We start from the raw sequence: 144179 nt of genomic DNA on the forward strand, positions 1-144179 counted from the left end.
CATAACGACTGAAAAGTTTTCAATTGCACTTTAAGTTGGTTTTGTGTTGGGTTTTTTCTTTGCGTAATCTTATCTGTAATGGTCTTTGTAAACTGCAGGGCACTGTCTGTAAACCAAGCAGTAACACCACTGTAGGTGTAAGATAATGTTCATGGTGTCAAATCCTTTTATTTCTATCAGTAAAGATGTAAAGAGGAACTTTTTTTAGTTTTTATTATATTTGATATGTGTAGCAAGTGATACCCTAGCAACCATTACGTGTTGATCATTTCTCAAATTATGTGATTTGATTAATAACAGAAATGTGTTCGTTGAAGAAATAGACACAGTTAATAAGGAAACATAAAATTGAAAATAAAAAAATGGGAATATGTGAAAGTGACAACACCCCAACAATGATCAGAAAACAGCAGACTGAAGGCCACCAACGGGTCTTCAACGCAGCGAGAAAATCCCGCACTGCAGGCGGGTTTCCGTTAGTCCCTGTATATATACATGTGCATGTAATATAATAAACAAAGTTTTGTAAAAGTTCAGTAGAAATGGACGTCATAAAAAACTCCGAAACATGAAAATAAATTAAAATTAAAAATATATATACACAAGACTAACAAAGACTTGCAACGCAGCAATTACAATAACTTCAACGTTTTTCGAAGCTTTTATTTGTGTCACATCTATACATATTTTGAATCGAGACTTCAGGAAACTTCAATTTGTTGATGTAAATATAGATACACGAACATATAGTAATACTTGTCCTCATTCACATATACTGTGAATTCTTTATTATTCGTTGTATATCAATTTTCGTGGATTTCGTGGGAACAGGTAAACCACGAAATTAAATGTTCAATGAATGGCAAATTTTCTATAGGCTGGTATGCAGATTTCAACAAAATCACGAAATTAAATATCAATGAACATGTAAGATTTCCCTAATCCACGAAAATTGGTACCCACGAAAATAAATGAATCCACAGTAATTGTCACCAGATTGGAAATATCAAAATGTGTTAAATTAAAATCAAATCTTTCAGCTCAAATATACGATAACAAATTTTAATGATGTTTCATTCATTAGAAGTTCATTTTATGGATTTACCTTCAAAATCCAGATAAAGCTGTACACAACTTTGAAGGACATATAAAGTTAATTCAAGTACTAAGTTAACTAAGGTCGGAGGACATTGACTAGGAGCTTCCGTCGTATATATTTATAATTCCTTTGATTAAAAATGGCTTTGAATTAATTCATTATGAGTACATGTCTTTCTAACTTAAGTTTCGAAAACGATGTGTTGTGTCGTGTTTACAAACCCTGTTTGAAGTGTCAAAAATGCATGCACATGTTGTTGATATTGTTTATAACGCGAGGAATTAGCTTCAGTTGATCGGGAAAAATTGTTATAGACACAGAGGACATCGCTCCTTTTGCATATTCAATTTTATTGTCAGTTCATCGCAGATGAATTTATGAAGATAGTGATGATAAAGCCTTTTTATTAAAATAGCAGCAATGAAGGAAAGGAGGACAATCCATATGTACCTAAATTTCAGTAATTTAAGACATTGTTTTGAGTTATAACGATCAAGAACAAACCTACTTTTAGTTGGACAATTACGTTTAGATAATTTATTAAATGTTTTAGTTAGACTGAAATGCAGCGCGTGTACTACTTCAGTGTAGACGCATTTTCAGTGTATAGTTTGTTAAAGTGTATGTAAACTTTGCAAACGTATGGTAGAAACAAATAATCGAAGCGTTTGCGCGCAGAAATGTTTGTATCATGTGTGTTAAACAGAAAAGATGCACTCTATATAAGAAACAGCGCGAAGAAATTCATAATTCTATTCCAAACTAGTTCTTTCAATTTGAGGACAACATGTTAAACGATTCCTCAGATCAACAGACAAAACTAATGTTTATGTAAGTAATACTATATATATACATATTATATATTTTTGATATGCATTGTATAGGCGCGCAGGTCTTAAATAGCAGGTGTAATGGGATCTTTCCTGGACCTAGAGAGAAAGCTTAAGCTTCGAAGTAAAAAAAGTTGACTTTCTTAATATTTCTAAATCTATTTGTTAACGAATACTTTAAGAAGGTTCCCGCACTCTGTTATGAATTATGCTAATGCCAAAGTACTGACTACCGGGGTGATGATAAACACGAGGAATATTAGCCAATGAGCATCGAGATCGACACAGAGCTGTAAAACATGAAAACAACACGTCGACCATGAATTTCTTGCTTCCTGAAACGCTACTCTGAATTCTCCATCCTCAGAAAAGCTCAAAGCCAAATATTGAAAAAAACTCGGAACTTTCTCAATTCTAAAGTGTTTTATAAATCGCCCCCTTTCTCTGTTTACGAGATTCTGAATTGGCTTCGGGCTTGAAAACCTGTATGTAAACTGTAAATTTTCTTTTTGATTAAAAGACTTCGTTCTGAGTGGTCATAATGAGATATACACAAAAAGCCTGGCCCAATCTACACTGTCACAACAACTTTCCGCAAAACTGTCTATAAAGAAATTATCAATATTGAGGAAAACATTTCATCAAGTCAAACAATGTAGCATGCATCCTATTCTAATAACATCTGAACGATATTTATTCGGACAGTAATCTCATTTATAGCATTCAAACCAAAATAATACTTAGTATGTGAATCCTCAAAGGTTTCTCGTCATTAATATGGTGCGTAATGTCTGGTACGTTTATTTGGGCGTATGACATTTGCGCCGATTTTGAAATTTTTCATTTTTTCATTTGCGCCGATTTTTTATTTGCTCCTAATTAGATTTACAGGTAAATCAATACTTGTACATGTACTATACCATTGGTAAAATTTGGTTCTAAATGTTTTTCATTTATGTTTAAGATAATTTTGATTCATATTTTTCTGCAACTTCATTGTAACAAGATAGACATATTGCACACTGAAACGAGCCGAGGAGACAATTCTTTAATCATCAAGGGCCATACATATAGGAAGATAAGTGTCCTGAAATATAACAACATATCTTACTAATGTACTATAAAACTGTGTAAAGCCAGAGTCACCACGGATTGTATTGTCAAAACACAGATCGAGCATAAATATTTTACAGATGTCCGAAAGACAGAGCCTAAAAAACTACGGTTACGGTCAGGGAAAATATCTGGAGATGTATCTTGTAGGCCTTCTTCCACCTCCCCACTGTGAGCAGGGGACAACAGTTATATACATGTTATGATTGACAGTTCATAAATTTGTACAAGTGGCTAATGGAAGACGTCTATAATGTTAAATGAAAAATAACATGACTTGGATGGAGAGTTCTCTCATTGGCACTCATATCACATCTTCTTATATTTATTCACCTGTAATTTACCTGTAAAAAAATCGGCGCAAATGAAAGAAAATATCGGCGCAAATGAAAGAAAAAATCGGCGCAAATGAAATGCAGATCGGCGCAAATGCAAAACGCCGGTTTATTTTTCTGCTACCAGAAAGTCATGTGATCTAAGGATTATTCGAGGTTAGAAATCGTCATCTATCATCAGTTTGAATCATCACTGTTAACATCACGGAAGTACTTAGAATATCATTGACGATATCAACTTGTGGTCAATATAACATTGGTCTTCAACTATGAACAAAACTTATACCGTATATCAAGCTATAAAAGGCAATGAAACGAAAAATGTCTAACATTTCAAAGCAGAAAACTAACGTCCTGATCTGTGTGCAAAACTATAAGCATCACACTACAACAAATGAAGTACACTGTACATCTCCCTGACTTGTATCAGTCGCATGCAGAATGTGGCATGGTTAATCATTTTTGCTAACACTACCCCCAGACACACCCACCAACTACCCTTTTTTTAATTATCACTGCTTAACTGATTATGTTCTGAGACGACAAGTCTGTCCTCTCATGGTATTTATTTACTCTATATTTATACGATTTTACAATATTAGAAAAAAATCTGTAATTATCAACTTGAAAATATAATATGAATACTTAATGCAGGGGGTGTATATTTTTTTTTATATATATATAGATACTATTCTGTTTTCTAAGTCTCGTATCCTACACATGTTTACTACCAATTTTAGTATGTATGTGCTCTATAAACCTGTATTTGTACACCAATTCAAAGGACGTAAAACTAACAATCGAATATACAGCCCTGTTAGTACTCTCATTTTTTTATCTCATGCAGAAACTCATAAAAGAGGAACGAAAGATACCAGAGGGACAGTCAAACTCATAAATCGAACATAAACTGACAACGCCATGGCTGAAAATGAAAAAGACAAACAGACAAACAATAGTACACATGACACAACATAAAAAAACTAAAGAATAAACAACACGAACCCCACCAAAAGCAAGGGGTGATCTCAGGTGCCCCGTCGTGCTGATTAAGTGATTACACATCCGGTAAATAGTCTAATTCGCTAGGTTCACATTCACGAAAGGGAAGGGGATTGTAGTAACGACGTAAGGAACATATCCGATATCATTTGTGAAACGGTTATTCCATAACGGTCAACCAATTTAAGTGATAAGTGATTCTTATAAAATGTAAATCATAAATAGATTTCAATATCAATACAAATCAATCAAAATAAATTGACCTCAGGGCTTTCGGTACGTATTTCAAAGCAAATGAATTCTTTCAGTTCAAACAAGAAAAATCTTCAGTAGATCTTCTATAAAAATGTGTTTTTGTATAAAATGTATATTGAAACTCTTTTGACCTTTGACTGCACTACATTTATATTAAAAACCCGGATGCAGCACGGATGTGTTTTAAGGACATATTAAGTTAATTCAAACGTAGCTAAAGTCGTAGGACGTTGACTAGGAACTTCCGTAATATAAATTGTTAATTCGTTTAATCAAAATTTACTTTGAATTAATTCTTGATATTAGAAACAGCGCGATGAAATTAATAATTGTATTCCAAATATTTTTTTTTCTAATTCAAGGACAACACGTTAAACGATTCACCAGATCGACAGACAAAACAAATGTTAATGTAAGTATATGTTATATTTGAATAGACCTTCTGTCATTGGTGTAGAAAAAGAGGTTTTAGAGGTTCTACCTTGAACAAAAAAGAGGAGAGGGGTCAAGTTTAATTTGTTGTCTCTTATTTGATGTTTTAATTAATAGATACGAAACACTCCCTACTGATATACGTATGCTGTAGTGATTCGTGTATCAAAGTTAGCATATAAAAATTGATAATGCTAAAGTATTTAATTAAAATCCAAAAGATTTTAAATTTCACGAAAAAAGACATATCATTATGTTGCCAATTTAATTTTCTACTTAAATTATTTTCATGTGTACATGTATATTTCGGTGTTTAGTATGACATCCATTAACACTGAACTAGTATATATTTTTGTTTAGAGGCCAGCTGAAGCACGCCTATAAGTGTGGGAGTTTCTCGCTGCATTGAAGAGCCCTTGGGGGACTTCGGCTGTTGTCTGATCTTTGGTCGGGTTCTTTCACACATTCCCGATTTCCTTTCTCAATTTTATTAAACATCGTCGACTCATGTCACATTTTCAACATCATTAGCATAAGCTTCAAAATTTGAAACTGACAATTTCCAGACTCAGAAACTGTCACGGCAAGACAAGCAACACACAGCCGTATGCTGTTAACAACATACAAATATCTGCGCGAAACTTGGGTTAAAATACGGTATACATGTACATGAATTTAAATAGTTTGTTGTTGTTGCTCTGTTTCTCCACTGTCACAAGATAGGGGAAGGGTTAGGCGCCAACAAACTAGTTAAACACCGCCACATTCTGTATGTGTCTGTCCGAAGTCAGGAGCCTGTAACTCAGTGGTTGCCGTTTGTTGATGTGTAACATACATTGTATTTGTTTTTGTTCATTGTTTTGTAAATAAATAATGCCGTTGGTTTCCTGGTGTAAATAATTTTACATTTTGCATTACGGAGCATTTGACGACCTATTCCTTTATCATACATGTAACTTTGGTCTCTGGTCTGTCTTATTGGAAATCGTTTCATATATGCTTTTTTTTTTATTTCTCACACTGATAGGATGTTAATTTCAAGAATCGTGGTCTTGGTGGGGTTTTAATCATATAAATACACATTAGAGATATTGAGTCAAATCTATAAAAATGGACGAAAAAGAGGAAAATAATAGGGGAGGGGGGGATATAAAAAAAATATGTTTAAAAAAAAGAACGGAGAACCATAGCCAAAAAATAAAAAGAAATTTTGAAAACATGTATCTATAAAAGATAAAGAATTATATTTGGAAATGAAGAACCCCCAATCGACACCCTCAAAATAAAAATCAACGTTGTATGTTTCTACGTAAATATTAATGTAAAGAAAGATTTTGAGAATTGTTGAAGAAATATATTCTAGTATAGAAAAACCAAATATTTAGAAATATAGCAAAATTTACAATGTTTTTTATTTTTGGTAATGCAAATGCAAAATGTAATAATGTAATAATAAATGTAATGCATTGTAAATTCCTACAGCAATTTTGTATGCACAATTCTCGAAATCGCCATAATTAATTTCGACAGATTGTCCGATTGTAGAACAATCGCAATAAGGAATGCATGTTATTTTGATTTTGAATTTTCGATATAAAAAAAACAGTTAAAAATAAGAAGGCGTAATCACAATATCAAAATAGAAATTAAAATCAAAAAGGCGGTAGTAATTAACACCATATAAGTGACAATATGAAATAATTTAATCTCAAACGGAAGAAATGGTTATTAAATTTCTGTCATAACTAAACATCCTTCTTATGTTTACGTCAATATATAAAGATCTATTTAAAAATATAATCTTCTGCATCTTCAAATGCAATCGTTTTTGGTCTTATCCGCTGTAAAGTAAACACAAATCAATTAATCATTTAGTCATAATACATGTACACAAACACATGTTATAACTTATGCTTTTCAGGCGTTCTTTATTGTGACCTTGTTTATAGCCTATACTAATAATACAATATATTAATATTAATGTTAATAATTTTTAAACTTATACACTGTAATCACAGAAAGAATGATAAACAAGAATGTGTCCATAGTACACGGATGCCCCATCTGCACAATCATTGTCTATGTTCAGTGGACCATAAAAACTGGGTGAAAACTCTAATTTTTTGGCATTGGAATTCAAAAGATCATATATCATCATGCACTGATCAGTTTCAAGTTGATTGATTTCAACTTCATTATTTTATGTAAAACGCTGACACACACGTTCTATCGGAGGTCATCGTATTGAGTTTATATTGTCCAAGAACATTGGCAGTTAATTAAAAGGACAACAACGCCTTTCCTCTTTTCGCCTCCTTTCTCAACGTCTTACAATGTACAAGTACCTGTTCCCCCCAGTTTCTTAAATGTCATTTTCTATCAACGTAAATTGTCCAAAGAAGTTGTTTTAATGTGTAAACAACAGATGACATCTCTGGTGGTAACCGTTGTTGTTCATATAATACTTTACAATCATGATGTTTTGTTTTTTTCCTCATTTCAGGACTTTTTACAAAAATTTGGATATATGCCAAGGTTGCGATCTTTAAAAACTTCAAACACATCAGACGAATCAACAAGCAATGCATTAAGGTAGGATATCCTTCATAGCAAAAACCCAAATGAAAAAAATAAAACGCATTGCCAATTCATAGAAAACATCTCAATGCATTTACTTTATTAAATAGATGTAAAAAGTAATAACACAAAAATACTGAACTCCGAGGAAAATTCAAAAAGGAAAGTCCAAAATCAAAAGGCAAAAATCAAATGTCCAAACACATCAAACGAATGGATAACAACTGTCATATTCCTGACTTGGTACAGGCATTTTCTAATGTACAAAATGGTGGATTGAACCTGGTTATATAGCTAGCTAAACCTCTCCCTTGTATGACAGTCGTATCAAATTTCATTACATTTTCAACGATGCATGAACAAAACAAACAGTGTCCATTAACACTCGACAGTACTAGAATATGATGGATCTTATCAATATATGACTCAGGGTCTGGCAAGTAATGTCAACCAGCTTCATACATGTATATGACTAAGGGTTGGGCAAACAATGTCAGCTAGTTGAATATATGACACGCGATCGGGTAAACAATGTATCTTCCAACTATGGCACATGACGGGGTATGCAGTTTATGCTTAATTCATGATAGCACAATTGTGCAAATGCATATATTACACCAAGACAGTCGGACAAACATTCAACAACCAAATCATAATGTAAACCGTAAACCGTCGAAAACATTTATGTTAAAGCTTAGATTTAACATTACCAGAACTAGACAATCTTTTTTTAAGAAGATTGAACATGGTCGGAATCATCATTTCTGTGGTTTCAAAGAAATAAAATTCAAATAAAGTTCATTAGGTCTCTAGAGGTATCAATACTAAGATATTTAACGAATTCAAACTTGTATAGGTTATGGTGTTTAAATGGTTGCTATAGCACTAGTGTCAATTGTAATACAATGTGCTTGGAAAATTATCTCATATCATGCAAGAATTTGCAGATTAATGTATACCAACATGAGTTAAGATATTACGACCTTTTCAATAAAATCAAAATTAAAGAATGTGGCTTCCTTTGAGTATCTTTCTTTTTTTAAATGTATTTTTAAATCAACAGAACTTTTCAAGAATATAATCATTTGCCAGTAACCGGTGAATTAGACGACAAAACGGTGAAACTCATGAACACTCCAAGATGTGGAATGCAAGATAAACCTACACCACACGGAATGCCTCTGGCTTTTTCAGGTATAAACATATATTCTGTATTGCAAAATAACACCTATAAGGGTCAGGCAATAATGTGATTTACAGTAACTTTCCTGCTTCAAAATAAGATTGAAAATGGAAATTGGGATGTGTAAAGAATCAGCAACCCGATCAAAGAGCAGACCGCAGCTGAAGGCTACCAATGTGTCTTCAATGCAGCGAAAAACATCCGCGCCCGAAGGCGTGCTTCAGCTGACCTCTAAAAAAATGTATATTAGTTCAGTGATAATGAACGTCATACTAAACTCCAAATTAAACCCAAGAAACTAAAATTAAAAATCATACAATTTTAACAGAGGCCAGAAGCTCCGGTCTTAGGACAGGCGCAAAAATGCTGCGGGGTTTAACATGTTTAATGATTAATCATACCTAACTTTCGGGTCGTTCTTGTGTTTTCCTGTATTGTCGCGATAACTGTAAATTAGTCTAATCGATATGTAAGTTATGGTTTTTTTTGGTTTGTTTTTTAACTTATTATAATTTTGGATGATACTAATACACTATCATGATTTTTTAAATTTCTTTTTAAAAGGTGTAATTTTATTTTTGATACTATTTTTTAATTGATAATGTTTTGTGCCTTCTTTCAGTTTTATATAATAATACGTGTGTATTGGTATCCTTAGTCGTATGTATACTACTTAAGGTTGGGCAACTCAGTTTCTGACTGAAAATAAAATAAAACAAAATGTCGGTTTATCGTTCAATTTTGTGTTTTCTTAACCTTCAAATCTTATTTTAATCAAAAGTATTGTATTGAGGTTACCATGGTTACACTTTCGCACAGCTTCACTGTTCGCAAACTTTAAAGGAAGGGTCAACATTGAAAGTCTCAGTTGTACAACGAATTCTGCACATGGTCTTGTTACAAATGCACAAAATTGAATCTGATTCACTGTTTCAGAATCGAATGCGTTCTAGGTAATATTTTCAAAACTGCACCAAAACGTTGGGATTTGTTTAAAAACTTGCTAAACAATCGAAACTTAACCAACGCCACTTATTTTCATTTTGGTGTACGAAAAATGAGATTAACAATAGTCCTTTAGAATATGAAAGCCGAATTGATATAAACAGCAAATAGCCAATATTTTATATATTTATTTCTCTAATTCTATGGAAATTTATCCCTTTCCGAACCCATTGTATAAAAAAATTTAATCAACGTGTGGTTGCTGGTGATCTCAAAAGACCATTGGATGATTTTAAGGGTCATGACCTTTTTAGCTAACTGGATGAATCAAAATTTGATAACAGGTGTTAATAAAATTGACAACTTCGTGCAATGTGAAGGGGATTTTTGACTTAACAAAAAAAGAAAATGTCTTTTTAATCATTAGAGAAACAGATTCTTACATATTTACTCGTGGATTATCGGATTTATCCAATCTCGATAGTTAAATTATAAATTTTAAAGTCCTTGCCGAGGCGGCTCGGACTTTAAAATTGATAATCTAACTATCTCGATTGGATAAATCCGATAATCCACTGGTATCAATGTAAGAATCTATATATATTTCTTTTTTATTCAAACATATATTGCTTGTTGTTAACAATTTACTTCACTAGTCCAGCATTCTAGTAAATGGTATCTCTATTTTGACAAAAAAATCCAGGATTTCTCTCTGTTTAATAATAATACATTCAACCGTAAAAACAAATATATATATATATAGTTTCTCTTAATCGTCAAAATTTGAACCCGCCCCCGTCTCACTCATTATCAATAGAAGTATTGTAAAATTGTTTTGTTTAGTATTATATATGTAAAATAAATAACACTCCTATTGCTCAGAGCGGTTGTCACTGTGCAACACAGTTAATAACACCATATAGGAAAAACATAGAACTGCTTTTGTCATAAGACACTGTCAAACATCCAAACATACTATCCACACTCATATGTGTCCACACTTGTATATGTATCAAAATATTATTTACAGCTGGCAACGGTGATTGGGGTAAAAAAGTCCTGACGTATAAGATTTCAAAAGGCAGTACAAAAGTGACTGCAGTAATTATAAGGTAAGTAACGTAATGTATTGAAAATATTGTCAAAGAGGGACGAAAGAAACCAGAGAGACGGTCAAACTCATAGATAGAAAAGAAACCGACAACGCCATGGCTAAATATAAAAAAGGCAAACAAACAAACAATAGCACAGAGGACACAACACAGAAAACCAAAGACTTATATTGTTGGTTTGAATAATAAAAAAAAAAAATCCGCACTCCCAATTTAGAAATTACTCGAGTTATTCAGTATGCACCACACGTAAGATGTTATTTCTTAATAGACGGGAAAATATTACAGCCATTCCTTTTACTTGCATTAGGGATTAACACAAAGCTAGTCACATGCGAACATTTGTTTTCACAGACAATATTCGTATTAAAGGCGGGGTTCGTTGAGCACTAGTACATTTTAAATATTGTTTTAATCAAGAATTTTAATATCTACTTTTCAACGTATAGTTTTTGTCTTAAAACCTAATAAAGCCGTCAAACTGAATTTTAGACCCCCTTAACATCGAGTTGTCAATATTTTTAGACAGACCTGGTAGCTTATTAGTAATTTTGATTTTATGTTTCACAATAGTAGTATACTACACTCTACAAATCTTCTTGAGAAAGAGCATGTGCGATAGTTTAAATCTAAAAGATTTTTCATTTTATTTTTTAAGCAAGTACCGGCTATCATCGCTGATAAATCTTTTATAATATGATTAAAATATTATCTATAAGATAGATTTTTCGTTTTTGAATATAAGAGAAAAACAGGAGGCTCGATCATTATTTTAGATATTTCAGTTTAAGTTATTTTGCTTCGTCTTGGCTAGGAACCTCTATGTTAGATGTCCAGTAATGGATTTTTTGCGAGGTCTTCTTACAAGTCCTATTTCTTCTTATAGGGAAAATATAGCAAAGTCTGTAGCAGTATGGACAAGCGTAGCAGATATAACAATAACTGAGGTTACAGGAGCCGCTTCTGCTGACATAGATATACGGTTTGAATTTGGTGCCCATGGAGACGGATTTCCATTTGATGGCCCAGGCATGTATTTATTTTTTAGGGGCTAGCAAGGGTCCATCTCCGAGTGAGAGCTGCATCGAAGACCCATGATCTGTTGACTTTGACTGTTATCTGCTCAGTGGTCGAGTTATTTGTTTTCTCTTTGAAATATTATTTCACTTTTAAACCGGATTTCCGAAACATGCATTTTGGACGTGACGACGGCTGCCAAACATTGTTTGTATAAAAACTAGAAATATCTTTGACGACTTTTTTTTCTCTTCCAAATAAGATACATGACTTGTATTTTTCCCCGTCTCTTAATGAAAGTCATGTACAATTTTCACGGTTTTAATTGATATTTTGTTGAGTTATAGACATGAAATTTGTTAGAGAAAAAAATGTTACTTAGGGTGTTGTGGGTGTATAATGACTTGAAATGGATTGACGATTGATTTAGATTATGTAATTTCCTGGTTCTAAATGAAGCCAATTTAGATTTTCTCGGCTTTAATTTTTATTTTTGAAGAACTTTAAGTAGCGTTAAATGTAGTCCGAAATTACTCTGACGTCCGACGGCTGTTTTGCCAGACAAGCTGGGCCATGGGACGTCAGAGTTCGTCCCATATAAAAAAGTGGATGTTTCCCCACCAGAAATAGATGCGCTGCTTCGTCGCTTCTGGAGCCGCCTTGGAATTATATAAATCGGGCTTCAATCTCTACATTTTTCTTTTATCTCTTCATTTATGTAAGTTTCACCTACCTGCCAGACCTTTATTTTTCTATATTTTTAACATTTTTCACAGAGACCCATGATTTCTGCATTTTTGACGATGTAAGGCGTCAAAGAAAAGAAAAATATATAATAGGTTAAAAGTATAAAAAGGGCACTCCATACATGTACATTGGTCTTCTTAAATTGGGCATATCAAGTTATTAAAAAAACAAATCGAAAAAACGATAAAGGCGATATATTAAATATCAGATTATTACATGGGATTTTTCATATCGCATGTATTATCAGCCCTAGGTTCAATATCAGCCCAAGTGCCGCATGTTATGATCTATTAATCATTTGCTTCAACAATGTAGAAGAATCACAGACTCATATATTGATCCCTTTACAGTGGTTTCAAAATAGAAGTTCGTGCAATAAAGTTACGGAAAGACATGTGATAACAATCGAAGCATGTGATCATATCAAATTATCATATACTTAGACTTAATAACATATGATTTTTACTGTAAGATAATAGCATTAAACTTTTTTGAAAATTCCATATTTTTCGAATTGGTGCTTAGCGGGCTGATATGAAAAAATTATCACATGCTTCAAGTGTTATCACATGCATTTCCTTAACCTTTTTCGCATGGCATTCCGGTTATATTCGACAAATTCCGGAAAATACATCTAAATGCTACGTTTTAACTGAAAAAAACAGTACAAAATAGTGTACAAAACAATTATTTAGATACTGGAAAGAATATTTAGTAAAATAATTATAAAAAAACAACAACAATCAAATTATCAAATTAATGAATTTTTTCAAAAGATTCAAACATAATTTAGAAAGTTACTTTGAAAAAAAAGTTGACTTTTTCAAACAGTGTTAATTATGTATATTGATGAATATTTTTTTGTCGTTCCGTCCTCCTAAGTAACATTTTTTTTCTTTTCTATTGAGGCATATGATAGAAAAGATTTCATATCGAATGTACTAAATTTGGGGTCCGACGTGCGTCAACTTTTCACTCTTTGAACTTCTATTTGGGAACCATGCACGTAAAAGGATCAGTATATGAAACTGTAATTTTCTCCATTGTTGAAGCATATGATAAAAAGATCATAACATGTCATTTTTCACATCGCATGTTTTATCATCCCTCGGTTAATATCAGCCCTCGAGCCGAGCGATACATGCGATATGAAAAATGCCATGTAATAATCTGTTATTGTAACATGGTATTTTTTATATCGCATGTATTATCAGCCCTAGGAAGTTGTACGACATTTATCGTCACACATCACATGTTTGAATACGATATCAAATACGAAAAGACTCAAGAAACCATTTGTTAATATATAACATTTATTCAGGAGGAATTGTCACACATGCTTGGTATCCACCTGATGGGAGACTCCATTTTGACGACGCTGAGGCTTGGGATGTTGGTGGAAATGGCGCAGATTTGTTCCCAATCTGCGCACATGCAATAGGGCATATTTTAGGATTGGGTCATTCCAATGTTCCAGGATCTATGATGTATCCATGGGATCCTGCTACGGGAAATCCAGCTGGCGTTCTTTCACCAGACGATCTTGCAGGAATACGAAGTTCATTCGGTACTGTTCATTTAACTGTTCATATATGTATATTCAAATGTACGTGTAATACCACTTTTCCCATATTTATATATTATATATAAATTATATACATGTATATGTATATGACGATGAATATGCATAGATATTTATTTATCGATCGACTGTTTCTTAGTACTGTGATATTTTTCTTTCGAAATTGACAATTTGCATATAAACAAAAGGTACAGAGATATCCGAATCCCGAGAAGGAGTTAATGAAAAGTTTGTAATGGTTTGTAATAAAGGAATATGCGGGAATCGGGTCAATATTTTACTTACTGCCTGTTACACACTTTGCGTTGCTAGAGATCTTCGGGATTCGGATTCATCCGCGATTTTGAATAGGGAAAATCCGGTGTAGTACTGCAGCTAAAAACTTAGTAGTCAGGGATCCTGGCTGCAGCTAGATTGGGCCGGATGCCAAGCTAAAAACTAAGTCTATTCGAACAAAAATGTACATTGGACACGTGACCGGATTGAAGTTAATCGTGCATTCTTTTGTAGTACTAAGGCATATTTAATTACTGGTTATGGATAAAAAATAAGCAATCTGTTTTTTGGTGGAAAATTCTAATTTTTGTCAGGCTTATAATTATAAATACAGTCGATTGCATTGAGTGTGTAAGTTAAGGTTATATATTTGGTTACATTGCATGCTAGATGAAATGTGAAGTCATTATTAGATTGGGTAAACTTATAAATGTCCTTCTTTAGAGTAGACTAGTCCGATAGATAACCAATCTATATATGCCAGAAGCACCAGCCTACATCGAATGAGGGAAGTATAATACCTTATAACTAATAGAGACTTGTCTTCACGATTCATCTAGCAAGCAAGCTAACCAATGCAAAGAAATAACCTTTATTCACACACTTAATGCAATCGGCTGTACGTATAATTAAAAACGTGACAAAAAATAGTATACTCCACCATAAAACAAATCGTATATTTGTCGACGTTGTGATGTTATACTTGAAGATTCGTTTAATACCGCTGTAAATGTTTGCACACGTCCTAAATCGGGAATCTGATGCACAGTAGTTGCTGTTTGTTTATGTAATTTATACGTGTTTCTCGTTTTTCCGATTAAGATTAGACTGTTGGTTTTCCCGTTTGAATGGTTTTACACTTGTAATGTTTATTTGGCCTTTATAGCTTGTTGTTCGATGTGAGCCAAGGCTCCGTGTTGAAGGCCGTACATTGACCTATAATGGTTTACATTTTTTAAATTGTTATTTAGATGGAGAGTTGTCTCATTGTCACTCATACCACATCTTCTTATCCCTATATTATCTTTATCTTCACCCTCAAGTTAATCGGCTGTTACACAAATATTGTTTTGTTTGTTTATGCAATGAATGTGTGTCTCAATTTGCTATTTGTACAAAAACAAACAGAATTTCAAACTGCAACCAAGTTACTCTGAAATTACTTGATGAAAAAATATACCACTTAAGTTTTAAGAAAATGCAGATTATAGAAATGAACCATGTACATTTACGTACATGTACATTTACATGTACATTACAAATTAACAGGCAGACAAACTCTAAAAATTAATACATGGAAATGAAATTGATCTCCGCCAAGAAATCATGATCAGATATGACACCAATCAATATCATTCGGTAATCTTCGGGAGAATCCGTTCGGAATCGGCCGAGTTGTGACGAATGCAATCAATTTCTTAAGATTAAACAAAAATATGAAAATGAGCGAATGATATATCTACATATAAGAGATATGCTGGTACCAGGTATGACAACAAAAGACCATGCTGCATTGTACACGTCCAAGCAAGGACCGAAGTGTATAGACTCGGCAATGTCGACAACCTTGCTTCGGAAATTGTCTTTACTTTAATGTGTTGATGAACCCAAATTAGATACCATGATTATATTTTGTATTTGAAACGATTATATGACAATCCAAAGAATACAGGTATTTAATGATTTTTCGGATGTGAAACATATAATTTTTGTGTTTTCATAATTATAATCAATACACTTATGTTTTGTTTGTTCTAATGAATTGTGTGTTTCTATTTTTAATTATTTTTTTATTTATACAAAATAGGAACAACTCCCGGCACAGTTACTCAAAACTTACTTGATGCAAATGATCTACAAAGTAGACCGGCGGGACTTGTTGGAAAGCCAGCTGTTTGTTATATGTCATTCCAAGCTGCAACTAAATGTAAGGACATTATATATGTAAGAACTTGCACGAGTATGTACTGCTAGTATCTAGAGGTGAGAGTGTTGATCTTGAATGCTAAATATCAAAAGTTGGTTATTTAACTAACACAAAGGTTCCTGGTTCGATTCCCGTTTGGGATGAAAATTTCAGGAACTCAATTTTCGGCTCTCTCTTGACACCATTTGCGAGTATGGTCTTAAGGAAACGATGATAGTCCGTCGGAAGGGGACGATAAATGGCTGACCCGTGTTAAGAGAGAGCAATATCTCTTGCACGTTAAAGACACCCTTGTAGATTTCGAAAAAGAGTAGGCTAATGCCGCTACAAGGCAGCACTCGCACCCGCAAAGTGGAAAGGGATTAATATAAGTTGCAAAACTTGTTTCCCAATCCACTCTAAATATATATGTTTAAACTAAAAGTTGGCTATTTCTTGATTTCTCTGTAGTGAATCAAAAGGAAATACATATTCCATAGCCGAAAACAAACCCAAAAGACAACATAACAAAATGCAATATTGAAACAGAGAAAACATGTGAAAGAGTTGAGAAAATTTTAATTAATTGTCTCGTTTCTCACATAGCAAGATTATTTAGAATATCATATGTGACTATTTCTCTAATTCTACGTCAATTTATCCCTTTCTGCACCCATTGTATACAAAAATTTAATCAACGTGTGGTTCGTTTGATCTCAGTACTTCATTGGTTAAAATCCGATTGTGACGTTGAATTTTCTTGCTTTCCTCTGAATTTCTTATTGTGACGGCATAAAAAAAACCATGCCTGATAACGTCACATAGAAAGAACACACATCTTTTTGCTGATCAGTCGCAAAGAAGGAATAAGTTTGTCTGCGTATTGTTTGAAAATCATTAGAGAAACAGATTCTACCACCAAATCTCGTGTAATACGATATTTATCCACTCTCAACAGTTAAATTAAACATATCAAGACCATATGACCATATTTTAAATTCCAGCTGTGTTAGAATCAGTTTTTGCAAATATTTAATTTACATAAAATGAAAATTAAATACATTATTGGGATTGCAAGAACTCTGTATTTTTGGGGGTGAATCATAACCTTGGACTCGAAGACTTATAGTTCACCAGCAGTAATTACACAGTACGAAGGTTGTATCAAATAACAAAAATGTATCTGAAATAAAGAGGTGGTTCGTATCAATATACGATTAGGAGTCGAAAAATCTTTTAACATGAAAATTTGTAGTAAAGTAAAAATTTAATTTATTCTGCAATCAGCCAACTGGTTTTTGTTTGTGATGACAATCAATTTTGTGGTCTTCGCATGCTGCGACAGAGTCAACTACTAGTATTTGGTTTTAAACTCTAAAAACGTTTTAAGTGTAGGGTGTAAATTACAAGATAAAAACAATATATGTACACTATCGGATATATCAAATGTATGTGTACTCGCAATAGAAAAGCTCGGCGAGCCTCGCTTTTCATCCTGTTTTAAACGCTTATACATTTGATATATTTCCTACAATGTACATACTTATATTATTTAAACACATAAAACATATATTAGGAAGCTACCATTTGATTTTAATGGGGGGGGGGGGAGGGGGCTAGGATGAAATTTGAAAAAAAATAGGCAGGACAGAAGTTTTGAGTAAGAAAAAAGGCAGGATGAGACACTTGCCAAAAAAAAAAAGTCAGGATGACAATTAATGTAAAAAAAGTCAGGATAAACTAAAAAAAAAAAAAGCAGGACGAAATAGAGTTTAAAATAAAAAAACAGGACAGAGATTACAATTAAAAAAAAATGCAGGACAACATTTTTCATTATACCCCCCCCCCCTCATAAAAATCAAATGGAAGCTCCCTTACACACAACAGTTTAATATATTGTTAGTATAATTTATCTTACAGCCCCAGCAATGGATATGACAATAGCTTTTGTAGAGGATGTATATGTATTGGTTATTGATGACGATGTTGGCTTACGAAGAATTACAAGAACAGAATCGATATTTTCCGGGATCTTCTATAATCCTGATGCTGCTTTCACTAACCCCAAAACTTCATACACATATTTCATAAAAGGTAAACTTCATACACGCATGGCGTTATATGTCAATTATTTACTGCTTCGGACGCATACAACTTCAATTAGCAAATGTGTTGTTTTCAATGTTTTACTGGTTGAGTTTCTAAATTATTTATTATTCAATGGCAAACAAAAAAATCCGGAAAAAACCAAATCGAGCAATTATACATCATGTGCAGGTATAATCTTTAATTTAAAGTTGGTTGTTGAAGATGAATGTTGAGACTTTAATTAGGACTGTTATTCATATGATTTTGTTTTTGTTTGAAGAGCAAACATCTTGCAATTATAGGTTACCGCGGGGAATCTCTACGAGTTGTCACAATGTCGTTTTTTATAGGTTACCGCGGGGAATCTCTACGAGTTGTCACAATGTCGTTTTTTTATATAGGTTACGGCGGGGAATCTCTACGAGTTGTCACAATGTCGTTTTTTATAGGTTACCGCGGGGAATCTCTACGAGTTGTCACAATGTCGTTTTTTTATATAGGTTACGGCGGGGAATCTCTACGAGTTGTCACAATGTCGTTTTTTATAGGTTTCCGCGGGGAATCTCTACGAGTTGTCACAATGTCGTTTTTAAATCTACAGAGAACGTGTCATCTCCTGAACACATCCAGATTCCTATTGAATGTGGCTGCTAATTCAAACATCACTCATAATCAAACGAAAACGTGTTTGGGAGGGGTTTTGTGCCAATCAGTCAACCAAGTTAACATTATAAATCTTAATGATATTCGTTAAATATGTCATATGGCATAATGTTAAAATAAAAACAATATATATCAGTTAATGTTGTTTATGTAAAAATAAGGAGATGTTGAGTGATTTCCGAGAGGAGATAGCTATAAATGATTGTGTCAACAGTTTTGATCATTTGTGACAGAAACAAACACTTTAATTCTGTATGTTGCTTGTTTGTTTGTTTGATTGTTGGTTGGTTGGTTGGTTCGTTTGTTTTGTTTTGTTTTTGTTTTAGCTTTTTGTATTAGCTTTTTCTATCTTGGTTTGTTTTTCAATTGTTTTTGGGCTGGTATCAGATTATAAATCGAATGACATCTGCGACCAAAATAAATCAGTTTGTATCTGTAAGTCAATATATTATCTTTACTTCCGGTCGGTAGCTAATCAAGTTAACTTTCATACTTCCGTCTCACTGCTCTTCAAGTACACATACACAATTGAAATATTCCACTACGAACGTTTGGGAAAGTTGAACGAATTGAAAATTACCCTGTTACAATGTACGAGTTGAATTTAAGGATTTTTTTTATTATCTGGACTTTTAGAAATTAGAATTATTTGAAAATAACCGTGGTTTAAGGTGGTACCTTACACTACAGGGAGACAACTCTGTAATATTAGCCAAACGTTTTAATTACGTTGCATTGTGAAGGCAAGGTAAAGATTCTCAATGATCAAAATTAGTGTTTGTGAAACTGCTATATAACCAGTGTAATTTTTTTGATAAAACGCTTGGATCAAATTTTTTAATTTTTAAAAAAAATTTGTAAAAGGTTCAAAGTAAATACTTTTATATCAAAAAATTTTGAAAATTAAACGAGCCAAATTAATTTTAGGGAGAGTGTTGGGTACCACCTTAAGTTGAGTTTGAATGACGTTCGTTTTTCTTTTGTCCAGGAAAGTATGTCTATGAATTTGATTATAATCTGGATCCTGTTTCGAGAAATATGATAACAGACGATTTCCCAGAGGATCCACATGCTTCGTTTGCGAGAAGTGAAAATGAAATATATATTTTTGGTGTAAGTAATTTTATATAATTCGGATAGATTAAGATGCATAGAAATATTGTTCGCGTTGTTAAATATATGTCGTAAGAATACCCGCTTATTCAAGTTTTTAGAACAGTGAAGATACAAAGGTATCATGGCTCTATATATAATATATATTTGCGATATCAATTTTGATTAAATCAAGACGAGCTTGAATGTTAATTGATATATAATTGCTTGCTGTTGGTTCAACGTTCAGTGGCACATATTAGTTGCGACGATGAACAGTTTTTATAACTGTATTTCAAAGTTTAGCTATTTTTTCTCGTATAATTCATTTTGAGCACCCTCTTATACATTTGACTTTTGACTTTTTTTTCTCTATTATATTTTTTGACATTCATTTTTCTGTGGATTTGGCTCATCAATTCTGTTTACCCCATCCAGACCCTCTTAATTCATATTTCTGTCTATAACATCCCAGCCTGTATTTCATAAGATTCAGGCAAAAACGGTAGAAGTGTGCGATGCACTAAGCCTGACGATTATTGAAATATTTTTATTGATAACAGATTCAAATAAGAATATTTGGTATGTTGTCAATGAGGGCAACTACATGTAACTATCTAATAGAAACACAATGACGTGGATTGGAGCAAGAGTATATATGTCAGAATCACTGTAAAGCCTTTCACAATGATAAAAAAAAACAATACAGTAAAGTCAGCTTAAAAGTTTTCTACATGGTAAAACAATTATTATACAAACGGGAAATAAATCTCACAGTCAGTAACAAATAACTAACAATACGTACATGTACAAATGTAGTTGATTATATAACATGATCACAAGCGAATGGATCTGAACAGATTTCATATCTTTTAAATTTATTGAATTGAGAATAGTAATACCACACGATTTATTGGTTCTAGTCTATTTTCGGTTAAAATTGAAAGAAATGAATTTAAGTAACATTCTGCTATGTTTCGAGACTCCAACTGTAAACATTTATCTTGCGTTTTATATATTGGTCACACTGGGCATGTTCAAAACAAGACTTGCATATTTTATGCTAAAGTTATGGAAAATTAATGTATTCATTCCATTAAACGTTACAAGCATAAGAATCTGTAGAATTTTGATTTTAAATTCATAATCAAAATTCTACAAACTTAAGTTAGCGGTTTCACTATTCTAATGAGTTATGTCTAGTAAAATTTGAAACCGTAGAAAACCATGAAAAAATGTTGATGACGTCACGGTCACATAACTAAATTATGTCTATGGGCTCATAACAAAATAACGTCCGCCGATCAGAAGACGCGTTACATCCAAAATTAAATTATATATATATAACGTTGATAAATAACAGTAGAAGCAATATTGTTTTTGAAAGTTTTGACTATGAAAGATATGAAACTTCACTATGGGACTTTAAGTGTATTAACCAAATTGAAAATAAAATCTTTTCAAAATTCAACTTATATAGTACGGTACACGAATTTCATTTCCCGCTGCGGAACATTCTCACGCTGGTGCGATATATATATGGGTATACAGATTTAACTTTTTATTTTACTTTTCTTTATATTGTTATGGTTATTATAGGCAACTAAAGTATGGAAGTTTGACTTACAAACAAAAAGCGTTGTCCCCGGATCAGAGGCTCTTATCAAGGACGCGTTCAGAGGGGTACCAGACGACATTGACGCAGCAATTTACGATAAACCTAACACAGTATATTTCTTTAAAGAACTAAGGTGAGTTACACGTGTTCCTGAAGACAGTGTTTAATGCAGTGGTGGATCCAGGGGTTGTGTGCCGGGGGTTGGAACCCACCTTTTTTGGACGATCAAAGCATTTAAATTGTGACATATGATTGGAACCTCCTTCCCCTTTGTACTGGGTTAGGACCCTCTTTTTAAAATGGATGTTATGGAAGAGGTTAAATACATTAAAGATAGCAATGGAAAACTTCCACATAAAAAAGTTGCACTGACTGAAAAAATGCTGCCTAATTGAATTAATATAATAAAAGTATCCATTATGGTATATAGCTATAGGAAGTTGACATAAAAAAAAGAGGTTGAAAATGCATCATGCACACAGTACATCATGAACAGCTTACTATGAAAACAGATATCCTATATACATGTTAATACATGTACATCATAAAAGGACTACAACAAAAACTCTCATTAGATAATGATTCTACTTACAGTGATTCAAGATTTCAAGTGGAAGGACACGGGATTTTTTTGCTTTTCGTTTTTGTTTTACAGCCAATTTTAATGAGTATGACTGTAGCTATTATAATAGGTAATATTTTTGGTTAACATGCTTGCTAACTGGACCGTGAAGTCATTGCTAGGTAAAGTATACTGTCCTTCTTTCGAAAGAGCCTTGTCCTACATACACACTGGGGTAAAGCTGATGACCGTAACTGCATTTACGGTCATCCCAAGATGTCGGACGAAAAATTAGGTCAGTATTTTTATCGTCTGTTAAGGTGTTTCTACATCATTTTCTTTACAAATCATACATTGGTACGATGTAAATTTATAAAAGATTCACACAGAAGTCACAAATCTCTACCGAGGAATATGTATAAAACGGAAAATTGGATTTGAAAAATTCCTTAAGATGACCGTAAATCATCTTTAAAATATTTTCAAGATGATCGTAACATATAATAAGGATGACCGTGATTGGTAAAATGATGACCGTAATTTCGAAAGGATGACCGTAATTTATAAAGGATGACCGTACCTTTCATAGTATAACCGTCATTTCTAAGAAATATCCGTATTTGTATTACCTTTGTTGTATCAAATAATCAATCGTGTTGGTGTAAGACGTATTTATAAGACAACATTAATTTAGTTTAAACAGTATTTATTCAGATCATTCATCATGATACGATATTATACCAAGGAAATAATATCCAGGATTCAGAGACAAGCAATTTGCTTTTACAAATCTGTCTCCTTTACAAAAATAATACACTTATTGAACAATACTTAAATATAAATACTGGCATGCTCTGTAACAAATATATGAATATGAAAAAGGTGAAAGAAGGAGAAGAAAAAATGTAATGATCAGTAAATTAAAAAAACAACAACATGGATTGTTGTAATGAATACAGCGTGAAATGCTTTGGTTCCTATTGAGTGATGAAGCACTAACATCAAGGGTTAAAACGTTTACTTTTAATAATATATTTCTGCACCAAACTAAATATATAAATATTTTGCTCATCTGAGAGTACCGTTGATCCAAAAAGCAAAGTTTTTGTGTTAACTTGGACAGGAAGAACTGAAACAGAATACAATAGTTCTTGTCTTAAATTAGTATATATAGGACAAGATAACAGGAAGTGAGAATTTGTTTCTACATCACCACAACGACAATTTGGAGAGTCTACTAAGTTAAAAAGGAAAAGGTGATGTCCTATATAATAATACGCTGGGATCTTACTATTTTGGGTACTAATTTGTTTTTTAAATAATGATAAAGATTCACGTTTTCTTATGTTTAAGTTAAGAGTGTTCCATAGTTTTGTTGTTGCAGGGATGAAATATTCAGAATATAAACGGGTCCGTGTGTTGACTTGTGAAATATTATTTCTCTGTCTTGTATTATGATCATGCCTACTGCCTACTGAATCAGGCAATAAGTCTCTTATTCTGTGATTGCGTCGTCTTTCAGATATGTTTTCCCATCGAGTTTCAACATATAAATTGTTTAAACTGGTAAGTTTAGTACCCCCCGTGACGATACGCGCTGCGTCAAGCTGAATACTTTCATGTTTAGCAATCCAATTCTGATTTTGAGAGTCCCAAACGACATCGGCATATTCAAGAATTGGGCAAACAAATGATATGTAAATTTTTTCAAGTCAAAATCTATCAAGAACATTTTTCATTTTTCTCATTATATTTATTGTTTTGTAAGATTTAGAAACTATATATTCAATATGGTCGTTCCAGGATCCGTTGTTAGAAAAAAAAAGACACCTAGATGTGTGTGTTTACTTACTGTTTGTAGCTCTTTGGTGTTCATATTAAATGGAGGATGAAAGGGTCTATTTAATATTTTTGAAATTATCATACTTTCAGTTTTCTGGGCATTAAAATTAACTAGGCTAAGCCATTTTTTGTTTACCAATTATAAATCTTATCTAGATCGTCACTTAAAATTTTAGCTGTTTCTGTTGGATTGTCAACCATAATATATAATGAAGTGTCATCTGCGAATAGCTTTATTTGAGCTTGAATGTCTTCTACAATATCGTCTATAAATACAATGTATCAAAAAAAGGAGAGGGCCTAGAATAGACCCTTGTGTGACGCCTGCATTTATAGGTAACCATTCGGAACTTGAACCGTTAATAACCACCCGCTGGACTCTATTTGTAAGATAATTTTCAAACCATCTCAGTAAAGAACCCGGTATGCCCGCTTGTCGAAGTTTAAATAGCAGTCCCTTATGCAAGACTCGATCAAACGTTTACTTATATCACAGAATACTACCCTGATTTCTTTACCGCCATCTAAAGCCTTCCCAAAATCATTCGAAATGTTAATTAATTGAGGTTTATGTACCCTTCTGTAGCCATTTTTGTACGAACTTTTCAAACTTCAATTGTATTAAAACTACAGATATAATGAATAATAGAAATAGACCATTTTGTACATATTCCAAGGGGAAACTTGATGCAAAGAATTATTTTTTACTGTTTCATTGCATTTAATAGAAAAAGAGGACTTTGTGGCAAATAAATCAAGTACATCAATACTTATATAACTAATGTCATCACTAATAATATGAAGTTCCTCAGGTAACACAGCACTTGAATCATCAATATTTGACTGGGAAGAAAAAAATCGATTAAATTCATTTGCCTTTTCGATTTCATCAAATATTAAGTTGTTATTAACCATTACTGGGGATACACTTGCGTCGTTTGTTTTTAATCCGGATATTTGTTTAACCGTTTTCCACCAGTTATATGTAGTAGTGGACGGGTTACTGTTCATGTTTTTTTTTTAATTAAATTGTTGTTATAATCATCCTTCCATTTTCTTATTAAACTAGTTACTTCATTTCGTATTTTCTTAATTTTTTACCACTATGATGGGTTATCATATTTTCAGCCTTTTTGTGGATTCTATTTTTTTTCCTTATCTTTTTATTTAACATCATTTGACTTGTTAGCCATGGAGGTTCATTTTTGCGAACAGTTATTATTTTATTTGGAATACATTTTTCAGCAGCTTCTATGATAGTTTTTGTTATTTCGGTTGTAAATTGTTCAACGTTATTTAAGTTAATTACGGAATCCGAATTTCTTTCAGATAACATATTACGATATCTGTCATAGTTTCCTCGATCATATAGCCAAATTTTACGCTTAAAAGTTTTTTGACGACATTTTGGAAAGTTCAAAAGACTAATTATAGGACAGTGAGAACGTATTTGGTCTCATAAAGGTGGCCCGACTCCACAGTAATTTATTATGTGAGCATCATTTGTTATAAAAAGGTCTAACAATGATGACGACGATTCAGTAAAATGAGTAGGTTCATCTATCATTTGAGTAAGACTAAATTGGCTTATCAAAGGTGTAATTTTTTAAGACAACATTATCCTGAAGGTAGACAAAAACAAGACGTGCTTAGAATACATGGTTCGTCATATGTAGCATACAACTACAAACCAAATAGTTAAAAAGAACTAACCGTCCCCCTTTTGCGACAAACTCAACTAAAAGCAATGCATACAAATATGGATATTTCTTTCAATTGACGGTCATCCTTTTAAATTTAGTCATTCTTTATAAATTACGGTCATCCTTAACAATTTACGGTCATCTTTTAACCAATTACGGTCAGCCTTGTTATGAATCGCTAATCCTGTTACGGTCATCTCGATTACGATTTACGGTCATCCTCGCGTATTTTTCAAATCCAAATTCCCGTTTTCTACACGTTCCTCGGTAGAGATTTGTGACTTCCGTGTGAATCTTTTATATATTTACATCGTATCAAAGTATGCTTTGTTAAGAAAATGATGTAGAAACACCTTAACAGACAATAAAAAAACTGACCTAATTTTTCATCCGACATCTTGGGATGACCGTGAATGCAGTTACGGTCATCAGCTTTACCCCAGTGATACAGATACAAATGTAGATTGCTTATATGTTACTTTAACTTCACGGTTCAGCTACATTTGTACATGTAGTAAGCAAGCTAACCAAAGATATAACCATTGCCTACACACGCATGGAAATCGGCTGTAATATTGATATTCTTTACCTATTAAGTAATTTATATTCCAATCATCCACAGGGTTACACATTCGCATCAGGACAATTCAACTTACAGTTGAACAATGCAGGCGATCGTAATAAACATTTATAAGTTTATAAGAGAAATTAGATTTAAAACTCTTTTCAAAAAGAAATCTTATAGAACAACTTTTGTATTTGTTTATATTGAGTCCTGGACAATTTGTTTTCCGAAAACTTGTTTGCTTCAATAAATAGAATAGTATGTTTAAGACTTTTCTATTCGCGACTAAGAGTGGACACAGATCAGTGTGGATATTAAATTAGAAAAAAAAACTGGGCCACTTTTACTGTATAGTTTGGTAAAACAAAATAACGTAGAATGCCATTATTGTATTCAAAGGTCAAAACATCAAGCTCTGTGGTATATGTTCAACATTTATATGCCCCCGAGCCACCCTAACCTTCACTCTGGATCTTCCTCAGAAATTATATTTTCTCCGCTACCATGTGTTTTATGCTGGTAACATTACCTGTCTCTATGAGATAAAAATAGAGATCATTTCTTGAAAACAGGATGTAAACTAAACAAATTAAATGTCTATGAATATTATATATCTCCTCAAAAGAGGCGTGTCTCGGAAACAGCTGTATTTACAAAGTGCAACCTATTCTGATATAAGCTTGATACGTACTAATTTGTTGTGGTGCAAATTGATGGTGAATCAAATATAAAAAAATACCGTTTTACTTGGACATGCTTACACTTTAGCTTTTAATATTTGATATGATCGAATAAAAAGGATTATTAAATTTTTTGTAGGTTTTAAATATATATGAATTTACAAACACAATATCCATTTTGAGACAATTGCCTACACCCCTGGAAAAAAAACTTTTAATAATACAATTACCCATAAAAAATTAGAATGGTACGTGCCTAACAAGCTTGCATTTGCATGATATTGAACTTGACTTGTAAGAAAACATCTACGTGATTGTATGTGAGTATTCGTACGTTATATTGTTCTATTCTAATCATTTATTTTGTTGGTTTTCAGCTACTATGTGTATGACTTGGAGACCAACCGCGTTACAGAAGGTGGACCTGAATATGATGCTCCTGCCACATTTCTCCAAGACAAATGTATATCGGATGACCAGTAGACAATATATTTCTTGATGTTCTTACATATACAAAAAACATTGAGCCCGTAGTTGTTAACATAGGGCTTTAAATGTCAGTTTGTGTAAGATTATAACGGCTGTCATATTAAAGAGTTCCACCTTTAATCCTTGTGTATTATTTGGTATACATTTTTTCTTTCTGTTTATTTCTTCCCTTATCAAATTGACTAATATAGTGTTATTTCGGAACATTTTAATGTTAAAGCTTATCACCGTTTTGATAGGAAGGTATGGGCTGAAACAAAATGTTTACCTAACTAAACTTCAAATTTTGCCCAAATACCTAATTAAACTTCATAATTGTACAAGTACTATCTCGTAGGTTTCGACGTTAAGGTGGTACCTACAATGTAACACTACAGGGAGATAACTCTGTAAAGTCAGATTAACGTTTTTTTGTTCGTTGTAAAAAGAATATTAAGCTTCTCAATGATCAAAATTGATGTTTGTTAAACTGCCATTTAACCAGTGTATTTACTCTGACAAAACGGTTGGATCAAAATTTATGAAATTTTATATTTTTGTAACAGGGTCAAAGAAAGTACTTTGACAAAATTTGATGAAAATTAAACGAGCCAAATTAATTTTAGTGAAAGCGTTTGGTACCACCTTAAGTGAACATTTAAGAAGTACTAAAGTATATTAAATGCTTCTGTTGCCCCTTTTCTGATCGAAAATACAGACATAACAAGAGCTAAAACGGTAAACAGTCGAAAGACAGATTGGTACTGACATGTACTTCATATCATAAAAATTATATTAATAAAGCTACTGGAATGTTGCTACATAGAAATGAAAAGTTTCCAATGGATAGGTGAAATCATATATTTTGTCGTAAACATTAATCTAAGTCAATCGTCATAAAAAAAAACACCAATTCTTTGGTATCCTTGGTTTATTATTCGAGGGGCTAGATGCTGGTGTAGTGTCTTTACTTTGAATTATACTGTTGGCGAACATCTGCTATTTAGCAAAATTCGAAATTAGAAGTAGCCTCTCATTCTTCAAATTGATAACTTTGTGTACGTGGACAACACGTTATTTGTCCAGGAGGTTTAACGTGTGTTAGGCTAAAAGTTGGTCTTTGGAGCTAGATGTAACAACAGTGTTCATGATATAAGAAAAAGAAGATGTGGTATGATAACAAATGAGACGACACTCCATAAGAGACAAAGTGACACACCAATACAGTAATAGAAAAAGAACATTAATAGAATTGAATAATTAAATCAACTTTTAGTTCAGATTTTAATCAGCGACATACAATAACATGCAGCCTTATAATGCACAGCTTTTAAAGTGTTTTTTTATTTGCCTCTTGTTTTCTGCATAGGAATAATCACATAATGAAATTCAAATGGTTGTAAACTTTTATTTTTCTTCTGTTTTCTGTATAGGAATGATCACATAAGGAAATAAGAATGGCTGGAAACTTTTATTTGCCTCTTGTTTTCTGTATAGAATAATTACATAATAAAATTCAAATGGTTGGAAACTAGTGTTCTATAAAAGGTTGACTTGAATTAAACAATTTTTTTCTACCGATTAGTTACGAAATAATCCATGTAAGCTACGGGATTTGTTAGAATGAACCTAACAGGGAGTAAAAAAAGAACGGCCACACATGCACTCGACATACCCGTTCTCGCTTCAGTTTTGTACTAACCGTATTTGTCCTATTAAAATAGAATTAATAACGCTCATGATAAAATTCGAATATCACGGGCCAGGCCATGTGTAAATTCCCAACAAATCTATGGCTTCCATGTGCAAAATCATATACCATGTCTTATCATTTTATATAGATAAAACTCTATTAGAACAAAAAACGCCGCTGAGATTCAAACATGGTTTATAGTTTTCAACAAAAGCTGAAATCAACCCCAGATCGGAAAAAAACCCATCAAAGACTGATGTTAGTATCTGCGAGTACTCTAAGATCTGTATTTATAGTGTCTTTTATTGATAGGATGTATCTATGTTTGTATCCATCGGATGAGTTAAGCCTTTTTCTATTGATTTTTGCAGTTCTTTCGTATGTTGTACTGTTACTTTACTGTGCCCGGTTCGACACATTCTGTATCCATGTATGTGCATGTCCAAGTCAAGTCGTAAAATTCATCAGTCTGTGTTACACATTTGTTTTTTTCGTTTATTTTTTGTATATAATTTAGGTCGTTATGTTTTTTTAAATTGAATTGTTTCATATTTTTTCATTTCGAAGACTCTTATTACGGACTATGTGGTATGGGCTTTGTTTAAAGGCCGGACGGTGACCTATTGCTGGCAATTTCTGTGTCATTTGGTCTTTTGGAAAGAGTTGTCAAATTGCCAATCATACCACACCTTTTTTTTACCAACAAAGAGGCGTTACTGCGGATATCAATGCAAAGGGTGTGTGGTTAATACGTCAACCAAACAGCTACCCAACGATACAAAATTATTTGAAAACAAAGAAAAGACACGCAAAACATTTTCAATGAAATAATGCATGGCTGGTCAATTTAGTTTCTAAAATCGTCAAGTGGAATACAAAGAAGTAGGATGCATCGTGTGTATACTACATGCTAGAAATGCACCACCGTTAATATTAACAGTAAAAACTTTCAATTTCATCAAATTCACGCAAATGTCCAGGCATTCGAAACGTATACCTTACTAGAGAACTTGCAGAGTACTTACCCTGCTGATACGAAAATTAGTCGTCCAACTCTATGGGCTTAATCCGTATTTTGCCTGGGCCTCTTTGTCAAATTATTAACTTGCAATACAGTAACTCTTCGTGTTTGTTATCGTCCTACAACTTTTGATTCGAGAGTCATCGATAAATCTTGTTCAACACAGCTACTCCGAAAGCAGAGAAAACAGAACATAGTTTACGTCGAGTACTAATAAAATATTATTTAAGAATTGAATGCTTCTTTTTGTATCATTTATTTGGGTGTACAAGCGTTGACCGAAGTACATTTTGTATGAATCGCGGAAGCGCTTCATTCTAAAAATGTGCGCACGGTCAACGCTTTTGCATTCCTATAAAGTTACAAAAAGAAGCATCCAATACTTATAATTACATTTTTTTGCTATGAACACGAAAATACGAATTTTATAAGTTTTGTATTTTATTCACCAGTGCACTTTATTGTGGGACCACGTGTTATCATGAATGAATAGTTTTATTGACTGATACAATTGCTTACGGAATAATACGTGATGTGCAGTTAGCCAATCAAAATAAAGTATCATAATGAAACATACATCAAATGTAATTATTGTGTAATGCAATTACGTAAGAAGAACACGTGATGTGCAGTGAGCCCATCAAAATAAAGTATTATAATGAAACATACATCTAATGTAACTATAAACATATATGTACCATTACTAAGAAGTACGAGAAACTATTTTATTCGTAATGATTTGTAAAACACATGGATACACTCAATCTATGAAATGTTGAAGACGTCAAAATGATATAAGATAGTTATCATGATGAGTGATGTTATATGGTTTCCACTTATTACTTGTGATGCTGAACTGGTTGAATCAGTCGTGACCATATCATTGGTTGATTCTGTAATCATTGCATTTTGCGTGACAGCGTTGCTTTCGGTGACGCCATCGCTTGTAGTTCTTGCACCTGTAGAAAATATATTTGAAATTTAATAAGGAATATATGTAAAATTGCAGAAGCCGATTTCAAACTTATCTTACCACTTACAGCCGATTTCGTTGAGTGTGTAGCTAAAGACAATACCGTTGGTTAACTTGTTTGCTAGCTGAACCGTGAAGTCATTATTAGGTTAGATAAACTATCCTCCTTTAAGAATAGACTAGACTTATAACCAATATATCTGTTTGTAGGACTAGGAATGGTATGAAAGGATTTAGGACACTTTTAGAAATAATTAGAAATTGAAATAAAATAGATCTTATTTAAACAAAAATATAGGTTTATAGGTTATTAAGATAGTTCCAAGTAAAAGATAATATAAATGTCAAATGATTCGTTGATATAGGAAAATAAAGTAAGAAGAAAACACATAAAGAAGATAGCGAATAACAAGCACTATCTTAGATGTATGATAAGAAAAAATAGTACAAGTCAATAATATCATTATTTATTTGGCACGCGTTTAGAAGGTTACTAGGTCGACGGACAGATGTATGTCGAATTGATATTACATCCAAGGTTATAACCATATTCACAGAATGTGTATATACTACAGCATCATGAATTTTCAGTAATACATTTAGGCACACAAGATTGTTATTAATAACCAATCAAAAAGTTTAGATACGAAGATTGACGCACACAAGATACTAATTAAAGTTTAACAAATCTTTAATTATCAATTATTATAAAGATCAAAAATTGAAATTCTTCCAAAAATATTATTTTATTTAACATAAGAAATAAAAGTCCAAATGCTTTTCAAAAACAAATAAATACAATTTGCATATTATGGAGCAATACATATTTTGGCAACACATTCTATCGTTTGCGAAAGAAGCTCAATCTTGTCTGGGGAACAAGAATGTCGGGTAATGAGTGGTGACTATAAAAGCAAATATAAGGCCCGTACATTACATTACATAACAATCCTTGTTCCAACCAAATTGAGTTGTCTTATTTATTTCATTAAAAAGGGTAAGAAGGGGCGAGTCCCACTCTCGTGGCCAAGCCAGTCCACAACAACGACATGTAGTCCCCAGATGTCCAGACATCCTTCTACCAACACGAACTGTAGAAGAACTGACCAAAAGAGAGGAGGCAAAACAAAAAACCACCAAATACAATTCAAATACCAACAACATCTACAAGTGACCACCATGCGAATCACTTGTTGAAGTACATATAAAAATCCTCCCTTCACAACAATTGACGCAGAATTCCCTACACAACACTAGGATGATTCGAAAGAAGGGAAGTATACATGTACCTTACATATTAATGACTTCACGGTTCAGTAAGCAAGCAAGCTGACCACAGATAATATATTTAGCTACTCACTGCTGCAAAAAATAGTTAGGTTAATGATTGGCACATTTGACACATTGTGTCATTGACACAATGGGTTCAATGAACCAGTTAGCAATGGACATCTGATTCACCTATTATAAATAAAGTATAATTAACAGTACAAAAAAAACATCAGAACGGGTGTGATGCGTGCCTTTTCTTCATTCCATTAAAACAAAGTCTTTTTGGGAAAATAAATCCCGAAATACATTTTTTAGTCTTAATTAAGGTAGTGCATAACACTAAACGTACTTGGACATAACTGTTTCAAATCATCTAACTGTTTCAAATCATTTAACAGTTTTAATCACGTTCCATTGTTAAAGAGTAACTAAAATGCATATATCAAGTTATTTTCATTATAAAGTTCTAAATTACCGCATAAAAACGCCAAAAAAACCGATGAAATTTGGTCAATTAATAACGGAGAAAATAGCGAGTAAAGTTAGGTTATTTTTACCTATGGGAAATCCAATCAACGCTATTTCCGGAAACAGGGTTTCCTCACCACGTGACCCGATTTACCGGAAATATTAAGCTGTTCAATGATCAAAATTAGCGCTTGTCAAATTTTTTTGATAAAGGGTCGTTTGTTTATGTTTTACATAAATTATGTGTTTCTCGTTAATTTTTTTACATAAATAAGGCCGTTAGTTTTCTGGTTTGAATTGTTTTACATTGTCTTATGGGGGCCTTTTATAGCTGACTATGCGGTATGGGCTTTGCTCATTGTCGAAGGCCGTACGGTTACCTATAGTTGTTATTGTTTGTGTTATTTTGGTCTTTTGTTGATAGTTGTCTCGTTGGCAATAATACCACATCTTTTTTTTTACATGTAGATAAATAGGGTAAATACATTTTATTTCAAATACGTGTATCGTTTCTTGTGTTGACTAGTATATTTTACCTACTTCTCAAATTCTTGCTATGTACTATATATAACAGAAGTTATACGGAAACTAGTGGCATGTGCACTAAGAGAATTATATTATTACTATACCGTAGTGAGCAACAATGGCGGCTCTATCGTCTGCTGGTATGGTATAATCTGCCACAAATCCACCATAAAATGGAAACATTAAAGCTGCTCGATCATTAGAATGGTCAAGTCCCAAAAGATGTCCTATTTCATGCGCACCAACAGTAAAAAGGTCTATTCCTGTACCATTTATAACCCATGTTTCACCTTCATCAAAATGGCAAACTCCACCTGTCGGGAAAAACGCGTGAGCTAAGACTCCACCTGAAATATTAGACTTCATGTTACTAGTATTACTGTTCTATCTCCACAGACGATACACATGATCATGATCACTATATGTGTACCCTTGCTCAATACTAATGTTTGTTAACAATGTTGAAGGATGTACGCACGCAGGGAAAGAGAAACGTTGGTATTTCTGATCTGAACATTGTCACGTGGTTCATTTGTGTGCACTGTTTGCGAAACATAATTGGAGGATGAGTGCAAATATGATTGTAATCGGCACGACGTTCTCTGTTCTATTTTGGGTCTTATTAGGTAGTCCTCGCCTTTGCAGTAATACCACATTTTCCTATTGTATATTGAAGTTGTTTTGAATCTATTTTAGGGAAAATAAACAAACAAAGAACATAAATTGTAAGATTGTTCAGTTTTGCAGATTAAAAATTTTGAAATTTCTACATGTATTCGGTATCATTTTCGTGAGATTTGTTTTGTTGCATTTTTCATGTTTGCGCCTGTTCCCAGTCAGGACCTTTTTGGCCGTTCTAAGTCTTGTATGTTCTTTTCAATATTAAATTATTTCTATGTTTTGGAGTTTATTAGTTTGACGTTCATTTCACTGAACTATTGCACATGTTCTGTTAGGGGCCAGCTGATGAGACCCATCTTCGGATGTGTGATTCTCTCGTTTCGTTGAAGACCAGTCCATTGTTGGCCTTCAGTTGTTGTCTGCTCTGTGGTCGGATTGTTTTCTCTTTGACAAACTTCCTATTTTCATTCTCAATTGTATTCATGTCACTTACACTAATGCTAGCATTTTTTTCACAAATCATATGTGCAATCGCATAACTAATACCTCACACAAAATTTGACAGTATTTCTGAAACCTCTTACAAACACATCTTACCTGCTCCATCAAAAGGAGAACCATCATTATGATCCCCAGTTTCAAACGATATTACAATGTCACTGTTAGAATTTGAAGTTTCAGTAATCTCAATATCTGCTACATCTGTCCAGAACTTGAATGCTCTAGCAAGCTCAGACCTAAAAAAAATTAATTCCGATTTAAGTTTGGAAAATAAGCGTATTCATTGTGAAAAATATTTTGGGAGTGATAGTAATATTTAAAGTGATGCTATTATAGTATATATAATCTAAATAAGACAAAGAAAACAAAATCACAGACTTATGGCTCACTGGATTTACAATACGTCTTTGGATCAACCTATTTTGTTTTCTACGTACCAGTTAAAGGACTCGTTAAAACCTACCCTTTTCCAGGTCTATTAATCTTAGTGTCATACACATAAAAAATATGATATTTGTTCAGACAGGGACCCCATATTCACATAAACGTGGCAATCTTCTTAATACATCATGATGTACGTATGACAGTGTTTGTGATGATTTTTTTTATTAGGGCTTATATAATATATAATTCAGGGGCTCGATAGTTCTGTGAAAAGCAAGCTACATGTACATGTTGCAAATTACTTCCTTTGAGTTTGAGTTTAATGCATATTATGCAAATATAAAAACATACCTGGCTGGAGCTGAAGATAAATCTGTTGTAGTACTTGTAATTCTGTATGTAAGGGACTTTTTGTTCCATTTTGGACCTGAAATGTATAACAAATTATTATAATTATCAAATATAAATAAATGTGCCTACATGTAGCACTTTTGAAATTGACGATATTCTATTACTCCACAGTACAGTCTGTGGATGGATTTCAAATTTCAATTATTATGTTGTTTTCAACGATAAATTAGAGTTATAAATTTAATGTTATAAACAGACAGTGTTCTATATGGTACAAAATAACTTTAGAAGAAAATAAATATTTTAATAGACATGCCTAGCTGATAACTTACAACAAACAATGGTATAAAATGAAATTCCTTTTTTACGTCTTTAAATCAGTAAATTAAAATAAACAATGCGCATACTTATGATCATGATCCACCTTTCGGTTGTGTTGTCACCTAGATGTATATTGCATATCTTCTTGTATGCATGTATTACAGAGAACATATTATTTTTCAGATCAGTCGTAATATTATTCCTCGACCATAGGCCTCGGGAAATACAAAAAAATGTAGATAGTAATATGAAAACTGAATGAGCAGAGTATGGATAAGATGCCATACCTAATACGAAAGGTTTGACCTCTCCCATAGGTATCTTCGGGTCTGGGAAGCCACAACGTGGTCTTCTTATCAACTCCATCGTCGTATCGTCAAGAGTACCGGTTACGGGTAAGCTATTCCATCCTTGAAATGCCCTAAATATTAAAAAAGAGAACAAATGAAAGAACAATTGCTTTTTAAATGCGTGTTTGTGTGTGTCTGAGTGAATCGTTTGGAATCTTTTTGAAAGTGTAGCATGCCAGTTTATAAAGACGACACAATACTATAAGCAATTTATGTCCTCGTATGATTTTAAAGAAACAAATGAAGTGATACAGCAAACAAATCTATCGAGGCAATGTTAAAAAAGACTTATCTTATTTTGATAAAAGATCGGGCATATCATATAGTACATGTATGTTGCAAAATTATATAGTATAGCATAATGGACTTAATGTATCTGAAAGTCTCTCTACCTAAGCGCCACTGCACTACTTGGAGCAGAACCAAATGTCCCTTGAGTTCGTTCCGTGACGTTTTGTTTTTCCATGTATCCAAATTTCTGTAGATATTCCTGTAAAAGAGATGAGAGCATGATATGAGTGTAAAAGGGCTGACAGCATGAGATGAGTGTGCATGAGATATGAGTGTAAAAGAGATGAGAGCATGAGAAGAGTGTAAAAGAGGCGAGAGCATCAGATGAGTGTAAAAAAGGTGAGAGCATTAGATGAGTGTAAAAAGGGTGAGAGCATGAGATGAGTGTAAAAGAGGTGAGAACATGAGATGAGTGTAAAAGAGATAAGAGCATGAAATAAGTGCAAAAGAGGTCAGAGCATGAGATGAGTGTAAAAGAGGTGAGAACATGAGATATGAGTGTAAAAGAGGAGAGAGCATGAGATGAGTGTAAAAGAGATAAGAGCATGAGATAAGTGCAAAAGATATGAGAGCATGAGATGGGTGTAAAAGAGATGAGAGCATGAGATAAGAGCAAAAGAGATGAGAGCATGAGATGAGTTTCAAAGAGGTGAGAACATGAGATATGAGAACTATAAATATAAAAAAAATCATGCACACAGAATATACCCACAGAGAAACAAAATTCATAATATTTTAAACTCTCAGAAATTTAATATACAATCTTCATGCCATGAAATTTCATAATTGCTAACACCTCGATGAAGTACGTTATCATTTATCTATCATTATTCAAAATTTAATAATGAATAAAAACAATAGTAATCACTCACTTTCCAACGTTAAGTGATTCATAATAAATATTGAAATAGCCTTGAAAAGTGAATAACATTTTTAATCATTCAATATTAGCTATAGTCTATCCTCCGTTATCCCTCTACTGGTCATTGCGGCATTTTGTCCCTATATAAAAAAAATTCAAATGGTGTATACAGTTTTATGTAATAAGGGTCAGGCGGGTCGCAAAAGTCCGTTTTATCATTTAAAATAATCTATTTCATAATGTTCAAGCGTATTTCGATCGACATTTATGTCCTCCGTTACTTTTGTAATATACGTTGCGGAATATATTTACTATATATCTTTTGTTTCTCTATTGCTTAGCTTTCGATTGAGGTATAAGGTATTATATCTGTAATTAGTGGCTAGAGGGTCGCAGTATTCAAAATATCCTTTCCGTTAATCAAAATTGGGTATGCCGCAATTTGCACACGTCGTATTTTGGAACTGATGTCCTCCGTAGCCCCTCTAATGGCCAATGCGAGACAATTAACAAGTTAAATCTATATTCAGGGGATGAGGAATAGCAACGGTCAAAAATAAATTAAAAAAGACAATGCATAGGATTTTTTTTTTTAAGTGTTTGATATGCAGGTCGTCCATACATTAAGCTAACTAAATGATTTCTGTTAATAATTGCTAGGGAAACACACTTATTTTTCATCCGAAACTTATTGAATTAATAAGGATAACAAAAAAGGAGGGGTTTGATTTTGTTCCTCATATTAATTTGAAAATTTGTTAGATAACACCATATTGACGACTTCAAAAATAAAAAAAAACGGGATATAGTGTCATCGTAATTTATTTTTATTTCACTATTTTCAACTCAACCTGAATATTGAAATAAAAACTATTGTATTATTCATTATTCATCACTTAACGTTGAATAGTGAAAAATAAACTATTCAATCTTCCTTATTGAATTTTGAATAATGAAAATTGTATTGACTGTGACACTATATCACGTATATTTGTATTTTTGAAAAGCAATTTGAATAATAACAAATTCAAACAATAGTGCATACTCACGTCTAAATTAAATTCGCCTGTTTGTCGGGTCTCTCTATGAACCGAGTTTCCATTTGAAAAAGAATATATAAAACAAAATATTAAACAATGGCAAAATCTCATATTTGATAAGTTACTGTTACAGTAGTCTTTCACAATTTTGTCTAATTTCTTGAAATAATATTTTATCATGTCCTGTTTTGATACAACTTAATATATTTTCTTAGTTCAAGATCCTGTTTGGAAATATTGATATTTGATCATGTTAAAATAAATCACATGTAATTACGTACATGTACAAATGTACATGTAAATCCGTTACTAAAGCTCGATGTGATTTAAATAGAAGGCTTAGCTTATCATACTAACACTCTGTACAGTGCCCTAGCAAAGAGTTTACATTATTAATATTAATATTCTAATATTTGTGTCCTCTTAACGCTTAATTGAATTATTTTGATTCCTTGAAATAGTTTATTTTGAAGTCTACATTGTGATCTATAATAGTCAATGATGCGAGTCATAGTCGTGTGTGTGGTGGGGAGGGGGGACTCCTTCATGACAAAGTAATGCAATGCTGTCAAATAATATTACATTTAGAAATTAATGGTGTTTTTTTTCTGCAATAGAAAGTGTCCAAATAACAAAAGTCATTTGAATAAAAGGAAATACGGACCAGTCGTAGTCCGTCAATAATGCAGTATCTCAACGACGAAAACTAATTATATAAATGGGAACATGTGGTCACAGTCTTCAAATTTTGTTTTTTTCAATATATAAAGCTCCTAATGTCACGTGTTTATAAAAATGTGGGTTTTTTTAACAGAAAAGATCTGGCATCAACACAAAATATCATAAAAACTCGAAAAAGGAAATGAGAAAACGCGAAAATGCAAAATCAAACTCAATTTGCGTTTCGCTATCGCTTTTTTTTTTTTCTTTTGTGATGTAACTGTTATATTAAAGACAAAATTCATTTATATTATATGTCTCTGGTTGTATTTATATAATATATAACAACAAACCAGTGAATACTGATTTGTATCACTACAGTATAATAGTTATTACGGTAAGGCTAACTTTCCTGCCATTTATTCATCATCCACACACGAACTTGTCTCAAAAATAAAATATATTTGTACATTAACCTCAATTTCAGGTATAGAGATGATGTTTTTTTTCTGTAACAAGTGCTTTTGGCCATACACAAAAATTTGCTGTCATCTGATGATCAGTACTTCAGTACTTTGATTATGTTTTAACAATTACTAGGTACAAAGGAAGCTGGATGTGGCCAAAGTCGCGTTTTGTTGCATTTGTATTTTCAAAGGTCAAAACGCATATAATTGCGAAATCACGGAACCGAAAACAAGCAATAGCAAAAGCAGACTGAATTATTTTCGCGTTTTTATGTTTTCTCTGCTTAAAGTTGTCAATCACTTCTCTTTTGTATCAATCATCGTGTATCTTTTGTCTGATTTGGTAATGCATAACAATTTGAAGATAACGTGACTGGATATATACATGTACTATACTATATATATATATATATATATAACTCATCTAAACATCAACCCAACAATGTTAGACCTGTAAATTTGCTTTCGCAAATTTTTTGTTCTTCCCTCGCCGGGATTCGAACCCATGCTACTGCGATATCGTGACACCAAATCGTCTGCACTGTAGCCGTCCCGCTAGACCATACGACCACCTGGCGTAAACAACAAGTCGTCTAAACATCAATTCAACAATGTAAGATATGTGCCGGGATTCGAACCCATGCTACTGAGATATCGTGACACTACACTGTAACCGGCGCGCTAGACCACACGACCATCTGGGCTTAAAAAAATGAATTCGAAGCTTTCGGTTGCCGAGTGTTTCCTTTCCACGCCAGTTTAAATCTACCTTGGTACTACAGTACATGATATATAAGGCATGCAGATGTTTTTTTTACATATCAGCTGAATTATCTATAGTAAAGGATCCTACAAATTAATGTAAGTAATTTACAGTCGCATAAATAATCATATTCATTAACTTGTACGTCTGTGCCAGTGAAAACTCTACAACAGATTTATCCATCGGATCACCAGCAAAGATGGTTTTACATGGCTATGTACATTATGTAAATACAACTCGTCTAAACATCAACCCAACAATGTTAGGTCTGTAAATTTGCTTTCACAAATTTTTGTTCTTCCCTCGCCGGGATTCGAAAACGCATGCCACTGAGATATCGTTACACCAAATCGCCTGCACTGCAGCCGTCTCGCTAGACAACACGGAGTTTAGCCCAGGTGGTCATGTGGTCGAGCGGGACGGCTACAGTGCAGGCGATTTGGTGTCACGATATCTGAGTGGCATGGGTTCGAATGGTTTTTATTCTAGCGTCGTACTACAGTACATGATATATATAGCATGCAGATGTTATTCTACAGATCAGCTAAATTATCTATAGTAAAGGATCCTACGAATTAATGTAAGATACAGTCACAGAAAATAATTATATAAGGACGTCTGAGCCAGTGACAACTCTACAACAGATTTATCCATCGGATATATATACAAGTATAGTATTAGTGTCAATTACTATTAATTTTTAATAATTTAGCTTGTACAATACGACTTGAAAAATAGCTCCAGAATATTTGTCAAGTCTTATTTAATCAACTTCTGCAAACCAAAAATACAATACAAGATTATCGTCTTCAGATAATTCTATAATTTCAAAACAAAATACAGAGATGAAAAAGTCTTGTTTTTCGCAAACTGGACGAATAGAAAGGAGTGATCTTCCTAATACAAATAGTTTCGACAGGTATGAACCAGTAGAACATTATTCCATTCAATCGCCATAATATACATGACCTGCTCTAAAAAATGTGATGTAGTCACCATGGGTATTATGTGCTATTCAAAGATGGAAATTGAAAACATAATGCACATGAAAAAGAGAAAAATAAAGGCAACAGAAGCATACTGCTGTTCAAAACTCATAAATCGATTGAGAAAAAAACAAATCCGGGTTACAACCTAAAACTGAGGGAAACGCATCAAATATATGAGGAGAATAACGACACAACAGAACCACATAATTAAAATGTAAAGCACACGGAAACGAACTATAAAATAACAATGGCCATTTTCCTGACTTGGTACATGATATTTTATAAGAAAAATGGTTGGTTGAACCTGGTTTTCTGGATATCCAAACCTCCCGCATCTATGGCAATGTTAAATATAACATTAAAATGACAACATTACACGACAAGCTTACATACAAATAAGGGGGAGAACATATAGGACAGAGAAACACACGAATAATAGCTAACAAAAGGTACCAGGTTTGAAATTTAAAATACGCCTGACCGTCACCGCTGACGTGTGTTTTGTCCACACAAGACTAACCAGCAAATATTTTGGCACAATTGAGCAACTTGAAGGTTTTAATGTAGCAATATATACTGCTTGTACTTTGAAACAAATAGACGTGGTTTCCGTTGAGTGCACTGTTACTAATATATATACTGGTTACTTGAATTTGTGTTGCACTTTATAAATAGGGCTTTGAATATCGTGACTAATATAAAGTTGCAAACTATATAGTTCACACTGAAAATACATAGTAACAATAAACATTTATTTCAAATGTTAAGTTTAAGTTTCCTTTCAATATGAACTATGAATTAAATAGATGTACATGAATGATAAGGCCTTAAAGAAAATGCACTTACCTGAAAATAAGAGAAAAGTTATGTAGCAGGCCTGCTTAAGTGTGAAACTCATTGCAGGCAAAAGAAAATTGTGCAGAGTAAAACAGAATAAATAATAGTCTTTTTCTAACTGTCCGTCAATGAATGAATGGAGGAATGCATGAATGAAGGAAGGAAGGACGGAAGGAGTCAATGAATAAATGAATGAATAAAGGAATGAAAGAAAGAATGAATGAATGAATGAATGAATGAATGAATGAATGAATGAATGAATGAATGAATGAATGAATGAATGAATGAATGAATGAATGAACGAACGAATGAATGAATGAATGAATGAAGAAAGGAAGAAAAGAAGGAAGGAAGGAAGGAGGGAGGGTAGATTGAATGAATGAATGAATGAATGAATGAATGAATGAATGAATGAATGAATGAATGAATGAATGAATGAATGAATGAATGAATGAATGAATAAAGGAATGAATGAACAAATAAAGGAATGAAGGAAGGAATGAATGAACGAATGAGGAAGGAGTGAATGAATAAATGAATGAATGGATGGATGAATGAATGAATGAATGAATGAATGAATGAAGGAAGGAAGGAAGAAAGGAAGAAATGAATGAAGGAAGGAAGGAAACGTTTTAATGGTTCGAAACCTTCTCCCTTTTTCTGAAACAAAAGCATCACATTACAACAAAGAAAACCACACGATAAAATATCAATTGGAAGGCTTTACTCAATCAAAAAACGTAAATAAATACATTATAAACGAATAAATTTTATCTGCGATACCTGAATGCAAATGCACAGTTAATCAAATATTAGGGACAAACATTCAAGACAAAAAAGCAAACAAACAAGTCCAAACAAAGCCATGGCAAGACACCACCGCGAAATATTAAACCCCTCAAAAAAAATTACATGCGTCAGGTTTGGAAATTTCTCTCTGTGTTAAAGATTCACTGGTGGCCTTCGGGTTTTGTAGCTCTCTGGTGGGATTATTGTCCCTTTGTCTTATTCCATTCTCATTTTATTGAAAATGAACAAAAGAAAAAATCGAGTATCTATCAAGAATATGTAAACGGACAATCTCAAACAGAACCCTATGCTGTCGGGATTAATGCGATATATTGTTCAATGTCCACATAATTCATTTTGTAATTAAGATATGTCCTTTGTATTGTAGAGTACGAACCTAGGGTACATGTATTTTATCGTGATGTGTTATAGACATGTAAGATAATTTTGATGTATGTTTTAAATTGGTATTAATAAAGCATACTGTTTAATATTCTGTATTTTTTTTTTGAAAGTTATTATGTAGGAAACAGTAACTGTGTGAAATAGCTTGTACTACATGTACTTGTAATGCTTGTAGTCTGGAACATATGATAATTGAAGCAAATAAGTTTTAATTAACATTTAATAAAGTAAAGTTAGAACAATTACAAAGTTATGATTTTTCCAGAAATATTGAATTAATGTCATTTGTTTATTTTATAAACCAGTTGAAGCTCATGTTATAATTTACCAGTTTATAGTAATAATCCACTGAATAATCCAACTGAAAGTCTTGTAATTTTGTGAAGATCCAATTGTAGAAACTTTAGTAAATCGTAGTAAATTCCACGCACCTGTGCTTGAATTTTATGAATGAAATGTAATGACATGCGCAGTAGAACCCATGTGTCACTTGGGACGATTGTTCAATAAAAACACTATTTTAACATTGTGGCAACTGTTTTTACATACTCCTTGTAATTCCTTTTAGTATTTGTAGTCAACGTCTTCAATGTTTTGCAGATGTTAATGCTCACTATCCTTGATATTTGTCATTTTGATCCGCCGGTGACACTCAAACTTTTCGCAGTGTCGTGTTACGTATTGTGTGACTTCCGGTGGCGCTGTATATATTGTTGTATTTTAGTTACCATAGAAATTTGTTTAGTACCATGCATAAAATGTTTATTATATAAAGCTTACTTAAATTGTATATTATTGTGATTTTTGTAATTTATTATAGAATTTCAATATTTAGTTGGACGGCAAGCGCGCGATCCAACAATTTTCCAACTTTCCAACAATCCAACATTGACGTAATTTCGACGCTTGGTCGTCAGTTCTGCTGAAACTTTTGGTTTTTACAGTTGGTATTTTTATTTGCTCGTTATTTATTTTAGTCAAAATGGTTAATTTTTCTTAGAAACTTTATTTTTTTAAAGGTAAATTTGTAAAGGAAAATACTTAAGTTAGCGTTTTTAAAGTTTAAAAGGAATATTTCATTTTAGCGTCAAAGTTTTATTTCTAGTTTATCTTTTAAAGTTAGGATTATTGAAATTGTCCATTGAAGTTCATGTTTATTGTAAACGTTTGTCTTTTTGTAATAAATAGAATTAAATAGGAAAGTAGGCAGTTAAGGGATAATTTCCTAAAGGTCTGGAAATTATGATAAACAAAACAGTTTATGAATGGTATAAACTGTATTTCATTATTAGTTATTCAGGAAAGGCTCTGAAATATAACTAACAATAATACATTTTTTTTATGTAACTGGTGAGGTCTCAGTTACAACTTTTACAAAAATAGTTAGAAAGAGGTCTTCTGACTAAATTTACTAGAAATTAGTATTTTCTCTTAGGGTAATTTATTTTCTTAGTAAGATAGCAGAACTCAGCCTTTTTATGTATTTTTCTGAATATTATCTCTTGAGTGTAGAGATAAGTTAATAAATATCTCTTGAGTGTAGAGATAAATAAGAAAATATCTCTTGAGTTTAGAGATAAATCACTAGATGTATTATACTGAATAGAATCTTGTCATATCTTGAATATAACTGAAAATATATGATTCTTGAAATGAATAAAATATAGAAAACTTGTATATGTGACTTTTAGCAAATGCCTATACTGACCAGCTCATATCTTGTCATACTGACTTTGTTGTTTACAAACTACTCATAATATTTGAGTAAAAACTTTTGGGTCGAAGCATTTCAAGCCCCTGCCCGCTACATAATTTTGGCATCCTCGGTGGGATTCATTAAACTTTATTGGATCCTGTGATACGAACCTTTTGAAGTGTAATAGAGTAACAGTGCAATGGGTAAACCAAGGTCTGTTCGTGCAAGAAAGACCGACACCTATAATAAGGGACATAGTAGCCAAGGTGAATCAGAAACAGAAGACAGTGAAATCCATACTGTCTATACCACTGATGACGAACCATGTCATTCTGGAAGTGATCAAGTTTATGAAGTTTCTCATGACTTGTCCAACATAGAGACTGAGGAAGAAGAAGAAAATGTAATTTTCAGACCCAGATCCAAATTAAGTAAGAGGCCCAGTCCTAGAAAAACTGGCTCTCCAAGAAGGTCCTCCAGAAATAGAAAGCAAAATGATATAGGAAATAAGTCAGAACCTCAAAATCAAGGTGATTCTGGGGTATATGATATTATTAAAGTAGCTATACAAGATATGACTGGTCAAGTAGTAACAGCCATTCAAAATGCTTTTACTGGCATTACAAAGCAATATAGGCATACTAATGTTTCAAGTGAGCAACAGAAACATGCTAAAAGTATAACAATTGCTAACATGGCTAATAATAGTAATTCATTTTCTAAAGTTAGAAAAAGTAAACCAAGTTTTACATCTTATAGTAATTTAGATTTTACATCAGCATCTGAGTGTGATGAATCTGATGATGAAATATTTAGTGATGCATGCTCTGATATTGATAATAATAGTATTGACACAGATGTTATAACCCAAAGTAAACAATCAAAGTCAAAAATTGGGTTTTCCAATGCCAAACTCCCTTCTTTCACAGGAAAAAAAAATGGGAGGTATGGATTAATAGGTTTGAGGCAGTAGCAAACCTACAAAATTGGGATAACAGAAATAAATTGGGTGAATTGTTAACCAGACTTCAAGGGGAAGCTGGGGATTTTGTGTTTGACCAATTAAATAGTAAAACACTTAAGAATTACTCAAAACTAGCTACGGAACTTAAAAATAGATTTGGGGTCTTTGAAAATAAAAGAGCATACAAGATACAGTTTAATAGGCGTACCCAGAAATCTAATGAAGACACTGCAGACTATGCTGCAGAATTAAAACGATTATACGACAAAGCCTATTCTAACCGACATGCAAAAATCAGACAGGAAGACTTGCTCCAAAGATTTTTAATGGGACTGTCAGATACTGAAGCGAGAGTTTACCTTGAACTTCATAAAGACCCCAAAACTATAGAGGAAGCAGTCCAAGAGGTCAATACATATAAGGAGACAACTTCTGAGATACATGAGGGCAATTCAGTAAGAAATACCAAAGTAAGGCAACTAAAGAAAGAAAACACCAATTTCAACAAGCAAGATTCCACAAGTTCAGAAAAAGAAGTAATTTCAGTAACCAAAGATGAATTACAGAAGATGTTTGATCAAATGTACCTAGACAAGAAAAGAAATGATGAGATACAGACATCAGTAAAAGTACACAATTATGATGAAAGACAGTTGAACAGACAGCCCTTTAATGTCCATGCCCCACCCTATGTTCCTAATGGGAATTATAGGAATAACAATATGGAAAGAAACAATAACCCAGAAAACATCCCAAAATGTTACCACTGTGGTAAACCGGGTCATTATGCCAGAAAATGTTATAATAATCCCAATAGAGTAACTGATTATAGGAATAATAAGACTATTCCTCCAAGACAAATGAATATGCCTTACACTCCCCCTAATAGTAGTATGTCCCAAGGTGAATTTAGATCAGATGTATATACATTAAACTAGAAAGGGTTAACCCAGTTGACCAGAAGTTAGCCCTTAAGTTAAATGAAAATGGTCATAAATTGGACAATATATGTGTACAAGAGCCAACAAGCAGTATAAATTTTAGTAATAGTAAAGAGGAAAATATTAGCAATAGTAATAGTAATACAATGTAGTAAAGAGAAAACTAGTAGTAATAGTAATAGTAAAGAGAATAGTAGTCATAGTAATAGTAAAGAGGAAACTAGAAGCAATAGTAATAGTAAAGAGGAAACTAGTAGTAATAGTAATAGTAAAGAGGAAACTAGTAGTAATAGTAATAGTAAAGAGGAAACTAGTAGCACTAGTAATAGTAAAGAGGAAAATAGTAGTAATAGTAATAGTAAAGAGGAAACTAGTAGTAATAGTAATAGTAAAGAGGAAACTAGTCATGCTAGTAGTAATAGTAATATATCTTCTGACACTTTAGAAGATACAAATTTAGTTTGTTCTAATCCAGTTTTAGGAATTGAACAATCAGTTGCAAGTAATGTTATTGCAAGACAAGTACTCCGAAGTGATGGAGTCTATGTCGAAGGACATATCCAAGGGTCTGAGGTAAATTTTACTGTAGATACAGGGGCAGTCCGGACAGTATTATCCGTGTATCTAATACTTTAGCTTGTGCTGATGGTAAACCCCTAAAGGAGCTAGGGAAAGCTAATTTTGAAATTAAATTAGGAAATATATGTTTTAATACAGAAATTATCGTTGCAAATATAGAAGATGAAGCTTTGTTAGGACTAGACATTTTGATGAAATCTCAGTGGGGTCCTGCTGACATAAAGTTAACAGAAGGAATTATACTGCTTGGTGGTAATGCTGTCCATTGTACACAAATTGGTCAAAGAAATGAATTTATAAGAAAAAATTATGGGGAAGCTTACTATGAAATTCCCCAAAGGTCTAAAACTTTAGTTGACCGACCTGATGATGAGCCTCCTGAAACAGTGCAAGATTGCATTTTACAACCCACTGAGAAATTTTCAGAAAGATTTCCATTAGTAATGGCACCATGTTTATTTAATAGTAATAGTAGCCAAGCTAGCACAAGCCAAGATGTTACTTGTAATACTAGTACCTGTAGTATTATGAACCCATACATGTATGACCAAGATACAGTAATTGGTTCAATAGAAATTGTTGAACATGAACCAAAGATGCTATTAAAATGTGAAGCCACACAGTGGTCTGGAAAGGGAGTATCCAAAGAAGAAATAGGTAGACATTTGACTAGTAAAGAAAAAGAACTGAAGCCAGAACCACCCCCTACAATAGCAACAATGCTTCAGTTGCACAAAAGAAACAGAAGAAGTCCCAGCTGGTAGCTACTTGACATGCTTGAAGAGACAATTAATTTTAGATTAAATTTAAGATATACATGTAATTTTGAATTTTTTAATAGAAATGTTATGGTATTGTTTATTTGAATTGTTAATATCAAGAGTACAAGTAATTTATGGTTAAGATAGAAATTATTAGAAATTTATCTAGACTGAAAATATATTTTTGGAAAGTTGAAAGATTAAAAGTAATGTATTTATGAAATAGTCAAAAGCTTTTAAGTGTTAAAAGTAAAATTTTGAGTATAAATTTTGAACTTATATTTAAATATTTTGGTACTGTTTGCATGGTAACTAAAACTTTTCCTTTAGAAAACCTCTGGTTCATAGCCATGTTCCAGTTTGTTCATCACGTTCAGTAATTTTCCACATTTGGTATCTACAAATGTATGTATGTTTATCTGGTATCTACCGCCCTCATGCTGATGGTCACTATGTTGAATCTTCTGGTGTATCTGTAAATATATGAAAAGGATATAATTATGTATAATTTTTACATATATCTGGAATTATATTATGATGTATTTGTGTTGATAAGAAAACTAATTTCATTCAGTTTTAATTGTTAGAGTATTGAGTCTATTATTGTTCTGATGCATATATGCATTTAAAGCAGAGGAAAATTTTTCAAGTTTTAAATAGTTAACTTTTGCATAAGTTAAAAGTATTTGCGGGGACGCAAATAATGGAAAGGGGGTAAAATGTAGAGTACGAACCTAGGGTACATGTATTTTATCGTGATGTGTTATAGACATGTAAGATAATTTTGATGTATGTTTTAAATTGGTATTAATAAAGCATACTGTTTAATATTCTGTATTTTTTTTTTGAAAGTTATTATGTAGGAAACAGTAACTGTGTGAAATAGCTTGTACTACATGTACTTGTAATGCTTGTAGTCTGGAACATATGATAATTGAAGCAAATAAGTTTTAATTAACATTTAATAAAGTAAAGTTAGAACAATAATTACAAAGTTATGATTTTTCCAGAAATATTGAATTAATGTCATTTGTTTATTTTATAAACCAGTTGAAGCTCATGTTATAATTTACCAGTTTATAGTAATAATCCACTGAATAATCCAACTGAAAGTCTTGTAATTTTGTGAAGATCCAATTGTAGAAACTTTAGTAAATCGTAGTAAATTCCACGCACCTGTGCTTGAATTTTATGAATGAAATGTAATGACATGCGCAGTAGAACCCATGTGTCACTTGGGACGATTGTTCAATAAAAACACTATTTTAACATTGTGGCAACTGTTTTTACATACTCCTTGTAATTCCTTTTAGTATTTGTAGTCAACGTCTTCAATGTTTTGCAGATGTTAATGCTCACTATCCTTGATATTTGTCATTTTGATCCGCCGGTGACACTCAAACTTTTCGCAGTGTCGTGTTACGTATTGTGTGACTTCCGGTGGCGCTGTATATATTGTTGTATTTTAGTTACCATAGAAATTTGTTTAGTACCATGCATAAAATGTTTATTATATAAAGCTTACTTAAATTGTATGTTATTGTGATTTTTGTAATTTATTATAGAATTTCAATATTTAGTTGGACGGCAAGCGCGCGATCCAACAATTTTCCAACTTTCCAACAATCCAACATTGACGTAATTTCGACGCTTGGTCGTCAGTTCTGCTGAAACTTTTGGTTCTTACAGTTGGTATTTTTATTTGCTCGTTATTTATTTTAGTCAAAATGGTTATTTTTTCTTAGAAACTTTATTTTCTCAAAGGTAAATTTGTAAAGGAAAATAGTAAAGTTAGCGTTTTCAAAGTTTAAAAGGAATATTTCATTTTAGCGTCAAAGTTTTATTTCTAGTTTATCTTTTAAAGTTAGGATTATTGAAATTGTTCATTGAAGTTCATGTTTATTGTAAACGTTTGTCTTTTTGTAATAAATAGAATTAAATAGGAAAGTAGGCAGTTAAGGGATAATTTCCTAAAGGTCTGGAAATTATAATAAACAAAACAGTTTATGAATGGTATAAACTGTATTTCATTATTAGTTATTCAGGAAAGGCTCTGAAATATAACTAATAATAATAAACATTTTTTTATGTAACTGGTGAGGTCTCAGTTACAACTTTTACAAAAATAGTTAGAAAGAGGTCTTCTGACTAAATTTACTAGAAATTAGTATTTTCTCTTAGGGTAATTTATTTTCTTAGTAAGATAGCAGAACTCAGCCTTTTTATGTATTTTTCTGAATATTATCTCTTGAGTGTAGAGATAAGTTAATAAATATCTCTTGAGTGTAGAGATAAATAAGAAAATATCTCTTGAGTTTAGAGATAAATCACTAGATGTATTATACTGAATAGAATCTTGTCATATCTTGAATATAACTGAAAATATATGATTCTTGAAATGAATAAAATATAGAAAACTTGTATATGTGACTTTTAGCAAATGCCTATACTGACCAGCTCATATCTTGTCATACTGACTTTGTTGTTTACAAACTACTCATAATATTTGAGTAAAAACTTTTGGGTCGAAGCATTTCAAGCCCCTGCCCGCTACAGTATATTCTTAAAAGTAAAATATAAAAGGAGTAGGTCCGGTAAGGACCGAATTTGGCCTCAAATTTCAGGTTCATCTGACGAAATATTTTTAACACTTTTTAAACACTTAAGTGTCTATTTTATTTGAATCAATTAGTTTATGTGATTGATTTTAACTGATTTAGTCATAAAAACGCACCGATTCAAGCAGAAATATGAAAAATCTACCAAGTATGCCAAAAAATGTCGCTTTTAACCTGATTTTTGTCTGAAATGAAAGTGGCAGCATCCGTTTTCATCTAAAACCTTCATATATATTATGTATTATTGTAAAATACAACTTAACTTTTCAATACTAAGGACGAACACGAATGTGGCCACTTTGGTTTTACACAATTTATTTAAAATGCTAGAATTGTGAAGTTTTCAGTAATTTAGCATGACTTTATGGTGCTAGTACCCGATATATGTGCATTATATTGTCATATTTATGTAGCAGAAGCATTTTACTGTGCGATAAATAATTAAAAGATTACATTTTAACAAGTTTTTAAAACTGCTTTATTTTGGGACCAAAAAGGGGTCTTACTGGACCTACTCCTTTGCAAGCTTCTTTGAAAATATATCAAACAGCACCATATTGCTCTGAACCTGATGGCATGAATACACGTAATTGCCGCAAAAATGTGTTCCATATACATTTATAGGCCATGAACTCTGTAATACTCCAAATATATTATGATTTGACAACTATACATTGGGATAGTGTTAGTGAAACACATACGGCGGAAACTCACTGTCATCCTAGTAAATATCGTTTTTATAAATTGCTTTTTCATGTTTTTATACTAAGCAAATCTTAATGTCAACAGCATTGCAGTTTAGCGATGCAACTGTGACACTATTATTGAATTGGTTCATTGTTGACAATATTAGGTTCATTTCAGCTATCGCTATACTCAGTGATCATAAATTAAAATGAAGACTTTTCGTCATGTGTATACATAGTTGTGTAATCTGTTTATACATGTACAATCTCTGTTTATTTATAAATCTATTTATGGTTGCAATTAACATTTCATTTTTATTTTTGAAATAACTGATGGCTTTCGGTGAAGTACCTTTTATAAGGTCAATGTTGTTCAACAGTGCACTACAATGTATTGTAACCAGGCAAAGTTTATGAAAATATGCCTAGCACTAACCCCCAACTTCATTTGCAACTCAAAAACCAACTTTACCGCCTACACAACTATACAATATGCACAGTCTGCAACTACACATCAGCATTAAACGCATTAATTATTTCAACTACAAAGTTAACAAACATCTCAACTGCAAACACAGCCTCCAAATGAACATTTAACTCTATCCAAAATACACCCAACTAAACTCAATACTACCTCAACCTCCAACTCAAAAACTGATACAACCTCTATATAAATGGCCATCACAATTGATAACAGCCTTTAACCCCATTACTCACACGGTTGAAAAACAACATCTAGCTCAACCGTGGAAACAATCTGCAACTCAAGAACACGACAAAGCCTCCAACTGATCAACAAACTCAACTTCCAAATGATATAAAGCCGTAGTCCCATACTCAAACTGAGGGTCAACGATCATTTCACCTACCAACAACAATGTAAGACTACACACCACCCAATAACCGATTCCGCTTGCAACACAACATTGAACTGAGTTGCATATTTTTCATTGACTTAACCGCATACTCAACAATCAATTCAAAAATCCACTCCACAATCAATTCAAAAATCTACTCCACAATCAATTCAAAAACCAACTCAACAATAATTCAAGTCTCCAACTCTCAACCATATCATTCTTTAACAGAAAAAAACCCAACTCAATCGCCAACACAAACACCATTAAATAATCTTGTCAACCGCGTATATTATTCGTAGCCAAATCTCAAACTCAACCTCTAACTTATTCCTGATAGTTTTCTATATTTTCAATAATCTACAAATGTTTTTTAAACAGGTCGATATACCTGACTTAAAATGAATATCACAAGACAAAGACATGAGCTGACAGTATTTTAAAAATAAGTTCACTCTTATATGTATGGCACTGTTTTATTAGTAGATATTAGCACTGGTCTACAATACAATGTTGATAGACTAAAAATATGATATATACAAGAGGCAGAATGCCAGTAAATCTAAAGTGTAACAATATTAAAATCTTAAAAGCATACAAATAGTTAGGTTTATTTCTAAAAGTGTATCATGTTTATAAGACAAGAAAATATTCAAAATAACAAACCACAAATATTGAGTATTTACAAAAAAAGTAGTAGACGTTATAGTAACTGAAAAGTCACAATTATAGTAATATGCAGTTTTCGCACAAATCTTAGACTATTTATCATTATTTATGTTCAAAGAAGCGGACGGAAGTTTTTTTAAAAACATGTTACCTTAAACATCAATGGATCACGTTTTTAAAGAAATCAACCATGTGATCATTTTCTGTATGGTATTTTTGAAAATGATATTAACTTCTTAGCTATTCAAGAGAAGCAATCTCATGTTATTAATACAACATACTAATGTGTTGAAACAGATTAGAAGAAATTTGAGTATCATCGTGTAGTTATTTTGAGAATAAACCTTCCTGCGTGTACATGTTACGTGTATAACAAAGATGCAAAATTGCAATATCTGTTCAAAATCATATGCAAAAATTCTGAGCGATATCTCGCGAAACCACAAAGCACCGTAAGAAAAAATTTGAAGGAAAAAGAAAACAATAATAATCAGAAGACAACACATAGTTGAAAAGAACAGAAAAGTTAAATGACCTAATTAATAAAAACAAAATCTTATTTTGGTTATTGAAATGTTATATTTTTTTCTCAGCGATCACTTTGGGGCAATAGACACTAAACCAGCATATATTGTGGACATTGATATTCAGTATTTATTTAATTCTTATAATTGAACTTGTTAGGCTTAGACCAACTACGAAACAGTATATGATGCCTATATCATGCAACAACGACGCACTTTTTCTTTCAAATATATGTTACAAAAGTTATAGTTGCTGTATATGTTTGTTAACATTAATTGTACAGAAATGCTTACTTAATTATTCACTTCACTATTTCAATATTGGTTTTAAACAGATGTATTCCTAGTAATTATTATATTTAAATTCATAACAAATGAATTTGGACTAAATTTTAATTTGGCATTAACATTAGAAAGATCATATCATAGTGAATATTTTTAACAAGTTTCGAGTTGATTGGAATTCAACTTCATCAAAAACTACCTTGACCAAAAACTTAAACCTGAAGCGGGTCGGACGAATTGACGCACAGACCAGAACCAATAATGTACCTCTACTATCGTAGTCTGGACATAAAACTATTTGTCTTTATTATATAATGTGTATACATGATATATAACCTTGCTATTATGTTGATTCCTATTCAAAAGGAACTAGATATATCTCCTAATGGAGTTTGTTGTTGTTCATTTCCCCTGTATACAATACACTCAGGTTGTTTACATCAGATGTCTTTATCCGATTTGAAAGATCTGAAAATATATCAGAAAATGGAATCGTTTCTTACAATTCTGACATGTTGAAATGTTGTTGCGAAAAAATCAAAACCTTGTTTTTGAGAGAGAGAACAGAGAACTGTTTGGGGTTCGTTAAAAAAACTGAAGTATTTCATTCGTCATTACCAGTTTTGTTTATATGTTGTTTTTTTCGACTTAAACCTGTTAAAATTATGGTTATTTTTATTTTTATTTTGACTGGCGTAAAAAGAGTCAAGCCTAATTGCTCACTTGATTTCCTTAATTCTTTTACAAACTTCTTTTTATTATTTCATTGTGTGTTTCTTATTTATTTATTTTGTACATAAACTATATCATATATAATAATTTGACTTTCTGTGACCTATCGGATACTTAAAATCAGATCTTATGGATACATGCTTACATGTGTGCGTATACATGAATCGATGCAGTTGAAAAAGGATTGTTTTAAGTTGGAGGAGTTTCAAGAACCTCCTTAATTATCGTTAACAATGCATTATTCACTGCTACGTTGCCCGAAGAAATTCATACAAAATCGATTTCAATTTAAATATCAATAAGTAAATGAAATTAAGCGATTAAACACAATTTTATGTTTGTTTTGTTCATTCATCGTTGACAATGTAATGAAATTTAATGCGACTGTCATATAAGTGAGAGGTTAAGCTAGCTATAAAAACAAGGTTCAATCCACCATTTTCTTCATTATAAAATGCCTGTACCAAGTCAGGAATATGACAGTTGTTATCCATTTGTTTGGTGTGTTTGGACTTTTGATTTTGCCTTTTGGTTTTTGATTTTGCCTTTTGAATTATTCGGAGTTCAGTATTTTTGTGTTTTTACTTTTTATAATAAAGATACAGACCATTGAATTGGCATTTATGGTGGATTCTTTTGGTAACTCATATGCGATATAAACATGTGTTCGATACATTAAAAAAATTATTTTTTGATTAAATAAGTTGCATAACATTTAAAGCTATACTAAATATTTACTGCTATTCATTCTGTATTCTTTTCGCTCAAATATTGAAATAAAGTATCTTTTAAACCTATAAACGAACTGTCAAGCATTTGCTGTGATGAGAAACAACAATTTACTAGAGCAGGAATTGCATTTTGAAATTTAGGTGAAACGAAAAATTTATTTCTGAATAAAGATGCAAATATTTAGTGTATTTATTAGTCACAGTTTTACGTCTAATGTGTATAATCTTATATCACATGCATCAAGAGTAAACGTCCTTTGTTCATCGACAGTGTTTATCAAGGAATAAAAAGGTATGGTCATTTTCATATATTGAGTGGGTCATTTTTTTTTATCAAATGGTAAATTGAAATGGCGAATACTAACTATTCGGAAGTATTTGTATCACTGTTGCTCTATCTACATAATCATGAATAGATGGAAAATTATGTTATTTGAGATAAATTATGTTTTTCAATATATTAGTCCATTATCATATCCAATAATATTTCACAATATTCCACTGAAAACAAATTTCTATATGGCCATTTAGAAAAAGTTGAACAAACGAAATATTTGTGAATATAAACTGTTCTTTGTCATTTAGACGTAAAACACATTTAGCCTTTGTAAGGGTTTAGATAAGACTTTTAACCAATGCAAAAATACAAATCTGCAAATTTATTAACACTTACACTGGAGGCAACCAGCTGAAAAAATCAAAACGATAAAATTAGATTACTAATGTTATATATCTAAAAATTAGTTTATTTGGTTAGCTAATTTTGTGACGATAATGTTCTGATCATCAGTTACATAATGAATAACCGGACTATATTGAACTTAGAACAAGCACAGTTCCATTTAAAGATAAACATATTTTGCGTTTCTTTCAGTTACATTTTTTCACATCTAATATGGAAAATAAATAAACTACATAAAATGTGATCATCCTTTGTTCAGATCCATTGTTATTTACATTACTTCAAGCGATCACAAGTAAGTATTGTTAAACCGGTTGCTATAACTACATTATTGATGTGATACATTCTGTAACGGACCTGGTATCTTCCCGAATTTCCCGCGTGAGTCCAAGGCAGAAACCGTGTATAAAAATCGGGCGAATGATAATATAATGAGATACAAAGAACATGTGAATGTATAGCTTTCAAAAACATTATTTTTGACAAATGTACAAAATTCTCAATAAAACAGAACTTTCAAGGTCATACGATGATATAAGTATATGGACCATTAATACATGTAGTACAAGTATTGATATCTGGATTATGGATTTTCTCACCTCTCTGTCATATTTATTGGTTTTCAAACGATTGCAATAAATTAAATGCAATATTTGTGATTTGTTTTATAACAGTTGTACTCTTTATTTCCTAATATATCGAATACTCCTAACATGCAAACCAACAACAATTCGTTCATATGCTAAGTTGTAAAATAACAACTTACTAGACCAACAACTACACATTAAAAGGCAAGTGGACTTGTTAGAATAAAGATGCACATAATGAGTTTGATAAGTTACACATTAATGTATTTTGTCTTAACACGATATATTGTCATTGTTTCAAAAAAAAATAAGCATGTATATCGATAGTATTAAACATATACAATGTATAACATAACATAGCTGCTGAAACGTAGTTCTAAGGTCCTTACGCTATTTTTTGTACTATTGGCGGACCATAGGGCTACACATTTTTCCTATTTCTAAACCTTCGGAATGGCGACCCAGGTCCAGGTCGCACTTAATTCCCCAACATTTATTGTTTATAATCAATGCAAAGCTTGTCAATATATATAGTTCGTTTCGTTCGATATTTTTCTAGGATATGACGTACCTATTTATGTTTGAATATTCATTTCCTTAACACTATATTCTAATTATTTCCATTTGTATACATTCATATTAAAATAAATATGTGTTGACTGGGTATGAGGGTAAAACTCCTTACTTTCTTCATATACGACTACTCATTGCTTTCAAATTTATACTGTCACTTACCGGGGGTACGCAACTGCGTTACTCTGGGTTTCGTACCAGAGTCGTTTCTCTGGATACAGTCAAGGCTCAAGAATTAGAAGCGTTATTTTATCAACTGAATATTCGGATTTCTTTATATTGATGCTGGGCTTCAAAATTAAGTTGTCTTTGGGTGATAGACGATAAATGCCAAGGATGATAGTTAATATATTGATATACTTTTGCTTAGCCAGTGCTTTCTAAAAGTAACGAATTATTAATATACTGAGCCAGTGCTTTACTTGTAGCCACTGCTTTATATCTACTTTATTTGGGTCAGTGCGTGTGTTGGACTGTTTGTCTGAGTCACTTCTTTGCTCTGACTCAATGCTTCCCCGTCTGGGAATGCTTTACTTGTATACTGCCAATGCTTCTCTCTGAAGCCACTGCTTCTTCAGCATCTATACTTATTTAATCACTTGGCTCCTTATTCAGGACCACTGGAAATGCTTTACCTTGTATACCGTCAATGCTTCTCTCTGAGGCCACTGCTTCTTCAGCAGCTATACCTATTTAATCACTTGGCTCCTAATTCAGGACCACTGCTTATAATTCTTATTCAGAACTATAGATTAATCTCACCTTTCTTCTTCTCTTGTTAAATGTGCAACTCGTCACGAGGAATTCTCAACCTAGAACAACGTGAACTGTGAAAACCTTGGTATATATAGTAAATTGTAGACTCGTCCATACAATAGACTATTCCAAAAACGACTTTATCACTAAAACGTTTTACAACACCTAAGCATATATGATATAACAAAGCACTATTGTGACGGTTATATACTTTGTAACAACTGATCATGATCGTGGGAATTTCGGATTTATAGGTCAATTCCTGACCCTAAAACAATTACTACTCACCCAGTAAAATGTAAACAAATCGAAAGTGAAAGTAAAACAATGTGTAAATAAATGAAGGGAATGAATGATATGTCTTTCTGTTGGACTTTACAATTGGATTATAAAATAAGCAAGAACCAGGTAAGTTTGCAAATTCATCACAATACCAACTTTAATATGTTTAATTGCAAAGTAGCAAAACAACAATTTACTAGATACACACAAACATTTGATAAGGTATGTGACTGTTTGTCTTTTTTAAGAATAAAGATGCACATAGTAAGTGTTATCAATGGCACATTAACGAATACTTTTCAACACTTTTATTTGGAGTTTGAATATTCCTTATTTTTAAAACTTGTTATATATACAAATAGATATGCTAGTGATGTATAATCTACCGAAGTTTCAGTTTGATATAATGATGAATAGACATACTGTATTAACAGGTGTGTCATGCACTGTTGTTTGTAATGTATCAGTTATACATATATTACAAGGAAGATGTATTATATATAAATTAACGTTTTTTTATTATAACAATATTATATCAAATAATAAATTATAATATTATCCTATATTGAAGACTATAAATCCCAGTAATGCAATTTGAACTAAGGTTAACAAAAACGTTATATAACACTTGAAAACATGGCTTCCGTATTAAAGGATTAACATATTCATTTGTAATGTGTTGGACATGATTGATCTATATTAACGTGATTCAAATTGAGAAACAAATCCATAATCAATAACAGAAAATAAATCGTATAAATACACAACTACTAACTCCTGACATCATCAAACATAATTTAACATAATGTAACACGTTATTTTTAAATAACAGTTTTATCCATTTAATAAATATGTGTTTTCTTATCAATATGTATAAATGTGTTATTACCTGAACGTAATTACTTCAATAATAGTGACACAATTTGAATTTATAAACTAAGTCAATCCTCAAATGTTTTATTAAACTTGTATGCACAAACCCGAAATATTTCACCTACTTAGTTGCAAAATAACAACTTATCAGATCAATAACTACAACGTATAAAGTGCAAATGTGTTGGCCTTGTTAGAATAAAGATGCACATAACATGCATCAATGAGTTTGTTCTATTATAAAGTACGGAAAAGTTTTTAAAAGTGATCAATAGTTTAAATATTTTCATTATTCAATAATGTGCCATGAACATCGAAAATCTTAAAGATATGCACTATGTGTTAGGAATAAGATAAGAGTTGTCTATATCAAATTCAAAGACTTTTAATCAATGCAATAATATAAATCTGAAAATATAATAATACTTACAGATTAGGATACCGGCTGAAAAAATCAAAACGATAAAATTAGATTACTAATTGTATATACCTTAAAATTACTTTATTTGGTTAGCTAATTTTGTGACGATAATGTTCAGAACATCGGTTACATCATGAATTACCGGACTTAATTTGAATATAGAACAAGCACAGTTCCATTTAAAGATGCAAATATTTTGTATTTCTTTCAGTTACTTTTTTACATCTAACTTGAAAGAAAAAAAATAAACTACATAAAATGTGGTTATCTCTTTTTTTCAGATCAATAATCATTAACAGTATTTCAAGCGATCACAAGTAAGTATTGCTAATCCAGTTGCAATAACTACACAGCAAAAAGTGCATCGCACGTTTTACGTACGTTTTAAAAAACGTATGTGAAACGTACGTTTTACGTATGGAAAACGCATGTTTTAGCCAACATGCGTTAAACGCCTGTACCAAAACGGGTGTTTAACGCCTGTTTTAAAACGGGCGTAATACATCACGTACGTTAAACGTATGTTTTAAAAACACACGTAAAACATATGCATTTTCATTATATATTTTTGTGTTACGCAGCCTTTTTTCTCATAATAAAACTCATGTTTAATTTCAAGAAAATTTTACATCAACTTGATTATGTTTTTTAACAATTTATTTTCCATCACTTTTTATTTTCTAGAGAGTATATCTATAAATAGTGTATAAGCTGACAAAAAAATTAGAACAGCATAATGAAACATGAATATTTGCATATTGGTTAAAATTATCTGTTTATGCTAAGCCTTTTTAAGCACATTTTCATCTTTAATAAGCTATATAGTATGTATTATTAAACAGAAAATTTGCACATTAAATGAAGTCATACATGTGAATCTAGAACTTTAAAAATGCATGTGCAAATTTTCAGTTGAACTCAGAAGTAATCTTATTGACAATCATACCACATCTCCTTATTTGTAAATGGATAAAAAAAAAAGGTGAAAAGGGTGAAACATTCATTTAACATGAGCAATTTCACACAAATTTTAAACATAATTATCAATTAATAAAATGTACCTTTTCAAACAGTCCTGGTTTCTCAAGTTTAATTTTATTTAATCTTAAAATGTAAAGTTACATCTCTAGACATACATGTACATGTACAATGTACAAATGTATTTACTTTACAATGTAAGCCAAGGCTCCGTGTTGAAGGCCGTACTTTAACCTATAATGGTTTAATTTTTAAATTGTTATTTGGATGGAGAGTTGTCTCATTGGCACTCACACCACATCTTCCTATATCTAAGTCCTTGATTCAAGTATAAAAATATTCTTTTTGTTTGAAATGAATCATTTCCACTTAAGGTTAGATGTAACTGCTGAGTCAATAGGAGTTAATTTTAAATAATAGTTTCTACAACTGATTACAAAGTATACTAAAATTTAAATAATTTGATTGATTTCCCTTGTCTCCCCCCCCCCCCCCCCATTTTAAAGTATTGAGCAATTAGAAGAGGTCTTAGAATATGGCAATGAAGAAAAATGGCCAAAACACTAAAAATGTATGCAGTACTAATCTATCATGACTTCAAAAGACTGTAACACATTATAACACATAGCTGTAAAATACAATATACATGTACATTTAAAAAAAAATTGATGCCTCTGTCTCTGATAATTTAAGTCAGGTACTACAACACCCTCTAAGCCTTACTCAATTCTGACCTAATGATTAAACAACTGGCTTAATTACCATATTAACAATATATTTATACACTGACTAATCAGAACAAAATAATGTTCACTGTTTTATGTAGGAAGCATGGCAGAGAGCATCCCAACTTGGATTTTGTTTTCTTTCGAAGGGATAAATTGGTATAGGGGAGCGAAACGTAGCCTCTACCTATCAATGTTTACATGCAGAGAAAAGTATAAGACGAACACAATATCAGTATTCTCTTTGACAGTTGAAAAAATAATTTGAAAAAGATTTTATATAAGTAACCAAAAATTAAAGGACATTCACAAATTATCACCAAATTAATTACCATTGAAACCATATTTTAAAAAGATATCTATTTGTAATAAATCTCAGATGCTGTAAAAACCTGACTGACTGTGTGACTGGGCTGTGTGAATAAATGAATCAGATATTTATAAGTTATTATGAAATTTTGAAGTTTACACTAAATGTATTATTCAATAATATACGTTTGAGAATATATCTTTATTGTTTAAGCACTTCTCCAGGCCTAATCCGCCTTTGTTTTTTTTCAAATCTATTCTCATTTTACGTAAAATGAGAATAGAAATACCAGCAGGGATCAGAAGGACATGGATGTGATATTTTTATGGTCATATGTTGATTTATTCTGTTTATAATCACAGTAAATATATTTTAGGGTTTTTAAATATTTCTAGGACTATAGTCCCAGCATATTTGTTTTATGAGTTTTGTCTCTTGCTTGTTATAACTGTAAAAATTGGTTACATGGATCTACCCCTGCTTAATCAGTCAAAAATAAGAGGACTCGAGGTCACATGAAACATTGTTTTGCTTTTCAGTCCAGTTCACTTTCATGACCATCCAGTAATCTGAACCTATATTATATATAAAGACACTGATTGTTATTTTTATTTTTATCTGTATTCATTTTGTCTCAATTAAAAGCGAATGAGTGTGTGATTTTTTAAATAGTTCTTAATACGGTGGCATTGATGTCATATATATGACCCCTTTGATTTTAAAATAAAAATCATTTTTGACATAAAATCTGCCCATATTTTGTTCTTCTACAATGTCACCACTTTCAAAAATCTTAGTCCCTTTTTCACAAATGTTAATATTGATAGTAGACAAAGATGTCTCCATGTAGCCGGAAATTTTGGTCTTTATATTAAACTATGACTTTGACAGCCAAATAGCAATCTAAATCTCAACTTTATAATCCTTTTCCGGTTTTAGGGGGTCGTTGTTATGAGCCCCATGTTCCCCAAATAGTGAGTGACATTTGGGAGCATACACCACTCTTTTTATTCAAGCTTATAAGTTTGGTTTTTTTTAATTTTATCAGGAGATGTGTTTACGCCGGGCAATTTGAAACGCCAGTAGACATGGAGTATTTTTTCAAGATTGATAATTTTTGTTGCTGTTGCAACACATGTTTGTTACTGTATCCCTTATTTTCAACTTTAATCCTCTCTAATTCTGCATATATGCTTCTTGATCTTATAATTTGACAATATGGAATTTTGCATGCAAAAAAAAAAAATGAAGGAAGAAATTTTTCATCTTCCCCTAAATAACAAATGGTAGGGTTGTTTAAATTCATCGGATGGAAATACTATCATACTGTTTTGCTAAGCATGAGTCCTCATTTCAGAATCTTGGATCGTGAGGGGTTATTGAAAGTTATGAGTATTGCTGCATGTATATGTGAATTCAAAACTATATAAAGTCAATAAGAATGCATCTTGAGCAGTGCCCAAAAAAACCCACAGAACTCTGAAGGGTGTGTCATTTTTGCCTAAAAATGTACCCATTTTGATATAACATTCGCTAACTTTTAGTACTTATAGCTATATAAATATTTAAGAAAAAATGACCTGTATGCCAGAGACATAAATATTTTTAATTAATCTGCACAACCAGGTGAACCTAATCAACTGACTTTGAACATGGAAATTTCGTGCGAACCGGTTGATTTTTCAGTCAAACCCCTGTGATTGATCCTTTCCGGATCCGGGAATTCTCTTTTTCCTATTTCGGGATGTCAGTGTTTTAAATTTCTTTAAATTCGTGACCTCTGTATTCAGTCATGTTTTTAAGTCAGTTATTTAAGGATGAAGACCCATCCAACCCCCAACCCAGCCTCGTCACTAAAAAAATCATAAACATGCAGCTTATTTCTGGAGTTTATATAGGCTCTCCTATTTGAAAAGTTAACTCGTGAACCATATTTTAGCACTTTACCTAATAATTTATAAAGTGACACCCTCGTCCCCCCATTTTATTAGTTTTTTTTCAGAAAACGAAGACGAAGGTGTCAAGACAGGTGCAATTTTATAAATGCCGTTATTCAATTTCCGAGGCCAGTCATTCCTATTTTGAAAAGGCAGTATTAACAACGATAGAACTTATAAAATATACTAAAATTTATAGACTGAGACATTAAAAATGCTTCAGCGGGAACCAGTAACGTAATCGGGATATTGAGTCCGGATTCGGTTTTCGTTTATTTAGATGTTATGACGCAGACGACAAGGACGCTGGTGCGATTGTTCATGAGAAATGTTGTACCTGGAGAGACGGACATTTAAATTAAAATGGTATAGGATATGCAAACCAAGCAGAGGAGGATTATTTTCCGAGAAGAAAGTCACTTTTCAGCTTTGAAAATGGGGACGACTTGTCAAACAGTCAACGCATCAAGAGGCAGATTCAGATAACGTAAGATTTGGGTAGATCACTCATATCGCTTTTAAAAACAATCATAAGTACATTTATTAAGTATGTTGAATCGTTGATAATCAGGGTTTCCACATTATTGTATAGGACATGTACAAACTAACAAACATTCAAAGCAAGATAGTTGACAACGATGTCAAGTCAGTTCGTCCTTGGCTTATTGCATGACCATTTCGCCATGTGTTCGTTCGCCCTACTGTTTTTAAAAACGAAAAAAATATATTTAAATGGCATATAGGTTTTATAAACTGAATCAGATATTATATGAAAAATATTAGGGATCAAGCAACCTTTTTACTTCAAAGGAGGGTAATGACTATAAAAAAATAGTTTTTTTTTTATTTAAATTAATATATATGAAAATTAAAGGGTTGGGTACCAGAACCACATCAGCATCAAGTAGCTTCCCATTCTAATTAAATTAGCCATTCCCCACTCCCATCTTCCAAGATAAATTGCACGTTTGTTGCTACTTTCTTAAGACAACAATGGGACTGATATTAAAACCGCCATTCTGATATTGCGTTAATTTCGCGGATTTTTTTTGCCGCCAATTTGGAAGTTTATCTTTTTTTCAGTTTCCTACTTGCCATTAGGGTCTGAAATAAATTTATTTCGATCTGCTAAGCATGGATTTTATTATTAAAACGGAAAAAAATCTCAAACATGCCAAATTGGCCATCTTTTAACGATCCCGTAATGCCGTTGATCGTCGTTTCAAATTTTCTTCTTTTTTTTTTTTATAGATTTACAAAGACTATATGTACTATACAAACGTTACAATTAATAATACGTATCTCAAAATTTTTAAAAAAGCTTTATAAGACTTATTAGCATAAAGTTCTATCACCCCTTGGGAAACCCCGTTTGAACTAAATTCCAAAAGAAAGACATTTTTTGACATTGTAGTTTTTCGGTCTTACACATGGATGTCACCTTGCATAACACAGTCAATGTACACACATTTAGTAGTTTGTTTGAAAAAGTAATGGCGAGATCAGCTGTGAATATTTCACTGGATTAATTATTCTCTTTAAGTCGGTGAAATGTATGACTTAACTAAAACAAGGTAAGGAAATCTTATACTGTCTTTACACAACCTTAACTGCTTTAGATGACTGCCATGCAACCCATTCGTTGTTTATAATAATATATATTTTTTGTGATAAAGGAATCCTGCAAAAGTAAATGAAAATTATTGTCCTAAACTTGAACATAGGCAGCCAACAACCATTTGATTTTCTGTTTGGGGTAGGGGTAGGGGTGGTGGCTATTGATTGTTTTGAAGAAAAAAGTTTGTTTCCATTTAAAAAATAATTTGTTTTTGACCCTGAGAAAAAAAACAATTAAGGAATAACAGTACTGTAGTTGAAGAGTTGCCACCGTCAATTGTAGATTTCACGGTCGCAAATGCAGTTTTACTGGCGACGCGGAGCGGAGACAGTAAAACGGAGATTTGCGACCGTCAAATCAAAATTGACGGTGGCAACTCTTCAACTACAGTACTGTTATTCCGATTCTAATGCATTACAAAAAAAAATACGATAAAACTTGAAAAAATGTCTAAATTTGTAAAATAAAAAAAAATCCGCGAAACTTCATGAATAATTTTGGCACAAAGACGTCATGGCTAAACGTGACGTCATACAAACGAAAACTTACAAACTGAAGGTTATTTCGTTACCTGTACGCTTCAAATTTGGATAAAATTACACTAAAACGGCAAATTCGAGGTAGGTGTTGTTTTATTTTTGATTATATAGTAGTAATCGAACATTTGTTGATTCATCAAAATGGCGGGTCTCTCCTTAGTTTCGCCTGGATTTGACGGCAACTGTTAGCCAATGAAAAAAATTGTTACATCGAAATTGCATTAGAATGTTTGTTTTACCCTCAGCTGCCATCAAATGAAATGCTAAAATTGAAAGAGAAGCATTGTTTTCAACTTGTCTGGAAAAAGATCCATAGTTCCACCTCCCTGAAAACAAATGGTTGCTGCCTCAAATAATATCTTTCAGAATATCATTTTAATAAATCTTATTCAAAGCATTATCATACTGACATGAACTGTGACTTAATTTTGACTTGTGATCTAAAACATAATCTTTGACTTAGCCCCCAGAAACTGCTCTGAAATACTTATATATAAATTTATATAAAAATGCATAGTTTTTTTAATATTATTATTTTTTTTCAAATAGAAAAAGAAAAATATTACTGAGTCTATTTTGTTCTTATTTATTTTCAAGTTCATGATTAGCACCATTTATTTATTGGTTTAGTGTGTTATTTTTATAATTTGAGTCCGTTCATTAGAACTAACTTGCATGAAATCAATGAGACACCATTTATTGTTATATTTAGTTGGTCATACCAGGATTTCAAACTAATTTTCCTTTTATTTAAAAAAAAAATGAAGATTTTACATACAGAATACTTCCATTATGATCAGTTTTAGGTTTAAATGAAAAGATAGGACCAACTTGCAAGTGTCAGTAATGAAAAGGAAATCCTGTTTTTTTTTTTATCATTTTATTAAATACTGTCTTGATCCATTATTTATGACTATTTAGACTACCCCTTGTACAAATTGAGTAGACATTTATTTCTGTGTTAAAATAATTTGAATGCAGTAGTAAAAACACTTACCAAAACAAGAATATTATATGAGCTCTTGGAATATTCAATTAATATTAAATTATTAACCATATCATGGCACATAGGGACACATAAAGTTAGGGCATATTTCACTGGGACTGAGTTCTGAAAAGTGATAAAATGTGTTTCTCTATTTTTTTAACACATGTTTACAGTATCAAAATATATTTAACAAGATTATTTTTAAAAATATTCTCCTGTAAATAACAGCATATGGTGCTTGATACACAATTGTTTGTTCCTGATAGTGTCAAACAAAGGGACGTAACTCGCGAATTACCGTCGGCCCCGCTTCGTCAGAAATATCGACACATCTAACTGGCACATTTGCGTATCTTAGAATATCAACTGGCAAAAATTTGAAATATATATCATAGTCCAAGTTATGTTAGATAACATAATTTAAATTCAGCATAGCTTCCCGAGAAGTTAAGAAAGAAAATTACGATTTTAACTTTCTGTGACCATTTTATTTCGTCAACACCTTGACCTTGAAGACACATTTTGAGAGAAAAACATGAGTTAATCCACAATTGAGTTGAGTAATATATTTCTGATATACTCAAGAATGTTCACTTAAAAGGAAATAGAGAGCCGTTGTGTAGTGGTTAGTGCATCGGACTACTAACACAAAGGTTCCTGGTTCGATTCCCGTTTGGGATGAAAATTTCAGGAACTCAATTTTCGGCTCTCCCTTGACACCATTTGCGAGTATGGTCTTGAGGAAAAGATGATAGTCCGTCAGACGGGGACGATAAATGGCTGACCCGTGTTAAGAGAGAGCCATATCTCTTGAACGTTAAAGACACCCTTGTAGATTTCGAAAAAGAGTAGGTTAATGCCACTACAAGGCAGCACTCGCACCCGCAAAGTGGAAAGGGACTAATATAAGTTGCAAAACTTGTTTCCCAATCCACTATAAATAAATATGTTTAAACTAAAAGGTAAAAAAATGCCCATATATGGTAATCACATAACGTTCATTGTTGCTTTAAGAAATGGGATCAAACCGGGGTCAGCTTTCTGACTGAAAATGTATGAATTTGACAATAAGTTTAATACAATGTCAATGACACAGTTGACATTGTATATTATTCTAAAAACTGCATAACATGAACATAGTTTTAACAAGAAATATACATAGGATAACAATCCACAAAAAAAAAATCACTGTTATATTTTTACTTTATTTATTTTTTTCTAAGCACCAATGCAATGTAACGTAATATTACTGCAAATGTATTTATTTTAAATTGTAAATAAGCCACGCATGCAACGGCACGTACATGTAATAGTCAAATAAAATAAACGGTACTAATTTTCTTGCACCAGATGCGCATTTCGACAATACATGTCTCTTCAGTGATGCTCGTGGCCAAAATATTTGAAATCCAAAGCTTATATAAAAGATGAAGAGCTATAATCCAAAAGGTCCAAAAAGTATAGCGAAATCCATGAAAGAAATCAGAGCTTTGCACGAGGGAGATACATTCCTTAATTTATAGTAATTTCTATCATTTTGTAACAGCAAATTTTAATAACACAAAAAAATCCGTATTTTCATGCCAGTACCGAAGTACTGGCTACTGGGCTGGTGATACCCTCGGGGACTAATAGTCCACCAGCAGAGGCATCGACCCAGTGGTAGTAAATAAAATTAACGGTACTAATTTTCTTGCACCAGATGCGCATTTCGACAATACATGTCTCTTCAGTGATGCTCGTGGCCAAAATATTTGAAATCCAAAGCTTGTGACTGAGTGCGGAAATATGAAGATAGAGATAGATAGATAGACTGAGTCGTTGCACTAGACATAACACTAAAAGGATAAAAGATTTACATAATACATGTTTACAGAGCGGGGTCAGGACCTTTTTCTTGTTTCTAATATAAAAAAGAAGATGTGGTATGGTTGCCAATGAGACAACTATCTACAAAAGACCAAAATGACACAAATATTAACAACTATAGGTCACCGTACGCATATCCAATTATAGCAGTCATCACGTGACTTTGGTGACGTCACACATCACCCGTATCAAGCCCAAGTAAAATGTATAGAAATGCATAGGGGCTTTCTGGAATCGATGAAATACATTACTTTAAGTTCATGATACTAAAAGTGTGGGTCTATATAGTAATTCCTCATATATTTAGAAATATAAATATTCCTTTTGGAATAGTTTAAATTTTGATCTTCTCCCTTCCAAATGCTTTTGAAAATTTGTCTTGTTGTCTCGATAGTTCACACTGTTAAATCATACAACTACGATAAATATTGGATTTTCTGTCGTCTTTAACCTTAAATTGCGATTTGAACAAAACAGATGGAATAATTGTGGGTCTTTGTGCTTATTATTACATTCATAAATATTTGAAATATCGTATATAGAATAGTTTAATTTTCTATTATGTCCCTTCCAAATTGATTTGAAAATAAGCTATTTTCAGAAAATATGCTATTATTTTTCAAGATGGCGACCAGGTTGACAGCGTGGGGCGACATGGTAAAAATATAATTTGTACGATTTTTTACAATGAAAATTAAATAACTGTTGGATGCTCGCGTTTTCAGTCATTGTCTTACCTTTAAGCAGCATGTTATCGAACATTGGTTCCTTTTTATCAAGTTTAAACATGCTGTTATTATTTTTATAAATTTTGAAAAATGGCGAACAAATAATTTTCAAACGTAGAAGAAGTTTAACACTTATTTTGTTAATGCACATAATTCAATTTATGTTCACTGTTTATATTGCAATTAAATATGACACGTAACTATAAGAATAGCCTTCGACATAGCTAGATTAAGGAGATATTAATTAAGTCATAACATCAACGTGATCAAAGAAAACAAACATGGCACCTAATCACGATGTAAGTTTTGACAATACCCATGTAGATGCATGTTTTGACAATACCTATGCCGGTTAGTGTTGTCCGATTATCAATGAAATTCTTTTCAATATTATTTTATATTCATAAAAGAAGACATCGAATGGATATAAACCGAGGTGAACTAAATATATTTTTCAATTTTCTTTAAATAATTCATCAGGTAACTAGTAAAAATTCCTAATTGAACCAGTCACATGCAGAGTTGTCGAACGTTAATATGACTGTAATAGTTGCATATGGGCCTTCAACAATGAGCAAGGCCCATACCGCATAGTCAGCTATAAAAGGCCCCGATAAGACAATGTAAAACAATTCAAATGAGAAAACTAACAGCCTTATTTTAAGTAAAAAAATAAAATAATAAAAAAATGAACGAAGGCAAATATGTAACACATTAACAAAGCCAGTGTTCTAGATTTCTGGATCATGACCCATCCGACCCCCTCATTACATGTTTACTAAAAATAATGTTATTTAACAAAATGTAATCATGAAAATTGTCATGATATTTTGACAATATATGAATAGAATCTGATGTCAGCACAGTGGTGGATCCAACATTGTCCAAGGGGGCCTTTTTTTATTTTATAATCAATGCATTTGAAATGAGACTTATATTTGGAACACCCCCTTTAAAATTGCTAGAAATGGCCCTGCAGTGATTGTCCTCTGTTTATGTAGTTATACCCCGGCCAAACAGTTTAGGAATAAGGGGCCAAAAAGGGCCCAAATAAGCATTTTCTTGGTTTTCGCACTATGACTTTAGTTTAAGTGAATAGAAATCTATGAAATTTTGACACAAGGTTTATGACCACAAAAGAAAGGTTGTGATTGATTTTGAGAGTTTTGGTCCCAACAGTTTAGGAATAAGGGGCCTAAAGGGTCCAAAATTAAATATTGCAATAGTAAGAAATATCATATTGCGCAATAGTAAATAATTTTCAATTGGAGTTATCTTTCTCTATTCAGAATAATAGTTGAATCAACTTTTAAAATCATTGTTTTATAAAAAATACAATTTATAGATTTTACTCATTATTGAAGGCTGTACATGTACAGTCGTTTACATATAGTTGTTTATTTCTGTGTCACTTGTGGAGAATTGCGAATGTCTTTAAACTCTAATTCATATTGTCAATCAAACCACATCTTATTTTTATATATAGTTATTACATTAGTTGCAATGAATTACATTGATTTCCCAGTTAGATAAAATCCGATAATTTCACATGTGAAATAAACGTTGTTATTTCACCCTCTGACGTCATACAACAAGAGGCGTTGTCAGGACGTCGATAAATTCGAAACAAAATATGCGTAGGAAAAACATATAGTTTCTACATTAATTTCATAAAAAAAGCAATTAATTTGACAATGTAATAAAAAGTAAAACTAATCGCTGTATTTGAATATCAAAAATAAGACAACTTGTGACCAAACGACGCTATGGATTAAACTCGTGCTGCGCACTCGTTTAATCCATGCGTCGTTCGGTTACGCGTTGTCTTATTTTTTGATATTCAAATACGGAGATTAGTTATACTATAAAGAATAATACAAGGCAAAATCCATATCATATGCCGTATCATCCCGAGATACCAATATCAGCCAGAGGGCCTTTAAAAAAACGGTAATATGTAGCAATTAATAACAATCAGAATGTTGAAGTAAGATCATCAGGAAATTAACCTGGTTTGCCGCCCGGAGATGGCGATAAATCAGGAAATTAACCTGGTTTGCTGCCCGGAGATGGCGATAAGTGATATTTTACAAAATTATGTTTTCAGGGGACGTAATGAACTGTCCTTGCCAAATATACAAATAATTCAGGTATCTAACATTTCTAACATATATTGATACCACAATAATACATTGATAATTCTGCCTTGTTAAATATACCTTAGTGTCAACATGGTCAAAGAATACAGCAATAGTTATGTCATCAACGGCCAAAGAAAAAATCGTGATGATCAAGCATGGAATTCCGGAAATTGACCGATTCCAAAAATATTAAATTCTAAAATTGAGTTATCGTCCTGTTCGCGCCAGACGAATATTGAAAAGGCTACTTGTACATACAAAAAAATCTGTACAAATTATAAATTGTACAACGTTACAACTTGTTACTCAACATATACATATATGCATGAAAATATTTTGTTTTCTTTAGTTGCAGTGCCAATCACTTTTCCAACAACTGAATATAAATTGGTAAGTATTAGATCTCATTAGTGACACTGTTTTTTAGCAAACAATCATAAGCAGTAGCTATCAATTTGTAATGTATAATGTACATGTACATTGTAAATTCTCATAATGACATTTCAACTTGGTGATTGGAATTGCCTTGCATCAGAAGAAAGGGTAAAACAAGATAAATAATTGGTCAGCCTATACTTGCCATGGGCTAGTGTTGGCAGGTCAACAATATAAAAAAGAAGATGTGCTATGATTGCTAATGAGACAACTGTCCACAAGAGACCAAAATGACAGACATTAACAACTATAGGTCACTGTACGACCCCTAACAATGAACACAACCCATATCGCATGTCCGCTATAAAAGGCCCCGATGTTTATGTTCAAAAAGACAAGATCAACAAATAGGTCATAAGGTCAAATAGCTGGAATGAAAGTTCCCTTTAAATCATGCATGATATCAGCAATTTGGAGAAAACTAGCAATATTTGATCGTTAGACTATATACTGAAAACTTGTTTACTATAGCTTAACAACACCAAAATTGTCTTGTCAATACAACTCCCTCAATGAGTTGTTAATCTTAAAAAGAATGGTGATGATGATACAGAAAAATTAAAAGACACATTCACAACTTACAAGTGGAAGAGAAACTTATGTCTTATAAAACAAAACAACAACCAGAAGTCCACACACCATTATTTAGAAAACTAATTATAGAAGACTGAACAACAGTAAACAACCAAAAACAAGAGGAGACACATGTTTAATAGCAGATTCACAATCATGTAATTAAGTTTTTTTTACCCTGATTCCGGGCAATAGCCACACATATATATACTACTATAACACACCCGTGATATCACTGGTCCTTGAATGAATTAAAGTATATAACTATGTGCAAGCCTTATTTTAGTAGTCATCTGATAAAGTCGTGCCGATTATAAGATACGCCGTTTTTTTCTGCTTTCAAATCTTTCTGTTTGAACCCATCGAATTGGATTTGAACTTATCAATTATTGGTAATATTAATTATTTGGAAAACAAAAGGTCCTGGAATGGAGTATTTTTTTGATCAACAGCATTGTCCTATATTAGTTATAAATAAAGTTGAATTCTTTGATTCGCTGGTTTACGTTATGCCCACTAACAAATTGAAAACTGTACCTATACGCCTTATTTTTAGTCCAGATTTTAAGTATTCGTATTGTTATCTTAGAAAGTTTTACTGATTAAAATACTACAATAAGCAGCAATTTGACAATTAAATAGTGTCAACCCTGTGATTATGATTGACCCGTGTATATAGCATATTAATCATGAAAACACCGTTTGGTGGTGCGCCTGTCAGATGCGAAACGTACAGATAAAGGTAATAGGTAACAGGTGAATATACTATTGGTATCGGTAGCGGACTCGACCCGGAACTTCTTAATTATTGGCAATATTAATTACGTGGAAAACAAAAGGGCCTGGAGGGGTGTAATTTTTAATCTACATCTTTGTACTATATTAGTTATATTTAATATCAAATTCTGCGATTCGTCGTTTTTACGTGATGACGGCTGACAAATTGGACCTCGTAATTTTAGTATTATAGATTTAAAGGATGTAACAGTTAAACATAAACTTCATGATCATCTATTTAAGGGAGGGTAAAAAAATCTAAACTTTTTTTTATATATAGTAATGTATAAGCTATTATTATTTTTTCTTTCTTAGGTTTGTCAATATGTTCTTTGGTATATGATCAGATCCTGTATATTCATGTACTATAGTACAGATCTAACAAACTGTAAAAAGAAAAGAAAATTATCTTTTAGGTAAATATGAATGATGCATATATATATATATATATACAACTCGTCTAAACATCAACCCAACACTGTTAGATCTGTAAATTTGCTTTCGCAAATTTTTGGTTCTTCCCTCGCCGGGATTCGAACCCATGCTACTGTGATATCGTGACACCAAATCGCCTGCACTGCAGCCGTCCCGCTAGACCACACGACCACCTGGGCTCTCAAAAAAAGAGCTTTCGGTGGCCATATGTTACCTTTCCACGTCAGTTTTAATCTAGCGGCGTACTACAATACATGATATATAAGGCATGAAGATGTTATTGTTACAGATCAGCTAAATTATCTATAGTAAAGAATCCTACAAATTAATGTAAGATACAGTCACAGAAAATAATTATATTCATAAGTACGTCTGAGTCAGTGACAACCCTACAACAGATGTATCCATCGGATCGCCATCAATGATGGTGATACATGGCTGTGTACATAATGTATATACAACTCGTCTAAACATCAACCCAACAATGTTAGATCTGTAAATATATAGTTTTCAATTTAGACTCGTATATATATATATATATATATATATATAGGATACATTCAGCTATTCAAAGACAATTTCTAAACATGTGTCTACAAAATTGATCATTTACTATTATATTTATTAAGGATAAAATTGAGAATGGAAATGGGGAATGTGTCAAAGAGACAACAACCCGACCATAGAAAAAAACAACAGCAGAAAGTCACCAACAGGTCTTCAATGTAGCGAGAACTTCCCGCAAACCCGAGGTGTCCCTCAGCCCCTAAAAAAATATACACTAGTTCAGTGATAATGAACGCCATACTAATTTCCAAATTGTACACAATAAACTAAAATTAAAATGATAAAAGACTAACAAAGGCCAGAGGCTCCTGACTTGGGACAGGAGAAAATATGTGGCAGGGTTAAACATGTTTGTGAGATCTCAAGCCTCCCCCTATACCTCTAGCCAATGTAGAAAAGTAAACGCATAACAATACGTACAATAAAATTCAGTTCAAGAGAAGTCAGAGTATGTTGTCAGAAGATGTAACCAAAGAAAATAAACAAAAATGACAATAATACATAAATAACAACAGACTACTAGCAGTAAACAGACATGCCAGATGTTTGCTTGTCATGCTTTGTGATTTTTTCAGATTATCGGAATCCTCAGGTTTTATTCATTTTACATCTTTAAATTTTTTTTAAAATTGATCTTTCTATATATCTTTTATATGTAAAATTATATGCCATCTGTCATGTCTGTAAAAATCTAGCACATTGGCCTATAGTTTAAACATATTTATTTATAGTGGATTGGAAAACAAGTTTTTGCAACTTATATTAATCCCTTTCCACTTTGCGGGTGCGAGTGTTGCCTTGTAGCGGCATTAGCCTACTCTTTTTCGAAATCTACAAGGGTGTCTTTAACGTGCAAGAGGTATGGCTCTCTCTAAACACGGGTCAGCCATTTATCGTCCCCTTCCGACGGACTATCATCGTTTCCTCAATACCATACTCGCAAATGGTGTCAAGGGAGAGCCGAAAATTGAGTTTCTGAAATTTTCATCCCAAACGGGAATCGAACCAGGAACCTTTGTCTTAGTAGTCCGATGCACTAACCACTACACCACGGCTCTCATTGTTCTCATTGGCCTATATCAGGCGTAGATCCAGTGGGGGGTTCCAGGGGTTGGAACCCCCTTTGTTGGACGATCAGTGCATTTGAAATGGGACATGTTGTAATTGGAACCACCTTTTTTTAAAATAGCTGGATCCGCCCCTGTATATATTTTTTAGCTCTAGTTTCAAAAATGTGTCCAGTGACCCAGCCAACCCACCAAGATGGCCACCATGGCTAAAAAAAGAACATAGGGGTAACATGTAGATTTTGACTGATCTCTGAAACCAAAGCATTTCGAGCATATCTGAGATTGGGTCAAATTGTTTATCAAGTCAAGATCTACCTGCTCTAAAATGTTCAGATGAAGAGACCAACCGGTTGTTGGATTGCTGCCCCTGAATTGGTAATTTAATTTTTTTCTTGCAGCTTTTGGTTATTATCTTGAATATTATTATAGATATAGATAAGCTGTAAACAGCAATAATTTACAGTACAGTAAGACCTACACATAAGTCAAAGGAATAAGATGGTCAATTAACCCCTTAAGGAGTTGTTGCCATTTATAGTCACTCAATGTTAAAAATAAAATCACAAATCATATTTTGAGGTCTTTTTGCACATTCTATCATAGAACCAACCAACCAACAATCAATTCATTCAAATCACAATTGTAGTGAACAAAGTTTCCATTGACCAACAGACAAAGATTATGTCTTATTCTTAATACATGTACCTTTTCTTCTTCACATTGGCTTGAGTATAACCAAATCTTTTCAGTAGATTATATTCTGAGTATAACATAAATATAAAAAAGAAGATATTGTGTATACATCAGTAAAACCAGCATAAACACCAAAAGATATCTTTAACATGTTTAAGGCAAATTAAATAGTCCATTCTAAATGGTAATTGATAATCTTTCTCATAAGGTTTTTTCATGGATGTAGATCATTTGTATAGGCTGTCATAAAATATTGTGCTTCAATTCTAATTGTAAGATTGTGCACAGTAAAGGTATGCCTTGCCAAAAACAGTTCTGGAAGGGAGGCAAAGGTTGAAAAGGACAGACAACACCATCATATTTAAATGTTGTCATTAAATACTACCATGATATACTCATTGATTTATATACTTACATGAAGATATGTAAAAGATTCAAATTGTTAGTGTTTACGTAAGAAAAGACAAATATCTATGGTTTATCCATTTACACCAACCAGAAAAAAAACTCCAAAAAATCAAATTGTATTTCGAATTTTTTTTAATGTTTTGGCCAACAAAAAATGTTAAACAGATGATGTGTTACACAATACAAAAATAAACTTTCATTAAACTGGTGTAGATGACAAAAAAAAAAACCAAGAACAATACATGATATATTATGGGTGCTGTGAAAAAAAACAACAAACAAGAATAATACATGATATATTATGGGTGCTGTGAAAAAAAAACCAACCAAGAACAATACATGTTATATTATGGGTGCTGTGGAAAAAAACCCATGTAAAACAGGTTTTGAAGACTACAAAAACATGTATAAATAGTTGTTGAGGAGAAAAAAAAACCTACGTGAAACACATGTTGGAGGACCAAAAAAAACATACCTAAAACGGGTGTTAAGGACATAAAAAAACATACGTAAAACAGGTGTTGAGGACATAAATCAACATACGTAAAACGCATGATTTGCTAAAATTTAACGGGTGTTTAACATGCGTTTACCCGTAAAACGGGCGTAATACGTCATAATTTAACGCATGTTTTACGCTCCCACACGTATTACGTGCGTTTAACATACGTAATTCATACGTTTCAAACGGGTGTTTTACATGCGTGGTCCTCAATATGCGTTTTACGTACGTTTTATAACATACGTAAAACGCCTGTTTTACGCATGAAAAACGGGTATGCATTTTTTGCTGTGTACATTATTGATGTGATACATTCTGTAACGGACCGGGTATCCTCCCGAATCTCCCAAATGAGTCCATGGTAGAACTGTGTTTACAAATTGGGCAAAAGATAATATAATGAAATACAAAGACCAGTTTAACATATAGCTTTCACAAACATTATTTTTGACAAATGTATAAAATTCTCAATAAAACTGAACTTTCAAGGTCATACGATGATATACGTATATGGACCATCACTACATGTAGTACAGGTATTGATATCGGAATGATAGATTTTCTCACCTCTCTGTCATATTTATTGGTTTTTAAACCATTGCAATAAATTAAATGCAATATTTGTGATTTGTTTTATAACAGTTGTACTCTTTATTTCCTAATATATCGAATACTCCTAACATGCAAACCAACAACAATTCGTTCATATGCTAAGTTGTAAAATAACAACTTACTAGACCAACAACTACACATTAAAAGGCAAGTGGACTTGTTAGAATAAAGATGCACATAGTGAGTTTGATAAGTTACACATTAATGTATTTTTTCTTAACACGATATATTGTTTGAATATTCTCATTGTTTCAAAAAAAAAATAAGCATGTATATCGATAGTATTAAACATATACAATGTATAACATAACATAGCTGCTGAACCGTAGTTCTTAGGTCCTAACGCTATTTTTTTACTATTTGTGGACCAAAAGCTACACATTTTTCCTATTTCAAAACCTTCGGAATGGAGACCCAGGTCCAGGTCGCACTTATTTCCCCAACATTTATTGTTTATAATCAATGCAAAGCTTGTCAATATATATAGTTCGTTTCGTTAGATATTTTTCTAGGATATGACGTACCTATTTATGTTTGAATATTCATTTCCTTAAGACTATTATCTAATTATTTCCATTTGTATACATTCATATTAAAATAAACATGTATTGACTGGGTATGAGGGTAATACTCCTTACTTCTTCATATATCGACTACTCATTGCTTTCAAACATATACCAACTTAAAATTGTTTGATTGCTATGTTGCCAAACAACAATTTACTAGATACACACATACATTTGATAAGGTATGTGACTGTTTGTCTTTTTTAAGAATAAAGATGCACATAATAAGTTTTTTATCAATAGCACATTCACGAATACTTTTCAAAAAATTTATTTGGAGTTTGAATATTCCTTATTTTTCAAAAGTGTTATATACAACTAGATATTCTAGTGATGTATAATCTCCCGAAGTTTCAGTTTTATATAATGATGAATAGAGATACTGTATTGACAGGTGTGTCATGCACTGTTGTTTGTAATGTATCAGTTATACATATATTACAAGGAAGATGTATTATATATAAATTAACGTTTTTCATCATAACAATATTATATCAAATAATAAATTATAATATTATCCTATATTGAAGACTATTAATCCCAGTAATGCAATTTGAACTAAGGTTAACAAAAACGTTATATAACACTTGAAGACATTACTTTCGTATTAAAGGATTTACATATTCTTTTGTACTGTGTTGGACATGATTGATCTATATTAACGTGATTCAAATAGAGAAACAAATCCATAGTCAATGACAGAAAATAAATCGTACAAATACACAACTATTAACTCCTGACATCATCAAACATAATTTAACATAATGTAACACGTTATTTTTAAATAACAGGTTAATCCATTTAATAAACATGTGTTTTCTTATCAATATGTATAAATGTGTTATTTCCTGAACGTAATTACTACAATAATAGTGACACAATATGAATTGCTAAACTTAGTCAATCCTCAAATGTTTTATTACACTTGTATGCACAAACCCGAAATCTTTCACCTACTAAGTTGCAAAATAACAACTCACTAGATCAACAACTACAACGTATAAGGTATACACATGTGTTGGCCTTATTAGAATAAAGAGTTGCATAACATGCATAATGAGTTTGATCTATTACATATTACGGAAAAGTTTTAAAAAATAATATAGTTTGAATATACTAATGTTTTGTTAAATAACCATGAGCATCGAAAGGTTTAAAGATATGCCCAATTTAATATTCCACTGATGGTCAATTAAGATGTTGTAGTTTATTTTGATGATGAATAGAAATAATTCATTGACGGATGTGTGTTATACAAACTGTAGCTTTAATGTAACAGTGATTCATAGATACAAAGAAAGATTTATTCTATATGAAATGTTAATTTCATCATATCATAACAATGTCATGGTAAATTATATTGAAGATAATAAAGATATCACTATTGATAAATCCCAGTTTTGCAATTTTAAATAAGGATAAACAAACATGGTGTAACGTTAGAAAACACTGCCTTCGTATTTAAGGTTTGACTTATTCTTAAGCAAAAATAACAGATGGATTACTATCTCACACTTATATCAGTGAATTAGTGCGGGTTCTTAAGTAGTATTAATTCTTCATTTTGAGTATTTTGAGTATAAGGATTTAAAATTATGGTTATGTAAGTATGACAGGCAACTTTTAACTCTCATTTCATTAAACTTTTGAATTACCGATAAATTGAACTGAATAGGCATAAGTAATACTGTAGTTTTGACTTTACTCTTTTTATATTAAAAATTATATAACCCTTATAAATTCTTTAATAAGTATTTTTGGTTTTCTTCCCTCCAAAATAATTCCCTGCTCTAATTTTCACTATCGTAAGAAGTTACTTTCTGAATTTAGATTGAGTTTTTTTTCTGTGTCATATACATGCGATACTTTAATTCAGATGTGACTCTTATATACACACACTTCTGCGTATACATGAATAGAAAGACGAACAATACAATGTCTTTAAGTTAATGTTTGGTTGGTTGTTTGAGTTGATAATCACAAATCGGAATACACTGCTGTTTAAAAATAAATGCGTTTAGTTAGAGAATTTATGAGAAGCTCCATGATTATCACTTACGAATCTTTATACTTCTTACTCATTATTCATTAAAAAGACTTCATCAAGCTAACTGTTGCAAGATATATGATTGATCTTTCATGTTGCATAAGGAAACAACCATGCATACTAAAATCGACTTTCCATTCAAATATCATGAAAAGGAATTTGAACGGTCAAACGCAATCGAATGCGATATATGGTAATATCAATTTTCTATTTATGTGTTGCTAGATATTTTAAAGTGTACAAAATAGTTAAAAGTTAATCATATAGTTTAAAGTATACTAAATATTTGGGTCAATATGCCACATTGTTTCTCCATAGGCGGTTATGGTAACGTTTTCTTTTGTAGTTAAGTCCATATCATAGATTTGAATATGTATGAGGTATTTTTACATGTGTGCTTTAATTTTCGGGGTACGAAATGAAATTTTTTTTCGTGATACAGCTCCTTTATATATAATCTTCTATATCTATAGGTAGAATATCCGAAACTCTTTTTTGTATGAAACCGGATGTGACGTACTATGATTTGGGGTGTTACACCTTAATACTACAAATGTATTCATTTACTGGGTCATATGGTTAAATATTAAAACATACAGAAGAGTAATTTTCTGAACGTTATTACTCGTATCAAAATAGAAATAGATAATTGGACAACTAAATTAATTAAGATATAATATGTAAACTCCAACTCTGTGAGGTGGTGAAAAAAAGCAAAACAACGTTCTCTTCATCATGTTCATTATTTGCTTTCATGTGACTTGATAAATAATGTAAAAAAACAAGCATAATTCAGTAGTAATAAATTGCTTTGAAACGTTTTGCCTATCATACTTAATGCACCTTCAATCATATCATGCTAAATGGAATGATGAGGCATCAAACTGATAAGGGGAAATATTATGCAAATGAGAAAATGTAATATGTTTGGCCATTTAGATCAACTGACAAGGGCACAAATATGTTAGTATGTAGCTGTTTAAAATTAGAATACCAAAATAATAAGCTTTAAAAAAAATACCAGACATGACAAAATATAAACCATTTACATAACAAAGATGGTCAAAATACAAGCAATCCGTATTTCAAAGACACGTCTCAATATTCTGCTGATTCATCATGGTGAACGTTTACACCTCGAAAAGCTTTGTCGCTCTCGCTCTCCATGAAGCAGTAATTAACAGGGCATCATAAGGCAACAGTAGTATATTGCTGTTCAAAACTCATTAATCTATGAACAAAAAACAAAATCGGGGTAACAAACTTAAACTGAGGGAAATGCATTAAATATTAAAGAACAACGACACAACATTTAAATGTAACACACAAAAATGAACTAAGCATTATACATAATATGATGAAAATAACAAATATAACATCAAAAGCAAATAAATGACATTGGGATAGAAAAGTACGTGACATATTCCAATGGTACCTTTCTGTTACAAACTTTATAAATAATTGCTTATAATATATGATACATCATTTCAATAATTACTATACTTACCGTAGTTCATCAATGAATCCCCAGGGCTGTACTAAATCGGAAGACAAGTGATTTGTCGAATGCTCTAAACACCGATAATCGTCAGATATTAACTCATAAATTCTCTTTCGATTTCTGTTAAAGTCACCATTTTTACATTTGAATGATTTTGTATATGATATTTTTAGACTGTATCTTTTTTCGATTGTTTTAAGGAATTCAAATAGGTTTGTTGCCAAATCTCCAAATACTTGACCGGACATTCGTGTATCCCATACCTGAAGGGCAACAACATTTGGTCCCTCACAAACCACTAGTTGTTGACAACGAGAAATGTCTAAATCAAATACACCAATCTGACGATACAATGCCTTCCTGTTAGTACGAGTTTCCTGTTCATGTATAGCACTCACATGATAATGTTTAATGTACCACGCAATAATGTGATTAAAAAAAGCTGGAGGAAGAAACTCAAACTCTAAGCATAACCAACTAGTAATGTTAACGGTTTGATTTTTGTTCATTAACTTTTTCTTAACTTTGTTAAAAGAGCAGGAGTCCATCATGCATGGCATGTATAATGCGTTTGAATCCAATAGCTTCACAATAATATCGAACCGTTTCATAACTTCAACTAAATGTTTTTCGTTCTCCAAAAACTTCAATTTTGGTTCTTTCCGGAACAACAGACGTATTATTACGGAAGTCAGTTCCCCAGTTTCTCTTAGTGTTTGCCAGTCATTTGAAAGTTCGATAGAAAATTCTATTTTATCAGATACTAGACATCTAAAAGCATCAATCAGCCATTTTGAGTCCAAAATAACATGATCTTTTAAATTTTCCGCATCAAAGTAAATAACAGTTCCGATGTCATTAAAGTATTGCAAGCATCGTTTAAATTCATCATCATTGTGTATGCCAATGCTGTCATGTTTTGCAATTGTAAGTAAATTCGCAGTTGTAGCAATTGGCACTTGACTGTTTTTCAACCTTTCTATAACTTGTTGAAATAAAAGCCATTTAAGTGGACAGTCTCTACCCCAATCTTTCATAGTCATAGCAAGGCTAGATATTTCTTTACGTATCTCTTCAAACACAAGGTCGTCATTTTCAATATTCGAAACAAAATGAATGTTTCTCAAATGTTCTTTTTGCTGTTCTTTCAGAATCTTGCTTAAATTCTTTTTGAATTTGTCTTGACGCTTTGCACGTTTGTGTGGGTCCTGTAATATACATATGTGATAACTAATATACAATTGTCGTTACTATTATTGGCAAATATGTCATTTCAAATTGTATTCTTCTGACTTTTCAGGCTCGTTCAGTCTCGTTAAAATCTCGTTCTTGAATATTTTCAAAACATGTGATACAAGTGGAAAATATCAATGAATTTTAAAAATATTATAATCAAACATAACGCTGTAAAAAAATTGTGTATTTACAATGAATAAATTTTTAGTAATCCAGTTACGACCATTTAAGTCTGGATTTATAGCTAAAATTTTGAGAAAATGGGTGATGGATACAAAATATGATTTTACAAGAATCATGTACATGCCATATTATTTTGGTCTTTTCAAATTTCTTAGATATATATTTTTCAATCATTTTTAACAAAAAAGTTGAGATAATATGCATTTTGTTCTTAAAACTGAGAAAAATCACAAAAATACAAAATTGACAGCATGGTAAATTTAACACAAAAAGGCTTCAAAATATGATAAAACTTTCTTATATTAACACCTACCTATAGTAAAATTTATTCAGATTGGCCCACTTCATCTTTGTAGAAAGAATAAAAAAAAAGTTTAATTGTGGAACTGTGATTTTTTTTTCACGATAAGAGCCCCCCAAAAAAGGTAACAATCGCTGAAAAATGGGAAAAGCATCAAAATTGGGCATTTTTAAAGGGCCGTAGTAGAAAAAGAAGTGCAACACCATATGATTTTTTTCTTCACCAATTATTTTATAACAGTCTTATAAACCCCCAAAAAAGGTTTATTCTAGAAATGTTTGGCCCCTCAGAGGTGTACATCCTTAATACCAAAACCAAGTAATTACAGCTTGTCAGGGTGATTAAACAATACGCATTAAATTAGTTATACCGTTGGTAGCTTGATGCACTATTAGCAAACAAACAATAACTGTGCTTGTGAAATTTCTTTCATTAAATGCTAACTGTACATGTATGGTCTTTGAAACTTTATGGACGTCCATCAGTATTTGCAATGTCGCAAATTGAATGAACAGGTAAATGGATAGTTTAGAAAGTGACTGCCTATGGATTATGGATATTCACAAAAAAATCATACATAGCAAAATCCTGCAAAATCTGTTATCATGTGTGGAACCAACACAAGTTTACGTTGTATGTATGCTTCTGGTGTCAAACGTAACAAAAACGGACGCATGCTGACTTTTTTTCCTCCTTAGAATGTACTAATACTATATCTAAAAAATACATCAGTGTGCATATTGCATATCTATAAGTTTGACTCTGGTATCTTTTAAATACATTCCGAAGTTCAAAATTTTGTCTCCATTTAGTTATAGATATGAAAATAAAAAATTGCACGCTAATTTTTAATCAATCAGAGCCATTGTTACACAATTGCTTAAGAATGACATGTTGACGTTAAAGCTTCAAATAGTACAACAATTGTACATTCAGTATGCTCAATTGTGTATCAGTATCTACTATTAAAAGATTTTATGACAGTATTGAAAAAAAAACATTTTCGAAAACAAGCATTCATTTGAAAATTTCCTAAGTATCGATTGAACCTTGTTGATCTTTCTAAAGTTTCTTGTTACTGGTCAATTATCAAAATAATACAAGCTTCTTGTATTGCGTTAAGTTGAGAAAAACAGTTCAAATTGTATGACAACATACAACTGTAAATATCCCTAGTTATCTCTGGCACAGGTTTAAATAGTCAACTAGATAAATATAGAGTTCTTAGTCAGTATACTCGCTTAAATTATTTTAAATTGAGTATGATACGCTCATAATTAAATGCAGCGTTGATTGAATGACACAGTTATAAAAGGAAACCCACGTCAAAATACTGATGTTCTTTAGATATAGTTTTCCTAAATTCTTTCTTCTGTATAAATAATAATATCATAGATATATTTTCAAGATGTATGATGACAAGGTTAAAGCAACACATGTTTCCCTCCATAATATCCGTATTCGGCAATCAAGTTTGTCAATTGTATTTAAAATCATATCGGCACCAATCGGAGAACCTTAGTAGCATATTATTTTTTATCTATATGTACCACACTCTATGACCAAGTTTATTAAAGAACATTCTAATTTTCGAATAATGGATATGATCAACAACATATATCGCTATCTTCATTTGGATTGTGTAAGATATAGGTGAATACTGATGCAAATAAATATCAATACTTATGTTAACCTATTTCGGGTTTACAAAATCTCTATAATAGTCTGTAACTGTTCGAAAATAAGTTGTTATAAGAACTACAAAACAGACTGAAATTCATCTTTTTTGTACTTGAATGTTCCACAATCAATCTGTTCTATAATTGTACATTTATATTTATTTAGATAATAAAGCATGCTCTGTAAAGAATGGCTAAATTTCCCCAGAGGTAACTAGTCTCCAGATTCCTACTTGAGAAGAACTTTTAATCCTTTTTCAGGAGATACATGTTCACATGTCCAAGAATTAAATTTGATGTATAAGTCTTATTTTCTGAGATGAACTACATGTACGTCGTCACACACTATAAGCCATTGCATTTTTGACAGGCATCGCAATATGCGTAATGATCAGACATGGCAATTCAATTCAATGCTACGGATCTATATTAACTCGATTTTTTTTTAAACAATGACTGATTGTAATTTTTTTAATTTATTTTTGGCATATTTTCTTTTGGCAAATTTAATCATTTTCATCTTTTTTTCTTTCTTTTGTTACTAGTATCAACACAACTTCAGTTTTATTTTACGTCTTTATGCATTTTAAAAATATCAAGACAATTTATTGTTAGGCAGAACTTTACCTTTATTTTGTCTTCATTTGTACATACAACAATTATTGGAGGATCTAATCTGTTTTCCTTTGTCGTTGACCAGTAACAATGAATCGCGTCAAACCAGAATCTGACATACTCTGTAAAGAAAATGGTCTTTCTACAATGGAACATACCATCAGCACATACATGAACAAAATCAAGTACTAAATAATTCTGATAAAAAAATCTTCTTTGACATAAGACATGACACATCTGCTAAAAATAAAGGGCAACAGTAGAGCAGAACCTTTATAATTCCAAAATGTAGTCCATGAAAAAAGGGATATAGTGTTTGTTTCAACTAATAATTTTATTGCCATATTATGATGTAATTCTAGCGGTATTTTAAACATTGCTTATGACAGCGATATTTGGCTAGAAAAACTAAGATTGACCTATGATTTTTTTCATGAATATCCTGTACAAAGTTAGAAATATCGCAATTATTATCTAATAGTGTGGATCTATGTATGTTGCATTGGCGTTTGATTTGTTATACTTCAGCGTATCCGTTTTTCCGTTGTTTCCCTCTTGCAGTTGATGTGTTTCTCGCGTTTTCAGTTTGTAACACGAATATGTGTTCTCTCATTCGATGTATGAATTTTGAACAGCGTTAAACTACTTGTGTCTTTACTAAGCAATTCAGTACTTGACTAAGGCTATCAACCATAAAAAACCACAATTGTGTTGGCGTCTTTTTATATTTATTAATATGTTTATAAATACCTTTTGTCAGTTGTGTTTTATGTTTGAGATGTAAGTTTGCACAGTTTTAACGGATATATCCCAAGTATTGCCATATTCACCAGTTACATGTATTATATTTTTCCATGTAGCCACCAAATTTTCTCACCCTAACGGAACAATTTTAACTAACTGTAATACATGTTTGAGGTTCAATTAGATTTTAAACTATGTTTAACTCGCCAATGTCGACAATTCATGTACCAAGACATGTATAGGACATTTAATATTCACTCGTTCTCGTAGTTAATGACGTTTATTTCTATGAGTTTTTAAGGACTTTCTTTTTAAAATTACCTTGTGCCTTTTTTGCAATTCTTCATGAATGAGAAGATTTTATTATGCATTCAGATTTGTTTCTTTTTGAAATTGAAAAAAAAGAATTAAACTCAATTCCATTCAAGAACTTACGTGCTGTGTCTTGGAAATCAATCCATAATTTTTCAGCACAACTAGACTCTAAACTGTCTGTCACTAGAAGAAAAACTGCACACTTTGACAGAAAGACTTGATGTGTAGCATAGAAATCTTTCTGACCAGCAAAATCCCACAATGCACAGAACGCCGACATATCATGCGAATCATTTGCATTCCGATGAACACATGACTGCATGATGGAATTAGTCATTTGGGCAATATTCTCCTCACTTTGTATATCTCTTTCATTTTCAACTTCATTGCTTTTCATTGGATTGTTTTCAAACCTTTTGAATTTATTTGTTCTCACTCTTTCCTTCCCATCGTTCATCGTGTTTCCGTTTTCTTTACTTTCGTCGATAAAATTATTTGTATTTTCCTCTTTTATTTTATCGACAGATGTGTCAAACATGTCGGAACTATCTTCCGTAAAATTACTAATTCCAACGTTAAAACTGCTTTCAAAAACTTCTGTTTGATCTGTTTTATCTTGACATGACTTTGTACTCACTTCCATTTGTTCGTCATTTGTCATTTTCTTCTGTAGAACGAGTGCCTGGTGGATGTCTGCTTTTGAGTCGTCCGAACTGAAGCTTGAATTCTTTTGACCAAAATAGCTGTCTTCAATATTTTGTTCGGTCGTTTCGTTTTTATTCTCTTTCTTCTCTGTATACACCTGTTGAATCAATCTGGCTAGATCGTGATCTATCGCTGTGAGAATGATAAAAAATAAGCAATCAATCTTTAGTTTCAGTGTGCTTTTTTTCTGTTGCATTACAATGCTGAGGATAATAACTCTAGTGTTGGTGATAAACAAATAAGAAGAAAAAGATGTGATACAAACTTTACTGTTAGTGCTATTATGTGACATTCGTCAGATGCACAGTTCATCATTCTATTGTGCTGTGTGTGTGTTATGTTGAAAATCATTTGTAGGTTTTCGTAGTAATACTGCAGTTTACATGTTGAAATGTACTTTTCTTTTATTCATTTATGTATTTCTCTGTCCTGCGTGTTCTTGCATTTATTTATACTATATTCCTCTCACGTAATGTTCATTTAAACGGGTTTTTATTAACATTCCCATATAAGTGGAAGGTTTGGCTAGCCATAAAACCATGTTACACCAACCAGTTTCCTTAAAATGTCATATACCTACTCAGTAATATAGCAGTTGTTGTCACATCGCCCGTTTCTATATATTTATGCCTTTGTTTTTTTTAAAAGTTTATGTTTACCGAGTTTTGTTTCCTCGTAAAGTTGATGTGTTTCCCTAAGTTTTGATTTGTGACCCGGATTAGTTTTAAGTTTATCGGTTTATGACGATTAAACGGCGGTAATGTATTATTGTCTTTATATACATCGGTATAACATTATTATACGATACCATGATATGTGTCGATCACAATACATGACTCAATAGACAGAGATGTTTATGTGGCTTTATTATCGACTGCTTTAATTGTATTTTCGTTTTCTTTCATTATCTTCAGCTTTCAAGAGAAAACATAAACTTTAGTATTAAAGATTGCTTCTCAAATACAAAAAGTTATGAACATTGAAAATATAGGGAAAAAAAGATGGAGCAGAGCTGCTTTACTTTTTCTCCAAAGCCTTTGATTCCCTAAAGTGGGAATTCATGTATCAATCACTAACAAAATTTGGTATTGAAAATTCTATGTTAAGATTGGTCAAAACCCTGTATACAAATATCAAGGCATGTATCTCAAACAATGGATGGATTTCAAGCCCACTGAAAAATGTTAGAGGAATTCGCCAAGGATGTCCTTTAAGCGCCATTTTATTTGTCTTTGCAGTCGAAATATTAGCCTGTATAATAAGAAACGACAATAATCTTAAAGGAATAAATATAAAGTTAGATGGAAAAACGCACAGTCTAATAAAGAGCCTGTTAGCTGATGATACCACGTTGTTTCTCTGCTCTAAAGACGAAATCTCTCAGTCACTTAATATAATTGAAGTATATGGTTCTCTATCAAGACTTATTTTAAATCGAAGTAAACTTATTTTAAAACTGAAGTATTAGGTTACGGTGAATTAATACACATTCAGAACAATTTTGAGAATATTAACTGGAGCAAGGAGACTGTTAAAAGCTTAGGTATTCACTTTGGATATAATAAATCTCAATGTATGAATTTAAAAATAGAAAAACAACTTCAAAAATCTGAAAAAAATTCTTAACTCATGGAAAAAAAGAATTATAGGAAAAGTAGCTGTTGTAAAATCTCTAGTTATACCAAATATAACATATTTAGCTTCTGTAACTGATATTGATAAAGATTCACTATTTAAGTTTAAAAAAATGATTTATGAATTCATTTGGGACCATAAAAAAGAAAAAAGTGAAAGAAAAACAATTAAAATGAAAAAAACTGAGGGAGGACTTGGATTGATAGGTATCGACAAGTTTATTGATGCGATAAAAATTAAATGGGTGAAAAGATTAATAGGAGGTGAACAGTCAAATTGGAAAATTATTCCCACATTATACTTTAATCAATATGGATCAATTTTTTTAATATTTCATATGAATCTGATTAATTTAAAATCAATAAATATAAAAAACAACAAAATCCCTAATTTTACTTTGAAATACTTAAAACCTGGGTAAAATATGGCGGTGGTCAAACAAATAAACCAGAAAACTTTAGAACCATTAGACAACAAATTATATGGGGTAACAAATACATAAAGTTGAATGGGCACAGTTTAGTTTTTAATCATTGGATAAAAGACAACATAATCTATGTAAATGACATCATTGATGACAAAGGTAAAATATCAAAAGAAAAAATACTCAATAAATTAAAATGTAAAAAAAAATTGGATTGCAGAAATAATACAAATTAGAAAGATAAAATTGACAATGGAAATGGGGAATGTGTCAAAGAGACAACAACCCGACCAAATAAAAAACAACAGCAGAAGGTCACTAACAGGTCTTCAATGTAGCTAGAAATTCCCGCACCCGGAGGCGTCCTTCAGCTGGCCCCTAAACAAATATATACTAGTCAAGTGATAATGAACGCCATACTAATTTCCAAATTGTACACAAAAATTTAAAATAAAATAAAACAAGACTAACAAAGGCCAGAAAAAAGCTCTTGACTTGGGACAGGCGCAAAAATGCGGCGGGGTTAAACATGTTTGTGAGATCTCCTCCTATACCTCTAACCGATGTAGAAAAGTAAACATGCCAAATCATTGGAAAGATATATTACAAAAACAAAACTCATCAAAAACTATTGTTTTGTGTAAAAACAACTATTGTTATGTGTAAAAACAACTATTGTTAAAACAAGGCACAATTATATATGATTAACAAAAAATTAGTAATAAAGATATTTATGTAATCCTATCAAATTTAAGTAAAGATATTCCTATAGGATTTTAAAAATGACGGAAAGAACTAAATATAGATAAAATTAACCAAAAATTAAATACACATTAGATCTTATTTTTAATAATTTAGAAGACAATAAATTAAAAATGGTTCGATGGAAATTATTACATTATATGTTACATGTAGGTACACATCTTTTCACATGGAAAATTAAGAACACCAATTTGTGTTCAGTGTGTGGGGTACCAAATACTTATCAACACAACTTCAGGATATGTACTTATTTTTATTTTTTTTGGAATAAAATGTGTATCCTATTAAATAAGCTTCATGTTGGTGAGCATATAGTTACTTTAAACCACTTAGTAGTAGGATATAAAATGGAAGAGGACTCATTAAATGATATTAATTATCTCTTAACAGTCATTTTATTCACTCTACACAAATGCAATTGTGTTTCAAATAATAAGATAAATCAAGTTAATGTTTATGAAATATTCAAACAAGAAATATAAATATAGATATTATCTGATGGAGTATAAAAATAAAACAATAAGTAAGCTGCTTAAAAATATTCAAAAATATATGTAATTGAAATGTATACCAATGGGGTTAAATTTAATAGCTATGCTAGACTTTATATTGTATATGTATATTTTGTGAAAATGAAAAGCTATGCTAGACTTTATATAATACATACTGTAGTGTTTGGTTTTTCATTTTTTTGTATGTATAAACAAACTAAACAAGACACTTTATTTATTATACTATTTAAAAACTAAAATGATTATAATTCAACACTGATTTGTTTTGTACCAAATATCATCAAGTAATTGTGTGTATGTTGGTATCAAATCACATGTTAAAACCTTTATTCTTTCTATAATATTTTCAGAAACATTTAATCTTTTTTCTCTTTAGATACATTTATTTTGTTTTTATGACAAAATTGTTAAAGAATAGTATATAACACTTACCAAACAAGTGTTATCGAATCCAAGAATGTATTTTCACAACAAACATGCACTAGCTTTCGGACAATGATTTGTAACTAATCCAGCACAAAAGGTCAAGTACCAATAATTGCGTCAAAGATTATAAACATGGGAAAAGGAATACAAATTCGGAAGGCAAATCCATGTTCCGTAAATATGTGATTTATACTATGAAATTTGATTCTTCATATTTATACACTGTATTTAAAAGAATGTATATGTTATATATATAATTAACACTTTAATACTTTAGTATACTTTACTGAACTTTTCCCCTGGAAATTCAGTAACTAATTTCAGGGATACTCGGGCTAACGCTGTAATCCGAGTAAATTGTTAAAACAGCAAATATATAATAAAAGATATTTACTTGGGGAAAAAAAGAAAATATTCTTACTATACGCGTTAATAAAAACAGTTTAAGCAGGTTATATTTTAGGCATATGAAAGTATTCGTACGTATTCATTTGAATTCATTTAACATGTATTTTACAGAGCAGTAGTTGAAAATGTGACTCCTAACACTTGCGCTGTTTATATTTGGTTAAAAACGGAATTTAAATTATGCCAAGCTTTGATATAAGTAATGACATTTTTCAACAATGAAAACAATCAAATCTGAAATAGATAGTTTAAAGATTTATTTAGACCAAGAGAGAAAGATAAGGAACATTGAACTGCTGAAACGGAAATAAGAACGTTAAGTATTTGCTGTCTCAGTGCTTATTGACAATCGATACTACACGTACGTGTTTGGTGTTTAATATATATACAAATAATATGATGTGGTATGATAGATAATAATACAACTATGCACCAAAGTTCAAACTCATCAGAGATACTTAATTTTTACAAAAGTAAACAATCACTGGTAAATTATTGAGTTAGGGATTTCGTAACCATTTTTACATTTTTTAAAACATTTACTAAATTCATTCATAAATACAAAGATATGAGATGTGAAATTTGCTGTACCTTAAAAAATAAACTTGTTTAAAACGGAATTTCACATGCTGAAATACACGGGAACATTGTACTAAAACCAAGGAAATTACTATGTGATCTAAATACACTCATCGAATCTTTAAAATATTATCTAATTCATTTTGAAATAAGATCTTTCAATATTGTTTACATGGCCACTAACATCGATTTTGTCAAAGAAAAACAAAACTATGATTTCTTTCGATTTTCTTTTACGGGGAGGGTTATAAATACAGAATCACGCTCATTTTCTATTTAGAGATTGCTTTAGTTACATATATCATGATACATATCTATTATTAGATAGCATCTATTAGATCCTTCTGTCTATCCATACTTTTATGTTGTCAAAACTTCTTTGACTGTCCATAGCTAAATTCCTCGGATGTGTTTGAGTTGTTATTAGTCTCTAGTTTCGTATGGTTGTTTATTGTATTTGGCTTTTAACTTTTAGTAGCTGCGATTACTCTTAAATTGTACTTTCGTGTTTATTAGTTCTGTTGTAATACATTAATGTAATCCCATAATTAAGTCTACGCCAAGTTTTCTTATTGAAACTCTTCATATATCTTTTTATTACTACCCGTACGGTCTATGTTATATAGGCACCAACATTTTTTTAATATTGTTTTAAATTGTGTCATTGATTAATTTGTTTCGTTAATAGTCTGTTTACGTCTTTTTGTTTAAATGTCTATTTGAGGAGACTCGCGGATAAACAAAAATCACCAAACATTGAAACATTTGGGTTTTTTCATTACAAATTTTATTTATTGCACTATTAGTTAGTAATTAATTACATGGTACAAAAATCAATTCATTCTAGTCCCAGGTGAATTTTAAAACATTCATGACATTGAAAAAGCTCCAAATTATATCTCTCTTGAGAAAAAAAAACCTTTTTTCATTAAATTTAAAATAAATTTGAAAACTCATCGATGACCCATATTTGTAATTATTTTTTTGCAAAAAAACTGTACTTAAATTAAACTATTGTAAATATTAAGCGATTTCTGTAATTTAGTTCTTTTTTATTTTCGATAATTCTTTTTTTTCTCCTAATAGTTCAACAGAAAAAAAAATCTCAATAAAAATGCATACTTATTTCGAGGAAAATTGTGAGCTTAAATTAACCCCGTATCTTTATTTCTTTTTTCCCTTTAGAATAGGATAAAATTTATTTATAGAAAAAAATAACAAAATCCTATAGATTTTAGATCTTATTTTATTTAAAGTGCAACCTGATACAATATACATAAAATTACAATTACATTTCAATACATTAGCAATAGTATACCATATCGGCCAGCCTTTAGAGGCTTATGAAGCACTAACAATATTCATACAAGATTATAAACATACAAAGAATATATATTAATTAACTCGATTATTCATTCTGAGATCTGAGGTTGTTTTAAGTTTTTATAAAAATATTTTTCTCTTTTTTAGTGTTTGTTCTTTTACACCATTGCATAAGTGGTGGTTTTAATATGTTAATTGTGAAATTCTCATTTAAAATAAATCTGTAATAATATAAATATGTATTTACAAATTATATAAAAAAAATAGTTATACCCGCGAGCCTCCTTAATCCATTTCTTTTGCTATTTTATAGTTAGTCTTTTACATTTGTAATGGGACACTACTGTCGAAGAGCGGAGATCTTTTTTTTTTACAGACAAGACCGTTGGTTTCCTGCTTGAATTGTTTTACACTAGTCATGTTAATGCCCTTTATAGCGAGCGGTTTAGCGAGCGTAATGGCTCCGTGTTTAAGGCCGTACTTTGACATATACTTTTTATTTTTATACATTGTGACCTTGACAAAATATTGTATCATTGACAATACACCAAATCTTCTAATATATATTTTTTTAATTGAATCAATATATTTGTTTATTATTAACAATTCCTGACGTGTCCAAGTAAAATTTATCTTTTGCTTTCAATTGTTAAGGTTTTAGCGTTCTTTATGTTTAATCTACAAATACACTTTGTACACACAACATCTATAAATAAACTCATCATATATACCAGGATTGATATTTGATATTTACGAAAGACGCTCGTTCTACAAAAGATTCATCAGTGACGCTCCAATCAAACAATGTGTAAAAGGCCAAATGAAGTACTAAGATGAAAGGAATTGTGGAACATACCATTCCATATTAACATGGCTACCTAGTAAGAATAACATGTGTACTTGAGTCGCCCAAGGTATAAAACAAAATACATTAAAATTAATGAAGTTGAAGATTATATAGGAACAAAAATCATAAAAGTTATGCCCAACACAGCTAAGATAGTCTTTAACTGAGATAGAAAAGCCTTATTATTTCAAAATTTAAAGTTTTGTTAACAGGTAATTTATAATTATGAACATATTTTAAAATGATAAATCAAGTCAACACAGAAGTGCCGACTACTTGGCTGGTACTACCTTCGGGGAATTAAAAACTACACCAGCAGTGGCATCTACCCTTTGGTTGTAAAATAAACATATTATTGATATCAGAGTTGACATTTTATATTAAAGCCAAACACGCGTTAAATGAAGGGTAATATTTTAGGTGCATTTACATGATTATATATCTAAATCATGATTGTTAAATAAGTTAATCGTTATCAAATATCACAAAAACGTTCGTTTCCAACTATTTTCGAAAAGCATGACAAGAAAATTTTAATATGATGTGCTTCTTTCGCTTTGTAAACAATACTGTGATAAAATTCTCGATATATCTTTACTTAGCGCACACTCCGAGATGTACATAATAATAGTTGTTACAATATACTTCCGACATAAACCCACATGTATTGAAACCTATTTGCAAACCCTTTGCCGATTTTATTGTTTAAAAAATTGAAACTAAAAAAGACACTTTTATTCTTATTCGGATGCATAATAAACAGAAGTAATTTAATGCACAAGAGCTCGGAGAAACAAACAAAAGAAATAAAAATAAAATAAAATTCCGCGAAAGTTTATTTATGTTTTTGCGCTATTAAAGTCATTTCAAAACATGACGTCATACAAATGAAAACGCTAGAGTTGCAAGTTTTCTGTTACGTGAACCATTTAATGTCGTTTACTATTGTATTAAAATTGATTCTCAAGGTAGGTTTTGTTTGATTTTCTATTCTATCGCATTATTCGCATAACTACTGATTTCAGCAAGTCAACATGGCGGCTCCTTAGTTACGAAATGTCAGCCTTGGAATTGACGGTAGCTTTCGAGAAAAACATGTGAATTTAAATGGCAATTGTTGGTTTTGAAAATGAAACAGATTTTTGTTCGGCTGTTGTTCATGAAATAATCAATGCAAGCTACGGATTTTATTAGAATGTTCGAGCTTTATCTAACAGGGAGTAAAAAAGAAAAGCTACACTCGCAGCATACCCACCCTCGCTACAGTTGTTTTAATGATCAGATTTGTCCTATTAGAATCGAAACAATTCATGGAAGGCATAGATAATTGGAAATTTATACATGGCCTGGGCCGTGATATTCGTTAATTTTATCCATCGCTTACGCTCAGGATAAAATTCGAATATCACGGCCTAGGCCAATAATCTATTACTAAATCGAACAATACCAATTTCACTGCACAGGCGCGAATTTCGAAAACTAACGTCTTTTCATAAATGATCGATGTAGAATTTGAAAAATTCGAAACTAAAACAAAGTTGAAGGGCTTATACACCATAATGGAACTTAATAATAATCATAACCGGAAAAAACGAATAAGAGCTGAGCATAATGATAGTATATTCCTGAACATAATCGTATCACCACGAGTTTACAACAGCTCATTTCAACTATACAATATCTTTATAACAGAACCGAGTTTTTTGTTCTTCGGCTAGTGATTTCATTACGGACTAACAGTATTATTTGTGATGTAGCTCTTTTCCGTCTTTTCAAACCAGTAAGATCTGAACCTTTACATGAAGAAAAGAGGAGATTCCTTCCTGTTGATTTTGCCAATAGAGGAATCGATGCAATCAATATCTGCAACGTTCTACATCACAAGGAGGTAACATCTAAAATTCCTATTTATTTTCAAAATCAGTATGTTCCTATTGTATCCTACAGTTACACCAAAACTATTGCACCTAAAATATTTAACTATAAACAGGCATTGCAGGACCTTGACTTAGAACAATACCTTAAAAACCCTCAGACATGTGACTGTTCCCACTCGCCTTATAATTACAGCCCCTCTGGTCATGTTATAACTGGGGATCTAAATATAATTCAACATGAAAATCTCCGAAAGGTGATTTCTCATGGTCCTAAGTTTAGAGAACCCCAACACATCAATTGGAACCATTACTTCAAAATAATTATGGATTCTATTAAGGACTACTCCAGAGCATGGGCTTAGCGAGAAGAAGTTGAACTGGACACTTTGTCAGAATGGGTTAAAACTATCGGTCTCTGATAAAACGTCGCATTCACAAGTTGAAAAACTGTGTGAACGATCGACCAAAGTCCGTTTTCAGAGACAAAGAGGTCATGAAATGTCTATCAACTCTTCATGATAAGTATGTTGTTGTTCCTGCGGACAAATCTTCAAATAATATTGTCTTTGTATGTAAATCGTATTACTACGAATGTCTTGAAAAAGAATTGGGTATAACGGAGCACTCAGGTAATCCCACATACAAAGACATATCATTTGACAAGGATGAGATTTTAGCAAATCATAAGTCCATCATGGTTTCAATAAACATTACATTGAACACCAAATCGGAGGACTTACCTTGTTTGTATTGGATACCAAAGCTTCATAAAATTCCGTACAAACAACGGTATATTGCTGGCTCATCTTCATGTTCCACTAAAGAATTGTCTATTAGATTGACTAAAATTTTGTCTGCAGTGAAAGAGGGTCTTCAGAAATACTGTGAAACTGTTTACTCGCGTAGTGGTATTAACCATATGTGGATTTTTAAAAATTCTAAAGAACTTCTAGACAATTTCAAATCTCGGTCTCTTTCTGAAATAAGTTCCATCAAAACTTTTGATTTTTCAACCCTGTATACTACCATTCCCCATGTAAAATTGAAAAATCGCCTAAAAGAAATTATCCACATTGCCTTTCAACATAAAAATGGTAGCATACGCTATAAATTTATTACTTTGGGATTTCATAAAGCAAATTCGTTAATAGTGACAAACAAAAAGGTAAATCATGCTACACAGAAGAACAAGTAGTCAGTATGCTGGAGTTTCTTATCGACAACATATTTGTTGAGTTTGGAGGTAGACTTTTCCAACAAGTTGTCGGCATTCCTATGGGAACAAACTGTGCGCCTCTTCTTTCCGACCTCTTCTTATTTTCATATGAATCGGAGTTTCTCCAGACACTTGTCAAAAACAAAAAGATCAAAGAAGCCAGATTATTTAATTTCACTTTCAGATATATTGATTATGTTCTTTCCTTAAACAATCCGAACTTTTCTGATTGGGTTCCATTAATATATCCCCCAGAACTCGAGATTAAAGAAACAACAGACACGGCTTCCTCCGCCTCATTTTTAGACCTTTATCTCGAATTTGACTTACACAGTCATCACAGTACAAGAATCTATGACAAACGAGACGATTTTAATTTCGAAATTATAAATTTCCCCCACCTTAGTAGCAATATACCAACTTCACCTGCATATGGGATATATATTTCCCAACTTATTCGATATTCAAGAGCTTGCAGCTCCTACTCAGACTTTGTGAAACTTCATCAGTGTCAGAGTAGAAAGTTGATGAACCAGGGGTATGTCAAAGAACGTCTCGTCCTTTTTCTAAAAAAGTTCATCGGAAGGTACCAAGACCTTGTTGATAAATATTCCGTATCAACTTCTCAAATGATACACGATGGTCTTGATGTATAGATTCTCCGTACTGATGTTGTGTATCATTTTAACAACATGTTTTATTGTTCTTTTATTTGTTTTTGTTCTATTATTAAGATTACTTTTACTATTGAATGGTTGTATGTGATATCCGTTTGACGTGGCTCGGTACTCATACATATCGTCAAAGTGTTTGTATTGGCTTTCATTTTTTGGTGATTTGTTTTGTATATGTGACTCTTTGTATTTCTTTTGTGCTTATAACGTGACTCTGTACTTTAAAAGAACCCGTCAGTATGATATTTGTCTATAATATGTCATTATGATATATTTCTATTATGAATTACTATATACGTTGAACCACAAACGTCAAAATCAATCAATGGCGTAGTGGAATTAACATTTTTTGGATTCTCATAAATTCTATGTATAACTTTTGGACTAGTTTGAATCTCGGTCTATTTCTGTAATTTATTCTTACATACTTTTGTTTTTTTAACCCTGTATGCGTACATTGCCTATGAAAATTCTAAAATTGTTTGTATGCACATTGAACGACAAATTTATGTGACGTATATAATTTTTCTGACGTCAGACACTCAAATCAATCCATGTGTTCGTAGATTGTAGATGTTATTGTGTCCTGTTAAATTGTTCCTTTTAAAAGTTTTGGATTCTGATAAATTCTATGTATAACTTTTGGACTAGTTTGAATCTCGGTCTATTTCTGTAATTTATTCTCACATACTTTAGATTTTTTAACCCTGTATGCGTTCATTGCATATGTAAATCTTAAAATTGTTTATAATCCTGGTACTTTTGATAACTATTGTATGCACATTGAACGACAAATTTATGTGACGTTTATAATTTTTCTGACGTCAGACACTCAAATCAATCCATTTGTTCGTAGATAGTAGATGTTTTTGTGTCCTGTTAAATTGTTCCTTTTAAAATTTTTATACGATGATGACTGATGTACCCATATTTTGACTATTTTATTAATTGTGACTGTTTATTTAACGCATCATGTAAATGTAGCGGAATTTGATGAGACTGTTATTAAAGTGAGAGGGTTAGCGCTATAGAACCAGGTTTAATCCACCATTTTCTACATTTGAAAATGCCTGTTCCAAGTCAGGAATATGACAGTTCTTGTCCATTTGTTTTTGATGCGTTTTGATTTTGCCATGTGATTATGGACTTTCCAAATTGATTTTCCTCTGAGTTCGGTATTTTTGTAGTTTTACTTTTTTCAAAAGAACTCAAATTGACCCATTGGTGGTTATAGCATTAACTATAAAAGTTTTATTACACAAGCTTTGCATTTTGCAATATAATTTGTCTAAGGTGATGTACGAGGTCAAAATATTTTACCAAAGTAATTCTATATTTGTATAGAGTTTTTCTTTCTATTATCTTTTATGTGAATATATGATAAATGGAGAATAATACATGGCAACATCCGTATCATATGTCGTATCATCCTGATACACCAAAACCAGCCCAAGGGTATTTAGGCCCGAGGGATGATATTGGTCGAGGGTGATACGGCATGTAATACGGATTTTGCCATGTTTAATATGCTTGATCATATATTTCAACAGTAGAGTATTATATTGAATTAACTGTTTTCTAATCCATAGCACTTGGTTACCTTCAGTTCTATTTTTGTCTTGTTTTGAAAGCCTTAAAAGAGCTGCTCAATTACTTATCCAAGGCACCTGGGTTACCTTACAATTCGCGGGTTGTTGTTTTTAAAAATTTTGTTTATTTTTGTATATTTTGGTGTGTTTTGTATTTTTTATAGTTGCGTTTAGTGTGTAAAAAGATATGAAAATTTGACGTTCGTGACTTCACATGTACGTACCAAATAATGACCTCATTAAATAAATTTCGTCTTGCCTGAATGATCGTTCTATTGGAACTCTTTTTATGAAAAATATTTCTTAAGCTTACATAGATAAAAACTGACTTTTATAGAAAAAAGGTAGGGGGTATGATAATAGGTATGCGATAAAGGGTGCGCATCAAAGTTGCGCGAAATGGATTTAACAGCAGGCTTTTTATCAAATATTTAAAACTACTGTATTTACCATGTTTACTACTAAACATATGATAAAATAGTATAATTTGAATAAGAGCTTCTTACTATTGCATGGGCTCCAACTTCCATCTTCAATATTGATATTGCATTTCTTAATATCGATACCATCTGTACTTTGGGTAGATGATGACTGGTCTTTTGTCCCCCACAGTAATCTACGCATTAAACTGGTTTTCCCGACTCCATTTTTACCAATAATAATAACTCTTGCAAAATAATGTTTTCCACACTCTTCATTTTGAAAGAGTTCATGTATATCCGTGTGTATATCTTCATGTGTTGATGACAGTAGGGGCTCTTGAAACAAAATTAAAGAGAAAAAATTTTTTGAACAAGGAACTCATTTTTTAATCTTTCAGCTTTAAACGTTCACTTAAAATGAACAAAAAACGTAATGCGATTTGCTAGACTGAGTCCTCTTTTCAAACTTATTTAGTTGGTTTTTTTTTTGGAAGTTCACCGTAATATTATCATGTTGTTCTGAAGATTATTAACATTTCTCTAGTAATTGTGTTTATGAATTGATGCTGTTCTGATGGCGTTGTGTACTTAGTATAATGATGATTCAGAATTTATATTTTTATTGCAACACTATATTATGATTATAACCAATAATATATACCGTCATTTTCTTTTTCATTCAGCTGTACAGGTAGACTTTCCACGGCGCCAATTATGTTACTAGCCTTGCATTTGTATATATCGTATTGAAGTTCATCAGATGTCTCAAAAATAACTGTCCTCAGTCCTTTGCCGTTCGATTCCAAACTTGACTTTGTGTCCACAAATTCGTTATTCAAAAGAAGTCTACACCATCCAGCAGACGTAAGTGGTAAATAAGATCGAACATAACATTTCAATACAGTTGTTTTTCCTCCTTGATCATATGTAATAGTTTCTTGAGAAAGAATTGTTGGTAAGACTAAAAAGCAAATAAACATTTTAGTTCATTCTGTAAGTTTTGTTTTTATAATATATATAAATGAGAAGAGACTTTTCCAAAAGTCACATGAAAGTTTAAATAACATGATATAAAAATTATAATAAAACATGCTGCCAGTTCCACTTACATAGTATGAATTAAGTGTAAGTCATTTCCTTTCACAATGTTTAACCCCTAATTATCACATTAGTTGTAAAATATAAAACAAATGTATTAATATATTTTTACGCAATTTAGATTGTTGTTTTGCATAATTTGAAAGAGGATTGCTGCTCAGTAGGAAGCTATTAAACCAAAAGTTCCAAATAGAGAAGTTGAAATCATCTCTTCGTAAATTTTACAGACGCCGTCAAGAGTTGGTTGACCGTTATGGAATAATCGTTTCACATATGATATCGGGTATGTTCATTATGTCGGAGCTCCAATACCTTTCCCTTTTCACGAATTTTACCTACGAATTAGACTATTTATCGGATTTACAAAAACAGAAGCAACACGACTATGGAGCAGGTTCTGCCTACTCTTCCGGAGCACCTGAGATCACCCGAAGTTTTTGTGGGGTCTGTTGTGCTTTTGTCTTTTGTTTTCTATGTTTTAGCCATGGCGTTGTCAGTTTATTTCCAATCTGTGCGTTTGACTGTCCCTCTAGTATCTGTTGTTCCTCTTTTGTAAGTCAGAGTATTCTGTTACATCGAACTATACTGGACTGTACTTCCTATACCAACTATGAAAAATACATTTGGACATCTCTCAAAATGTACAGCTTACGCGTATCTTAGTTTATTATAGTAGTGATAAAATAAGGAACTTACCAAAGACATAACACTTCAACGATGTAATTATGATAATGGCAATATAAACTGAAATTTAAAATGGTAATCAAATATGAGTATAAAAGAGGGACAAAAGATACGAAAGGGACAGTCAAACTCATCAATCGAAAACAAACTGACAACGCCATGGCTAAAAATGAAAAGGACAAACAGAAAAAACAATAGTACACATGACAAAACATAGAAAACTAATGTATAAACAACACGAACCCCACCAAAAACTAGGGGTGATCTCGGGTGCTCCGGAAGGGTAAGCAGATCCTGCTCTTCATGTGGCACCCGTCGTGTTGCTTATGTGATTACAGTAGGTCACATTCACTATCCATAATAAACTACCATTTTCCATTTTTAGATGGCAACGTTCCAAAAATTCAAAACAATTGTGCCATATGCGGATATAGTCATAGGGTCTTGGCATCGGAAATACACACATTTATTCTAAAACCTGTTGTTGGCGTGACACGGGTTATGTTTTTTTATATATATTTTATGATAGTGTGATACTAAACCCCTGGAGCTGGCATATCAGTAACTGCTAGTTGTCATTTGTTAATATATGTACAATTGTCATTTATTCTGCATTGGCTAGAGGAATAGGGGAATGTTTAGATATAAAAAAAACATGTTTAAGTATCGATGCATTTTTTCGTCTGACCCAAATCAGGGACGTTTGGTCTTTGATAATATCATTTGTTTTTGTATTCGTTAATTTATATTGGTTTGGGTTCATGTTCAGCGAACTATAAAAAAGAAGGTGTGGTATGATTGCCAATGAGACAACTATCAACAAAAGACAAAATGACACGGACATTAACAGCTTTACGGCCCTCAACAATGAGCAAAGCCCATACCGCATAGTCAGCTATAAAAGCCCCTGATAAGACAATGTAAAACAATTCAAACGAGAAAACTAACGGCCTTATTTATGTGAAAAAAATAAACGAAAAACAAATATGTAACACATAAAACAAACGACAACCACTGAATTACAGGCTCCTGACTTTGGACAGACACATACATAAAAAATGTGGCGGGGTTAAAAATGCAAGCGGGATCCCAACCCTCCCCTACCCTAGGATAGTGGTATAACAGTACAACATAAGAACGAAGTATAAAAATCAGTTGAAAAAGGCTCAACTCATCAGATGGACAAACATACAAGTGGACGTGGCCGGGTACTAATACATCCGGACAAAGAAGGACACACACAATGAACAGATATGAGAGTACTCGCAGTTATCTGACAGCTAGTTCAAAGCCACTAACAACTAATTAAAAAAAAACATGCATCTAAGACTTAACTATCAATCCGTTCATATCCACCTTCCAATGGATTTAGTGTAAAAACGTACAAAACAACCAGAGAAAAACATGACATTGTGCTGTGCCAAGTTACAGGTATCGACAGAGTGTAGATTCATGAATATGTATATGTATATAACATACTAGTAATATTAAGTTAGCTTTTAATTTACTGTTAACAAAATCAATATGTATACCAACAAAAACAATATTCAATGATCTTATTACAGTGTTGAATAGGCACCTTTTATAATAAGTTTATTTAAAGAAGCGACAAGTGAACATGGGTCATTTCTAAATTTCCGCGCACGGTTAACAACATTTTTGTAAAAATGAGGAAGTGTTATCCCGTTTGAAATAAGTACAACCAAACTTCAAAACCAAAATGGAAAAAAATAGTAAACATGGTAAAGGTATAAAAGTAATTTATGGTAACGATATTCCTGGTTTAATAATTTACCAGTAATACATAAGTTGCGTTTGTTAAAATCAAAAACGTCACAACAGACACGGGCATAGCGAACAAGTTGTGACACATAAACACCTTAAGATGGTGCCAAAGAAACATCACCATCTAAAAATGGAAAATTAACAATAGGGAAAGAAAAATCGTATCTTTTCTCGTAAATTTTAGTGTGGAGTTTCCCGTTTAAAATCGAAATATCTAAATCCAGGAAAGGAGAGTTATAACATTTTAGAAAGAAATAAGTACACATTAATAATAAAGGTCAGCTGCTGACCACTTCAGGCTGCTGATTTTTCACGTTGTGTTGAAGATTTATTTTACCTTCGGTTGATGTCTGCTCTTTGGTCGAGTTGATGTCTTTTTGACACATTACCCATTTCCATTCTCATTTTGATACCATATATTTTGGATCTTAAGTACATGTTCGTAAATAACTGTCTCATTAAAAAGACTTAACATTATGTGTTAACAAATCCAAGACGTATTTTTGAGTTGATACCAATAAGTTCTATAAAATTGGACAACATTGTGTATTGACACATTTTAGATGTTGTATATACTATCACATGGTGTATCAACAGAACTGCATTTTACAACATCGCAGTATTTTCTAGAACAAATGAATGTGGTATGCGATATTCTATCTACTCACCAGCAATTATGAAAATAATGATATATGAAACTTGGTATGCATCGGAGACTCCTGAAATTACAATGTATTGAAATATACTAATTTGATAGTATGGCTTTTTTCAATTTGTTATAACTTTTATAATGCGATCACTGATATAAACACTTTTTATAAGACTTCTGGAAAATATATCTTTCTTCGGTATTTTGTTATTTATAGCTTCAATTCTTGGGTTAGTATGGATCACATGTAAAGACAACAGGTTATAACACATGTCGCCTAAAGAATAACCTGTTTTACTGACTGCATTTCAACAAGAAATCTATAAGAGATTGTGTTAACATTCAACAAAGGTAAAACCTATGTCGACGCATATATGCTTGGTCACATAATCTTCGAATCGTACGAAAAACAATTAAGCACAGCAACTGTAGCAATAGCATCAGCAACACTTCCTCCTTATATAGGAGATACAACAACAGCAGCAACAACCGCAGCAGTTCCCTCCTTTAAAATATGTTATAAAATGTCCTCGGCAGCAACAGCAGCAGTTCCCTCTTTTGAAAACATATTTGTTTCGTTTGGAGAACGTGTTTTTCAACAGACTGTCGACATTCCAATAGGAACAAACTGTGCCCCTCTACTTGTCGACTTGTTTCTTTATTATTATGAGGCTGATTTCATGCAGGAACTTCTTAGAAAGAAAGATAAAAAGTTTTATCGGTCGTCCCACTGTTTATATCACTCTGTCCAGCTCTTAATATTATTCCGTATCATGTTTTTGTAACGTTCGTAAATGGTGAAGTTGAAATCATTCCTTCGTAAATTTTACGGACGCCATCACGAGTTTGAAAAACCGTTTCACAAATGATATCGGATATGTTCCTTTCGTTGTATCTACAATCCCTTTCCCTTTCATGAATGTGACCAACCGAATAAGACTATTAACCAGATTTGTTAACACATAAGTAACACGACGGGTGCCAAATGTGGAGCAGGATCTGCCTACCCTTCCGGAGCATCTGAGATCACCCTTAGTTTTTGGTGATGTTCGTGTTGTGTATTCTTTAGTGTACTATTGTTTTACTGTTTGTCTTTTTCATTTTTAGCCATGGTGTTGTCAATTTATTTTAGATTTATGAGTTTGAATGTCCCTTTGGTATCTTTTGTCCCTCTTTTAAGGAAAAGAATTAATTTCCTCAGCAGCATCAGTCGTCTGAAGGAAGAGGACAAATTTTATCAACCCTGTGATTTTGTTTTTAATAAATCGAGTTTTTTTTTTCCATGATGGTATATTGACCGTCTTCGTGATGAAAGACGAATTTTATGAAAAACAAGCTACAACGAGTATTTGCTATTCGTTCCCAAAAAGAATCGTGTGGTTAATACACTGTACAATATATTTTTACCCTCAATGCTCTCCAACTTCGTACTTTATTTGGCTCTTTACATCTTTTTTAACTCGACCGTCACTGGTGAGTCTTTTGTAGACGAAACGCGCGTCTAGCGCAAAAACAAAATTTCAATCCTCGTGTCTTTGATGAGATTATTGGACAAGAATGGTAGCCACTCTATGGAGAAAAACAGAAAATTGTGCTTTCCCAAATAAAAATTTCCCACGATATCCCGGTTTGAGAAAGCGACGAATTTTATAATCACAAGAAGAGGAATATGAAAATTTTGAATGATCTGCAGCGCTGAAGATGAAAGAATCAACAATCTATTTACGGAAGGCGACACGAGTAAGTAATAAATTGTTAATAAACAAATTTAATCACAGAAATATATCGGTAGTGGTCTGAGATCAAAACTTATACTTTGGAAAGGTAACTTACCAAAAACGAAACTGACATAAACTTATGCTTTTTACAATATCATTGACCGTCAAACCGTCATGTTTCCGTCTAGGGTGGACTTTTTCAACAATCATTTGAAGAAGCGACGAACAGACCCTGCGGATTCCTTCTAGTTAATCTTATACTCGGAACGACGAAATCGTAAATACGGCGAACTGATGTTTTGCAGACTAGCAAAGAAAACAACATTTCTGACGATCTAAATTGAGGGCATTGAAGGTGCAACATCAGACATATTGGATAACATAGAGGATTTTATAGCACATCTACAGTGTGGATTGGCGTTTGCACCGGACCAAAATTGTCAAGATAAATCTAGTCTTCATGTAGATCGTCATTTTTATTTGAAATTGTGATGCACTTGTCATAGATCTACTTATAATTTGTTTATTAACAATTTATTACTTACTCGTGTCACTGTGTGTATTACTGTCAATGTACTGAACTGTTAGGTTGTCGTTTTTGAGCGATCTGAAAAGGGTAACAACAAAATAAATTTCATATTAACAAAAAAAAAAACAAAGAGGCTATGGCCTTCATGATTCAGTGCCACGATATGGTCGTTACTATTAACATTCAATGTTTTATGAAGTCAAAGAATCTTATTTCAATTTGAGATACCTACAAACAAATATGTATTCATGTTTGAATAGTAAAACGTCTGAGTTATAAGCACAAGTAAACTTGCTTATATATTTTAATAGTGCAAATACCCTCAATTAATATACTTAATTCAATTATACAGCGTTAGTATTTAGATGTGTTTATATAATACCATCGTCTCCATAGCAAATATGTGTCCAAGAAAAGGATATGTGCTGTAACTGACAACGAACATAAAAAACCACTGAATAAACGCTATTGCTTGTCAAGAGTGTGAACTGAAATAGCAAATAATTTTGTTACTTTTAATTATGTTACTGCATTGATAAAATGTGTTTGATTTTTTCTTATTTAGTTTGGCGATACAAAATAAAGATAACACTCCTCAATTAAGCTTTGAGGTGCCAATATAACATAAATAATGAATCAGTTTCTTCACTACAAAGATAAATATTTTTTTATGCAAACATAAGAAGCCAGTAATGCGTCTTATACTCACCCAAATTAAAGATGCAATTGATCAGGTACTAGATATGAACAAGCAGGTTTCATATCAAACAGAAGCTGCACTGACCAAAAAGCAACACTACGTACCATCATTGAACAATCAGTAGAATTGCAATCATTCCTCTACATCAACTTTGTCGATTTTGAAAGGGTGTTTGATAAAGAACAAAGTCGGGATGTGACAATTGCTAAGGCATTATTGTATACAAACAAAATGGTGAACATGATCAAGGCAATGCACGAGGATTTCATAGTACAGTTGATACAATAATCATCATTCACAAACCCTTTTCAATGGAAATAATGGTGTGAAACAAGGCTGCCTACTCTCCCCTACATCATTCTTGATAGCTATTGACTTGGTAACTAAGCATGAACTAGACACTACACCAAGAGGTATACACTGGAACTTCGCACAAAGGCTAGAAGACCTAGATTTGGGAGATTATCTGGCTTTGTTATCTCACCGTTTGAAAGACACGAGAGACAAAATCCCTCCATGAACCAGGCAAAAACTAGAGCTGCAAATCAAAATCTAGAAACAAAAAGTATGACAGTAAAGACCAGAAAAGGAGGAACAGTGTCAATTGCTTCTACGAAAAATTTAAAATATTCATGACATTCACCGAGCTACAGACTAGATAGAATTAAAGTAAGCTTTTCAGTCTTTTTTCAACTTTTCCATTTGACTTTAAGCAAGAAACAATCAGCCTACTAATTTTCTCACATATCACTTTTCATTAGGTCATTGCAGTCCTACTGCTACGTTTATTACCATCCCTTATTATTCTGAATTTTTCATTGTGGTTGTTAATAACAAAAAGATGAACAGTAAGTGTTTAATTTTAGCATATTTTCAATTTAAAAAAATAAATGTATGCAATCAATAACATACATCAAACAGTGGTTTGGTAATAACCTGTTGTATTTTAGTCAATGACGTGTAATGTTGTTATTTTTGTATCTGAAATTCAAAAGGTACTAAGCAAGAACTTCCATGCAAAGGCTGCATATCTAAAATATCACATTGTCTTGTAATGATGTAACTTACACTTGTTGGTTTATTTCCTGACATGGTTTCGTCGCTTTTATATCTCCATCGGTGATGCATTGATAATCTATAGAAAAAAAAACAAATAATGGAATTGATAAATTCATTCATTCATCACATTAAATGTGTACTTTAAATGTTAATGTACAGTGATTTTCCTTTAATTACTTCAATTTTCGCTATTAATTTGATGTGTTCATACATGTTATATGTGACGATAATCTTGATTTCAATTAAGTTGTAGTATGTTGATATTCGTTACATTAAATATTCAAATACTGTTCGTAAAAGAAGATTAATTCAGCTTTGCTACAACATACTCTGCATTTCTAGTTAGCATTATGAAAGTAGTCCTTTAATATAGAGTTATGTGTATACGTGACCCTCGGATGTTGTCTGCTCTATGGTCGGATTGTTGTCTCTTTGACACATTCCTCATTTTCATTCTTAATTCTATATCTTGTTTTTGAAACAATGTTCCTGAGATTATGTCTCCAAACTGTATTTCATTTTCAATATACTCATCATATATAGTAGCCTAAAAACATACATCAGTTTTTATCAATTTCCAAACACTTTGTTCGTAAATAAATTAACTTGTGTCTAAACTTTAAAAAGTTATGTTATCAATTTTGGTCGTCTGAATCTATCTTTTGTAACACTGTAACGTCATTTTTCAAATTGATGTTTATTATAATGATTTGAAGTTCAAACATTTGTCCATTAAATCAGTAGAAAACAATTAATTGGATAAAGCTCAAACACATCAAACGAACGGCCAATGCTTGGTAATAAATCATACACATACAAGGTGATATGTTATCGTTTCACATGAACATTTTCAATTGTTTATAGCAACAATTATGTCAATTGAAACTCACCAGATGCTAGGTTGGAACATTTCACTTTGAAACACGAGCAATCTTCCGTTGATGGTTTACAGAAACAAGTGTTATTTGGTCTTGAAACAAACGCATATCCCCGTGTGTAGTCACAGCGACAAGCTGTATCAATACTATATGACTCATTGCTGTAAACAATCTGTCCTTCTTCGTCACACTTTGATTTTCTAAGGATACATTCACTGTTTCCATGGGTAGTGAATACAACAGGTTGATATCTTCCGTCATTACATTTTGCTAGATTAAACAACGGTTGGAACACTAGCTTACTCCCTTAAAGTAGAAGACCTTAATGCTATATTCTAAATTATGTTCTATCGAAGACTTCTGTGCAATTTTTATTTTACTGTTACATTTTTTATAATCAAGTTTAATTTTGTATTCAATGTTTTTGCCCGTTCTTGTATTGTAGTGCTTTTTTGTGGAAAAAATGTAGTATCGGTTTTAGTCAAAATTTTTGGGAAAAGTTTCAGATTCGAAACCATTTCGAAATACCTTGCTACAATTGTCTATATCTATATAAATAACAAGGATTATTTAATGCAGACATAGCAATTATAACAACTTGTCATTGCGACAATTTTTAGTCCGGGTAACAAGTTACAAACAAGGACCAATTTGATACACATGTTAAATTTCAAAGACAATAATTTTGCTCTCTTAACACTTATACTTTATTCGTTATTCATAGAGATATTCTAAGCATTGCATACATATGTTTTATAAAAAATAAACTAACAAACCTTATTTTTCAATATATAAATTGTGTAATGTTGATATCGGTAAAAACTAAACGTGTGCAATTAGCACTCATCATGCAGAGCATAGAAAACGGAATCAAACTACGGAATTCAAATAAGGGCTATTACAACTGCATGTAACGTTTTTGTCCCTAAATTTTAAAATTGTAGGTGCAATTGAACCACTAATTTACACTTTTACCATGCTAACATTATTTTTAGTAAATGTGCAAAAGTATGCCTCAAAGTTGGTCATAAATTTTGAACATTTTTCTTTCTTTATCTAGACCTGAAAGACCCAGTGATGCTGGTAGAGGTATCCAGCTGTAGCCTGCATGTAGAGTGGACCCCAGTTAACAAATTGAATCCAACAGTTGGACGTGAATCTGATCTTGGTTCAGCAGTCTACAGAAGGTCCGAATTTGTGCTTAAATGCAATTTATACAAGAGAAACATGACAATAGATAGCCTCAAGGTGACGGAACATACATACATGTAACTTTCGAGATAAGTACTATTATGCTGACTTCTCAAAGTATGGAGCCAAATAACAGTGGTCTGGGTACGCCCATCATATGAAGGTCACCGCATGGTAAGGGTTCAGAACTTATTAGTTCCATAAAAAAAACTGACCTATATCAACTACATTATGGAAATCTCAATTTTTGAGAGAAAAAAACGTGTTTCAACCAGTTTTACCTATACTACTTTGATCTGAACCTAAACAACTCTCCTCGTATTTTTCTTCCAGTAAATTGAACAAACACACGTATTTTGATTCCGAATAACACGAAATATTTGCTCTCAATCTCCATTCTGCTTTGGTTGGACATTTAAGGTCAAATCCAGTTACTGTTCCAATCATCTAAAATAAAGATATGAATTATCTATTTCCCTCATTTTAAATCATGTTAGTTAATCATAATTTATAACAAAGAAGTTACATTCAAGGAAAAACAGTATGTCATTAAACGATGTGATATGCTGAAATCAGAAAAACAAGCCTGGTATACTATTTTATTTGTTTAAACTACTTTTAAGATTTAGCATTTAAAGATTTCACTGTAACTTGTACTCATCTGGGATTTATTGATCAAGGATGAAATGTTTTCACAAACGGGTATTAATTTACCTATATAGTTCATAAATAACATATAATGACAATATTATTAACACTATCAGATTTACTGCATGTTGAGTATGAATATTAATTTGTACAAAATGCATTTGATATATGATATATAACTTTCGAACACTCAAATGAATTGTGTGAATCTAACAAGTACTTGAATATTGTATTTTGACTTCCATTGTCTATGACTTGATCTTCAATTTCCTATGCTGAATCGGGTATATTTTATTAAGTATACTACTATTTAAGACATAGAGTTAAGTGGATAAGATGAGTTCATATATTCATTTGATTTTTCATAGAATCAAAACATTGCGACTCAAAAAGTTTAATTGTTGATATCGTTCGCAGAATAATTTTGCTCAAACATTTACCAAGATCAGTAGAATGACCATTTTGCCTCATCATATGTCAATGAACCAGTATTTTACTGTTCTCTTTCGAATCTGAACATCTGTATTGAAGAGAAAAAAACTGAGTTATTATACATGACATACAATTTAGAATATGGAACACCTTTATTTACAGGATTTATAACAAACAAAGCATACGAATGGCGTACAAAGTACAAATAATGTATGTAAACTATCCAACATGAGTGTTTTATATATGTTCTGCATCTTCAAACTGATTTTTTAAAAATAAGAATAATTCTGGTGTTGCATTTTTCAGACATTTGATATCTGGCATATGTAAGGAATAATGTTGAGAGGAGAAGGTTACATTATTGATGTTAATCGCAATTTCCAACAGTGGTAAGTAATGTTCAATGGTATGGATTCCTGCTATATATGTTTTAAAACAGTTGAAATTACTAATTTCTATAAAAGTGTAATGATGTATAGGTCTATTATTATACTATTCTATTTTCCTAAAAATAAGCTGATGTATGATTTTGAAACGTCGAATGTTGCACTTTATATTCCATGGGTTAAATACCGACACAAAAAAACTCAAAACATAAAAAAGCCATTATAAGTGAAAGATATGTATTGTCAATGACAGATCTGCATCGTTCGTGTGTGTATGTGTTTCAGACCATACCCATATGGTCATGACCATATGCGTATACTCATTTGGTCTGACCATACGTGTATTTTCCGACCGTACGCGTATGGTCAGACCATATGAGTATAATACTCGTTTGGTTATTAAAGGTCCGGACCATATAGGTATTTTTGTTTAAATTACATTATAAAAATTTCAATAAAACAAAAACTGTATCTAAAAAAAGAATGACGGTTTCATGACAATGTATTATTTTCATAGTTTTCATACATTCTTGCATGTAGGCTTGGGTGAAATTTACCTCCAAATGGTATCATAGATTTTTTTTGCATTTGCAAGTCTTGATTGTGCACAACCCTTTTCATTTACACCTTAAAACCTAGTCTTTTTGTAGCTGCGTACAGTGATACAGAAGTCTTGTGCCATTCCGATATGTCTACGGTGTTTTAAGAAGCTCTATATCTTACATATCGTAACATGATTGCAATACAACATATTCACAAGACAACTTAAACAAACTACGTTAGTTTCAAGTGACCTTTTGTGTAGCAGTTCATAAAGACATTTTTGGAATTTATTTATTGAAGTCGACAAATTTCCATTCACTCGTAATAATAAATCGGTAATGACTATCGGTGATGACCATCGATGTACAATGTGTTTATTATAGTTTTGACAGTTAAGTCAAATTTACAATGTGAAACTTTTAATTTTCATTTAGTTAATCTTTTATTATAATATAATAATTAAATTCCCTATACGATAGAGTCTTTTTAATGAACAGTGACATATGAAGATTTTAGAAGTATCAAAAGTAAACTGTAACAGATTGTTAATTACCCCGACCATATGATTATATACCCATATGGTCATGACCATACGCGTATGGTCCAAATCCTCATATGGTCCGGAACATATGCATGGACAAGACTTTTCACTTCTGTGATTTAAGAATATAAGTCAGTAATTGTATATCAGCAGTTGTATTGGAGTGATATCATGCATCATAGAATATCGTGATTATATATATTGAATAAGGTTCAAATCCCGAATGTGTTTTTTAGAGTCAAAAACATTATGGGCTTATAGCTACGAATTTCAATAAAAAAGAAAAACATGCAGTTAGAACAAAAGTTCTAAACTGCCATCACCTATAAATTACTAACTCTAAATAAAATGAATCTACAAAGTATTTAGTCCTATCTCTTGCGTCAAACTTTAAATGGAAAAAAACATACCAATAACATGTGGTTATTTTTATAATTTTCCTGTTTACAAAATTTTCAACTTTTGGAAAAACTAAGGATTTGCTTATCCCAGGCATAGATTACCTTAGCCGTATTTGGCACAACTTTTTGGAATTTTGAATCCTCAATGCTCTTCAACTTTGTTTGGCTTTAATAATATTTTGATATGAGCGTCACTGATGAGTCTTATGTAGACGAAACGCGCGTCTTGCGTACTAATTTATATGTCGAAGAAACTATTGAAACACTTAAAAGTCTTATTCAAGTGATAAAATTAGTTAATGTGAAAGATTTTAGCTGATTTACTTTTTAAAAATGCTTCGAATCAAGCTTAAATATAAAAAATCTAACAAATATACCATAAAATGTAACTTTTCTGATGGTTTTTGTCAAAAATGAACGTGGACGCATCCGTGTTCATCCTCAACCTTTATATATGTTATGATCTGTAATGAAATACAAATTAAATTTCAATATAAAGAATGAACACAAATGCGGCCACTTTCATTTAAGACGGAAACCGTCTAAAATATAATTAAAATGCTAACTTGTGAAGATTGCAGTAATTTAACATTACTTAATTGATGCTAGTACCCGATATATGTGCATTATTTTGTAAAAAATCAGATATTTATGCAAAAATCTTTTAAAATGCCTCAATTAAAGTTTAAAGCTTACACACTCAAATGTCTAGTTTGACCAACATTACAATACTATTGAACCAATTAGGATCCACATAAGAAAATGAGTCCAAGTCATCTGCAACCACTTCCACAGCACCAATTTAATTAAGAAATAATTGATGCCAGCTATACTTTATTGTAGTTTTAACATGGGTAGGCATTAAATTCGTGATTATTTTTGCCAGAGCGATAGCGAGGGCTAAAATAACACGAATATAATGCCTACCCATGTTAAGACTACAATAAAGTATAGCTGGCATCAATTATTTCGATTCTGATTAGGACAATTACGGTAATATCTATGTTCGATGTGTATAAAGTGTACGGTATTTGTGTAGGCTCTTCCATCAACCTTCCTGTCGATTTTTATCCAACTAGTTCATACCAGTTTAATTTGGCAAAGTTATAAATTTCTAAAATTCAAAATTGAAACAGATATTAATAAATTAATTTATTAACTAAAACAATATTTGTGTCACAATATAACAGAAAAGTTATATTTCAACAGTCTTTTCCTTTGAGGTCAATTTCTGACACGCACATTTTCAAGTCAGTCGTCAATGGCGGTGGACGCACAAGGAGAATCGGGTAGGTCTTTATTTACTAAATTAATCGTAAATATTCCGCCGGTTAATATTGTAGCATTGGTAAATATGTTCATATATGATAGAGGATTTCTTGATAAAGTTGTGCTGACATTCGAGACTTGGCAGGAGGGGCCCTTTGACAGAAATCCATTTATACTTGCGGTGGCTACACCTTTTAAAGTTGATCAAAGGGCACGCCTTTGTGCATCTGACGATTTCAAATGCTGTATTTATACATGAGATTAAAATTAATACTGGGTGACAATCTTGTTGCGTTTGTAAAATGGATTGGAAACCTTGGTGGTATATTGGTAATTACGCCTATTTGTTTTATAGGAGAATGGGGTTTGATTCCCTGCTAGGGTCAATCCATTTTATCAGAAATATGAAATAATTTTGTCATTTCAGTACAACAGTAATAGTAACCTATTCTTTGTTTTATATTTTATCGTCGGAACATATGTTTCAATGAAATTAATATACAATGACATGCCTTTTTAACAGGAGAGATGACACGTGTTTTTAGGGGGATGGGTTTTGAAGTTAGAACAGCCAACATGGACGTTGCTGTATCTAGGTCAACTATTTTCAATTACGAATTGTAACACATTGTTGTCATTGTTAAAGTATTAGTAACAAAATGTGTATCATTTTAGTGTTTGAAAGTGTTTTAATTTAAGGAAATACATTAAATGCAAACCATTTTGACGAAATTCATTTTTCTGCCGTAGTCAATATACGCATGTGCAAACTAATTTTATTGGATAATAAAGTATGGTTTCTTTACAAAGCTAAAGAAGCACGTCATATTAGAATGAGTTACTGATACGATAATAGATTTAAATTGGTACCAACTTAAAATAAGACGATTAAGATTCACACTTGTGTTTTAGTATTCATGTACACAATTATGCATCTAATTATCGCATCCAACCTGCTTATTCAATTATAAATAATAACAAGACATAGAAATCCACAATAATTTAGACACCTACAGACAATCATTTTGTCTGCCCGCAGCTGAACATTCGAATTAATTGCCACAACAAATTGATCCAATCAGTACAGTAGAGGGTTGAATGCCAAAATCAGCTATTATCCACTTTTCTCCTCTTCTCTTTCTGGTTATGATATAGTTTTATCTACATGTAATTCTCATTAACGAGTTATGTGCCACAGGACCAATAAATTGACCTAAGCAATATCTGAAAAATGCCAGAGGGCCAATATTATGGACCTTAATTGGTAAAAATATTTATCACATTTTTACAACAATTACGGGTTTATGTCTTTATGAAAATAAGTTGTTTGATAACTACGACAGTTAAATTTAAATAATTCAACGGTTTTATTATGTATACTACTGTAAACAATAGTTTGACGTTGACGTTTATATCGTCACTTTCACAACAACAACAGGTACCCGCGCAGGAGCAAACCAAACGTTAGAATACTATAGTCATATATATGAAAATTCAAATTTAAAGAAAAAATGATTATTACTTATAGACTTGCGTACACAGATTTTACTGTAAACAATGTTAGAAAATCCTTTGTACGTGCTCTGTTATCAAATTATTATCTAAATGTTATAAAATCACGAAAACAAAAGTAGGGATTGTAGGATCAAAATTGAAAAAAAAATCCGCGAGTAACGAACTATTGTGATCATTGCAAGTACTAGGGGAAATTGGTGACGAATGAATATAAACAAACGTTCACTGCAATCAAAATAATAATAAAGATTTTTTCAACAAAGACATCTAATCATTCAACAATATGTTAAAAGGAAAAGCGTTTGATTAAACACAAGGAAACTCATTGAAAATATATATAAACAAATCTGTTATTCTTTTATTTTTCATATGCTGCGCGTGCTATGTTTGATTGTTTATCAATGCCACAATCCGGTAAACTCCGACAAAACACGCGAAAATTAATAAGCTTGAATTCATCAACCATTTACTGAAATATTAATTGTCTAAAATACGTTATAGATTCGTAATAAATTTTAGCAACGCGCATACATGCATAATTTCCGAATAAAAATGTATGCATACATAAGTTCAATATTTTTTATAACCCTATAGTGCAATAAACTCGTTCCATGCAAAATACAATTTCATGACTAAACATACACTGTTGCGATCTATAGAACAAATGGTGTTTATTTTAACAATTGAAATGTTTATTGATAATTAAAAAAATATCTCACCGGCATTTACAAGTTCTTCTCTTAAGCTTTTCTTTGCCATTATTCAAAAAAGAATTGTGAGAAAAACTACGGGAAATTGCACGAATATGATAGTCGTCTAAGAATATATGACGTCAACGGGAGGGTTGCCAAATGCGGCAAATATGGCGAATATGGCAACTCCTTGGTTCCGTATTTTTCTGAAGGAAGAAATCGCTGAAGACCCCGAATTTATTTGTGAAAGTGGTGTAAAGAATATGCCAGACAGAGGAGCTCCTGCAATAGCATATTTTTTGCTCATGTTTACAGTAATCTTTTGAAGAAGAAACAAACAAATAAAAAATGTCGCTATTCTGGCATTTCTGTCTTCATAAAACTGAAACAATATTATTGATAGAGTATATATCTGTTTTGTCATACTTTCACATGGAGATAATTAAGTTGGTTCATATCTTTGCTTTTTCTACAAAATGTGTATGTATCAGTATAATTTAACAAACAAATTTTTCGTCTGCATGCGAATTTTCTAAAATCTTATCTTATATAGATATAGGAAGATGTGGTGTGAGTGCCAATGAGACAACTCTCCATCCAAATAACAATTTAAAAATTAAACCATTATAGGTTAAAGTACGGCCTTCAACACGGAGCCTTGGCTCACACCGAACAACAAGCTATAAAGGGCCCCAAAATTACTAGTGTAAAACCATTCAAACGGGAAAACCAACGGTCTAATCTATATAAACAAAACGAGAAACGAAGAACACGTATATATTACATAAACAAACGACAACCACTGTACATCAGATTCCTGACTTAGGACAGGTGCAAACATTTGCAGCGGGATTAAACGTTTTAATGGGCCCAAACCTTCTCCCTTTTTCTGAAACAATAGCATAACATCACAACATATAAATACATACGATAAAATATATTTTTTACCTCCCCCAAATCCATCCTCATTTTAAAAAAAAAGAAATATAAGCACACTTTCCCAATGTTTAAAATAACTACAAAAGAAGTGAAAAGTCCAGTAGAATTATCAAAGTGAATAGATCTACTACCAAAGGCATAATTGAAAATTGTTTGGAGTTTTTTTCTTTCTTTTGGGTGCGCGTATCATGAATATAAACTATATAATAATGATTGTATGTGACTACTTTTTCCCGTTTTGTGAACGCAATTTAGGATCGTCGATGTCCACTTCTTATTTTGCCGCCGAAAATAATGTACTTCTATAAAGACCTACAAACCTTTTAATTTATATTTTTTTTGAATTAACGAAAATCATTTACTTCCATGAACTTATTCATGTTTCATTTCATTAATTAGATAAGTAAGAAACCCCCTTTTATTTTAAAGACATTAAATATGTAGTTAACATTTATAGGTTTATAATTACCCACGGTCCGAGCCCCAAGTAGAACAAAAACACCTCAAAAGAATCTTCATAGATCCTTAAAAATGTTGACGAAAATATTGCTCTTTCATAACATAAAATTAACGGACCGCACCGGACCGGAATATTAACAGATATTTAAAAATATGATGCAGCTAGAACAAAAATTGATTGATTTCTTTTTCTATATTGATGTATTTACAGCTCGATAAATACAGTGCGGTATTACAAAACGAAAATTCAAATAATAAGCATGCAGATAGTATTTTTTGATTTTTGTTTTTAAAAATACAGTAAAGCTATTTTACATCATTTAGCGTATATATTTTCTGATGTGGTGACATTTATATTTCAGATATGCCCGAATATTTATCAAAACAACACGCAAAGGATCAACAGATGTAGACATTCACGTGTCCACCAATGGATTAAGATTGGGCCGCTCACAATTAATGAATTCAAAGGGTTTCTTGTCACTTTTTACAATATTGGACCGAATAAGAGACCGACACTACAGTACTACTGGCAAAAAGGGAAACAAGAATACAAGTGGTTCAGAAAGATGTTTCCAAGAAATAGGTTTCAAATAATTCTAAAAATTTTACATGTTGTTGATAATCGTAAAGTGTCAGGCAGAAATGATACAACATACGACCCATCGGCCAAGTTTAACCCGATTCTTGATTCATTGAACATGCGATTCAAATTTCTGTATACACCTGAAAGAAACCTAAAAGTCTACTGAACGTTAGTTGTTTATTTGATAAAGGATACCACGTGTTTTTTTCTAGTCTATCACTAGCATCATAACTGCTTTTAAATATAACATTTATGACTGGAACTTTGAGAAGTAACCGACCAATGCCACAAAGAATAAAAAAAAAACAGAATTACGTCCGGATGAATATGTATTTATGAGAAGACAAGAAACATTAGAATGTGCATACAGACAAACCAAACGGAAACCATCTCGCCTTATGTCTACATTTTGCACAACACGAGTTTCAACTCAACAGCAAAAATATGGGAGGAGTCGATCGAAATGACATGTTCACAACATTCTACAGCGATGAAAGGAAAACCATCAAAATGTGGAAAACAAATATGTTTAATCTTTTTCAAAGATTCATGGTGAACGCGTACATTCTTTACCTAAAAAACTCAAACAACCCTCATCCACTATCACGCCTCCAGTTTATTAACGAGGTAGTTGAAAGTTTGTCAATGGAACACATGAGAGATAGATTTCCGGGTCAGTTAGAAAATTAAAAAAAAGAACCTCGAGGATAAGCCAATGGCAAAGTGACAGATTGTGTTGTATGTTCATATCGAAGTAACAGAAGAAGGAAGCGATCAAGATTATAATGTGGTAGATGTCTCCGCGGAGTGCATAGTTTTTGCCTTAACCGCCATTTAGTTCTGTGCGACGAACAGTAACATTTTTACATTTACAAATAATAAATTTTAAGTATTTTTTTTAGAATAAGGATGTCTAAAATAAACAAGTATTATCAGTTGTTAAGAGACTGACAAAAAAGAAAAACAAAGAAGTTAACTTAAATAACATGTTGTCCAAAAGTAAGATCTCTCGCGGATGGGATCCTCTGGCTTTCCTAAAACAAAACTGACGTCACAAAATAGTTCAGGGAACGTTTTTCAATTTTACGGTGAATTCATAACATTATGTTAATATTGATTCATCTATGACACCCCCCCTCCCCACCATTACTTCAAGACAAACTACAAAACAAGCAAATTAGGAAATCCTTCACGTATGTCGAACATTGGGTTGGGTTCTTCAACTTATATATGTGTTGTCCTCAAATACCTGGACTGAAAAATAACATTAAGACAGGGGTAATCCGTAATATATGTGTAATTCAGGTCTCAGACAGGGTATATACTGTGACATTTTCGGCTGAGGGCTTATTTTCCCTTCGCTTCGGCTCGGGGAATATAAACTCTAAGCCGGGTATGTCACATTATATACCCTGTCTGAGACCTGAGTAACATATAATATTCAGGAAACTGCCATGGTATATTCGACGTATTTATCCCCTATCGGAACCTCAAAAACATCATAATAAAAACGGGTTACTATATGTGTGACGTAGTCAAAGGCTATGCAGAATAGTCAGGAATGTCAGAGGCTCACCGACGGAAAATAATGATGTGCTTCAGTCAATAATACATTTTTAATACACAATCACGCAATTTGCGTTTTTAATACTTAAATTCAATGTTATAAGTGTTATAATAAATTATTACATACACAAAAAAAATATGCTCACAGCAAATAAGAAAATATTTCACGTATGCCGAACATATCAGGTCAAGTTGGGTTTTTCAATATATGTATTGTAAAAAACAAATCCACACACACATATACAAACACAAAATATGTTATCTTAAAACTATTTTTAACGGGAAAACAGTCAACCTTGATACAAAAAATAAATGGAAATATTTCATAACTGTTCAGGAAATTAGTTTATTTTGTGTAAATATGATCACCTTATAAAAACCCTAAACAAATCTCTGTTGGAAAACAGTAGTCTAATTGAAGACTTATGTGAAATTGATGGTTCCCTTTACAATCATAATTACTAATTTTGATTGGCGTTTAGAATCATTTTACTAGGTATAGCTAGCTATACACCAGGTTTAATCTAAAACTGTCTATTTATTTTTCGTATCAAGGTTGATTTATTTAGTTTTCAATGTTATTTATTATTCCCAAAAAGGAAAATACTAGTATTTGGTCAGTAATATTTTCAGTATTAAAGGTTGTGTTTTAATTTCTAAATGAGACAACTCCTCATAACAAAAGACCATGTGGTATAGGGGTTAATAACTTTAGGTCAGCGTTAGTTCTCAAACAATGAGCAAACCCATTACCTATAGTCAGCTATTTGAAATTTAAAACAATACATACGAGATAACTAACGAGCTTTTCGCATGTAAAACCAAATGAATGAATTACAAATTTGATAAGCATCAACAAACGACACCCACTTTATTTTACAGGTTCTTGACTGTGGACATGTACACACATAAAAGTCCTGTGTTTAACATTATTGCGTGTGCAGAACCCTCCCCTAACCTATGGCAGTGGTGTAACAGAACGCATATAATCAATCTTTAAAATCAGTCAAAAAGAGCTTTACTGATCAGTACTCATCAGATAAAAACTAGTTAAAACTAAAACACAGACCGGACGTAGAATATTAATACACCCCTACAACAAAAAAGATCAGATCTGTGCTTGGTGAATTCGACATCAAATCCAATAAAAAATGTTAAAAAACACGTATCTTTGACTAAATGAAGCTCAATTTAAGTTGATAAAGAAATAAGTATTTGGTTTTATGTTCTAAAATTGATACTTTAAAAATATTTTTATCAAATATGTAAGAAAAGAACATGTGATTTGTAACAAAATAATCTTTTATTAGCACTAAAAAAAAAAGACGATATCTAAATGCCTCTTATTACACTTTATGTACAGGTATGTTTATTGTGAGGATCTTATCTAGAATACGTTTAAACCTTTATCATGTTAAAACAAGTGAGTCATCATACGCTTTAAAATATCTATTTTAGATTTGTTCTGTTTGAAAGATATCACTTGAGGTTATCGTAATTTAAGGTATTTACAAGTTTGATTTTCCACACCAGTTTCTTTTTAAACAAGGTCTCGAAACGGAGGTCTATCATTTTTGTATTCTTTTACCGATAAGGTTATTCAGCTTTTATTCTTTGTTTATACTTGTAGCATCCTATTATTAAGTACTCGGGTGTGGTTTTTGTTCTCCTTTGTTCAATTTTCTTTTTTTAAGGGTTCCATGTTGGTGAAGATTTGACTCATTTTTCTCTTTTTAGACAAACCCATTCTAACCTCCATGCAATGTATATTTCAATTCAAAAATTAAGGGAAATTGTGTTTCGATGGTGTTTTGTTATTTACCATAACAGTCCTGAAATCATAAAAAAAAAGTTGTCACGGCCCTTTTGTTTATTTTGTTTTTTTTCAAATAATGAAGGCATATACCATGCGTGCAGCTGATTTATATGAGACACATACATTGCAATAACGAAAGTGCAACAATAGTTTGATACATATTATTGACAAAAAAATATAAACCTTACTATGATTTGTTGTTAACAAAAGATTCCCTCGACTATTCCTTTCTTCTTCAAGACATATTCTATTTTGTAGAATTACAATCTTCGTTTTTTATTGTATGTAAACTTCTATGTAGGTCAAATGACTGCACAGGTTATTTCCCGTTATCGTGTGTAGTAGATTGCATTTTATCTTTCAGGGACAGTGTACATATAACTATTACCATAATCTACCTTTTATTTGGTACGTGACATTAGTTGGCAAAAATGTTTATTGCATACTGATAAAATTAAGGCTATGTTTACTGTTCAATTTTTTAAATTGATTGATTCTCCTCGGAGTGACCGAATATAAATTATATCAATGATAACACATTTGAATTCAACCTTGGAATGTATTTTGTTGATTTCAAAATTAATGCAACTTAATATTTTTGTTTAGTATTTTTTAGTTTGATAAGAAACCAAAAGTCGACACATTTGTCTTAATTAAAGAATCATTTCCGTCCTTGAAATTTATCAATTGGTAGCAATATATTTGTGCATACATGTACATGATGTATGTGTATTCAAATATATTTTTGAATAGCATTAAATGTACTAATTGTTATGATCAAATTAGCACTCCGACAATGGATGTATCATCTGTGATGTGTTAGGCCACAAATATTTCAAAATCCAAAGCTTCTTTTAAAATGTTTTACAAATAAACAGCATATAAACCGAGAATTAATTAAAGTCACAGTCGTTCCAGCTACCACGAGATATTAACATGCATATTATATTGCGTGTTTGTTCTATATTGTGGCTTGTACTGATATAAGTGGAGTCCTTTTATTTAAATGACTTATTTCATAGGAAGACGAACACATGTTCACTTCCAACCACAAATGTGTCATAACACTCTATCAGCCTAAAAATCTAGAAAATGTGAGCATCTAAATGTGTTTGTGGTTTATGAATATATAAGTACCATTATATGTCCTATATCTGTTTTTGTTAGATGTATTTTTATTTACATTCATCTGATCAGTTGAAAAATTTAAACTAACGTTGTATAGAGTTTGATCTTATGTTCGGGTTTTTTTTCTGTTACACCACTGCCCCTATATAGCTAGGTAAGGGAAAAATTGAGCGCTCAAACACATGTTTGATCCCGCCTTATTCTGCCCGAAGTCAAAATTCTGTAATCCAGTGGTTGTCGTTGGATCATGTCCGTAATTTTGTCGTTCGTAAACGTTTATTAGTAATTATTATTCTCATGTCATCGAAATTTATATTGTTGCCAATTGAAACTGTTGTTAAAAGGGGTGAAATGGTATGCAACTCCATAGTTTCGCCTGTTTTATAGACACCTATACAACCTGCTGTTGTTTTTTCTATGGTCGGGTTGTTGTCTCTTTGACACATTCGCCATTTCCATTCTCAATTCTACCTTGACAAATTTATTCAAATCTGCAGATAGGTATATTTAGTTTTTTATTAGTAGTTTATGTATTTGTCATGTGTTCTATGTATAACCATTTTTTGCTAGTTGTGGTTTACTCTACATTTTTATGTTCTTTATTTTATAAGGAATTTTTAAAATAAGAATAACGATTTTTAAATTTTTCTAAAATACAGTAATATAATTAATAATAACGGAGTGCTTGGTTTATGCAATAGGACGATCACGAGTGTTTTGAACTATCAAGTTATACAAAACAACATGGTTTTTTTAAGCAAGTACAGTTAAAAAGGCATATCAGAAAACCTTTTTTTGGAATGAAATCTTTGCTTGTCAATTAACTGAAATGTTACCATTTATGTAGTTTGTTTAATGCGTTCTTAAACCAAATGTTTATATTTCCTACAAACATGACAAAAGCAATTCTAGTTTACGTATGTGTGTAATTATCTGCTTTTGTAACACCTCTAATAACGTTCCCTTAAATAAATGATTTTTTCGAAGTTCTCAAATATAATTATACTCAAATATGTTTGTTCGGCTGATCTATATAAACGACATGATATGCTAAAATGATATCGACGTTGCTTTTTAGCATATTAGTTTTACTTAAGGAACGTTGTCGAATTACAGGTTTAGAATCGTTAAAAGAATAAAATGTGTAAGGGTTCCGCGGATCCAAGTGTCTCGCCTACTTTTGCTTTTAATCACACACTCAACAAATATGATGAAAAAAATCAATAAAGATATTCCTCTCGATACTATCTTTTGATTGTAAGACGCTTCTGTCCAAGTTTAGAAAAAATCCAGGCTAGTCTTGAATCTTAAAAATATTTTTTAACAACTTTAACTGCAGACTGCATGCAATCTTAACTGGAAGAAAAACTAAGTTTATATACAATGATATATTTTAGAAGTAAAATACAGAAAAAATGGAATTGAATTTCAGTTTTACAAAATTTACTTCTGGACACTATCTTAAGATCATAAACATACTTCTGTCCAGCTTTGGTACAAATCAAGGATAGTTTACGAAAGTTATTAAATGCTTTAAAATTTTAAACACAGAGTGAATGTAATGGCAGAAAGGTCCATTTATAAGTAAAATACGGACAAAATTTAATTTTACTTTTGAAAGATTTACTCCTGGATACCATCTTATAAAGATTAACAAGCTTCTGTCCAAGTTTGGTAGAAATCCAGGATAGTTCAAGAAAGTTATTGAAATTGCAAAAACTTTAACCACAGAGTAAATATTTGTGGACGCCGCAAACGACACCGACGCCGAAGGAATGAAGGATCGATATGTCTCGCTTTTTTTACCTTGAAGGCTGGACAAAAATGTATCATCTTATTCATTTGTTATTTTTATTTAAAAAAAGAAAAAGAAAGAATTGAAAAGCCACTACTGGTAATTATGACAAACAACAGACATGCATATTGCCACGAAAATACGCAATGCTTAAAAAATATACCCACAAATGTTAAACTACCAAGATATGTTGCGACAAAGAAAGCACCGGGAAATGATAAAACATAGAAATAAAAGGAAACGATAACAGAAACAGTTAGACATGCGACAAAAGGAGTATATATAAATGTATGCATAAGTACGGAATATAAATTCGATATCTCTAATTTATATTAAAATTAAATCTGTGTAAATTTGAACACTTTTGTATTCATTCCTTTCTGAGATCTGCTGGAAACATAAAAATGTTTCGGTTATCTTGTTTATGGCCAGAAAAGACTGACAATTCTTGTAAATTAATATTTACGACCACTTTAAGTTTCGTTTGTAAAACTTTACATTTGTCGACAAACCAAAATCTGGTTACCCTATTCACAACAGTTAATTGACCTCGTCAACTAAGCACTCGAAAGCTTGAAACGGTCTTTGAAATCGTCCAAATCACCATATTATAAGAAAAGTCGTGTTATGTTCACTTGTACCAACATCGGGCGTAACGCCCTTGTAGTCTGACGTAACGTAGATATCAGACATTCAAATGACGCTACTGACACATCAGTTTAATTTATGTTTGCAACGTAATTTCATACAAAATGACACAATATATTACCTTTCAACAGTTGATGTCACATAAACATGATAAAGGTATGATACCGTTAACTGTTTACGAACCAACTTTATTGTAAATTAGATCAGGTTATGTTTAAGCTGTCTAGATGTTTAATAAAACTTGGATTTGGCTAGTGTTATGTTTCTTCTGTATTTATAGAATTGCTCATATCTAAATAATCAGTCGTAATATCGAAACGTTGAACGTGTGCATGGTCTTTGTCGCAGTCCCCTGTACACACCCTTTGGTGTATGTCTGTGTTAAATGATTTATCAGTGGAGTCAATGCAATCGTTGTCTTCATTTAGTAATTTCTTTGATGCTCCATGACAAGCATCCCCGATTGTTTGTTCAAAGAATAAATGTGCATGAAGCTGTCCTTTTTCATTATTTATTTCATCGATTTCGTTCCTATTTAACAACTTGATAGATTCTATGTCTGTACTGACTTTATTTCTACAGTCATGTATTTCATTTTTCTCAATCAAATTAACATTCATTTCATTCAACGTTGTTGTTGCTTTCTCATATTTGTGATTCTGTGTACTTTGATCTTTTTGCAGTTGTTGATAAACGTGAGAATATTTATAACTAGAACTCATATCTTCTGACGACTCGGATCCAGATGAACTCTCGGAATTTTTATGAACATGAACCGTAACTTCATAGCCATATGATATACGTTGTCGCTCACTAAGAGGTTGGTAGGGATTAAGATATCCTATATGATCTGGACTGACAAGGTCACAGTTCGAAGAATGACTTGAACTGGATTCCTTAGATGTGCTTGGATTTTCCATTTCTTCCTCTGCAAAATATGGATCAAGATAACTTGAGGTACCATCGGGACTACTGGTTGATTTATCAGTACAAGCCTTTGATACAGCTGCATTGATATTTCTTAATTGTGGTGTTACTGGAGTCTCCTTTTTTACCTCTACTATTAAGTGCTCGTCAATTTCATCGTATATTTCAATGTATGGTGGTTCAGCTATCTCTTGTCTCATTTCTATATCTTGTCCTCCATTTTGTCTTGGTATGTTAATTGAAGATCGTTTTCGATATGAACAAATAAAATGACTTAATCCAATAATTATCAGAAATCCAATAACGCAGAGTGTGTATACAATCAATTCCATGTTTGAAGGTCCTACAAGATCAACAACATAAAGCGTTAGGATAAAATAGCAGTCCTCATGAAGAGTAAAATATTAAAAGTATAATGACTCAAAAATTTGTGACATAACAAAATGATTAAAACCATATATAGGGGAAGAACAAAAATTGTGCTGACGTCATAAATTTCTGTACAAGATGAAATTGAGAATGGAAATGGGAATGTGTCGACAAGACAACCCACCCACCAACGAACAGACAACAGCTTCGGCCACCAATGAGTCTTCAACGCAGCAATACAATGCCGCATCTGGTGGTGGTCCTCAGATAAAAATGTGTACTAGTTCAGTGAAAATGGGCCTCACACTAGACTCCAATACTTATAAATGAACTAAAATAGAAAAACATACAAGACTAATAAAGGTCAATAGCTCCTGACTTGGGACAAGCGCAAACATGCAGCGGGGCTAAAATTGTTTTTGTGAGATCTCAACCTACCATATTACCTACAGCCAATGCTTTTATCTATATGACTATGAATGATTTTTAATCATCGATCTTTTTATCCATTTTTCAAACAAATTTCAGAGATGTTTGATGAAATATTGATAGCTTCTACACTATGTATTTTGGGACAAAATTATATATATTGTTTTTGTTTTGAGCATTCCTACTCTGAATTGTTTTAGAAATGTTTAATTGGATTATCAAATTAACTTAAGTAATATGTTTTGTCTTGTCTTGTAATTTTTATTTAATTTCAGCTCTCAATGATAAAACATACATACGGATGCATTTCAAATCTGTGATTATAAGTATGCGTCAAGTAGATTATATGGTTTAATACTCTTAATTGTGTTATACTAATAAAGTTGGGGATGAAAATGCAAAAGCAAATTAAACTGCTTGTTGCATTATGGTTTTCGTTCCCCGAACATCCTATGAATAATACTATTAAAACTTTTTGGATTACAGAAAAGTATTTAACCATAATTGAATTAATTGCTAGTTTCTTAGAGACGTCAAACACAAAAATTATCACGGATTGCTTTAAAAAACAAGGGGTGATTTTGGAAAACTATATATTATTACAGAAAATAAATTTGACTATCTGTGTGAACATCTTTGGATATAGATAGGGCCTATATCAAAAGATACTTTTTTATATTACCTTAGCTGTATTTGGCACATTTTTGGGGGAATTTCCTCAATCCTCTTCAACTTTTTACTTGTTTTGGCTTCTATCTGGTTTTTTTTTTATCTGAGCGTCACTGATGAGTCGTACATGTACATAGATGAAACTACCGTCTGGCGTATCAAAATATAATCCTGGTACCTTTGATAACTATTTTTTACTTGTGTCTTTGATGTCTGATTATGTAAATCCCTTTACTTTACATTTCACTGGACTTACGTCTGCTAATATATTTGAAATGAAACTTATCGTATGCGTAACAATTATAGCATGATACCTGCTTAATTGTCTTTAGATATAACTAAACGAGTTTGTTTTGAATTTTCCTCTGATTTAAGTATTTTTGTGCTTTTACTTAGTTTTTATGAAAGACTTTTGTTTTAGTAGCACATCATTGGTTTTTATGGTTAAATATTTACATTTTATCTCAGTCATGTAGGCTGAGAGATAAACAGTCGTATACCTCTGGTATATTTCGCTACTCTTTTAATTCATAATAAGGATAACCTCTTTTAAGTTCCTTTGCATATATAATCATATGTAACGTACATCCAACTAATAAAATTTAGAATGAAAAAGCAGACAACATCCCGTCTAAAGAGCAAATAACAGCCGAAGGCCACCAGCACATCGAGAAAAAACCTTAAATTCTCATGAAATGCATATCATTTCTAACATTTAAGTTGTTTAACTCAAATGTGTTTTGTTCTCTCACTGTAGGCCTTTTCCACGACTACTTAAGCTACAACCGGAATCAGAGTATGTTTAGCATTACGAAATACAAATAATCTATATTTACAAACTGTATATAAGAAATAACATTACGGTGCAACATTTGTAGTTCCCAAACACCCACGAAATCCACGAAAATTGGTATCAAACTAATATTAATGAATGCACAGTATATATTCACTTACCATTACTGTTTGAAGTTTTGTCTCGGAACAGAGAAGTGGTAGTAACATTCTGTGATGTGAAACTATATTCTACATGTTCTACTAATAAAACAGGATAAATATGTAAAAATATATCACTGTATTTTTAAATAAAGTGCCATCAATGTTCTGAAATGTCTTGCCCTGACCAACGCTCCAATCGTATGACAATAGTTTTTGTTTTTATTTTCGAATTTTCTATGAACAATGACAGTGATCTTTAACATTATACAAGTGATCTTTAATTTTTCATTGGTCGTATTTGTTAGTTGTATATTTTATAAAGTGTTGTCAAAAGATTCCGTATGCCAATTAATGAGATTATTTATTACATAGCCTCATTAACAAGAAATCGACTACTATTCTTCATGTTCTTTAGAGAAAGCGCCAGTAGTCCAGTGGTTCTCGTTATTAATGGCTTGTCATATTGTTTTTCTTAAATAGTGTAGTAGTACATAATGTTTCTAGTTTGAATGGATTCCCATTTCTCATTATGATGCTTTTTATTGCCAACTATATGGCGTATGTTTTACACATTGCTTTGCGTATAATTGCTTAGATTCATATTATTTGAAATATTGTTGATATTGTCTCATTAGTATTCATGCCACATATTCTCATTTTATATCAGCTTCCAAATGCTACTCTCTGACTTAAGTCAAACGCTTAATTTGTTAATAACCTTTTGCATTTACCATAATTTCAAAAGAATCATGTGAAATTGCACCGACTACATAAAATTTTCATAAAGTGTGTTTATTAAGTTTTCCGGCTTAAACAAAATTATTCTAACTAGCCGCCAATAGCAAGTTAGTTATGAGATACTTTGTTTGAAACAGAAAAAAAAACTTCAGTATAAGATCTTCCAGGTGTATATTTGCAACGGTTAATTAACTAGTTTTAGCACATAAAATATTTCATACTAAACCATTCACCTGTTTTAAATTTTGTTGGTTTTCATATACCAAGTAGTTTCAAATTTGTACTTGCGCTTTAATTAAAAGAAAATACCTTTATTTCCGGTGTCTGTTGTTGTTATTGTCAGCATAATACATCCTAGTTTTGCATCGCACCTTGAAAACAACAAATAAGAATCGCAATCTCATAAGGTAGGCAGCTTTTAAATTTAAACGATCAAAATAAGAAAATAACAGATTTCTTTCTGATTTATCTAAAATCAGCTAGCTTTCATTTTGTGTATTTATGTTACAGCTTTCACTTTGCTAAACTTATCACGGATTTACCGTGCAGCAGGAGAGGAATCCACTCCATGGCAGCAAGAGTGAATCACACTGTTCTGCTCGGGATGTTTCAAATTTCGAAAACTTTTTTGTTTGTCGTTGATGCTTGATTCTTTAATTCAGAATTTTCAAAATTCAAAAACGTTATTCCAATTTCGAAGAGCCTATGTAACTCACTTGACACTACTTTGGTTCTGGAAATCATGTAAAATAGATAAAAATCATAACAAATCGTGTATAGTAAATCGGCAACAAAGTAGCAACACTACGTCAACACCTCGTAAGAACATGTATGCCCTGTTTGGTTTCATACCGTTCAGTTATTTTATAGAAGACATTTGTTTGTATTTTGAATAGTGTCGTATTCTTTACTATGTCTGCAGCTAGCGGACATCACGTCGTAATTATAATCCCCTTCCCTTCAATGAATGTGACCTACCGAATAAGACTAGTTACCGGATTTGTTATAACCTAAGCAACACGACGGGTGCCACATGTGGAGCATGATCTGCTTACCATTCCAAAGCACCTGAGATCGCCAATAGTTTTTGGTAAGGTTCGTGTTTTTTCTTTTTCATTTTTAGCCATGGCGTTGGCAGTTTGTTTTATAGATATATTGGTTTGACTGTCCCTTTGGTATATTTCGTCCCTCTTTGATCATTGGTCGGCTTCAATATAACAACACTTGGTCAACTCATCATAATGTTTGCCTTTATACTTTTTAGTGGTTCTTCATAAGACAATGTGTATGTATTCCTCTTATGGTCCTATGTTAAACTACTTCCACCGCTGGCAGCCTTCTTGGATGGTGGATTGGCTTCAAAGTACCAACTTTAGATCAACATCTCATAAGGAACACTCATGCCATGTTTGATTTCATTCCATTCAGTATTTCTCTAAAAGAAGACATTCGTATGTATCTATTATAGATTCCTAAGTACCCTGCTTGCAGCCGGCTTCAAAGTAACACTTGGTCGGCATTCCACGAGGAGCATACATGCCATGGTTGGTTCCATTCCATTAAGTAGTTATCTAGGTGAAGTTAAGGGTGTAAAAGACAGCTTTTACAGAACTCTTTTAAAATTTCATCATGTTCATTGATTTGTATACTTTACGGTACATTGATATGCAGAATATGGCATAGTGAAAGATGTGTGCAGAGCAAGCTACTCTCCCTTTACCAGAAACGTGATTGCAACATATTTGAAAATGGGCTTTATTTATCAGACTGATACAAAACATCAAACCCATAATAAAACGATGATTACCTGGAGTACCCATACAGTAGTAATAACTGTTATTAATCAACGATAACCCAAAGCCAACAACAAATAATTAGAAAAACAACTCGTGTATCCAAAACAAATTATCAATTACTACACATACCAGGTAGTTTTAGATTAACCGATTTTAAAAAAAATGAACTTTATTAAGCATAAAATGCAACCTAACTAAATGTACCAAACTTAAACCAAACATCCACAATTTTAAAAGCATCAGATGTTTGTGAAAACTTCTTATCCCACCTTAAAATGGAGTATTCACGATAGCTTTATGTATGTTATGTGTTAATAAATTATGAAATGAAATGCACTGGTTTTATTATTAAAAGTTTTTCTTTAATATATATATTACCTCTGTGAATGATTGCAATTACAATCATTCAAGCATTTATAGCCGTACTTGTTCTCAATGCATGGAAGACATAGTTTGTCCTGTAGAGAAACAGTTCCAGCTGTGCACGCTGAAATTGAGCCAAAATAAATGTTTTCATCAATTAACTGATCGACTGTTGTCTATTATACAATTAACCCAGTGTCCCGTTTTCAAAGTGTGCAAAAAGGTGCTTTTGAAGTAGTCGTTTTGCCAAACTTGGCATTTTAAGATTTTGCTTTTTGCTACAAATCAGCGTGTTTATGTGTATGTTCCTTTTGTTAAATTTGATTGATCTCTCCTAAAAATCAAAACGTATATACAGAAAGAGTGAAATTCATTAAATAATAAATTATATCACGCATATATATATATATGTAGGACTCTAAAGTGCGATGGGGACGCTAAAGTACGATGGTCACGCTAAAGTGCGATGGTCTACGCTAAAGTACGATGCCTACACACGCTAAAGTGCGATGGTCCGCGAAAATATAGAAGCAATAAGCGTACTATGGATTATGACGTGAACAGTCTTTTATACAAACAAAAAATGAACATGCCGTAAGATAAATGTCGAATATTTGATTTACAACTTCAAAGCAAATGTCATGACTTACACAATTGAAACATGAAAACCATGTTTTGTCGGCTGAAGCAAATGTGGATTTTTCGGTGCTAGAAGAAGGGCTTTTGTCCTACAGTCGACCATCTTACTATACAGATACAAAAGTATACGCATAAGTATCCTTTGTCCTGTTTCTATTTGAAGCCAACGGCTACATTGAAATCATTGTGTATGTTGCAGTTTACTTTGCCGTTCCCGTTTGAATATTGTCGATTTTAATGAAAAGTAAAGTCAGTAAAATAAAGGTACTTTATGTTTCCATGCGTAAATCATAAATTGTCTGCTAAAAAAATAGAACGAATTTTGTATTTGTAATTTACAATGACGACTTTGAAGAAGATTGCTCACATTAATGATAGACTGTGTGAACGGCAAGCTACACTAATTATCCAAATATGTGATACCGGTATGACATAAAAAAAAAACCAACATATACAGGATATTAAGATTTTTGTCACACCTAAATTACAATTTAGCAATTATTACGTGGTTGTTCTTCTTAATTTAAAACAATGATCACTTACGCCTACGGGTAATTATAAAGCCTATCAAATATGTCATAAAACCTTGTCCTAGCTTTCGCGAGAAGACTATTTTTTAAATCCGTTATCTTTAATAGTTTAAGCCCTTAATCATTACCCTTTTAGTCCATCGCACTTTAGCGTGATAAACCATCGTACTTTAGCGAACAAACAGCCATCGCACTTTAGCGTGGTGCACCATCATACTTTAGCGTAGACCATCGCACTTTAGCGTGGCCATCGAACTTTAGAGTACCATCGTACTTTAGAGTCCTACATATATATTGGTGGTTCCATGTGTCATACCTTTACTTTTCAATTGACAAAAAACATATCAAGCAATCTCATTTTACTCCAACTTACAAAAAGTTTCATACAATTAAACCTCAGCTGATAATATTTAAACCATAACTAGTCCGATAATGTATGATATTAACATTTTTCAGAATTCCAATAATATATTTCATACTTATTTTACATATAAACATAATAACCACTTACCTGTACATACATCGTTGATATTTTGAAAGTTAAAGCAACAAACATCTCTACTGTAAAAAAAAAAGTGATAATTAGAATATCGTTTGCTCAATTTTCTTAATTCATAATATATCTTTGAGTATTTAGTATTTCTGTCCTGTGCTATTCATGTATAGCTGTTTAGTATAAAAGATAAATAATAAAACGAGCTCCAAGTCAAATTAAAAAAATGTAAGTCCAAATCAACCGATATGAATAAACGGAACAAGCTAAAAACATAGACCATATTCTTGAGTTGTTTCGTTAAATTATCAAAGGAAAAAGGAGGTTAAAATTGATTTATGGTTAGCTTAACCTTCAACTTATATGACAAGTTTTTGTGCTAAACGATTTCACGACAATATCTTTTAAATGAATCTACAACTCAATAGATTAGACATTTTGGACATTTTTAAATTTACGTTTGGTAGGCATGAAGGCTACCCACACAATAACAACAGCATTGTTGTCAACTAAATGGATATAGTCTCATCATTTAAAAAAAAAGTTTTTGAATTAACCTCAAATGAAGTCTAGATTCTGTACGAGTATTGCATGTTTGTTTAAACATATTAACAATTTTTGATTTATCATTAATTTTTGTTTTAATATATGGGTCGGGGAATCACTTGTAATGTATGGATTTAATCATTTTCTCTGGGACCTTCATGTGTATTGTTCCTTTGTCGCATTTAATCTGTAATAAGACGGACGAATGTTGCAATTGTTTTTTTGGTGTTTTTTTTTTACATCACATGACATGAACAAAACTTAAACTCGAAGAACCTTTCAATTTCCACATTTTAAGGTACTAGTAACTAAATATCAGGAATAGATTACTTTGGCTGTATTTGGCAAAACTTGTAGGAATTGTTGGTTCTCAATGCTCTTCAACTTCGTAGTTTATTTGGCCTTTTAAAATAAATTGATGCGAGCGTCATTGATCAGTCTTATGTAGACAAAAAACGCGTCTGGTGTAAATATGGAATTTTTTTGTGTATATATGTATCAATTTGTTAGTTATCAGGCATCTACATTACGGAAGAGGGATGACATACACCAGACGGACATTCAGACTCATAAATCCAAACTAAACTGAAATGCCATGGCTTAAATGAGAAGGACAACGACGCGAACAACAGTACACAAAAAATAACATAGAAAACTAATGACTAAGCAACATTTATCATTTAGCACATTTGTCTTGTGGGATTCTTCAATTCAGCAAAAGAGACCTCGGTAGCCGAGTAATCACAAGCCAGCCAACACTGAGGTGAGTTCGAACCCCGCCCGTGCAGGTGCACTCGACTCAAATCTTTATTGACTAGGATTTTCAGCTTTCAGTGGTTTTCGCAGGGCAACTCCGGCTTCCTCCACACAAAAAAAATGCCATCACGAAATAGCCTAAATGCAGCTCTAAAGAGTGGCGTTAAAACACCAAAAAACCACAGGTCAATTCAATTTAGCAAGCCTATAGTTTAGTTACAACATTCAAGCGAAGTACCTCGGTAACAATTTTATATCAGTTTTGGTGTATTCCTTAAATTGGTTTATTTTTATTTTTTCTACATATTATTCAATTTTTGAGTTTGCTTCACTATTATGAAAGTAGAAAAATGTATGGTATGAGTGTCAAATGAGAAAAAAATCAATCCAAGTCACAATTTGTAAATCTATTCATATACAATTTAACATACCCATTTTTCTTACAAACGCCACCACTAAGTTGCAAAGAAAACTGGATTTTACTTAACACAATTAACATATTTGCCAGATAAATAATATTCATAATTGTTTCATAGCCATAGAATGTCAATTGCTTATTACAGGAAATGGAACAACGACAAGTTTGAAAACAATACAACGATAAGGAAGAATTTAACTTGTGTGTCGTATATAATACTAGCATGTAAAGTGATTCAACACAACATATGTTAACAACATATTAATACATTACTTCAAATGCTTAGTTTTATGAAAAAATTAAACGACACATTTTTAAAAAAAAAAAAAATATTCTTCAAATACTAGAAGCGTCAGCATTCACTTCTCGGGGCTGATTCTGATACCCCCTATTAAAGTTCCGGCAATTTTTTTAACCGGAATAAAAAACTTACAAGAAGGGGGTATCAGTGAACTAATATTCTCCTCAGCTATCATTATTAGCTATGCTATTGTCAATTTAGGATTAAAATACAAAAAAAAAAAAACAAATTCAACCCTATACCCATATTTCAGAAACTTCCAATTTTGGCCGATACTAGCTATATAGTATGTAAAAGATGCCATATTTGAATTGCCAAATCTTTTGAACCTATGGTTCAAATCTTTTAAAATTTTTACAAGATGTTTAGGTTGGCCTAGTTTATCAATGAAAAAAAATAAAGAAAAATTAAACGACAGGAATGTTTTGGGGTTTAGTGTTGGGTACCATCTTAATAAATTCCAAAATATTTTTTAAGAAACTTTAATGCAAAAATAGGGGAGAGAGCGGTAATGTAAATGCAACGGAGACACGGTTTCCCTTCGTCTGTTAATATTTCGGAGAGCCCTTGCAAAATTGATAGGCCTTGCAAATGATCTTAAGTAATATAATCTGCTTTATATCTGCTCGTGAATATATATCTAACGGTTATTTTTATATAGTTATGAAAAGCAAACAAAGATGTGTATGTATTCTGATCCAGCTGTTTGCCACCTAAATTTTTATCTAACGGGGTCTGTTTTAAAACACCAAAACACGATTTTTATACAATTTTAACTTGATTAATTGTTGGTTGCATAACGTCCAGTTGCAAATATTTAATGCATGTTCAGAACGATAAGAGTTTTTATTGTAAAATCTGACTTACTTCTCAACAGTTGAACATCCCAGCAGAGTTTCAAAAGCATTATTTAATCCTTTGCATTTACACCTTAACATCGCCTTATGTAGATATTTGTATTTTATAAATTCCTGAAATGTTATGTGGAAATTCGCCAACCGTTTCTTATAAGAAACTGAAACTAGGAAAATTAACACGTCTAACCGATGGGTCTTTTCTTTATTTAAGCTAACAATGCTAGGGATTTCCTAAACAACTATTATGGCGTTTTTATAGATGGAGGTACCAGTTGTTGTTTTTTTTTCAGAGAGAGAGAGGGGGGGGGGGGCTAGAATTAAATTTTAAAAAGGCATCAAATAAGAGCTGAACCACGACCATAAAGAAAAATATGGGGGAAAATGAATTTGCGTATATCAGAAAGTCGGAAATATGTCAAACACTCTATAGTGCGCTTAAAAGCTTTCAGTCATTGGAAGCTTATGGAGACACCCTGAGAAAAAAAATCAACCAGACTGTAGAGCTTTGTGCGGGATTAGAGAAGCGATTGATTGAACTTTGCCAGGAACTGTAATGCAACAATATAACTAATATCTAACTGGTTTACTATGTATATATTATCAATCTGGAATCGAATGAACTTGTATAACCTTCAAACCCCCTTTTTTCTAGCTTACTCAATCATGCACGCGTACAACCAGCAATGATATCACAAAAGCGATTGTTTTATATGATGTTACATAATGATGGTCTAGTTAAATGTGATTTGAATTCACCAAGACGCACAGGAATTAAATTAGTATTATTATCAATGTTTTGATACCGTCCCCAAATTAAAAGTGTAATTTGTCAACCTCAGCGTCGAGAATATACCTTTTCGTAACATGTCTATTAATATATTACTAATCAATTGCAAGAAAGGACTTGCTATTTGTTTTCTTTGCAATGCCCATTCATCTTAAGTTACGAAGGAGCATTACTGAGGAAGTTTTATATTATCGTAACCTATCACAAATATTGTTAATATATGAAATAGAAATATTAAAATAAAAATGTGTACGATGTGTTTCGTTATGATTGGAAAATAAACTGTTTAAATAACACATTGTTGATCAACCGTGATTGTAATCACTGAATGAATGTTCATTTTACTTTTTGTTATTAACAAATTGCAATATTTGAAATATTAACAGAACATGACAAGTATCTATTAGTATTGGCATCCATACCATACGAGGAGCAGGATTTGCCTACTAATCTGGTGCGCATGAGATCAACCCCAGTTATAGTAGGGTTCGTGTTGCCTAGTCTTTAGTTTTCTAGTGTCCTGTGATCTAGTACACCTTACTGTTTGACTATTTTTCTTTTTTTCCATGGCGTTGTCAGTTTATTTAATGATTTTGACTGTTCCTCTAGCATCTTTCGCCCCTATTTTTTAAACTGAAATGATGATAATCCCCAAATCCATGTAACAAACTACTCAGTACAGACAAACCTTTGCGTTTGAAAACTTTGTATTTACTAGATTTAATATATATTTATATATTAGATCAATATATATTGTGTTTCAAAAAAATAAAATATGTTTTTGAGTTTTATTGAAATTTTTATAATCGTTGGAGATGATGGTAAAACAAAAATATACACGATGATTAGATTTGATAATGTCTGCTAAGTACTTGTAACATAATTTTAAAAGAGAGACGAAAAATACCAAATTGATATTCGAACCCATAAGTAAATTACCAATTGACATACGGCATTACCAAAAGAACAATACGGAACAAAAGCCAACATAGAACACTAAGGACTGAGCAACACAAAACCAATCAGAAAACCAGGACTGATCACAGATGTTCCAGAATGGTAAGCCGATTTTGCTCCACATGTGACACTCGTCGTGTTGATCATGTTAGTCAATAGCACATAGACGGTAACAAATCTAATTCCGTATGTCACATTCCTGGAAAAAGGTACGGGGTAGTAGTTTTAAACATTTGTAACATATCTGCTGATATTCAATAATGATCAACTAATTCGTAATGCCGTCCGTTAAATTTATGAAGGGATGATTTCAACTTCACTACTTAGAACTCTTGGTTTGATAGCCTATGTGAGTAGCAACCCTCATTCAGGGAAATCATGATAGGAAATACAAGAACCTTAATCATATTGTATTAACTGGGATATGTTAACTCCGCATGCAGGCACAACTGGAATGTTGCTATATAGAAATTGAACATTTGTTAATTCTTAATTGTAATTGTTATCATAAAATTTAGTTTATATTGGTTTGGTATAGGTAGAAGAAATGATACGCAAAGACTGATCTTTTAAAAAGGAGTTTTTTTACTCAAGTAAATTGGTTTATGATGAAGAGAAGTAGTAAACCTGGCAACAAAGCCTTTATTGTTAGAGTAACGATTTGCTTCCATAATGCTCCTCACCATCGTACTCTATTTTGACATTTTTAAGGTTCAAGATATATTATAAATAAACTACATTGCATTGCGTTATTGTATTTATTTCATCAGAGCAGTTAGTTCAAAGAATCATCTGTCGATTGGCATTAGATGCTGACGTACGTACTGATCCATGACCTGAACGATGTCAGTCTGGCGTAGACACTGGGAAAGCTTCCAGAGCATGTGCTTATTCCCCAAGATGTAGCTCCAGCGAGATATGGAGTATTTCCAGAGTAGCATGTCATTGGACCACCACTATCACCCTATGGTAAATAACAAAACAGTTTAAAATCTTGTAAGATATACATATTCAACACGTAAGCTGAAATGTTGGATTTCGTTATCAATCAAATATTTAAGATGCATAATTCAACTAACAATATTTCTTATATGAAACTCGCGGCGATATATTTAAACTCCACAAACCAATCAAATTCTATAGACACCGGATATCATAATTCAAGTCGGCACAGATTATATTTCGAAAATGATAGTCATGCAATTGAAATATAATTGAATGCTAATTTGCAACAACACATTTTTCATGGCTTCAAAGCGCTCCTATCACATTTTTGACACAAAAGGCATATGATATAGTTGATATCATAGGCTCTTTTAATAGTCAAACGACACTCTTACATCCGACTTATTCTAATAATCGTAATTTACAGATTGTGAAGTAATCACAAATACTAAAATTATAAATTTTTCGGGCAAATATGACGTTTTACAATTTTAGTTACTTCTGTTAATCTTTTGTCAAAGTGTATGATGTATTCATTCAACACTTGATTTTTATTATCTAAATACACTTACACTGCAGGCGGATTTACCAGATTCGAGTTTACAAATGTGTCCACTGTTAATAGAAGCACCACTGACAGATGCCCATCTTGTTGAACATTCCGAATTGCTAATAACAGTCATTTCAACATCTTGTAAATTGTTTGGGCTGCTTCCACCTGATAATGGTAAAAGTTGTAAAACCATGTTTTATTTGTAATTTAACTGGTCTTTTATTATGACTATGAACCAAACATGTCTTAAGCCTTATTCTTCAACGCTAATACAATAGTTAAAATGTATCAATTGCCTGCTTTTATCCAGCTAGAGATATGAGAGTTTTAACAAATCTTCCAGAATTCATACCGGTGTAACCATTAAATGAAAATCTTATATACATTGTACATATGCAGTAACATAAACATATGCACTGATCGTGTGGGTGTGTACGTATAAAATCATGTTAATGTTAGAACGGTTGCTATGGATCGTGTCCTTTTTTTATTCTAATTTTTGGTTTGATTTTTAATCAAATAGTTTTGCCTTTAGATGACCAATGACTATGAATTGTTTTCTTTTTTCATTCTAATTTTTTGTTTGATATTTAATCAAATATATTTACCTTAAGATGGTCAATGACTATCGTAGAAATTGAAAAGTATTTAGAAAAAAAAGTTTAACATAGCAACTTTTTAACATACTTCCGCTTAATCGGCCCCATCCTGAAAGGAAACATCTCGATCCAGTGAAATCTTGAGTTGAAGGAACAGCTATCGCAGCCATGTTTCCACCTAATGACAAAGACTGTGATAACTCTAACAGAGCAATGTCGTTTGGATATCCAGCAGCACTACCACTATAGCTTGGATGCTGTAATTTTCAATAAGTTTGAAATTCGCCGTTTCAGAATCTAATGCCTTCTGGGAAATATTTTCAAAAATGTACACCGAAACGTCGTGATTGGTTAAAAACGTCCAAAACAATGGAAATTTAACCAATTACGTAACGTTATTTTCACTTTGGGGTACGAACAATGAAATTACCCATGATGCTTTAGATTCTGAAACGGCAAATTACAGATTAAACAACATTTTTCAAATCTCTGTACATTGCATTTATGTAATGTGATCCAAAGCACGCACATATTAACAAAATCTTTTGTAAAATAATTCGCAATACATGTTTATGTCTTACTTACACAAAGTTTAGTTATTTATGATTATGTATAAAATTAGTTAACAAAATAAAAAGAAGATGTCGTATGATTGCCAATGAGACAACTGTCCACAAGAGACCAAAATGACACAGACATTGACAACTATAGGTCACCGTACAGTCAGCTATAAAAGTCCCCGACAATGTAAAACAATTCAAACGAGAAAACAAACGGCTTTATTCATATAAAAAAATGAACGAAAAACTAATGTGTAACACATACACAAACGACAACCACTGAATTACAGGCTCCTGACTTGGGTCAGGCACATACATAAATGATGTGGCGGGGTTAAACATATTCGCGGGATACCAACCCTCCCCTTACATGGGACAGTGGTATAACAGTACAATACAAGAACGAACTATAAAAAAGGCTTAACTCATCAGATGAACAAAAATGCAATTGGACGTGGCTGGGTACTTGTATTTTATTTTGATCGTAGTTCGCAATATCATTCAGCTATCTTGCCATACTACAATAATACCTGTGAACCTTGGGTATTCTCTACTTTTTCTTTATCTTGTTGACTTTTAAGATACTAAAGTCCTTAATAATAGCTTTAAAATAACTTACCATAATAACTCGATTTAAGGTTCTTACTGTTCTTGAATTATCTGACAACAGTGTCATCCCAGCGGCAATTCGTAGATTATTCGTTCTATAAACAAGATAAACAAGAAAATAAAAGTAAAAAACACAGCACTTATAAAGTAACTCAAAATATTAAATCGTAATAACATACCACAATAACAAAAAAATAAGATGAAATCAAGAGCTTAACCTCAGGTTAGTGTTCTATCTTAACCAATAGAAACATGCATAACCAGTTTGTAAAACCACTAAATTCACCAGTCTAGACCTAAAAATAATTTCAGAGACTATCAAATAAATGATAACATTCCTTTAAGCACACTAAAAAATACATATACAGACATCTACAAACTAGGAACAAATACATTAATAAAAATGAAATCGATATATATTCTTTGTTGATTTTGTTTGTAGTTTTTGGAGTTGAATTTCAGGGAGGCAAGATTAAAATATCCTTAAACCAAGAGCATCAACTGTTAACTATTAAGAATAGGAACATATCAACATATCATTATCCAGATTGACAACTCGAATCAATGACCAAAATATATATTGAAAGGGAAAGTCTCCAAAAACAGGCGGATTAGCCAGTTATAACACCAAGTTTAATATAAAAAAAGGAGATAAAATATGATTACGACAACTATCCACAAATTCAGATAATGTCAATGTACGACCTTCAACAACAGAAAACCAATACCGTGTAGTCAACTATAACTTACCAATTTCTTCGAAAAATATCCGTACCAAGTCAGGAATATAACAATTGTTCTACTTGTCCCTTTGATTGATAGTGTTTTGTTAGTTTTATGAACTTATTGAATTTACATTGGAGTTTTGTGGGTTTTTTTTTTTACTATATTTTTTTTTATTCTGTGTCTTATATCAAAATATAATTTTTCTATGGTCGGGTTGTTGTCTCTTTGACATATTCCCCATTTCCATTTTCAATTTTATTGGTAATTTGGATTGAACTTGACAAATTCTAAATATTTGATCGCTTTATAGAACTACTATAAAATCAGCTCACACATGAACTCATGAATTGAAAAAGAATACGTACGAACTTCCATCTACACAGTGAGCGGCTGTTACAACCCAGTTGTTGTTAATGATAGAACCACCACAAATATGATACCAACTTCCACTTTGTCTCAATTGTAGAGACACCTGCCAGGGGTAATCACTAATGTCAGCATTACTTCTTCCGACAATTTTACTGAATAGTACATCTACATTTTTTTCCTTCACTCTAAAATGAAATTCTACGAAGAATACATACCAAAAGACATCTTGGACAATAAAGATTGATGTGTTGTAGTTGTCGTTGGGTGTCTGTCTCCCTAAAATGTACGCTGTCTCTTGTGTTATGCGTACAGCTTATATAAGTATTCTTTACATATCTGGGAACATGATCTTTATACATGCAGTTCAAATCGTAGAGATAATTATTACCGGTGGATCACGATCTTTTTTTTTTAAATTAACCTAATTCTTTATTCGAAGTAAGATTAAAAGGGAATTGATAATTTGCTCTTTAACTTTTTTTTTTATTTCATCTGAATTTGGCTAAAAACAACTAAGTTTAGCTCGTCATTTTAATTTTACCTTCATAACTCTATCATTACATTTATTGACTTCAGATATGATATTTTGTTCTCATAATCCCTTTAAATATCTTTGTCTCATACTCTAGATTAAAGTATCTTAAAAATTGAACAAAAGATGCAGACAACACCAGTGTTTTATTAATCAGAACACACAGTGCAATGGTACATTAACTTTTTAGACAGTAGATTATTATACTGCAAGATGATTGAACTGTTCCGTGTATACATGTTTGTCCACTGTTATTAGTACCACAACTAACAGATGTGAATCTTGTTGGTAGTACATTACGGCTGACATCTTAACTTCCCATAAAATCATTAGCTGCTTCCACCTGATAAATGATTAGTTTAATAACTAAAGATTCCTATCTAGTGTTGTATCCGTAATTTATCAGCTGAACAAATTTTGTCTGACTTCGTGCAAACCAGTAATTCTATTTGTTCCTCATTAGATTGAGAATTATCAAACCTTCTCTTATTGTTTGTGTCATTCAGCTATAGATACAAGATATATAACTATGACAAGCCACATTCAAGGACATACAGTCTAAACAAAAATTGAAGACGAAATACACATGCGCAGCATAAGACGTACCAGCAGCTACATAATGGACATGTCTATAATGTCTATACAAAGTAAGAACAGTAGCCGTTCATTGTTCATTTACATTAAGATTTTGGGTTTGATATGTATCATATTCAATCCAATCTTAAGATCTTGAGAGAGTAAACCGTAGTAATAGAGCATGAAACACGGTACATGTAACTAGTAAATCATCAACTAATGAATAAATTGTTAATTTGTTAGGCGTGTACTTTTGAGAATCATTGACTAAGACAACTAAAGAAAAATCGTGTTTCTCTGATATCTATTTACCTATCTTTTCTTCTAGCAATACGTCAATCACTATCAGTCTATATATATACTACACGTACTATTAGTTTTGTAAATACTTCATCATGGTTATCTTGTTGAAAAATGCATAGCGCAATTTTAAATTTTTGCACACGGTCGTGTTATACAAATGTTATTGTTTTACCTCACTTGATTTCGCTACAAGACATTTCTACCGGTAGGATGAAAAAAAGCATAATGTTTTTTTTAAAGCATGTGTTACACTGAACT

The 144179-nt window shown here is 32.0% G+C and overlaps 3 protein-coding genes across 3 annotated transcripts; 1 reads left to right on the forward strand and 2 right to left on the reverse strand.

Moving 5' to 3' along the window:
• Positions 1-4969: 4969 nt before the first annotated feature.
• On the forward strand, positions 4970-27833 carry LOC134699350 (matrix metalloproteinase-19-like). The gene is made up of 11 exons (XM_063560958.1): positions 4970-5046; positions 7570-7658; positions 8707-8837; positions 10796-10883; positions 11770-11912; positions 13969-14214; positions 16313-16432; positions 18332-18505; positions 20151-20275; positions 21854-22005; positions 27602-27833. Exons 2-11 carry the CDS (start codon positions 7594-7596, stop codon positions 27705-27707), a joined length of 1350 nt encoding a protein of 449 aa, XP_063417028.1. The 5' UTR covers positions 4970-5046; positions 7570-7593; the 3' UTR covers positions 27708-27833.
• Positions 27834-31117: 3284 nt separating this feature from the next.
• On the reverse strand, positions 31118-38487 carry LOC134699277 (collagenase 3-like). Its single transcript, XM_063560882.1, has 7 exons — positions 38375-38487; positions 36565-36662; positions 36110-36243; positions 35502-35577; positions 34863-35002; positions 33749-33991; positions 31118-31365 (listed from the first exon to the last, which is right to left on the reverse strand). The coding sequence occupies exons 1-7, from the start codon at positions 38474-38476 to the stop codon at positions 31172-31174; spliced, it is 987 nt and encodes a 328-aa protein (XP_063416952.1). The 5' UTR covers positions 38477-38487; the 3' UTR covers positions 31118-31171.
• A 10055-nt stretch (positions 38488-48542) lies between these two features.
• LOC134699351 (probable serine/threonine-protein kinase roco6) lies at positions 48543-104296 on the reverse strand. The gene is made up of 8 exons (XM_063560959.1): positions 104219-104296; positions 101778-101825; positions 100645-100944; positions 100068-100319; positions 86705-87421; positions 85538-85647; positions 81775-82719; positions 48543-48689 (listed from the first exon to the last, which is right to left on the reverse strand). Exons 4-8 carry the CDS (start codon positions 100183-100185, stop codon positions 48543-48545), a joined length of 2037 nt encoding a protein of 678 aa, XP_063417029.1. The 5' UTR covers positions 100186-100319; positions 100645-100944; positions 101778-101825; positions 104219-104296.
• Between the last annotated feature and the right edge of the window lie 39883 nt (positions 104297-144179).

This window comes from Mytilus trossulus, unplaced genomic scaffold, assembly GCF_036588685.1.
Source record: "Mytilus trossulus isolate FHL-02 unplaced genomic scaffold, PNRI_Mtr1.1.1.hap1 h1tg000050l__unscaffolded, whole genome shotgun sequence".
In the NCBI taxonomy this organism is placed as follows: Eukaryota; Metazoa; Mollusca; class Bivalvia; order Mytilida; family Mytilidae; genus Mytilus; species Mytilus trossulus.

What these genes read in the sequence shown, in the direction of transcription:
- LOC134699277 (XM_063560882.1), bottom strand. Translation starts at nt 38,476, where the DNA reads ATGAGATTTTGCCATTGTTTAATATTTTGTTTTATATATTCTTTTTCA. An exon ending in TTATCTTCAGCTCCAGCCAG is followed by an intron (nt 35,003 to 35,501) that starts GTATGTTTTTAT and finishes AATTTTTTTTAG; the next exon opens with GTCTGAGCTTGCTAGAGCAT. An exon ending in TTCTCCTTTTGATGGAGCAG is followed by an intron (nt 33,992 to 34,862) that starts GTAAGATGTGTT and finishes CTAATATTTCAG; the next exon opens with GTGGAGTCTTAGCTCACGCG.
- LOC134699351 (XM_063560959.1), bottom strand. Translation starts at nt 100,185, where the DNA reads ATGCGTAGATTACTGTGGGGGACAAAAGACCAGTCATCATCTACCCAA. An exon ending in AAGTTGGAGCCCATGCAATA is followed by an intron (nt 87,422 to 100,067) that starts GTAAGAAGCTCT and finishes TCATTCTCACAG; the next exon opens with CGATAGATCACGATCTAGCC. An exon ending in TGATTTCCAAGACACAGCAC is followed by an intron (nt 85,648 to 86,704) that starts GTAAGTTCTTGA and finishes TTTTCTTTACAG; the next exon opens with AGTATGTCAGATTCTGGTTT.
- LOC134699350 (XM_063560958.1), top strand. Translation starts at nt 7,594, where the DNA reads ATGCCAAGGTTGCGATCTTTAAAAACTTCAAACACATCAGACGAATCA. An exon ending in ATGAAATATATATTTTTGGT is followed by an intron (nt 20,276 to 21,853) that starts GTAAGTAATTTT and finishes TGGTTATTATAG; the next exon opens with GCAACTAAAGTATGGAAGTT. An exon ending in TATTTCTTTAAAGAACTAAG is followed by an intron (nt 22,006 to 27,601) that starts GTGAGTTACACG and finishes GTTGGTTTTCAG; the next exon opens with CTACTATGTGTATGACTTGG.